Source organism: Rhea americana, unplaced genomic scaffold (assembly GCF_003343005.1).
Source record: "Rhea americana isolate MKP2758 unplaced genomic scaffold, rheAme1 scaffold_9, whole genome shotgun sequence".
Taxonomy (NCBI): Eukaryota; Metazoa; Chordata; class Aves; order Rheiformes; family Rheidae; genus Rhea; species Rhea americana.
In genome coordinates this window covers 8,154,583-8,265,861 of record NW_028187088.1, presented here as the reverse complement: position 1 = coordinate 8,265,861, position 111,279 = coordinate 8,154,583, and the positions used below count along the sequence as shown (strand labels likewise).

Sequence of the window (111,279 nt, the reverse complement as noted above, 5' to 3'; positions counted from 1 at the left end):
TTTTTTTTTTTTTTTTTTTTTTTTTTTTTTTTTTTTGCTAATATGACCAGCAATGCAGTTGCCTAGAGTGCTTACTGGTCATGCTTACCAAAAGTATTGGTATTGAGTGCCACGGGGGAAATAAACACTACTACTGCCTCTTGCTGTTTCCCTATAAATAAACAGATACTGGCAATTAATTTTCCTCTATTAAGGAATCGCCACTACAGTTCATAACAACCACTGAAAAACAGTTTATGTTGCAGTTGGACTGTTTGTGCTTCTTGTCTAGTGGGCTCTTATTTTTTTAGAAAGGCAAACAATTTTTTATTTCTTGAGTGTGTACTTGGCACCTGAGCACTTGCTCATTGCAGTCTCATTTGATCGAGAGCTGTGGTTTGTTGCTAACTCTCTTTATGCCAAATCACACTGAAGCACTAGGATTCATGGTGAAGAAAAAAACTTGGTGACATTATTGCAGCAATGCAACTTTTTGTATATGTGACTTTTCCAAAAAATAAGTAATTGTGTGCTTTTCTGATTTACTGGAAATATACCAATAAATTTCCCTTGACCAGGGAATGTCTAAATAGTTGCAGTTCATGTTCATGACTTACTCAGTTGTCTCAAATGAAAAACGGGCTATAAAGTTTTGCTTTTTGGTTTCTGAAGCACAATCCAAAGTGACGTGAACCATTTGCAGTGGGACTGTCCAGGCTGAGTAACCCAGACATGGATGAGAGTGGGATGGGCAGAGGAGAGGGTGGCTGATGCTGTACAGCTTGGTAAAACTTAACTTACCCCTTAGAAGTGGTTGTAGTAGGTTACTTAGGATTTTTGATCATTAGATGGCTTCTGGAAGGAGGGTGGGGGCTCAAATATTTCCCTCCATACCCTCCTTCCTCTTAGCGAAGAGGAGATGCTCATGCGCAACACTAAGTCTTCAGGATTTATGGCTGGAAGGAGGAAGTTTCATCGATGAGGGATTGAATGGGGTATCTGGTTTGTTGAAATAAMCATTTTTCATAATATAAATATACAAAGAAATATTGGAAATACATTTCTGAAAACTTTCTGATAGAAATTAAGCTGGGTTAATATGTTGTTAGTGTGAAAACAAATCTTTTGGTTTTGATCTGCATAAGTAAAATGTTGCTATTCTAGTTCAAGGGAATAGGGAGATAATCCTTACTTCTGTGTGACCTTGACTTACTGCTGAAACAAGAGGAATGTTTCTGCTCTCTTGTACAGCTTTGAAAACGGTGGCATGGACAATTGCCRTAATGGCTTATTATTAAATACATATTTTTTTGCTACAGGGAGGAAAAAGAGAATTAGTGTAATACCACACATTGATTTTTGTAGTTTTCTGAATTATATGTTAAAGACTTCTGCTTCTCCAGGGGAAGACTCCTGCAGCCAAAGGAAACAAAATGTTCTTTATATAGAGTTGTCAATATTATTGACAAATACAATATCCAGCTACAATAACTTTTAATAAGGAATGACTTTCTTGTTTAGCTGGATAACAGATCACTTGTGGAATCACTAATGGCTACGACATATTAATAAGCTTTAATAATAGCACTTTCATTCTCTTCCTTTGTATATGCCAGAGAGATCCAGGATTCAGATGCTGCCCACACCCTGATGCGACTATTCTGTTATGTGTTTGCCTTCATCCAAGTTTATATATAATATTCCTTTGAAAATAAGGCATTGATTGAATTGGAGAAATGTCATTATTTGTATTGATATCACTGAATCACTAATACTGAACGAAASAAAATTTCATACGCTTTTTGCCAGTTAAGCTGCTGTTTTAACTCCCACTTAGAAAGATTAACCTTCATGCGCTCTCAGAGGGCTGTTTCACTGTTAGCATCTGCTGCAGCAGACAAAAGCAGAGAGCACCCAGAAGAGCATGCACCAGCACAGGTGACTTCCCAATTAAAATTTTAGTGACTCGTCTCTTAATATTGGAGCGTGTGACTTCTTCCCTTCACGTAACGTAAGACGCAGTTGTAATGAAATCACTCGCAGGCAAAGTGTGTGAGCTGTGAAAGAACTTGCTCCCAAAGCTTTGCTCCACGCCAGCTCGTGGCCAGCTAGCACAGGATGGTGTTTGTGTCAGCAGGGCCCTGGCCCTGGGGCTGGATGCAGATGGCCTGGAGGCTGAAGGACAGGAGAGCCTAAATGAGGTGAAGAGCATTGAGAGGCAGGGTGTGCAGGAAGGAAACATCTTGAAGAYTGTAGCAATGCCAAAAGCTTGCTTGTGATGATCAGACCTCATCAGGGAGGTCTGTAAGGTCTGGGTTAGTAAGGGAAGTAACAGAGATTGTGTTTTGAAGCCTGCACTGACAGTGAAGATGTCTGTGGCCAGCAGAGAGGTATCTGTATCATGTGCTGCATCAGTGGAGCTCCTCACCTGTCTGGGGGACAGGATTGGTGCCCAAGAGGAAGAGGTGGCTGCTGCTCTGAACATGAGGCATGGTAGAACAGAAGTAAACGTCAGAATTGTGAAAAGCAGTGCGTGGCTGCAGTATTGATCTCTTTGCTCAGCTGTTTGCCTGAGAGGCTTTCTCGTCTTCTGCTGGGAATGACTGACTAGTGTTGCAGGAGTGGTGCCAATGCCCAGAGCTCTCATATGTGAGTAGGAAGCTCGCGATGGAAACACCTCCAAAACACACCATCTTGGAAGAGGCTGAGGGGCATGCRAGCCACCAGTGCAAAAGATGTGGTGGCTCTCTTGCCTGTCAGTTTTTACCTGTTTGTCCTTGGTTAAYCAAGTAGTCCTCAATGCCAGCTAGTCTCTGAAACACCCTGGTTGCAAAGTCTCTGAGTAGTCCAAGCTGGCATRCTGCTTCCTGCTGCAGTTGCTGATACAGTATGATGACTGTTGGAGTGAACGAGAGGATACTGAGAAATGTGAATGAAGGAAAAAATAAATGGGACTTTGATCCAGCTAGTGCTCTGACTTACCAAGCTTTAGCTGGTGAYGTTTGGCTGTTACTATTTCAGATCATATATGATCCTCTGCGTACATCAGAAGAAGATTTACAGATAGCTTGTTCAGTCATATCTTGTGCATAGGGGGAGGAACTGTAGCACCTCAAAATACATARAGCTTCRTGTAATGAARAGTTTTTTTTCTTTTTTTTAATGAAAAGAAAATTTGGAGTTCATTTTATCTACATTTTGACCAGAAAATAGCAAAATAATTACACTAGGAAAAATTATATGGAAGAAAAAATTGGTTAGCAGACAGTGGGCCTTCAGCTGTTTACATATTATCAATGACATACTATCCATATGTGACCAATATGCTAATRTGACCAAAATCTCAAAAGTAATTAGGGAAGAAATGGCAATGGGCTATAATGATGATGGGTCATCACGATAGAAGACACTAGGAAGATGGCTAATGYATGACAAATTCCTGAAGTATCTGACACTGGGATGGTTGGAAGAAGCTTTTGTTGTATTTCCAGGATGAAAATGTAAGTGACTTTTGTCAAATGTGAGTGAGTTACAGTTTTACTCAGCTGTCCTATTGTTACAGCTACAGTGAAAACCTTCTCTTTAGGATATCCTMGGTTTCTTGATGAAAGCAGTTGGTTGGAAATGTGAAGCCATACTCCTCCAAGGTGTGGGGGTTTGTTTCTTCCCTCCGCATACCAAACAACTGAGTTATTGTGAAATGGTTAGTGAGCAYGCTGTGAACTTCTATTTTATATCCTGTTTACTGTGGAACAGTTGTCCTATGTCAAATCCACAAAAAATAACTCCAGAACATGAAAACAGATACCTGAAGAGTGAAATGGAAAGAATATTCCCTCGCTAATGCTTACTCTGTGTAGAGTAGGCTGAGGGGCTTTGCTAGATCTCAGTGACCTGCTTTGAGTGATGGTGCAAAAACTAACTCTTAGCAGAATATAATTTTGGGGGCGAGAGGTTGTTTACTTCTGGTGGATCTGTAAAGAAAACTTGCTTTCTGGCTAGAGGACAACCTTCAAAATTTCATATAAAAATGTCATTGTTCTTGTTCTGTGTTCAGATTCAATGTTTAAATATGTCACTCTTGGAGAATGAACATTTTTCCCTTAGAGCATGAACTTGGCTTTGCTTTACAGTTGTATTCATCAAATTGCAATAACTTTGGGAGAGAGTAATTCTTGTGGGGTATGTGTGGGGGGGAATGGGTTGTTTGTTTTTTTTTAAAAATAAGCTATATATCAAATAGCTTCAAAGYGCATTTTATTTCTATGTGAGTAGTGGGCTGCACAGCATGGAGGCTGGAGTCCTCTCTCCACCCCCTTCCTGGTATTCCCTTGTCATGTTAAAGACGATGTGGAAGGAGTGAGGGGGCTTAGTCCGAAACACCATTCTCTGTTAACAATGATGGGATTAAAGAAAAGCAAAGCTAAACTGTCAYGGGTATGTAGTGGCTGCTGCTTTTCATGGATGGCTGAAATTATTTGTATAAATTTGCATTTTTTTAAATATGTATATAAATTTGTGCTTATTTCCATGCATAGCTATTTTCCAATACAAACTGGCAATGCAGTGGCATGCAATGTAATGCAAAGTTACCTATATTAGYATCTATAGTTACAAGGAAAAAGCAAGTGTCATTGTGGATGCTTCTTAGATTGGGCTGCCCAGGTGTAAAAGGTGCTTGCAGTGTCTTGTGCCTGAAGATAAGAGAGCTGAGCTGTTGGTAATGAAATCATGAAAGCAAGCACTGGCTTAACCGGTAACTCATCAATGAAATATTGATCAAATGGGCCGAGCAGTTTGCTTTTGACTGACTGAGATGGTGGCTATAGCTGGAGCCTGCTGGGATAGGAGGATGCTGCCACTGTCCAAATAYGTATTGCTTGTACTGATTTGTGCCTATCTAACAGGATTTAGAGGCCGGGTTTGTTAACCTGCAGATGCCCTGGAGGGACATGCCAGCTTTCCAGGAGGAGAATCCCACCTCTCCTGCCTCTTGGTCAGATTGCTGCTGGGGTGGATTGAATTAAGTGGTGTAAAAACCTGCTGCTCCCCCAACAGCCTTTCTTCAGAAAAATGAGAGCTTTTATTTATTTATTTATAAAATTCAAACTATGAAGTATGTGAGCAAAGAATGCAATATATAATTGAGTAAATATTTGGCTTTTCATTGCTGAGGGAGGGGAGGTTTTGCTGATCAGTTGTTTATTCATATGCTATTGTGTTTTTTTTTTAATCCGTATTCATACTTAGTATTCTTCTTTGCTTTACGCCATGCAATGTTTTGACATGAATTTTAAGCACAAAATCGTTTTTAGTTTTAACAGCTCTATTAACATAGACTTTGTGTCACCTGTGGTGCTGGCTGGTGTAAGAGCACTGAAAAGCTGCTTCAGTCTCTAGGAAGGGACCTTTTAATAGTCTGGATGGTGTGCTTCCTCATTTTGTTTCTTCTTCCAGTACATCGGTCTATAAATACACCAGACCAAGTAKTTCAGACAGAACCCTCACACTCTATATTTAAGAAAACAAAAMCAAAAAGGCCTGAATTTTTACATAACAGGTGAAGATGAAATGGTTGGGCATGATTCGGTGCTTAAATTCTCAGATGCTTTGTAACACTACTGGGCACGTGTGTATGCTCTGTCACTGAGCTATATATAGCGTGCTCCGCTATATACTTTGTTTTGTAAACACTTCACGAATATCAAGGCTGGAGGAATGGTACTAAAGTGTCTTTAATGCACCACTTTGCAGGTTGTCAACCTTGGTCTCTAATGACTACTGTTATGAATCTATTAAGGGAGAATATTTATCTCTGGAAATCAGGATAGCAGTTATTCGGCACAGACGGATCAGGTATTTACCCTTTTTCCRAGGAACAGGCTTGTCTTATTAGTATTTGCAGATATATTGACTGTCTGGCTTTACTGAGTGTGATAGCAGATGTTGTTTGACTCTCTGAATTCAACCATGGGTGTGTAGTCTAAAGTTTCTATCTTATATTGAGCAGTGACTTAAGGACTAAAGAATCTCGGAGTAAGGAATGTTATTAAGTAATATTTTGTTCTTGTATAAATATGAACATTTGCAGCTGTAGTGCTGCAGTGGGACAGCTGTAGCTGTGATGTTATGTCATGCTTGTAAGCAGAAAAGGTAGAAGGGTGGTTTGGTGGTTGGTATCAACTTCAACAGCAGTAGATGTGGTTAATAAGTTCATATCATTTCTGTAGTTGTCTTTTGTTTTCTTTCTTCTTGGAGCTGCCCGCAGGGTTGTGAGGTGGAAAGGGAAAGAGTCCTGTTGCCAACTGTTCAGCCAAAACAGTGTTTAAAAAAAACCCAACAGTGACTAAAGCCCCTACAGCTCCCCGTGTGCTGAGCTTCCCGGGAAAACCCAGCTGGACTGAGCAGGGCCCCCTCGGCTGGGCTTTGTCCCGGGTGGCGGGTGAGAAGGGGCCACGGTCCCCGCGCCCCGGCTCGGACCCGGGGCTCCGGCGATTAGTTCAGCTCTGGTGCTTTCGGCAGGAAGAAGAACGAGCGAATGTCCCGTCCCGYGGCCACCCCGAGGCGCGTTCGCCCAGGAGCGGGGAGAAAAGGCACCRATCCGGGTCCTTCCGAGAGCTGCAGGTGAATTGTTCAGAGTGACAGGCGCCGTGGTGCGTCCGAGATGCACCGTACGTGATGGTGGTTAAGATCCGAAAACTACTTGCGACTCAGAAATTGTTCTTGGGTTTCGGTTATTGGTTAATATCTTTGTCACAACTTTGTGACGTTCGGTTCTGCGTGCTCCGAGCCTTCGCTTGCGGTGTGCTGCACAGCTAAAAGGAGAAGTTCGGGCTGAACAGGAGCCCGGCTGCTGTAAATGTTGCAGCGTTATCACACTCAAAACTAAGGGTTGTGTGATTGATAATGTAATCGCTGTAGACTTCTTTTCTTTTTTAAAAAAGTAAATAAAACTTTTTTTTTTTTTTTTACTGACTTTTGAACCCTTAGGTCAACTTCATTCTCATGTGCCACAAGTAAAATCTAAAAAATGTGGGATTTTTTTTGTTTTGCAAAGTTCCTCTAGCTAGTACACAGATCCCAGTGAACCTCCTGGGAATACAGAGGCCGCAGAAAAAGGAGCGCCTCGTTGGCAAAGCAAAGAAGGGCCGTGCACGTGGGGACAGCAGCGTAGCTCAGACGCAAGCGGAGCGCGTGTTGGCCCTCGTGCGTCTGCTGGTGCAGGGCATGAGGGTTAGCTGGAGGCTTTGCGGGGTAAGGAGGAGAGATCGGAGCCAGCRGGCTGGCGTGAAAAGGGGCGCGCTGAAGATGAGAGGGCTCACGCTGCTGCGCCGCTGGCTTGGCCTRTGAGCCCTGGAGCTCTTTGCCCGGACCTGTGAAAACGTGCCGCTGTGTTTAGTGCCGTCTTAGGCTTTCCCTCACCATCCCCAGTTAACCACCTCGTAGAAGTCTCTGCACGCTGATGATTGTTCGTAGCCTGCGAAGTTTGGAGATTATTCTACCGTTTAGCGAAACCGTTTGAGGAGGCTGCTTAGCTTTTGCAGGGTTGGTCATCTTTTATTTTTCCTTCCTGAATATGTTTTTTAAAAATAAGATTCTGGCTGAATTTAACTCARATCTGCCATTCTGGACTTGAATTCTGCTTTTCCTTTCTTGCAGTGACTTACTGCTAACTTCTATTTAAACTCTGCTCCTTAAAAATGTATTATCTGATTTATTTTGTGTGAGGTCATCTGTTTCACAATATTGTTTAAAACTGAAACCAAATCCTCCTGCCTACAGCTGCAGTGTTAAATAGAGCATCATTGTCATGTGATGAGCATGGCTGTCAAAACACTTGGGGCAAAGTGGGTAACATGAACAGTTCTTGTATGTTAAATATTTATAGAAGGAAATGCAAACTCAGAGGAACGCTGCCAACAGGCGGTCTTAACTGCTTAGATATATTGTTGTGGTGGTAATGACGTGGATCTTCATACTGTAACTTTAGGAAGAATATAGCAAGCTGTTTCTACTTGTGCACAATCTTAATAGTGTGCTTTTTCTGCATGTAAAAACACGTGGAAAGGAAGGAGAAGTTTAAAACTTCTGAATAAAATGTTGTTTTTACATAAACAAATAGCCAGCTGCCCCAGAAAGCACCGTCTTTCTTTGCTCACCAGCCTTCTGCTGGAATAGCCATAGCAAAAGCTCAACGCAAATGATCTCTTGTGCATCTAGCCTCTAAGTCCAGCACATCTTTATTTCAGGTCCACAAGGGGTGAACTGCAAGCAGAAAAATGCTGAGGAGAAAACCGTGTAATTAAATCTGGCATCATGGTATAATAAATCTTCATTGTCTTCTGTAGCTTTCTAGACGTCTTCCAAGCAGTGCACAATGGCTGTGATTAATATGGCTATTGTACTGCCTTAAATAATAAGGTTGAGCCGTCAGATAGGTGACATAACGTAGCCGTAATGAGCATCGGCTTCGTGCGTTTGATCTCAACGCTTTGAATTTCAGCGTCGCTGTTGCCACGTCCTTGAGAGACTGTTTTATGCTTAAGGAAATGAGTAAAGGGAGGCAGGGGGCAATTTCTATATGAGTGTGAAAAATCGAGCTAGTATGTTCCTCTGAGGACAAAGACTTTTTTTGGTTTTGTTATTAAACAGGCAAAATGAAGGCCGTTGGTTCATTCATAAGCTGGACCCAATGTTATTTAGAGAGATCTTTTCTTTGGCAAATGCATTCTTTGCTGGGAGGTACCTGCTGACAGTACTGGTGATGGGTATTTCCTTTTGCGTGGTGAGCTGTAACACAGGCACATAGCGAGGAAAAGGCTCATCTTTCCTTTCCCCGTCCCTCACGTCGACAGCAGGCTTCGGTGTCGCTTCCTTCCATGACCGAAGGCAGCAGCTCTTTAATACGAGCTTCTGTCTCTCCACGTGTTTCTTTCCRCTACCTGGACTTGGCTGGCATAGGGGACAACAGGAGGGAAAGTGTGTGTGTGTGGTGTGTGTGTGTGTGGTTTTTTCTTTCCTTTTTTTTTTCCTCCTTCTCCCCCCTCTGCTTTGTAGTTACCTGTACAGAGCTTTCCCGTTTCCGTGCTGTGTATCTGCACAGCTCTTCTGCAGAGCTGGAGATGGAGGACTGAGAAACTACAAAGCACACCAGACCTAATTATTCATCTAATACAAGGGCTTTGCTTTCCTGTGCTGGATATTTGCTCTCGACTGTGTGGGTAGTTTGAGTGACAGAGGCTGCTAACTTCAAAGCTGTTGCACAGAGCTGCACAAATGCTTTACAACATCATCCGTTGTCCTTAAAGCAGCCTGGCTGCCGTGGGCAGCCCCAGCAGCAGGTTTGGCACCGTTCACAAGCGAGGGGTCGGGCAGAGGCTCTCCGCCCCACACCGTGTGGTTACTTTCGGGGGGGTGGAGGAAAGAGATTGGAAATCTCTCGYTCTTTCCTATTAAATCTAACTCATTTTGTTGGGTTTAGCATCGTGGTGGAAAGAAACATAATGAATTTGTTAGGGTCAGTGCTTCACAATGTGATGGTTGACTTTGATGGGCAATAGGGCCTAGTTTGCCATGCCAGACAAAGGATTCGTAGGTCTTGCAGGCTGCCATCTGTTTCTAAAAGCAAGGTTTTTCTGGTGGGGAAGTGATGCAGTTTGCATGCAGAAAAAGTTGGGTTTTGGTTGAGAACTGCTGAGCCTTTGTATTTGAGCTTTTAATTTCAAAACTAAGCACAGTTTATTAATAGCCAGTCTCCCTCCCCCTTAGACAAGATGGACAACCAAATCTCATTAGTGATGGCCTGATGTCTTCTAAAGTGCTTGTATTCACCCCTAAATTGTTCTATTCTTATATCTACGCCCCACCCATGCTATGTGACATTTAGTGGCAGATTGCATTCAAGTCATTTGCATGTATCTTAATACATACATATTTAAGGAATAGATTGCGAAAGAACAATATTCAGCAGTCATTTGATGCTTTTTTTCATTTATGCTGAAGCTTTGCTTATGCTCTCTTAAAACCAACAAAAACAAATGTTCATATGCCRCCTCATTAATCCTAGCTGGAAAGTCTTCCTTTCCTGCAGTGATTTTATTGCATAGAATGCCTTAAAATGGTTAGCCTACCTGTACGGCTTAAACATGCTGATGAGTACAATCAATTTATGTACCRTGTGTTAACCTGACTTGTTAATTGGTTGTTTCTGTGTATAACTACCAGCGGTAGCACAGAGCTGCACAGTCCATGTCTAGAAGGCAGGAGAACATCCTACTGCAGGACTTAGCAAAAATAATGAACAAARCCTCTGCAGCGTTCTTCTTTGCAGCCGGAGAAGAACGCGACTGGCAGCGCTGATAAGGAGGTCCTGGCTTGCAGTCCTGTCTGCTTGTTTTTTTTAGCCAGTTGCTCTCCTGATGCAACCGTGTGGCCAGGGTTAGCTTTTGTGCCTGCTCCTCTGCAGTGCTGCCAAGGCACTTTGGGACAGAGCGGCTCGGCTGCAGCAGCGCTGGAGCCTCAGTTTAACTGCAGCTTAATCAGAGCACTGCTACGTGCTCTGGCCAAATAAGGGGGGATGAGGCAGGGCAGCATCTCCTCCCCCTGAGCTAGCAGCAGAAGAAAGGTCCCCCGTTCCTCCCTCTGAATTAGATGAATAGGGCTTCCCCCTTCTGGTTTCTTGGAGGATGCTCGTATGCGTCAGCGCRCTTTTATCCTGAAGTGCCAGCTCCAGTGCTCTGCCTGCTGCTTCTCTGCAGAAGGGACAAGGCTTGTAAGTGCGGATGGAGCGAGACACCCTGCGTATCCTGTGCACTGAGGAGACAGCAGCTGGGGCTGTGCAGATTGCCCCTTTGCTGGGCCTGAGACAGGGTGATTTTGGGCCTCTGGGTAACGGTTGGCTTAGCATGGAGAGAAGCACTGAAAAAGGACAATAAACTTGGGAAGGGTTGATCCAGTCCTCCTTTACGCTCTTCTGCTTTTTTTAGGGAGGCTATTGTAGCTGAGTGACTAGTGTGGCTGCTGCAGCTGTGCAGGTTTATACACGCATCTCTGAATATGGGGCTGGAAGTGCCGTGCTCGTCTGGTTGTGGCAATTGAGTTAATATGCCACTGATGAATGCAACATTGTTAAGATTGTAGTGGCAGCCAAAAGAAACCAGTGTCTTCCATTTGACTCCAGACTCAAAAGCTGGTGCATCTTGCCAGAAATGCCTGCTTCTGTAGCAATCCTGGGAACTCCAACACCCTCCTGCAAAATAACATTTGCTACCTACAATTTTGCTTTGTCGCCAGCCCCTAGCAGAAACCTAGCAAGCTGYTTGGAGACTTTTATTCTCTTTGCCATTCAGAGTGTCTTATTTTTGGCCATTCCTTGAATTACCTTTTCTCCAGACTTACACCCTGCCCCCCCCACAGGTAGCACAGTGCTCTGGGTAGGCCCAGGAGCGCAGGTTCAAGGCTTGCTCGTTGTTCCCAGGGCTCTCGCCCAGGTCCTGCAACTCAAGGAGATGTTTTAGCCATTGGCGGCTGCCAGCTTCTGGGCAGATGGAAGAAAACTCTGTCAGCTGGTGAGCAGCAGAACAAGCTCTCGCTCCCTAGCCTGGCTTTTCTCAAAGCTCTGTGGTTGAGCCTCTAGTGCTGCTTAGGAAAGGAGGGCTTTTCTTTCCTGCAGACAGGTGATGAATGCAGGAAGATTTCTGAGGGCATTAAATGAATAAAATGAGTGCCTTTGTGATGGCCTGGTTGTRTACCATGCTCTCTGCCACTGGAGGTGACAGCCTGCCTCTTAACCAAACTCTCCTAAGTCTATTAATAATGGCTTCTGCAGAGCAGCCCATGACCACTTGTGGAAATTGTGTGAATAGCATGGCTTTACTAAGGACAGTTTGTTCCTGTTCCTRGCTTCCGTGATCTTTCCCCAAGAGTGGGGTACTTCAGGCATCATCTGGATAGATGAAGACAACCTCTGTATTCCTTGGCGATCCTATCTTCAAACACATCAAGAAAATGTTTGTTGGAGAGGAGTGTCCAAAAATGTGCAGCATCTATGATGAGAAAAGGTTATTTTCAGTAGAAATCTGTATCATGCCTCATAGGAGCTGAAATCTTTAAAATCTAAAGGACACAACGTGCCTGGGAACACTCCAAATAAATTAAATACTTAAGGCCCAGAAAAATGGCATTTCTGGTCAATGCTCAACTCTGAAAGACCAGAGATCCTATGAAATAAGCTGTCTGATCACAGGCCACTTTTGCTAATGTGGACTATTAGGTGCTTTACCAAGCCAATTTGTAGAGTTTAAATATCTTATTATCATGGGGTGACTTACCCCATGAAGGTAAGTCAGGCCCTGCCACATAACCCAAGCATCTCAGGGTAGATGACGCTTGTGGTTTTCTTTGGAGATACGTGATGGCTCAGCTCTCAGGTATGTGCCTTTTCAGGCTACTGCCTTCATAAGAAAGCCAGACGAACCATCTCTCCCTCTCCTTTCAAGCAGGAGAAAACCTTCCTGTCTCCTTTCAGATGCAAGGGTGCCATGGTGTCGAGTCCAGGTCACCTGTGTGGGGATCRGAAATACGCTTGAGGAAACAGAAGATAACTGCCAAGTCCACACAATTTGTGCAGTTTCACTTCTAAGTACYGCAGTTGAGAATTGCTTGGTTTTCTTCCATTGAAATACAGTGTGATATAACAAGCTTCATAGAAGTGTCTTAATTCAGTTCTAATCCATTCGCCTTAAAGGATTTTGCTTAAGGAAAATCTTCAGAATGGGATACAGTGGTCAACAAGGTATGTCAAGTACCTGGTGATTATTTTATCACTACATTTTAAATGAGTGTTTCATTTAAGAAGTCAGCATGCTGTTTATTGTCCATTTGCGGTTTCTGGGCTTTTGGCAGTGTGCATGTGTTTTTATATAYAATAATCTCCTGCTGCTTAGGAGCCATTGGACTTGTTATAGTACCAACTATATGATCCTCTGTATCTTTACTTTTGTCTTTTATATGTGGCCTTTGCTTCTCATACAGCTTTGAAAAAAAAAAAGAAGATAAGGTAATTAAAAGTAATAGAAAAAAGTGGAAACATCATTCTTATAAAGAGCARTCAATTTAGGTGGCTTATCCAACAAATCTTTGCCCCTGTCAGAGTAGAACAACTCTGCTGTAATTACCTGAATTTGCCAAACTGGAACAAGCCCTGGCATAGCAGTTTCAACCCCTGCCTTTGCTGGTCAGCAGCATTCAAACCTGCAGAGAGGGGAAGAAAAGTGCTGAGCAAATGCTCAGCAAGCTGGAGAATCAGCTCAGAAATGCCTTCTTGACCTGGTGGTGGTGATGGGTCACTTCCTTCTGAGTCAGTTTGGGACATTTGGGCACGTGTCCAGCCGAGCGTACAGTGTTGGTTGCCACTGCAGAAKTTTTGTTCCCTGCAGTGGCTTGTGTTTGCACTCAGTGCTCTGCTCCTGCCATCCAGCTGGGTGCCTGCACTCCTCGGAAGAGTACTGCAGATTTGATTTGGTTTGGGTTTGATTTGATCCTCCTTTATGGAGAAAGAAAACTGAGATTACTTAGGAGCTGGGAGATGAATCCAAGAGTTTTCATATCCTGTTTCATAGGAAGTTATTTGCATCTGCAAGGATACATGTATCATTGGGGATTCGGAATCCTGAATTTACATCCCGACTTGCTGTTGACTGTAGATCCTGAGGAGCTTTATCTTCTGTCTTTCCTGAAGTCTACTGAAAATAAGTGCTATTTGCACAGGACATTGAAAGTGCTAGCTATGAAAGACTGTTGTTATTTACATGTACAATAGTTTTTTTTTCTTCTTTTTTTTTTTGAAGTGCTGCATGGTTTCAGCATTCCAAGTGGGGTGATGGGGGATTAATGTCCTACAAAATAAGTTATCATTTTAATGGGGAAAGAGAGGAGTTCTGTGCAAATGATTACCTTCCCCTTGAGTTCATTTGGAGCGGTAGATATAAGAGCTGCTGCTTTTGCTTGATAAACTTGATAAACTTAATCTGCTGTAACAGTGATTTCAATTGAAGGAAGATAAATTGAGGTGGAGAAGGAAATTTGAGGGCATAGACTCAAGCCTGAGCAGGAAGGCTGTTTTAATAACCTTGTAAAATGTGTACTGCTTTTATTCAAGGTTAATGACAACTCTTAAAAGTTTTTAAGGTAAAAAGGCAGAGATTTCAAGTTGTTTAGGTATATTTGTTTGAATGTGTTTTAGATGTTTCTGAGAGGTGAGCCAAGTCTCAAACAACAGAGTAGGATGGATTATCTAACCTCCTTGTGGAAATAGGCAAGCTCTCTGTTGGCTCACTGCTTGTGCTCTCAATCCTAGATGTTGGATTTTCTCTTTGCACTATCCAAAATACTGGTTAGTCAGGTGTGCTGAAATAAAGGAGGAATTTAATACAGGCACATTAAGAGTGATGGGAATATCTGGCATATCTGTGGGCATGTGTGTGCCTCTGTGGGGGTGAGAGATTCCTGTCCTGAATTAAAGGAGATTGTGTGTGTGCTTCTGTTGGACCCAGAAGAAATGACTTGTAAAGTGCCGTGAATAGCATTTTGAGTATCAAGAATAAAAGGCAATGTACACAAGTCTCCTTCTAACTAAAGATTGTCTTCTGGGCTTATTTTTGTTTGATGGACCACCTTAAGAAGACCTAGATACAAAGCTTGAGGTTAAAAAGCACGCTGTAAAACTGGAACAGAGACTGCTGTTTAGAAAAATGAACTTGCAGAAATTCTTTAAAAAAAGAAAGTTTGCAGCCTAAGAAATAGGCAAAAAAGATAAGACCTGATAATTTTGCAAGGTCATGAAGGAAAAGATTGCTAAAAAAAGGAGTGAGGGAATATACTTGGTAACGCTGAGATTCAAATAGTGTTACACCACTACTAAAATCCTTAAAGCAGAGATCAGCAGTGCCTGGGGAGCTGAGGATGGCTGGAGTGTTTTTTTCCCCCACATCAGTGGGGACGTGTGTGTGACCTGGTGATGTTTTCCCTGGAGGCAGCGAGACACCCCCTCCTCAGCRGCGGGATGCTCGGTGAAGCTGCAGGGCTGCTGGTGCCTGTGGCTGCTCCTTGGTGGGCTGTGCCGGTTCCTGCCTTGTACCACAGCTTCAAGGGCCCTACGYAACCCGGGTCATTAGGAAATGCCATTCCTGCAGGCTCTTGGYGCTGGGCCCTTTTCCCTCACTAGCCTCCCTCCATAATTTAGAGGAATTTTTGGGTGGTCTTGAATTAGAGAGAAGGAAACTGTATAGCCAAGGGAGAAAGCTCCAAAGAGAATCACGGGAACTGAGCGGCTTCTTGTGTGAGGTGTTTCTGCACCAGACCAGGGAATTAAATAGGTATAATAATCTCTTGCATGGCGTGTTCAGTGAATAACTAAGAGCAAAGCAACCTGCTGCTGGTGCCAGGGTCCTTGTGGATGAAGCTTGTGAAATGACTTCTCTAACAGTACATGACAGCTGATCCTAGTGCTTGGTCAAGGCTCTCTTAAACATGTCACTCCACCAGGACCAGTACTCTAAATCTCTGTATACTTTTCACTTACATTAAGAATAGAAATCTTAATGTCCAATTCCTTCTCTCTGTCCCTCAATTTACTAACAAAGTTTGTAGAAACATGAAACAACAAAATCTATCTATTTGGGGAGGGGAGGTGTCTATGGTACATCAAGATAGCATTCTTAACTTCCTGAAGACTCTTAAGATCCATATTGCCGACTTTGTGATGTAAGAAGTGCAAATACAAATAGAGGATTCCTCTTCGTAAGTGTCTCTAAGAGGATTTGTTGAGGTGGGTGAAGTATATGGATTACCCCATATATTCGTACTACAAGCTGAGCTAATATTAAACCTCTGACAGACCAAATCAAAGTATTCCTTGAACGGATACAGCATTGGTGTTTTCCCAAGATGCGGCTCTGATGGCAGACTCATTTACCACAAACTKATTCAGGAGGCTGGGTTTTTGCTATGAGAACACAAGCTCCATTTCATCCATGTTCACCAAAAAGTTTAGTGGTCTTGGTGCTAGCAGACCGGTCTGTCATCAGCCAGTGTGTCACTGGGGGCTGTGTCCTCCGTCTCTACTTTGCAGGTACTAAACTGTTCTGCAAAATGGTGAGTGTGTTCTGGAATAGGTGTGGGCTGCAAAAACTGTCTTGCTATTGTAGCGGTGGCTGAGGACTGAGTTATCCGTTTCAGTACCCTCATGATGGTTACTGCAGTAGCAAAGCCATGATCAGGGGAAGACAAAGTTGCAACCATCCATGACAAATTTTCTGGAGGTGTGTGACTTGATCAGGACTGGTCAGTCTGATGGCACTTAGCTACACAAGAAAGAGTTAGTTAGCTGACCTATAGAGCTACAAATCTAGTTGGTGGGAGCATGGAATGTTTTTTGACAGTTTTCAAAAACCTAAGTTCACATATTGATGGATGAACTTTTTTCAAAAACAACTTGCAAAACAAATTTTCTTACTCTTCATTTTTTAAAAAAAACCTCTTGTATTGGAGTACTAACAAAAAGGAGTTGGTTATTTTAGGACCTATATAAACTTTCTTTGCAAGTGGGGAGTATGCGTGGTGCAAAAAGGCTGGAGACTGTTGATCCAACAATAGTAGGTGCCCTTCAGAAGAGTCTTCCCCTCTGCAGGCACGTCTTTATTCACAATACTTAGATCAAAACCTATCCAATAGGCAAGAGAGTAGACAACTTTTTTTTTTATTTATTTTTTTATTTTTTATTACCTTCTCTTAAGCTCTTACCTTCCTATTCCTGCAAGGAAATGTAGTTTCCTGTTCAAAACATAGCTATTCAAAGTAAGATGACCAATGGTGGTAGCTGCCATATGTTATATTACCGGGCTAAGCTTAGTTGGCAGGCTGAATTTAAAAGCAGGTTGTCTCATTTGAGTAGTCCCATGTGTTGGTTAAGTAGCTTGAGCTGTAAATACTACTCCATGCTGCATACCAGTATCAGCCTTGAGTGCTAAAGGTCAGCTTAATGCCTTCAGAGACCTTCCCATTACCCAGTAACTCACATATGACAGTTCCTATACTGGTCAGATTATTTTCCGTCTTGTTCTGCTGGGCCTATGTGCTATGGATGGCCTGAGAGATACAGGCAATGGCCACTCAGCTTTTTATCGTCTACTCGTATCAAAAGAAGTTTTTTCTGCTCTCTCCTTTGTGTCCAGAATTATTCTTTGCATGAAGGTTCCTCAGCTTGTCAAATAATGCAGGTGACAGCTATATAACACTAYTCACTGTGTTAAATTTGTGTTGCAGCCTTTCACCTTGCTTTGTAATTGACTTTGCTGCTGCTTAGTTGGCTGAGGGGGGTTTCCTAGCTTGTTGAGACATAATGATATTTTTGGAAGCGGGAGAGAATATGATGTAGCTATTTGGATTGTTTCATTGAGGCTGCCAGATTGACTCTCTGAAGACTGTACGAGTGTAGGCAAAATTGGCATCTTTGAAAAATATACTTAATGATCTGTCACATAGTACTAGTACTCTCTTCTGGATCGGRAAGGCGTTGGACCCCTCCAGTTGTCTAAGGAACTGCAGGAGCAGTGTGTGCATAGCCCTTGAAATGGCACCAGTGCTCCCTGCTGTTGTGGAAGCCTGTCCCAACTGGTACTGCAGTCTCTCAGTGCATGATTACTTGTGCTCAACAAACTGCAGTCCTTCACACTGAGCATAGGATATGAAGCAATAAAATATAAAGCAGACTGAAGTTCAGTGTAATCATTGCATTAATGAAAACCGAGCTGCTATTTAGCACAAACAGTTGAAATGGCCTCATCAGTAGGGATTTCATTCATTTGCAAAYGATTCCATCAATACTTTGCTCTTTGTATTAATTTTATCCAGTTCACTTGTTATGTAGCTGCTATTTCTCACCAGAGGGTCTCAGCCCTGCGTTGGAGGCAACTTTCTGTGGTAAGACTAGCTTATGAGCATGTTTGCTCTGTGTAGGTCTGCCAGTGAAATCTACAGATAGTTGCTTACAGGCCATAGGTTTATGCTTGGCTATAGCAAATAACTGGGAGAGCCACCAGAATCTCTTTAGGAGAAGAAAAGTGAAAACAAAACCTTTTTTTTGTATAGATTTTTATGTTAGCTGAGGATTCAATGGGACTGAATCTTTGAGGCACCTGGGCATCCCCTCCCAAAACCTGCACGTGGGCTGCCGTATTACAACTGCACACTCTTTTCTGCCGTTCCCTTCTCCTTCCGTTTTTGGACAGCACCTTTGAGTTGTCCCTCAAGGGGAGTGGTGATATTCGAACCTTGTCTTCTGATGCAAATTGATGGTCAGGACCTGTGGGGTCAAGGAAGGAAATTGCTATCTTGCTAAAAAGAAAGCTTCAGGTCACGCTATTTAAAACGGCTGACCACTCTAAGGAAAAGTTGTAAGAGCGCATAGCGTAGGTACGCCTGGATGTTGGGTGGCTTCTGAGTAGCTTCTTCGGAACTAGTCATTGTTCGTGATGAGATAAAATATCTTTATGGTATAAAACATGTTAAGGTGATTCTCTTCTTAATGTGATCGTGTGGTTTGTGATGCAAGGTCCTATCACAGGACAAACCTTTTGGTTCTCCTGCAAGGCTACTAGCAGCTACAACGGACTATCTAGAGAAGTGCATTCTCCTAGCACAGTCATTGGTTTGCTGTGTTTTGGAAAATTTTTGTATCTTGATTTATTAAAAAACAAGGCTGTAAAAGCCTATTTGATACAGCATGAAATGTTCCCGTTGTTCTGGATTCAAAGCAAGCCAACAACACTCCCCCAAAACCCTAGATATTTTTGCAGTTCGCTAGTTAATGTAGCACACTGAAATATTAATGTTGAACCTAAAATCTTGGTTTAAAAAATTCATGTTAAAWTTTAATTAAAACAAGCATGGTTTAGATACCTCATTAAAATAGCAGAGCTTCATGTTCAATGTGTGAGTTCAAGCACAAGTAATTATCCTGAAATACAGATGCAAACATGATTTCCCCCYTCCCTTAACAATAACAGGGAAGAAGCCATCAGAAAGTGAAGTATGACATTAACAGTGCCATTACAGAAACTGCATGGATTAAGTCACTAAGCTCATATCCATAAAATAACTTGCCCCGGGAAGTAAAAGGCACTCGCTCACCGCCTTCTGCTTAATGGCGCCTGTAAATCTCTGCGACTCAACGAAAACTGCAGAGCCCAAGAGAATATCTGATTCTGTAACCCAGTTAGGTTAGCTCAACATGAGAGTGAAGAAGTCCCTGTCCTTGCTCCCAAGGTCTGTCTCTGTATTCTATCCAGTTGAGGACTGGTCAGATATTTCATGTTAGAACATGGAGCTGGAACCCAGAAGTCCTCCCTGTCAGATGAGGAGCCTCACTAGGGAGCTACGGGGTCGCTCTCCACTCTGTAGCCATTTAAGGTGCTCTGTAAAATTGGCAGTCCCTACATCTGATCTTACAGACTTTCTTTTTTTTTAATATATACATATAAKAAGTATCAAAAAGAATGCAAAATCTCTAGCTCATAGAGGAGGTGAATATTCCAAAGCAGTGCAGAGCCTCAGGCTTTCAGGTGCAGGCTTTTCTCACTCCAGTAGTTGCCTTGAGGTAAATAATAAATTCAGTAGTATCAAGTAGCAATATTACTGGACTGCCATATAGTAGCTTGTATGTATGAGAGTGCAGGGGCGGGGGGCAGAAACGAACACTATTCTTCTAAGAGGAAGTTGCTGGCTAAACATCTGGAAAACCCCACAATTATCCCTTTGTAAGCCACCTTTTGGTAAGGTAGTTATGGGGAACTCTCTTTCAGAAAGAGGTAATTATATATTTTTCATCATCATGCATCTCAAGTTAGTTTTCATGGATTTCATTCTCCCCTTCCTTTCTTCTCTGTGCAAGTACTATTGTTTTGGAAGTCTGGGGTCTCAAATGCTAGATTTATTTATTTATTTATTTATTTTTAAATCAAAAGAATCAGTGCACATTGAAGTCTTTCTTCATTTAAAGGAAAAATTCCACTATTCTGAAATTTAAAACTTTCTTTGCCTGTGAAATCAGCAGAAGTTTCACTGAACTGTCTCAAGCAAGAACTTATCAATTCCTTTTTCCCATGTGCTCCCCATCCTCCAGGTGGCTTTTTAAGAGAAGAAAGATTGAAACCTTCTATGAAGCATTACAAGCTTAGCATGCAGTCCAGTGGAGCTTGTGGAGACTTTTATATTGTAATTAACTCACAGATGTTTAACATGAAAATTTAATATGTAAATCTGAATGCAGCATCGTTTACCATCTGTAAATAAAACAAGGACAGGACTTTACAATAATAATGAAACTCATCAGTCAAAATGAACATGAAAATCTGAAACAGAAAAGTCGGCGATCCTTTCATGGAACTGTTAGCAAAATAAATCAACTCATTAGTTATGCAGGTGCTTAGAGCAACAAGAACATAGGAAATGTCAGTTCCTCTCTTGAAATAATGCCAAAATTGCCTAAAARCACAGATAAATGGTGCTTGCTTCCAGGCAGTATAAACCTTGTCGGTAGGCTGTATATAGTCTCTCCTGTTGCCAAGRGCAGAGCAGTCAGTGCTGCCTGTTCAGGGTTAGCTGTGCAGAGCTCAGAGTGGTGAGGACCTGCACTGGCTTCAGTTTCTCCAGTGAGACAGAGGTGGGAATTCTGAAGCTCTGGTGGCACCTCTGAGGCTGCTGAAGGTGACTGACATAAAAGGACTTTGTCTTTTCCAAGTTACTTGTCCCATCATCTCTACCTTTGCTGGGAGCTGTGGGGTCCTGAGCTCTGCTGAAAATCTGATTGCTATAAGCAAAGATAGTGAGCTGTGGTGAGAAAGCCTAGGGCTGGTTAAAATGCATGCAAAATACAGACAGTGTGCGTGCACAATACAAACTGATAGTAAGTGGACCCGTGAAATCGTGAAGATTCAAGAAAAGATAGGGGATGTGTTTGATCCTCGCTAAATACTTGACAAGTTTTATTTTTATATATATATTAATACATATATGTATATATGTGTGTATATATATTTTTTATATATATAATAAAACCCATACATTTTAAGAGATTTTAAACTTCCTGCTCCTAAGTGCTCCCTCTGACGTGCGTAGTCTGCTTGAGCTATGTACTTGGTTGGCTATACCAAGCCAACAAGCTTTCTTTTCAGTTACTCCTGTGGCTCGATTTCTTTTGAGATAGATGATGTGTGCTTTTTCATAGTTCTTTAAAGTGGGATAATGATTCAGAATTGAGTAATATCCTATTTTGAAGGATTAAGTAAAATATGGATTATTCTATTTACTGGTTGTGTGATGGTTGTAGTGAAGTTGTCATATTACTGAGGACTTTCACTAGTCATTGGGGCTTTTTGCTGTTCTGTTAAACAAAATGACAACTAAGGAAACATATGGTTTCAGTCTTTAGTGACACAACATGTTAAATGCTTTGGGATTTGTGTTCTTAACCTGTTTATTGGGCCTGATTTTGGTAACCTCTGTCAGTCGGGTTGGTTCGTTTTTAGGGTCGTATGTATGAGGCTTCCTGTTGCCAATTTACGTGCAGGGCACTGTGGCTGTTTACTCCACAGATGTCTGTCTCCTACAATAGTCATACAGTTCTCATTCAAATTGATCCTTTTTATTTTTTCCTTTGGAGCTGTTTGAGTGTTTTTAATATTCTAGCCCACTACAGTCTCATAACTTAACCTACCAGCTGAAGTGAAGGCTTTTAAATGAGACTCTTCACTGCTGTTTCTATGGCTACACTGGAATAGAAACCTGCTAAATACAGGGCAGAAGGGCCCASAAAATGTTCTAGTGGCAGTTGCTATCATTAATGCAACTTCACAGTTTCCAATTTATTCTTTCATTTTCTTTGCAATATTTTCTCTTTAAGTGGAAGCATATATTCAGAGGATTAGTGGCTACTGTAATTAGAAAATAATGGTTAGGAAAAGATGGAGAGGAACCCCCTGGAAACAGCTTTTTGTTTTGCTTGCAAGTGGATTTTTCTCTCTGTCAGAGTCAACTTAAATTGCACGACGCTTTTTTTATGTGCAGTTCTGGATAGATAGTTAGAGGTGACTTGCATGCAAACTACAAACCTCCTTCAATGTACGTGCTCCTGTCAGATGGCAGAGGTAATAAGTGGAATGTTAACTGCTATTGTGGGGAAATAATACATATTTAAAGGAAACACTCAGCAGTTCCTAGAGCGCTGGAGCTAATGGGGCTTGGGTCTCCTGAGGGTTTGCCTTGCGCGTGATTGATTTTTTTGCTGTGTATGAAGGAGCGCAAGCCTTTTCCTGCAGCTTGGGCGCTTTGYGGCGTTGCCTTGTGCTGCGTCTCTCTCCATCCTCCTGGCAGCAGGGAGTCCGCTCTCCAGGTGCCCGTCCCGAGCGGGCTCTCCCCTTTCCTCTGTGTGGTTTCGGCCGGGCAGCAGGTTCAGGAGCTGCCCCTTATCTCACTAACGCGGGTGAAAGCCACCGGTTTCCGCTGGAAAGCAAGACAAGCGGTAGCCGAGTGCAGGCGTGCTCCTCGCTTGGACGTTGGCCCCCCGGCGCTCGTGGTTACTGTTCGAAAGCGCTGCCCTTGCTGAAAGCACGCTCGAGCCTTGTCGCCTAACAGCCGGCTGRAATCCGCTTTCGCATTGCAAAAGGCTTCGGGGTGATGAAGCATCTGTATGAATAACACTTGAGGACACGTTAAAATAGAAGACTGTTTATTTTAGCAGTTTTCTAGATGTTTGAGTGTTGCCATTTTTTTTTTTAGATGATTGAAAGGGGCAGTTATCAGCTGGTCACTAGGAGAAGCAAAGATCAGATCATTAATCACATAGTGCGAGCTGAGCTTTCCTTCTCCTTGCTGCTAGTGCAGTGGGTGACCCAAGTCACACGCGTTTTGTGAGAGTTGTCAAAGAAAAGGAAAAGCAGAGTACAGAAATACGGAGCTGTGACAGAGCTGGTTTGAGGGGAGGAGGACAGAAGGGAAAGCAGCAGCACTACAAATGCCAGTAGGGTTAGAAATGGCAATAAACCATTGGGGGGTRGAGAAGGGGCAGCAGCAAAGCAACAAACCTTGGCAGCGTATATGCATCCCCAGCCACGCTTTGGGATGAGTTAGCTGCTCTCCGTGGCAAACTCTGCCCTTAGGTCAGCAGCTGAGCTCTGGCTCATGAACAGTASCTGACACTTGTGCTGGAGGCTCGTTGGGGTCCAAGTGCTCTCACCCGCTGTCCTCCTGCTGCTGGGAGCCTTCCTGGCGAGCGCTGGTCGTGCGAGAGTGGCCTGCCATGTGCAGCCTGCCCCTTCCTCATCGCTGTTGTGCTTTCTTCAGGATATCCAGGGACAGGGGGTTTGGCATGGAAGCAATGCCCCAGCGCCCGCGTGTCTAGGCTATCCTCTCGGGAGAAGGGGGAATGTCTCGAGTCTGTCACATGGCTCAAGATCTTCTCTACTGTAAATCAGCATATGGTAAATACACATTTTWAAAAAAATGCAAACCTGAAAAGTGGACAACAAGGTTGCAAAGCTGAGGAAAAACAACTGAACAGGAATAAAAAGAGACTAGATGTTTGTGGGTTTTTTTCCCTCCCTGGATTCTCTGGATTGTCTTTTTCCAGCCAGCTGACTGCCTACCTCTGCTCTGAAGACCCTGGTGCCCCTCTAACACCCTCGATAACTTCTCCYCTACCAAGTCAGGTCTCTGCTGGTCCGGCGCTTGTCTAAGCCTTGTGTGCCAGTGAGGCAATGTTAGAAACAGTAGTGTTTTCCTTAGGAACCTTATAAATGTGTATGTGGTACAGCCAGCTAATCACACCCTACACGGCAGCGTAACTGTGATCAGTGTATGCAGCACGTTACGAAGTTTCACTTGAGACCTGCAGTGATGGTAGTCAGTCACTTGGGGTGAAGATGGATTTGAAGGTGACTTGTGCAACCTAGTCACAAGGAATACCTTAGCAAAGTGATTAACACAAACTCATTTTGCTGCCTGTTCTCCAAGGGACAGTAGAACAACAAACGTGCCGCTTGTCCTGTGTCAGAGCTGAGATTTCTGCGAAGCGTCTTCTGTAATCATGTTTTAGCAGAGATGAATTTCCAACAGTGATGCAGCAAATAACTCYGTCACAGTAAAGTTACTAAACTATTTAGTTATGGCTATTGGCTACTGGAAGAGTTGGTCTTTTTTCCCACTCTGCTGCTGTTAGGGAAGTGAAATTATTTTTCCAGAAACTAGGGGATTTTTTGGATGTTCATCTTAATGTGCATAAAATTTCCCTTCAGTCTTTGATATGATTGTCTTTTTATAAACAAAATAAGTCTTGGAAGTGAAACTGGAGACTTCAGAAATGCTATCGACTGCATAAATAAATTATGAATTTAAGATTAGTTACRTTTCTGTCTTGTTAGTACATAGACATATTCAAGTTCATTTTGTATTCCTCCCACTGCTGTGTCCATAGCTGCCGTTTAACAATTATTTTCTCTTTCTTACTATCATCAGTAGGATTGACTTTCTTTTCCTGTTTTATAAAAACTGTCTGTTTAATGAAATACTTGTTGAGATAGAAAGCTATTTTAATTGGAACCTGCAACCAATTTTTCATAGCCACGTCATTCTCCACTGAGTTGCCCAGACCTTCAACAATGATTTTAAATGCAAGGTTCCTTTGTTCTACATCTAGGTGTTGTGAACAGGAGTGAGAGGTACCAATTTCTTCTGTTTTCTTACTGGAAAAGACTTAAGCCTAAGATTAACCAGCAAAGAGTTCACCTGAACTTCTTATTTTGGAAGCATTTCCATGTGAGGTTGTTGCTGGGGTGATGAGCTAGCAGCCTTGGGAACCTTGTTGTAATATTGAGGCCTCCGTCTTGCAAAGTAGGACTTGCCTTCTTGTTTTGTAGGTAGCCAGATGTTTGGAATATACTGTTTATTGTCAAAGATAGCTGCCAAAATCCTTTTCATAAGCACAGTATTTGATTAAATTGACTAAAAAGGTAACCTTTTTCCAAAGTGCTCCAGTTGTCCAAAAACTCGGTGTCATACCTGCGTGAAAAGGAGGGACAGCTTTTTTCAGTTTTTTAAAGGATAGGATTTAAGAAAATAAATTGACTAATAAAACTTCATGTTTGACTCATTTATGTTTGGTGTATGTAAAGCCCCTAATGGTTCTGTACATAGGTTCTGAACATAGGTTCTGTAGCCCCTAATGAACTAGTAAGAAAGCTTAACTGGTGCATTTCCATTTCACTCTTTCAAAGATGCAGTTTCCTTTCCCCACCTCACTCCTCTTTCCTGTGATCTCAGATTAGATTAACAAAGAGACARATCTTTTCTTTCCTTGTTCTTTCTGCTGTTTAAGAACCTCTGGGATCCAAATCAAGACTGTTAACAGGGGGGGAAGCTTTTTTAATGGAGTTTGTAATTAAGGTGGCATATCCCTCTGGAGGGTGGTAAATGATAGATGAAGCAGTATCTTTCCGTTAGTCTCTGGGATCTCCTTGCTCTGCGTGAGCTAGACACATTACGTGCCAAGGTACCTCTGGAGCCTGTTGCACAGCTTTCTGGATTGCAGCTCCTGCTCTTGGGGGTTATTGAAGGGCTGTTTAGGAGGTCCCCATGAGTGGGAATCGAGCAGTGAGCACAACTCAGGAGCATCCGTGCACTGACTGCAAATTTTGTGATTCTTCTCACATATCTCCTCCCACAGGCTAATGGTGCGTTTCCTTTCTGCAGAGTAAGCCATCTTCACCTTTTTTAGAGGTGAGAGAGGGAAATGTAAACTTAGTCTCTATCCCACTCCAGCAAGCACAAAAATGTAATTGAACACAGATCTTTCATGCCTGAAAGCAAATGTTTCACCTTTAAACTGTGTTAAAGCTGACCCTAGGTATTCTCTTAGAAAGTAGCTATAACTGCATTTTGTAAGGCTGCTGTGCTCATAAAACACATGAAGCTTGCTTGCTGGATCAAGTCATACAGGGACTTAAACTAGGCAAAGTGATACCTGAACTCARCCTGAGTTTGGCCAGGAGCCGTGTCCCTGGCTGCTCAGGCTGGAACAGGGATGAGAAGGACCATCCTGCAGAAATGGAGGTGCTTGAGGTGTTTTCAGGCCAAAGGAGGAATTACCTAATGAGTCCATAAACCCCCAATCAGTGAGCAGCAAACTTTGCAAGTACAAGAAGACAGACTTCATGTATATGTACAAGAAAAATCTTATGGTGCGTGAWTCCACTTCTTGATGTGGGTTTAAAGTTTTTCAAAGGCTGGAGAACTCGGCATGACTCGAAATGACTCCTTCATTAAATTCATTTTGTAAGAGCCTGAGTAATACTGGCTTTGCTAAAGATAACCGTGTGAAAGCAATTCACATGCAAGTGTTGACTCGGCATGTGATGCCTCAGGGGGTATGATGGATGCTGTAATTCATGTCAAGAAAACTGAGATGATGCTTCAAACCCAATCAATGGATCACTTAAGCTGTAAACTTTCTAAACAGGATACTCTGCATTTTAAAAGCAGACATTATGGCTGATACAAGTATGTAGGTATTACTGACAGCACGCCTAGAAGGGCATCTTATTTTAGAAACTTTGGTAGCTTTATAGATGCTCTTTGGACAACTCTGAAGTTGGTGAATATCTTTTGCATGTGAAGAGCAAGACCATATTAGCCCAAGATGCTCCCAAGAGGAGGGGGTGGGAAGAAGGAATAGTGTATTTAAGTAATGACAGAAGATTTTCTGCAGACTGCTGTTGTACATGAGCAAACGAGATAAGGTATATCTTTAACTTTTTGCTACTTGGGAAACTTTTGAAGCTAAGCATAGTATGATTTTAGCCAAAAGAGAGAACAGGTGAAGAAGGAAGATAAGTACCTTGTTGAAAAACAGTTTGGTTCCTTCTCCTCTTTTCATATTGAATCTTTCTCAACTTTTTCTTGGTCTTCCTTTCCCTGTTTCCTGACCTCTAAACCAAAAGCAGCAGTCATCCAAATGAGCTTTTACTTACACTATTTCTCTCAATCCTGATGTATCCTAATTTTAGTGTTTTGTGGATTTAACAGCATACTGTCAGTCTTACTGCTTTTACCCCTAGAGACCACCTGTTCCCAAGCATACACTAGAATGACTTTAAAAAGTGTGTTGGGTTTTCCTCTGGCAACAACCTGGAGATGCCTATGTGCTTGATAAGATGCTCAGTATCTATGAYGAGCAGTAGTGTAAAACTTAACTTAGTTGGATAAATTCAGATTGATTCCAGTCTTTTGGCATCATTCAGAGTAGGAGGAAAAATAAGTTGTGGGAACAGAGTCTGCCACTAATTTAAGAGAACTAGGGCTGAAGGCTTCTTTGTTCCTAGAGCTGGAGGAAAAGGGAGAGACGGGGGAAACGTGCTCAATGTCAACTATGCACTGACTGTCACTCTGGCTCTGAAAATTGAGGGCATTTCCCCTTCCTCCTCCCCACCACTTTCTAAAACACCCACATGGGGCAGGTGCACTTTGCACAAGGCTTATGCTTGCCCCGTGCCTTACTTGAGTCTYAGCAAGGTGGCCTGGTGAAGCCACGTCTCTCACCTTCAGACTAGGTTGGCATAACTGCCTTTTAGGATTTGCTCTATCCTTCTGTCTCATGCTGGGCTAATTTAGCCTCATCTTGGTAAACAAGAAAACGGTTCTCATTCAACAGATTTGAGCTGGAGTGACTGCAGCTGTCGTCTGGCCTGCGCGCAAACCAATTTTGTTCATTCCCTTGCCTGGCAGGAAGCCTGCACCAGAATTGTGTCGGGACTAATCAGCATTAAACCAATGTCAGAAGGGCTGCGGAAAGCTGCCCTGTAGCAAGGCAAGAGCAACAAGGCTGTTCAGGAGGGATTAGCATAAGCACTGCCTGGGATGCAGCTGTGCAAGAAAAGGCACAGAAACTGTACGGGRTTTTTTCTTTTTTTTTTCTTTTTTTTTCCAGGCCTTGTTGCTGAGAAAGTCCCTAGCCAACTGCAAAAGAGGGGCTTCACAGTGAGTGTCTCRCTGCAAAATCAGTGTGATTTACTGCACATGACCATAAGCACAAAAGCAAGAGAAGGTGCAAAATCCCTGAAGCTGTATCTGGAAAAATACAGGTGGTGCTTCTAAACATGCTGTGCTTTATTCTCCTGGAGGAGCAAGGCAGGGGGGAATAAGTTCAGTGTGTGGTCTCTGGTCAAAAGATGATGCTAGTGATGCTGCTGCTGCTCTTGTATGCTGTACAATAATAGACTTGTTAGTAAGGCTGGGAGTTTAAAATATTTCTAGTAGTAGACTTGAGGCTTTGCAAAGGGTGATTTGCAGTTCTGATTGCTAAAAATCTTTATTTTCTTGCCTAATATTTATGCTGCAGGTTCATGAGTGCATTCTGGTTTCTACTAAAAGCATTAAATAAGAGAGATCCTAACTTTGGATTTTTATTCTGGAGATGTTGAAATGTCAAAGTCTTATTCTGCTTTCCTCTCCCTATAGCTATTGAATAGTTTTTACAATTCTTCCTTTTGAAARTGATTTCTGTTTCTCTCAGTCCTGAGCAACACAATTTTACTTTGAAGTGACTCCTGCTTTTAAGGGGAGTTTAGACCACATGATTTCCAGAGGTCCTTTCAAGCCTAATTATGCTAATACCCTGAACCTGGATCACACTACATAGTTTACTTTGAGCATATCTTCTCACAGATGCACATTTTTGTTAATGTTTTATCTAAAATCTCTAACTTCAGCTCAAAATCTGTTAGGGCTCTGTCTGCTTGCGTAGTAGATCAGTGTCAGTCATCCCTTCTTACTGTAACTAATAACCACATAYAATTGATAGGTTCTTACATTGCCCAAAGTGGGCACAGCTATGCTGTAGGTGCTTTCTAGCCCTCCTAAGCTTCTAGGTAACTCGGGGCCTGTATAAGGTTACACTTCTGTCAAAACTGTTTTGGAGGACCAAGCTAGGCATGTGTGAACTTTTGAACCATGTCCGTGCCAAATGTTAAGCTTGTTGTCATGGGCTGGGAAGCTCATTTAGGGCGAGCAAGCAGACCTTCTGGTCTAAGATGCCCCAATTAATTATGAGCCACACAACTTAAGAAATCTTYCTTCTTAGGGAAAAATCATCATCAACAAACCTGTTTCAGATAAGAGTTTGAAGACCCAGGAGCTGAGCAGCTTTTTGAGCGCTGTCATCATGAGGAAAATCCTGCAGGTCTCRGTGAAGAAGGCCCAGAAGCACCCAGTCCTGTCCTTAGTCGTATGTGAGCTACCACGGACAGGGATCTTGGGAAGATCTGTGCCTTGCGTTTCTTTTGGGTATGAGCATGTGTGCGAGATGTAGAGCTGTGTTACCAAAGCTCATTTAACACCTGAGCTCTCCACTGAGGTCTCGGGTGGCATCTGACAGCGCCGTGCGTTCGGCTGCATGCGGGGCCACTAATGAGACACCACGGTAGCTGCTGCCAACTGAGTTTTCTGAAACATAGCCTTCCTAAAGGGAGGTGAAAGGGGACAGAAGATACTCTTAAGCAAGAGTAAAAGGTAAAAACCCCACATTTAAAAAAAAGTTTGGTGTCTGCTAGGCACTCAAAAATGATCAGCCTTTCAAAGGAGCCTGCGGTGTGGTCCCTTGGGTGGTTACTGAAGTGTTTGGTCCCAGCTGTGAGTGTGCGGAAAACACAGAGGAACCTCTCAARCTCTGATATCTCTAATTTCTTTGCCAGGTGGTTGGTCACGGTTGAGAGGAGACCTGGCTCRCGTGGGAGCTCTGCTCGCGCGAGGGGTAGCGCAGGCCCTGGGGAGYGGTGGGGTGGCCTGGTCCCCCCCTSACTCCATGCACAGGTGCTGCAGAGCTAGCCTGCTCGGTGGGTGCAGAACGTGCCTCCTTTCAGATTGCCTTTTTTTTTTTCCTAGTCATCTTCTGCAATGTCTTATTTGCTATGTTCATGCTAATAATGTTTTGTGTATTTCCCTCTGACAAAAGTGATGGAAAATAGCAGTTTAAGAGAAGGAAGGCCAGTAACAGAACCTAGATTTGCTATAACTGGAAACCTCCCACAACTCTTTTTTTTTTTTTTAAGCCTTAAAGACTGGTATTTTCTCTAAACAAATTACAAGTTTTTCAGAGCCTCTCTTTTACAGATCTTCAAGAATGAGTTATTCAAATGCAGTGTTACATTTGGATTCTGGAGTCTGCTTCTTGTGGCCCCTTAAGCATGTCCTTAACCACATGCAATATCTTGCTCCGCTGAGGGCCAGTAACTTCCAAGTGGTTACCCTGACGCTGGCAGCTCTTGCCATCTCTAACACGGGCGTGCGCTTGTTCTTTGCAATTCGGGCCATTTGACAAGTTTGAGGCACCTTCCTGTGGGAGCGCAGATGGCAGCTAAACGGATGCTGGAGCCATTCGCCGCCTACCTTGGTGGTGACAAACTGGTTTCCAGGAGAGAGCGGCGAGGTTGTCTCCGCAAATCTGTTTCAACAGATCTCTTACCCCTAACAAATGTGGAAGAGATTTGATGCACCCTGTGACTGCTAGTGCTGTGGTCTGAGGTTTCACCTGCTTCCTCTTGCTGTCCTGCTTGAAGGTTATGGCCGGGCCTCCTCTCCTGTCTGGGTTTATTGGTTTCTCAATTTCTAACGCAGTTCTGGAGCTGGCTCATCTCATGTTAGGTAAATCCCCTCTTGGGTTTGWGGGTTTTTCTTTCTTTGCATTGTACAGGACTCCAGATGTCACGATTGTCTCTTAGGAGGGGCCTTTTTGCATTTGGTGACCTTTTGAAGTTGTGAGACGATGGGGGAGGAAACTAAAAGCAGCCCTTAAGAGGAAACGATCTGCTGCAGAGGCTAGAAGGGCATCTAGAAAGGTTGATCTAGAGCTCAGGCTGTGAAGAACGTGCTAGATAAAACACGGCTGAAGTCCTGTTGAGCCTGTGTGCATGAAGTCCTGGCTGGAGATCCCTTTTTCACGAGTGTGAAAAGGATCACCCAGAGCTGACTCCGAGACTCGTCCAGGAGGAGCGGGATTGGCGTGCAGCGCATGGCTACCTCTTATGTCTCAACCATGAGAAGTGCAGAGCTGCCCTGGTAGTTGGGGAATTAATTATTCATCGTCTCACTGAGAAGAAGGGCTCTTCAGGAAAACTTGGCCTGGTGCAGCTTGCTTCTTCACTTTAACTTGAAATCCTCACATGGGTCTGTTGTATATCACGCGAAGCAGGGATTTAAAGAAAGGAACAACGAGGAATTGGAGTGCCTGGAAACACAGCAACTTGCAAGTTAAAGTGGCTTGACTTGCATATTTTGCTTTCTAAATAATACTGGGGCAAAAGCTGTGGTCAAAAACTTTTCTGCTTAAAACTGCGTATTGTAAAATAAAGAATACACATATACATGCTCATTTATTTTTCTTCCTCTAGTGTGCTATTGTTGTTATTGCCTAGCTTTTCTTGAGCTCTTCATGAGCTAGGTAAGCTGGTGCTTAGAAGTTCATTTTGTAGATGCACAGAAACTGAGCTTATTTTTCAGTTTTTGAGGTGGTGTATTTTTTTCAGATTTGAATGTATTCCCTTGTTCTGTGGGTAGCACCAGCATGTACAGTTGCCCTTCCTCCTGTTCTCCTTCACCTGCTCATTCCCACCCTTCAATATTTTTTATGCAGATATCCTAAATTGGATCAGGAAACTAGCCCAGCTGGGCCTGGAAAACATGCTTTACTCCTGTTATTGGTTCCTCTGTTCCTCCCCCAGATATCCTTCAGCTGAATGGGTTCACCAGTATAGTTCTCTGTGAGAAACACCTGAGCTGGCAAAAATGAAAGACTTGGTGTGGGGCTGAGAATCAGGAGAGGTAAGAGGAGGAGCTGGGAGCTTCTCCTGGTGCCTGCAGCATCACTGAGGCTGCTCRGTGTTGTTGACTAGCAGTGACCGAGTGAAAACCTGGGAACTGCGTGGGGCTGAAGCAGCACATGCTCACTTGAAGTTGTACGATGCTAAGAAATAATTCATTGCAATGTTTCCTTTGTAGCCCCTGAGAGTAAAGCTGGAGAGAAATTTGTGCAATTTCCTTGCCCTTTTTTTCTGCTAATTACAGGTGTAGGCTGTTCGTAGAAGGCACTGTAGAGACTGTCTGTTGGGTGTCTTTGCAGTAACTTTGTATCGTTCGGTGACTAGAAGATGCTTCTACTGTAGTTTTCTCACAAATCTAGGACTGCATAGGGTATGATCTTTCTCCAAAGAGCATGATTTCCAAAATATTAGGTAAAAGGAAAGTTAAGGAAAGAGGGGAAAATGACCTTCTGTCAGCACAGAATATATATTGAAATACGGGCTTTTGCTTCTATGAGTTGTCACAAGGTTGTGATTATATGAGTTTTCAAAGCAAAAACTGGAAAGGCTGAGGAAGCATGAGTTATTTTAGACAATGTTGATTGCATGGATTCTTAGATATGCTCTGACAGGTCAGGGAGATGAAGCAATTTTATCATTTGCCTAAGGAAGTGCAAACCTCTATCACAGCATCAGCCTTAGATAGCTATTGCAGAGTCATACAGGCCTAAGCATTTTATCATGTGGCTATAGCACACGGCTGAGCCACCACGCTTTGATCCAAATGGCAGGAGTTATACCTATACAGAGCTCAGGTTTTGCTGCAGTTAAGTCAGGTGCTCTAGATCTATTGCTGCGCACTGTGGCAAACCCCACATTTTTAGGGAAGAAGCAGTGAGAGTTGTGGGAAGCTGAGATGGGATAGTGCCACAGTAGGACTTTTTACAAGGGCATCCTCCACGCTCTCTGCAAAGCAGAAGGTGTTGACAGCCTGGATGAAACCAAACTTAATGCTAACATGCAGCCTGAGCCAGCTTGGTCCTTGAGGGAGTGGGAGAGGTGAGCAGATGTGGCACCACCTGGATAAACACGCCAAAGACGGACAGTTCAGCTCTCAGCAACACATGGCAGCAGGATGCTCCCTAATCCCTGGGGAGGWGTTAACCAGCAGCAGCACTGGAACTGGAGCGGTATTAATTTTATAGCTTACTTAAAATAACTGGTTGCTCAAGCTGTCTATAATCGATATGCTGATGACACAAAATACAGATTTGAAGTTCAGTGTATATTAAAATAAATCAGGCTGTTGTGTTGGTTTAGAAACAGAATAAGCCTTGCTGAAATCAAAGCCTAGGATGGAGTCCTACTTTAACAAGCAACCTTTTTCAGAGGCAGAAGTGTATTTTTGGAGCTTAGTTGTTTTTGTTGAAAGATAAGCTGAGCTGGAAGTTCCCATGTTTTATAATGCTGTTGTGACCCTTGAATTGGTTACTGTAGGATCTATGTTAGTGCTCAGATTCCTTTAATCTGGTGTACATCCACATTTGATTTTTTTAAGGGGGAACTCTGTTCCCTACGTGCATTGCCTGTTTCTGTGAAGGCTTTGAGACTAGCCCTGGTGGACTGCTTCTTTGTCTATGTGTGAAGCCTTTGAAATATTCACAGTAGTCTGCGGTATATCTAATATCAGTGAGTCACCTTACAGTCCTTTTCAGGAAGGTATTTTTTCAGTGAAGTAATAAAACTAGAGGCTTTGTTATATGCAAATATCCAGTAATACTTKTGCTCAGCTATGCTTTGCTTAGCTTATTGCTAAGTAGACTTAGAGCAGTGTGATTGCTAAGATTTGCATTATTCGTTGTCATAAACATTTATAGTTTGAGTCTTTCCTTTTGTATGTGTTGGAGGCTTTTSTCCTCCTAAGAGGAGAAAATTCCTATGTAAGTATCCCCCCCCCCCAAAAAAAAAAAAAGTAAATTTGTTTCCTTAAGGTAAATATTTGATCCAGTGTACATAAGCTTGTTATAACCATTGCATTGAGGTCGTATCCGGCAGGGACTTTCCTGGTGTATTTGCATGTTACGTAATAAATCACCAAAAACCTGTCAAAGCCAGAAGAGGCATGGAAATGCTTGTGTCGCTTCATTCTTTCATGTGTGTATCCTGTTTGATTTGAAATGGGAATTCTAATCCCAGGGGAGTGCTGCAGGAACGCGTGACGCTGCTGCGGCGTTATGAGGAATTATGTGCCAGCTGGTGTCCAGATTTTCAGACCATCTCTGCTGCTGCTGTTTAGGCAATTCAGTTAGATGGGAAGAGCCCCAGCTGCAGGGAGCAACTTTTGAACCCGTAGCAGAGCCCTCCTGCCACTCATTTCTTCCTGGGAGAGCTAGAGTGTGCACGCATATACAGTTATGAATAAGTATATGTGTACTCTTTCTTACAGAGAATAATACTCTTTCATTGGTAGGCTTATATATTACAGGGAATATTAGTGGCTGGACTGTAAAGCCTTGTCTCTCTGCACCATAAACAACTCTGTAGCCTTGATTGAAGGAGTAAAGACTTCCTCCTCCTTGCAAAATGATCATACTCTTAACTGTTTTTATAATTTCATGCTCAGATTTAGCTGTCCCACTCTGCTACCCCTGCAAGTGCTACCTTTGCTTTTAGAGTCATATTGCTAGAGCCATATACTTCGGTAACTATTTTTTCTGTGTGCGTTTTCCCTGTGCTTATGAGATACCTTCCAGACCACGGTATGACCCAGGGTGCTCAAGTGTGTTCAGCTATGATGTAGTCTGACTAATCCAGCCTTCATCTGCTCAATATGAAATATTTAGCTTTTAATACATGCTGAAGGAGTTTTTGAACTCTTCAAAACAGCACAGCATGGCTTACTCCACTATATGAAGCATTCCATTAAATTCTGCAAAATTCCCCTTTGTGTGAAAGACATGTAAAAATATTACAACTCCTATTATTTTTGCATGAGATGTTTGTGCCATGGCTAGAAGGGCTATTATAAATATATATTTTTTTGAATTAGCCTCTCTGTAGTTAGTGACAACTCACACTTATTTAAAAATGAGAGCAGCAATTACCTGCCTTCTACCTAAGTATTTTAGTGTGCCAGTCAACCTGGGATCCAGGCACTAAAAGATTAGGAGTAAAGAGAAAACTTTTGCTTAAATGCTGGGTAATTTTAGGGCTTTTCAGATCTCTGTTCTGCACTGCTCCAATCTCTACTGGCAGGGCACTAAAATAACAGGCAAAATATACAGGTGAAGAGCAAGTGAGGTTCTCTCTCTTACACTCTCCTTTTTGTGTCTCTCTCYATTTCCTCCTGTAGAGCCCAGGTGACTCTGCGTAAACCTGTTTCAGACCAGGAGGTGTGCCCTGTTCCTTTTTAGTGGCCCTCTATAGTCCTTTTACCTCTAAGGTCTAAAACTTCCAGAGGTTGTGTCTGGTTGTTGCATGGTATCTGCTGCTCTGTAGTGGAATTTACATGGCGTGGCTGTGGAAGTTTGAGGGGAGAGGGGACAAAATGCTCTCTTTCAGCGTGGAGCTTTGGCAGAGGAAAGACTCATAGGAGATAGAGCCCTTTGCAGGGGCCCATTTGTCTGATTGCGTTGGACTTCGCCTTCACTGCTGAAGAGATCTTGGTGGTGAAAGTGGAAGGCATATTCTGAGTTGGGTTGCTGGAAGAGCAGGCAACACCAAAATATGCTGGAAGGGGAATTTGGTAGAAGCCTTGAAGTGGGATTTTAAGGGGGGGGGGGAGAGATTTTTTGGTTAGTAAAGCCCTTAGGCAACTGCCTCTGCTCTCAGGTCTCTGYGAGGATATGCAGGACAAGGGAAGAAAGGACCTGATGTGCAGTGGCATTTGCGAGCTGAACCTAGAGGCAGTTATTTTTCTGTCCCTAGTCTATTCAATGAAGATTCAGCTTTCCAAAGAAACTTTCAAACCTAACACWCTCTAGCGCATTAAGGCAAATCAAAGGATTGGCTTTGGGCTCTCCTTTGAAGGGATGGGAATTAAATCTAGAAGCCTGGTAGAAATGTTGTTGTGCTCTGAATTTTCCATCTGGAGTACAGTTTGGATCCAGRAATGAAATTAGCAGTATGGGTCCCCGCCTTTGGATTTGAATCCTGACACTTTGTTGTGGTATGGTGACCAAGCCCTGGTGTAAGCCTTCTATATTTTCACTTGGACTCTSGCCACAAAACAGTCAGCAGTTATAAAGCATAAATCTGATTGTTTATGCTTTGTCAGAAATATGTACAATTCTTCTGGAAAAAAAAAAAAAAAAGCTGTATCTAGTCACGGTTTATTTAAAGCTTAGAGAGTATTTGCCATGTGGCTTAGGTGTGCAATTGCTCATAGCTTTTSAATGGCCTCTTGTGCCAATTCCCTGGCAGCAGCCTGATCTTCAAGTAGTTTCTTAATATGAGTGGTCTTGACCAATACACAGAGGTTACTGCAGAGATGCTGGTGGCAGAAGAGGCATTTTAACTGAAGAGCTGCCAGACCTGATCTTCCTTTCAATGTAAAGGTACTTGTTCCTCCTAACATAATGTTTTAATGTTTTTRATTGACAAAACTCCATTGCTGTTTTTTGGAGAGCTAAGAGGAAATGTCTCATCGAGTGCATTGAAGCTTTTACCGAGAAGTGTTCATCTCCAGTCACTGTAGCGCAGTTGCTCTCAAGCATCTGAGAGCATCCTCTGAACCGAAATGGTGTCTCGGGTGGTTCTGACTGAGCGACACGGTGGTTGCGAGGACCGCGGTCCTCACTCCTCTCTCCGCTCGTGGTAAGCTGGAGCCTGGCCTGCAGGCAGCTGAGACTTCTCAGCATGCGGAAAGTTTTTTGGCATTTCTTTTTCTAAAAAGGTGCAGTTACTAAAAACTGGCAGAGGACCGGCCCTTGGAGACGGAGGCAAGGACAGTCGTTTATTGGCAGCAGCTGGGATGGCAGTTTCTCAATAACCCTTGAACAACGTCTGTTTGTGCTGCACAAGGGCCTGTTTCTACTTTATGCCGACCGAAGAGCTTTCTTGATTGCAAGGTGCAAAGTTYTTTCTCTGTTGGATCCTTCAAAAACATATATAGCAAAGCTTTCGTAATGTTTAGCAGGTGCAGCCTTGGACAGCAAGGGTTGCTGTGCWGTAATCCTTTGGCAAAGGCTATGAAAAAGCGTAACTCAGTATAGCACAGAGCTAATTCTGCCTCCCGCCCTCTCTAAAGTCCCTTCTCGCCCCGCTGATGGGATCAGGTGTCTGAAGGGTGCGGAGCCGTCGCTGCCCCAGGTGTGAGGGCCACTGGTGGACTTGGGATTTGCCACTTGGTGCAGAACTTTTTTTTTTTTCTTTTCCCCCCCAGAAACTGGGGATAGCTTCCCTCTCATCACTACACTTATGTATGTGAAAGACAGCATTTTGCAGGCTGGGTTCAAAGTGGCCAATTAAAAAAAAAAAAAAAAAAAAAAAAAAAGTCCTTCAGATCCTTTTTGTGGCTCAGCACATCAAGGGACAACTCTGATCAGAAAGACAAATTACATCAGAAAACAGGGACTTTCTTTGAAACAGAAATGTGTATTGCCCAGTGTAACAGTGCTAAGAGCTGAAGTTTGTGTGAGACAAGTACAAAAAAACCCTTCCAAAGCAAAATCTAAAATCAGGCATGTCTGACTGCTTGAGCTCTGGGATGGGCATCTCTGTGCTCTGTTTGTGTCAATGTTGATTAGCCTTGAAAAAAGTCCAGGACAAATTAAGCTTCTTTCTTTTCTTGTACTGATTTGCCAGCCACACTTAAATACAGTGGCAGAAGGTGTTACCAGTGAAGTTATTCACACGCTACTRTCATATCAGCACAACTTTTGGAAACTACTGTTGACTTCCCGTAACAAAAAACCTGAAACTTGGCATCCTGATGAGTAAGGGGAGAGGGGATTAAATATCGGAGTGTGATGTGTAGAGTGAAGTGACTTAAAAAAAATCTGTCTGAATACAGTCCAACTTTAAAGATATCTGAACATACTGTAACTAAAAAAACCCTTGTTGTTCTCATACTAAAAAAGCCCCAGAGCAAAATTTACTGGAAAGTTCCCCTTCTCTTCCCACATTCTTGCACATAAACCTAACCAGTAATGCCATGGGGATTTTAGGATGATAAGATCTTTTTTTCTTTTCTTTTTGGAGATGAAAACAGGAAAAAGAAACCACGACTGTAATAAAGCAGATTGTGAGACAATTCTTATTACCTGTGCCCTGGTGAAATAGAGGACAATATCTGTATTAAGATTTTATCTATCTATCAGTCTATCTACACATATATAATTGCTCTGTGTGTGTGTTTTCACAACCAATCTGAGAATGCCATTGTGTTTTAACACAGAAATCTGTTACATTTGATCTTGCCCTTGCAAATGGGTAGAAAGAGCAAACATCAGAGGAGTTTGAGCTGGGTGCTTCATTCTGTGTTCGGTCCATGGAGGGAGTTAAACCTAGGACAGGAAATGGCTGTTGCACTGAGCACAAAGCCACCTAAACTTCGTGGCGGAGCTGCTGGCCTCTAAAGTGCCCTTTCTTCCTCAGCAGGTCACCGTGAGCCTGTAGGCAGCTGCCTCGGTTGGCTCCCAAGCCCGGAGCTGGGCTGGTGTGGTGCCGTTGGTGGAGGTGGCGCATGGGCCCTGCAGTGGTGACCACCCTTGCTCAGCAAGCCGGGCCTCCGTGAGAGACTTCCTCATGAGCCTCCAGGTCTTCTCCTTTCYTGCCTCAGACTTGTTTCTGGTGGGGCAGGTTGATTTCTGATTGCCAAATGGGCACCTAAGCCCCCCYAAACACATACTTGCTCCAGTAGGTCTGCTCGGAGTACACCCACTGCCTGCAGGATTAGGACTACTGCTGCCATTGGCTTGGATTGCGCCTGCTTGTRATGCAGCTGGTGGGAGAAAAGGTGAAGCTGGGCTTTCCTCAGCAGCCAAGTCATTAGTGTGTTTCTTCAAGTTGAGGTTTGGCTCCAGTCTTGTCCTCACYATGCATAGAAGATGCAAACTCGTRTTTCCTGCTTTGTAGGCAACAGRCTAATCTGAGAAGCCTTCTCCTTGRAGATATGGTCCGTTACGTGATGAAGAATGCAAAATTAATGGAGGCAGATTTAATACAGACATTTAGGCTATTGACTTCAGAGCAGGGGAAGAGTCTCACATTTTAGCCTGTCCTTGCTATACATATACATATACAATGTACATATACATATACATTGGTACATATACATATACCAATGTGTATATGAGTTAAAAGGAATTTAGGAGAGATTAAATTTTCAGAGCTCAGGACATATTTTTCATTCATGTGAGTGCCATCATTAATGTTTTCTGGGAACTGAGAGGTGGATGAAACCTTTCCGTTTCATACTGTCACATGCATTATGCATTTGCTATGCTCTAACCAGAAGGTTAAAAAACAATTTCAAAATAATGAAGCTTAAATTAAATTAACTTCAAATTATTGGTAAAATTGTTTTCTAGATTGGTGTGAATACTTCTTCGTTGGATAACAAGTATCTAAATATCCAAGTATACAAAATGAATACCAGACTTGAGTATTACAGTGCAATAAGGAAATAAACATTGCCCTTATTTTATATAAACAGGGCAGACCAAAGATTTTTGGGACGTGCTCTCTGTGTAACGCAAAGCAGTGGCTCGTGAGTGCGTGCTTGGAAAAACAGCTTGGCAACGTGAAAGTCGTGAGTGAATTCCTTGCATCTCCATTTCTGGAGAGAAAAAAGGCTTGAGACATAGACAACAACTTTCCTCCCTACATTTTTAAGTACAGGTTCAGTTTTACATCTGTTTCACAGTTTTCTGCTAATCAGTCCAGGCCTTTGGGTCAGGCTCCTTTAAGTGCTGTGCCTCCCTATCTATTTAGTAACATCCTTCTCCCCCCTCCAGCCCTAAACCCACATAACCTGAGCCAGGACCCTTTTTTTTTTTCTTTCTTTCTTTTTTTTATAGGAGAGTGACTGGATTATGACACAGTTTTAAGCAAAGCGGACTAACTCCTGCTTGTTTTCCCCTGTAGTGGGACAGCTTTGTTGATCTGTTGGCGTCTGGGAGCATAGCTATTTTAAGAAGCTGACAGCCTTGGTGCTGTATAATGTTACTTGGTAGGCAGATAGTCGGTATTTTAATCAAGGTCAGAAKGAAGAGATGATGGGCAAACTAAGTTGCTCGTGTTAGGTTTTTTTTGTTTTGGGTTTTTTTTTTTATTTTTGTTTATTTTTGTCTTTTCTCTTTATTTAGGCCTATGCAGTAACTCTTTTAGACAAACAATTGTCCTTTTAAAAAGGTTTGTTTAAATATTAAGCCTTTTCTGAGGGCAGCTATTTTATTTTGTGGCAGTAGCTGTTGTGTTTCCCTACGGTGCCTGTGTGCGGAGGACTAGACTGGGCAGCCGTGTCTGTAGCTCTGCGCTTAGCCTCTGTTGTTAACGAGCATCTGCTATTTGACTTCTTGCGCCGGGGTTTCCATGACTTCTGTGACTCCTTAGCTGTGTGATTGCTATAAACAGCCAAAATACCAGTGCGGGGAGCAAAACCAAAGCGCCTGTCCTGGCACGTCTGCCTSTCCCAGCCAGGCTCCGTTCCCGAGCTGTTAAATCTCTGCTGTTCACTGCCTGCTCCTACTGCGGAGGTGGTGGCTAGGTGTAGGGAAGCTCGGTGCCTTAATTCCCTTTGAAAGACAATTTTGGGAAGGACTTCTGGGGAGAGCTGTGCTGGCAGCCTGTCAGAGAGACTTGTTAAGGCTCTGTGGTTATGTGGTGGTTAACAAGGGCGGTCACCAGCTTTGGCTAACAGCTTTTAACCACAAGGGTTGGGAGTCCTGCGGCCGAAACTGAGACGTGACTCTGTGTCAGAAGTCAGATAAGCTTTTTCTGTTCTTCTGGACTTGAGACCTAAACAAATGCTCTGGCAGCCTGTTACCACAACAGCTGTAGGCAATTGCTTGTTTTGTTCCCTTTACATTAATATTTATGCAACTTTTAAATTCAAACAGCTCAAAAAATAGCTTGACACCTGGAGCAGAAAGCCACCGTCCTGCAGGTTTGAATATGAGCTGTTTTCAGGTCTCTCCGAAAGGAACAAGAAAATTATTATCCTAAAGCACAAATTCTAGTCTAAAAATTGTCRTTGGAAGTGTTTCTCTGTGTTTTCTGCAGAGGGCTGCTTTTCCAGAGAATTTGTGCTTGACGGAGTTCTCTGGGTCCTCCAAACTGCTGCCTTGGTTAGAACAGCTCCAGTAGAAGGGTAGTAGTGGAAACCTGCTGTCCAATTTACACCTAGAAACTGAAAGACCAGAGAGGTCTATGATATTGCAGATACATGCTTCGGGTCTGTAAGATAAACTTAACTCAAAGATGACTATGTAATGCCTTTACGTAGCATAAGACCAGGATTTTTTTTTTTTTTTTTTTTTTTTTGACCTGTGGTGTCTTTAAAAACGTTTTTGTTTTTCTGCAGAAGCTGGGGTAGCTGTTACGGGAAGATTGTTCATCTAAGTTATAAACATAGAGCTTATCTATTTGAGTCTTTGCCTATAAACACCCTATTAAGAGACAGAAATGATGAATGTAACTATTAGGCAACTTAGCAACATGGTTACAGTATTATACTAAAGAAAACCTCCTAGTTCTAGTTTGACATCAGTTATTTATTTTTTTTCCCCTGAGTTTCGCAGGCTCTGGAATGGGTTAAGCATGAACCAAGCTGTCTTTCGCAATAGGGAAACTCTGTGGCAGCATGCTGTTTGAAGTGCTTAGAATTTAATCTTGTTACTAATTTTGACAGGTATTTCCACAATGTCTGTCAATGTCTTCAACAGCTTTACACTAATACAGTCACTGAAGTCTTTATTTATCACATGAATTTACCCGTTGCCAGTATGGGGGGGGGGAAGGTGCTTCAAACAGGAATGTGTGTGTTCAAACAGGAATGTTTTGCTTTTTTTCCGTTCCCCCAGTACATTTGTGTATTTCTTCATTTTGTTCATACTTTTTTTTATCTCTGTTTGTTATGTTGTGTAGTCTTGTACAAATGGCTAGAAGCAGATCTTCATGGCAAGAGCTCAGATGCTACAAACAAAGCTGCAGGTAAACAGGGGTGTTCAGGACAAAATAATCACCAGACCTGCTGTGTCTCTCTATTTTCCATCCTCCAATTTCCCTCGAATCAAATTAAGGGTCAGATTTTAAAAATGCACCTTTCCATTCTTTTACTTAATTTGAATCAATATCTGGTAAATTTTATTCTTCTCCCTGAAGCTCTCTTGGCAGATGTGTTTCCCCTGCCCAAAGCAATGCCTCTAGCACTGTCRGATATATTGATGGATGTATGATATGCTGGATGTTGTGTGTGACTGATAAAGCCAAAGGACATCTTGTGTGAGGTYATATTAGAGGATACTTATCCCAGCTAGGCTTAGTTAGGTAGATTTGTAGATAGAGGATACCGGAAGGTCCATCTACACCAGTTCTGCTAGAGACTCATTCAGACTCGGTTCCTGAAACCTCACGGAAGCATATTTTAAATTTTGGATACAAATAACAACATCAGTCTACATACACACAAATAAAAAGCGTAACAGCCCAGATGTATTGACGGGGTGCACAGCCCATTATGAATTCCTACTTAAATCTGATCTGTCGAATCTTTTAAACATTGAAATGCAAGTGTTTCACTAGGTTAGTTAAACCCTGCCCACCGCCTCAGTCCTGTTCCCTACTCCACTCCCAAATCTCCCCCCCCCAAAAAAAAAAAAAAAAAAAAAAAAGACTTGTCTTGTCTTGCAGACCCAGGTTTCCTGCTGAATAAACTCTGATCTTAAAATTTGGGCAAGAAGACTGTTTTGTCTGCTTTGTGCCTGTCCTCCCCTTCATACCACTTGCCTCCTCCACTGTAAGATTATGGGGATGTGTGGTAGGAAATACTGCCACGGTTGAATAGTGACTCGTGACCCGCTGGTTCCTCTGTGCAGTGTTGAAGCACAGGAGGAGAGCAGGAGAGCCCAATTTCAGCACTACTCAGWGTCATCAGCTCTGGAAGCCGGCAAGGAGCAGCTTAGGTGCTCTCCAGCTGAGCATTATTTTTCCTGTTTTTGGKGTGTTTTCTCACTTGCACCTTGCAAACCGCTTACTGCTCCTGCGAGATCAGGCTGATACCTAGGAAGCCTCACAAAGTGCAGTCAGCAGTGGAATGACATAGCTGGATGTGCTGAAYGTTTTTAATTAGAAATAGCTATCAAAGAGGCTGTCACCATGATGTACAGTACTGTGCATATTCATGTTCCCAATGGATTCCTCTAAAGGAATAAAAGATATTTTTATTTCTGTGGTCACAAACATTCCTGTCAACGTTCCAGAACATGCAAAGGCCTCAGATAGTTCACATTCCCTGGACCAGAGGGTGTGGAGAAAGGACGCCTTTGCCTATTTAGTACATACGCCTTTGGAGYTCTGAGAGTTAAAATATATCTGTCCAAATCTTAGAATTTCTAAATTTTTACATATGGTCACTCACATGAAAGCAATCACGAGTGACAATCTCATAGCACTAGCTGCATTTCCAAAGTAATGTTAACCTTTACCCAAAAAAGAAAAGACATTTGTTTCCTAGTTTCAAGAGTTTTTTCTCCTTTGAAATGAAATTAGCAGAGTTTTGCTCGATCTACCATCCATTATTTCAACATTTGCTTTAAAATAGAAATTAAATTGCCCTTTAAAAATGAGTGCCTTTAAGGAAAGATGCAAGTTGTTTAAAAGTATCATGACGTAGGATATAGTATCCAATTGAAATGAAACTTGAATCTGACACATTTTACACTATTTTAAAAAAATGCTTTTTTTTTAATTCTAAAAGTTAAAGAAGTCTATTTGAAATTAAACTTTTAATTTACTTCTGAGTGGCAGCTTGTCCTGTGAGATATGCTGTTTACATGAATGAGTATCATGCATCAGATACGATGTTGTATGATACTGTCTGTATTTGTAGTGCTGTTTTTGCCCGTTAATGTTTTAGAATATGGATTCAATTCACGTTTGATACTTGCTTCATTTTTAATGTGCTTTGCTAATTCTATTCTGCAAGTTAGCAAGCAAGCACTTAAGAGTGTATAGTAAATTCAGTCAAAAGTCACTGTTTGCCTAAAATACGAACTAAACAAATTTTGTTTGTCACATGTGACTCAGTGGCTCACAGCCACCAGTGCTGAGAGCTGATAATATAAAGTACATTTCCAGTCTGGATGCCCTTCCTCATGTTTGCCAAGAAGGTTTTGCTTGCTGTGGGACTCTCTTCCAGCTGCTTGTCAGTGTGGATCTGGGTGTCACATGCCAAATCTCTCACCTCATTTCAATGGCAGTTGTGACGTTTTCTGGTAGTTTGGCTAACTGATGACATTTCACTCTGATATGCAGGTTGCCTTCTGTTATATCTTTGTATTGTTTCTTATCTGAATTGTGCAAGCTCTTTAAAAGCTTAYCATGCCTGGCTTTCCAGAGCAGCGTTGTGTGTGGGGTGCAATGCTCTGTGCTTTCAAACTAATCACTGACTGATTCACTCCAGTGTGGTTTCTTGGCTCTTCTCTTTTGTGCTATGATTATTGATAGAAAAAAATGTTTTTKTGTGTATGTGTGGCCTTTTTTTAAGACACTGTAGCAATAAAATGAAAATCCCGCAGAGACTCTGCAAAGGTAAGTTACTTGTGCCACTTACTTTCCTGGATCACGTGAAGTCCATGTTGTCACTTTAGTAAGACATTGTTACTGCTGTTTTTGGAGAAGCCAGATTTCTTAAAGCCAGGTTTATTTCATAAACAATGCTTTTTAGACATCTCTGACATCTAAATGACTGTACAAGTATTTGCAGTAGAATACAAACTACTAATCATGTCCAAAGGCTGATTGAAACCCTAAGTTTTTTCCTGATTAGCATGGCTTATTGGCAAATATGCCTTGTTTTTTTTCCRGTTGTTCAAGATTATGCTAGATATTTTCTCTATCGGATTGATGGAGGGTGATTATTAGGGAAAAGGAGATAACAGGCAATCAAAAAAATCATTTGAATATTCCTAGTGATGTAATACTAAATCTGATTTGGAAACAGAAGTGGAAGGTACAGCTGTATCTGGTGGAGTTAGTAAGTGGGCCACCTACTTCCTATGAAGAAGCCTTCCAGGATTGATCCACCTGTTTTTATGAGCAGTCCCAAAGTGTTTCTGGAGCCTGGCAATGCTGCTTTGGTGTCAGAGGACTGCTTAAATGCAAGATAGCATCTGGTCCCACGCAGACGTTAACTCTTCCTTTCTCCCTCTTCACCTCCATCRCAAACTGAGACTATCCAAAAGGGAGCCTACAAAGCTCCTTGCAAAGGGGGTCTGCTCTCTGCCCCAGGATGGCACGTGGATTTTGTGTAAAACTCCCGTTGGGTGGAATAAGCCAAGGCAGGGTGTTCTTCCCATCCTTGCCTCTCCCCTGCTTGCACAAGTCCTGTGCTTACAGCATTGCTGTTGATGGGCCCCCGGCCTGGTGGGAGGGTGGCCATGCTCCCTTCACCAACAACGTGATACTGGTGTGAGCACCCAGCAAGGTGGCAGCAACCTTTTGCTTCTGCTGGGAACCTGGAGAGGCTTTTCCTGTGCTCCATGCTTCCACATCTGACCTGTCTTTTTTTTTCTTTCCTTTTTTCTCCCTTTTCCCCTCTTTATCCTTATTTCCCTCTCTGCTCCCCTTTGCACCTCTTTACCCTTTTTTCCCTTTTTTTTCTTGAGTCTGCATCAGTTTTCATCTGTGCAAGGAGTGCCCAAGGGAAATGGAAAACACTATGCACAAGTCTTAGGAACCTACAAGTAAATAAAGGCCTATGTTCATTTCTCTTACCTATGAATTGCTTTGCAGGCCTTGGATACAAGGTGCTTTGGAAATCTTGTGCTCAGGAACAGATGCTGGCACATATCAGTAGTYAATTACTGTCAGACAAAACCTCTCAGATGAGCACCTCTATATTCCATTGCTTCTAGCAAAGCAGCAGTGTTGGGACTAAGACAGCTCTGCCAGTGATAAAGAAACGTCATGTGCAGCCTTAAACCCTGTAGCAGTAGGAAGCAGTGCTGGGATGTCTGTGTGAGCGGGGAGCTGAGAAGGCCATGCAACTAAAGCAGCCTCTTTTGGGCTATCTTTGCAACTTGTGTGCTTTTGCTCTTTTTTCCCCTCCCACATGCTTTCAAGGCTGTCTTGAAAAACCATGGCTTTCAGTCAAAAGTGTTCAGTTCACTCTGCTCTCTTTAAGTCTTTTATGTGTAAAGAGTCAGTTACTCGCTATGGTGGAGGAGATGCAAAGCTGACTGCCTGGAGGTGTGAAGCACTGATAGCTCATGCTTTCTTTAAGTTAATAAGGCTTTGGGAACAGGCTCCCTCTGCCCTTACTTCCTAAAAATGAGGCGTAAAGCCTCCAGACTGAATTGATATCATATGATCTGTCTTTTGAACGACATGGAAATGCCAGTCCCGTGGCCCAAAGAAGTGGCAAAGTCAGGCAGTGGCAAAGCAGCGGACTTAGCTAAATGTACTTTTTCTGGATTTCCCCACTCTCCTCCCACCCCCAGACTACCTCTCATAAAAACCCAGACARTTTCACAAAACCCAGACAGTTGTCAGCTGAAATTCTGATGGGAGAAACCACAAGYCTGATTTCTACTAAGGGGAGGTTGCAGCAATTCTGTTTTTCATTTTTTCTGAAGAATAAGGGGATGACAACATGATCTTCGTTTGACAGGGATAGCCCAATACTGGCTAGCTTGCTGCACTATTCGAGCAAAATACAAATATAAGATGAAACTGCAGTTAAGGGAAAATGAATCACTTGAAAAAATGTAGCTGTGTTAAGGATCCGTTGATATATGTGTGTGTGTGTGTGTGTATAAATATATATATGTATTTCCCCCCTCCGGTCCAATCCTGCATACCAGTATAGGATTTAACTCTGGTTCCTATACTGTTTCCACAAAATCTCTTTTAGAGAATGAGCTGAGAAAAGCGATTTTGGAAGTGAATCTTTAATCAGAAAAATGTATCTGTTTCTTAGTTTCATGACTCTCTTCTAAACAGAGAAATGCGGCTACATAAAACTTTGTATTTTGCTAAAAATTTTTAACACATTGGTCTCTGATGCCTACAAGTGAGCACAAGAACTAGAAYAAGTAAATGACATCATTAATATGTWTTGCTACTAGGACTCCTATTTACAGCTATGCCCCACTACTAGATGATTAATCGATTCAGCTGTTGACTGTCATCTCTATGGCCTATTTATCAAGCAAAAGGTGTTTTTACAACACCTGTGTAATGCAGATAGGAAAATTGTCCCCCTGAAGAAGGGCTGGACCTGTGAGCTGTAGTGGTGTTAGTGTTGCTAAACCTCACAGGCTGAGCAGTTAGTTCAGTCAGGTTACTGCAATGACATTTTTCAGTGACAGAAAGATGAACTCTCGCAGGAAAATGGACTGGCTTTCTCTTAGCTACGGAGAACTTAAGGAAGTCTTCTAGATGCTCTTTGAAGTTGTAGTAGAAGCAACCAAACAAATTTACTATCAAATATCTGCATTTCTGCTAGTTCTCAGGTCTAAGGTGAAGATACATGAAGGTGCAATTAAGAAATAACCTCCTGCCTGTTTACTCGATCATGTAAGTGCATTAGTTACTGTGTGATGCTCAGAACTAAGAAGGTTGCCGAGTATGTTTAAGTGCCTWCCTGGAGAGAGCATGTCTGCTGGCTTTGCTGGTTGAGATTTTTATCTTGTAGAACTTGATACCTCAACAAAGAACTTACAGGCAAAAGTAAGAGCTTCTACTGCTGTGCTCTATGACGAAGTAATATTCCCAGAGTAATATTTTCTGCACTGCAGTCAGCTTAGTAACAGAGCAGGAAAAGGACCCTCATCCTGTACTCTGGCCTGCCATGGAAGCTAGTGCCAGCGCTTGTCCAAGTGGAAAAATACAGTGAGCTGATCAGCTAAACCATGGGATGCCTTTGAGTTTGATCCAGTTTAGCTGATACCTCCAGTTTTTGTTGCCCTTTCTATGATGCATATGCTTTTGCTGGATTTGGGGGTTGCCTCAAGCAGAAGCAGGCTGGATTTCCCTGCCAGAGCTCCTTACATTTTAACATTTGTATTTTGTCCTGCCCCAGGAAATACGCCTGTAGCAATCATCACCTTGGACTTTTTTCCTCTCAGGTACAAAATATCATTGTAAAGTCTTGTTTGCTTTCTCCTTGCCCTCCGTGAATATCCACCAAAATTAAACAAAACGTACGCAGTGCTGGAAAAAACAATGCAGCAAAAATACTAGGTAGGTAACTGAGCATGTGTCTGGTAAAAATGAGCGTGTGTCTAAACAGTGTGTTAAAAATAAGCTATTGCATAAAAGCACCTGTATCCTTAAAATCCCAAATACGTCTTGGAAGAAAAAGGTTTTAAACTTCTTCTTCAAACGTGTTTGCTATTGGGGCAGCATCCCTCCGCCCGGCGCGGTGGCTTTCGGGGCAGGGGAAGCGCGGCGCTGCCGCCGCATGGGAGGGAGCGACGGCGTGAGCCTCCGTTTCCTCCTCCCGGCCAAGCGGGCGGCCGGCACGGGTGGCGAGGTCGGAGCGAGAAATTCCCGACCTTTGCGTCTTGCTCCTCCACCCGTTCCTGCTGTGCTGGTGCCGCAATTAGGGCATCCCCATCCGCGGGGTCGGGGAAGGCGCCCGCCTTTTCTGGAGGCGAGGAGGAGAGCACTCACCCTGCTCTCTAAACTGAAGACTTTTTAAAGAGTTTCTGTGCATTTGTTTTTTCTGGTGCACGTCCTTTCCTCCCCGAAATGTGAAAAAAAATAAAAATAAAATCCCTGCAGCGAGGAACTTTAAAGCAGTATCTCAGATAGCAAAGGGTTCCTGAAGCTTTGCCGGGAGCGAAGCATTGCAACTCTGTTTTCCTTTTTTACTGTGTTTTCCTCTCAGGCAGCTGCAGACCTCGGCTCTACAAGGCAAGGACTGAGAAGCATTGCTCTAAGCAGCAGTTTGTGCGGTCATTTCCTTAGATTAATGCTGATTCATAGCTTTCCTGTATAAAGAAGATTGTATTTTAGCTCACAGTGAGCCAGATGACTGTGTTGACTGTGCTTCCCAAGGAGCAAAGGGCGCGTGCCAAATGGCCCTGGCCTCAGAAAGCATCGCGTAACTCCTGAACTCTGATTTTGCAACATCATTTAGGAAGCTGTTAGCTGTGCAAATGTTGTATTGTGACATGCAACTCAGCAAGCAGAGATTACATTTCCAYGGTCCGCTTTGCCTTCAGAGAAGGGCAAAGTGACATTAGTAAACTCATAGTTTTTATTTTTCTTGCAGGAATGGTGGGTTGCCTTTACAGCTTGCCAAACAGTTGAATTTTTTTCATGCAAAATAACCTCTGGTTTAAAAAATTTGAAATCTTGGTTTTATTTTTAGGTATAAAGAGAAATCAAAATATYTCTATTTTAAAGAAAAGAGATCAAATTCTATTTCATAGCTTTTTATTCTTTTTTTATTTAAGTATCTAAGCAACACTGAGAAGTCTCAAAGCAAGCCTTTGAGTGCCAAGTAAGTTTTGTTGAAAACATTTGCCAGTTAAGGATTTCATCCTGTTCTCCTCTCCTAGGTGAGAAAGGAACAGAACAGGAGATGATAATTCAAGACCCAAATGTGGTTTTAAAGTAAGAAGACTGGAATTAGTAAGCTAATATCTTAATCAAGAATCAAGGTTGGAAAAAAGTATAATGTATGGTAGTGTAGTTAATAGATTTTAAGACCTTCTTATTTTGATTGCTATACTCATACTGTAGACTTTCCAACAGTGGAAACTCTGTTAACAATATGACCTTGAGATACACTATTTGTATGCTGATAACTGGATGCCTTTCTGCTTGAAGTCTTATTTCARTCTTTCTCTTTGCACTTTCTGGCATCTTTATGCGTGGCAAAAGTCTGTCCTTGAAATTTGTCATGGAAGAAATACATGTTTAATGCAGGACTTGTGATATAAAAAACATTTATAGTGAAGCCGTGAATAATTTGTAATGGCTGAGAGGTGCTCATACCTTTTATGACCTTCAGACAATTTCTTGGGCGCTTTAGGGAGAGAGCTCTTTCAATGTTTAAGTAAAGCTATCTCTAGGTATTCAAACTGTAGGGAAAGGTAGAGATTCAGATGACTCCAGGGTCTTTTCCCATAAACTCAAGCATTAATTTTTCTCTTACCAAAATATTTCCATGCGGTAAATACTAAGTTGGAAGCTGTGCTGCAACTGTGGTAAGATTTTTGTGGGAAGGAGGGAAAGATTTGAGTGAACGTGCATCTTTGACGTTTCTCCTTCGAAAGCGTCGGGAGTAAAAAGGCACTTGGGATTTCGCGTAGCCATTCGCTAGTGGAACAAAACTGTGCAGTTCGGCTCCCGCTGCAGCATCGCTGCTGCGACAAGTCACCGCTTCTTCCTTTCTTGCAGGAGAGAACTTTGACCAGAGTCCCTTGAGAAGAACTTTCAAGTCCAAAGTTTTGGCTCACTACCCGCAGAACATAGAGTGGAACCCCTTCGATCAGGATGCCGTCAACATGGTAGGTGGGGAAATCCTCCTGTTTCCTGGCAGTTTCCACTCCAGAACGGTTCCTGGGTTGTTTACCACCATGCTCGGTGGTTTAATTCTGTTGGGACTAAGGGCACCCGCTAGGCGTGCCAGCTGAAACGGCACGGAGGAAGAGGTATYGTAAATACACAGAAATACTTCTGGGCAAAACAAAGGTTAGATACTGGACTTCTCTCATTAGCTCTAATTAAATCTAGTGTGTGGTGAAACGAGTCTCCGTGGCTGGGTGAGAAGGAGGGGTAGTCACCTTGCATACACATCAGCAGATTTAAAGGAGATTTACTGAGGAATTTTTAAGACACTAGTAGCCATGAGAAATTTCTGAGGATTAAAGTTCTTGTTGCTACCTATGAAGAGAGAGAGGGGGATTTTGACCAAAAGCTGGAACTCACCTAAACAGCAGCTTTTGTGGGGTGCTCGTTTTTAATGGCATCTCTGCACTGATGCATGCATTTTCTGTACATCTCTTCCCTGTCAGCAAAGTTTGAGATAAGTTTGTTGTGTGGGTGAAGTCCCATGAATAGGGCAATAGGAGAGAAGAGAATTTCTGCAGTTTTATGTGTGTGCAGGAGAATTAAAAGACCAAGGTTCCACTGGAAATTTTCCCAAAGAGCTGATATTCAAGGGTGTTTYCAAAAATCACAAAGTCCTTGTTAAGAACATATGCTGACAAGAACAACTAATTACTGTCATATGAGATAAGCTTCCCGGTACAGAAAATGCTCTTTGTTTTATAATTGTGCCATCCTGCATCTGTCATTATGTTTTAAAAGTAAGTAGATGGAGTAATAACATTAAAGCGGTATTACCAATGCCAGCTGTTTTTGAAACTATGTATTGGATCTAACTCAGAATTGGACAATTAGGGAACTCCTTTTCCCCAGTCTAGTTTAGACTTGTCACRTCTGAGGAGAGTAGGATTAAATAGTAGCTATTTCAAAATAGAACTAGCCTGAGCATTTGTGGAAATATTAATTCCAGGTAATCCCTTGACCTTCACCCTTTTGCAGAGATAAGGAGCTAAGGAGTGGTTGCCATTGGCCTCACTTCCTTCACTACCACATTAAATAGCTATTGTAAATGCAGTCCGAATTACATTTAGTTCATATTTTCAAACTGTTCTCTGCAGTTGTGAAGGTCTAGAAATCTCCAAATATGATCTCAATTTTAACTGTTTTTTGATGTGTGTGCTAAACTGTGCCAAAAATTCAGTGTGAAAACGCAAGCTGGTAGTAGCAGTGACACGGGAGTTGATACTGTGGTATGGCAGTCATGCCTAGAAAGGCAGAGATGCCCCCGATGCCAGTATTAGTCCCCCTGCCCACCGATGGCTGGAGATTTTGCTCTCTCTGCTTCCAAGTGTGCACCGATGGAGATGGTGTAATACTAGAGCAAGTCTCCACGTTTCTTTGGATAAACAGAAGGCACGAAGGAATCAGAGCAAAGCCGAGAGACACAGCTAAGGTGGTAAACTCAGCTACTTAGGCAGCTCCTGCCATTTAGTTAGTGGAGAGGCAGGTTTGGGATTTTTCTGCATCGGCAATGTGAGAAGAGGAGAAGTGAATGAGGGTGGGCAGCAGGAATACAGCAGCAAGCATCAACAGCTAGAATTGCTGCGTTGGTTGTACGTCACGTTACCGTTGAAAATGTCTAGTATTCAGTAAATGTGATCATATTATCATACAAAAATAGAATATTGAAAACCAACAGGAGACCTATTAAAACAAAATAATTGGTCTGAACTGCACTCAGACGAAGTCATGTAGCTGAAGAACACGTCTTTCATTTGCAATGTATTTGGGAAAAAACAGCATTTGCTAACAGCAGCAGCACTTAATAGTCTTTTAAATTATCTTTTGGGAAACTTTTTTTATTGTTTTGATCCAAAGAATCATTTAAAGTAATTCCCACCTCCCACAGAATACCCACAGAATACCCTGAGGCAATTACTGGCCTTTCTGATCTCTCCTTGCTGTATTAGTTCTGCCTACAGTTCTGCCCATGTGCTTTCGGTGAGTTTTCCGGAAGCAATTTCCCTCGGAGAAGAAAATGCATAAATCCTTGAAGGGTTAACTTGTGGGAGTTCTGGCTTTGCTAGATGCCTAAGGAATTTCAATTGCCTTTTGAAACCATTCTATCACTTAAAAAAAATACCTGTGAGTCCTGAGAAATCACTCTGCCTACCAGTCATGTTTTATCTCCCTTTCAAAATAGTATAGAGTTCTATTTTATAGGGAAATACTTTCTTTTTTTCCACTGCTTCCACCAATGTGATTATCCCTGCCTGATGTCTCATGCTATTTTCTGCGGCCATTCTGTGACAGTCATGTGATATACCAAATTGAAGTTCTCGTTACAAAGGAAAGTGAAATTTTTAAGAAATAACTCCTGTTTTAGTCCTCTAGTTCAGCAAGGTGCATAAACATTTGCATATATTTCTGGAGTCCGAGGCAATATTGCATGTTCAAAAAGATCATGTACCCAAATAAAAGAATTAAAGGATACTTGGTGTCATTTTAGAAGAGCAGATTTTAATACAAACTGAAGCATCTCTCTCCACCCTCTCACCCAAGGCACAGTTTAGATGTAGAATTTGCTGATGCAGCATGTTTCAAGCATGGAAAAATACGCATGGATTAAAATGGGAAGTAGAGGGTCTAGTGAAGAGTAGGGGATTCTGGTGGTGCTTTGATCCAGAGGGAACCTTTGGCTGAGGAACATCTGAAACTGATGGTGACCCTGTTTCTGCACTGAGAAAGGGGCATCTTCTGCTCTTTGCTTCTAGAAACAGGATGCTGAGCTGTCTGTATCTTCTTCCCTTGCCTTGTGCAACTGCTTTGGCTTTGACAAACCCTTGTTGATCATGGGCCCTACTTCAAGTAGAATTTAATCCCACTTTTTTCCTGCTGATAGAGATTCTTAAATATTCYGGTGGATAAGTGCTCTGAAAAAGAAGACGGTGTGCTTTGTCCAGTCATCTCRGATCATTTTGTGTTTCTACACTGATGCAATAAAGATGATTGACTGTTTTCTCACTAGCCAGCTAGTCCGCTAGCTTTAGCAGCGCGCAGAGCCTTCAGTCCCACTAGTGCATCCCAGGCTGCTTTTCTCCAACGCTCACCTGGAACATACGTAGCAAGCACAGATGAGGTGGAAAGTGATTGATATTCCAGACACTGAGATGAAAGTTTTTATTCATTAAGTCTACTACAATTTTGAAGCTTTGTGTGTTGCTTGAGAATGAACATTGACCCTTTCCTTTCAGTTTCCGTATGAAGCTTGCTGCCTGAGTGACTCTTGGTCATTCTCCCCTTCCTGTCCTGGCTTGTTTTTCTCTCTGCCTTTCCTCTGTCCTGTTCTAGGTCTAATAGCGACRGCAGTCTTTTCGTCACGTCACGTCACATCGACAGAAACTTAAAATGTTCAAATTCAGCATATATTAGGCTATGGCTGCAAATTAATAGATGGGTGTTCTTGTGTGTGTGTGGAATGAGTAGACAAGGAAGGAGGGAATARTTTTTAAGGCTTGGAGGAGATCTGATACAGCCTTCTGAAACTGTCTCAGTTGGTCTGAACTTCCTTGATGCTTATCTGCTSTTGATTATTCCGGTGCGTATAATTTGCTTTTCCAGGTATTTGTCTGTAAAACCAAGAAGGTATCATCTCTGACTGATAGTGTTGCAGTTAAAACCTATGATTTCAGACTGATCAGATTTGTTAAGGCACTATCAAAARCTCACATTCTAGAAATAAAGTTTTATTAAATAAGTCTGCCAAAAAGGAGGTGGAGAGATACTTATCATACGGAATAAATTTAAATGAAGTGTGAAACAAGGATTTTCTATTTCTGCTTTGTTGGACAATTTCAACATAGCCTTAACCATGGCAATGCTGTTAATGCCTCAATAATAAAAACTATAAACCTTTTGAATGAAAATGTGGCTGCTGTTCAAAAATGGCTCAAGCTGCAATTTCATGGCTTGTGTCAGCAAAGCCCGTCAATTGAATTAAATCCTTCTATCAGCTACTGGCCACTTATTGCCCTGTCCATTAACTTCTAGAGCAACAGGTAAGAGCCTAGATAAATTAGAGGCCTGCTAGTATGTTGTGAATTTTAGAGTCTGAATCACAAAAGCTGAGTATTTTTGTGTGCTGTTTAAATGAATGAGACAGAGCCTATTTGCTAGTGAAAATAATTTTATACAGCTCTGAAGGTAACATTGCAAAGTTTGCTACTAGTGCTCATCATTTGGAGCAGCAGGAACACCTGGAAGTCCCTTTCTTCCCCCCCCCCTTTTTTTCCCCTCCCTTTCTCTTGCCTCAGTTGGAAGCTTTAATGCTTGGCTTATAGACGTACTAACTGGGTCAGAATGTGATGAGTTTCATGCTGATGCACATCTAAACATATTTTGCTGGATATTAGTTATTTTGTATTAGACAGCTGATAGAATTCCTGAGGAATGTCTGAAAAAATGCCTCAAGTTATCCCTAGGGGTATGTTTCAGAGAAATGCTTCAGTGTAATAGAATTACTGCAAAATATTTTGCTGACTGGTAAATCAAAACTAGCCTTACATAGATTACTTTTTCTGTTCTTTTTGCTGCTGATCTAAGCTATTTTATAACACTTAAGAAAGAAAGTAGTGGTAATAGCTGCCTGTTAGTTATTTTATTTTCTTTTAAGAAAATTAGGAATGATCGAGCAATTTCATTTCAAGGATTGTGCCTCATTTGAATTCAATGATACAAGATGCTCCTCTGACTCACTGAGTTTAGAGTACAGTGAGCACGAAATATACTGAGGAAAAAAAGTGAATATTTTTGTATGGTGCTTATATAAATAAGAGCCTCTTTGGTGGTGAAAACAATTTTACAAAGCAATGAAGTATTCACAATGACGTATTAGATGGATAATTTTTGGAGGCTGTTTTCCTGGTCATGACACACACTTCTGTTAAGTAGCACCAGGCTGTTTGTTCTTAGGCTTATTTTCAGGGGGACTTTGAGAATAGCTTGTGTTGCAGCAGGAAAAGACTCCTGTAAAAYAAAAGTAATGACAATAAAATTGTTGCTCAGAAAATTTTATCTCTTTCTTCTCCTCTTCCCCCAGCTGTGCATGCCCAAAGGGCTGTCCTTCAGAACGCAGGCGGATAACAGAGACCCGCAGCTCCACTCGTTCATCATCACCCGAGAAGATGGCTCTCGTACGTACGGATTTGTGCTCACTTTCTACGAGGAGGTCACAAGCAAGCAAATCTGCACAGCCATGCAAACGCTTTATCAGATGCACAACGCCGAGCAGTACAGCAGCGTCTGTGCCTCGTCCTCGTGCAGCATGGACTCCTTGGCCAGCAGCATTGACGAGGGAGATGCCACTTCCCTCGCCAAGCTCCAGCGGTATAACTCCTATGACATTAGCAGAGACACGCTGTATGTATCCAAATGCATATGCCTCATCACTCCTCTGCCCTTTATGCAAGCCTGCAAGAAGTTCCTGATCCAGCTCTACAAAGCAGTTACCTCCCAGCAGCCACCACCTCTGCCCCTGGAGAGCTACATCCACAACATCCTGTACGAGGTGCCCCTGCCACCCCCGGGCAGGTCACTGAAGTTTTACGGGGTTTACGAGCCCATCATTTGCCAGAGGCCTGGCCCCAACGAGCTCCCGCTGTCTGACTACCCATTGCGGGAGGTCTTTGAGCTTCTGGGACTGGAGAACCTYGTCCAGGTTTTCACTTGCGTTCTCCTGGAGATGCAGATCCTGCTGTACTCCCAAGGTGGGCCTTCTGCTAGCGGCTCGCGCTTCTCACCCTGCCGGGTAGTCTCTAGACAGCTGCCATGGCAAGAGCTTCACTAAAGCTGTTGATTTTTTTCAGTGGGTTTGTGAAATGCAATAACATAATGAAAAAAATGGAGGAGAAATGGATCTGTCCTAATGAAAGCACTAAATAATTGTTTCTTCCAGGCAGTCTGGGTGTTGCTTGTTTAATTATGCATCGTATTTATCACTTGTGAAAGCTAGCAATAGAATTCTCTTAATTGTCATCCTTACGTTGCCCTTGATCATGTTGCAAGAGAGCATGAAACTAATCCTACCTTCTACAGGCAATACCAACATGAAGTAATACATCTTGCAGAAAATATTCTTCCTACTTTCTTTTTCAACTTTCAGTAGCATGCTGAAGTTGAAGGAAAATTTATTTTTCTTGTATGATGGGATAAATTCTGTTTAAAGCAATGACTTTTTTATTGCTTGAAGGCCAGAGTTTTCAGTCGCCAATGAATGACAATAAGGCATCCCTCTTCAGCCTGAGATACGGAGAWTTTTTCTTACATGGGTACTGGTACTTTTTATATTTTGTTTTATTTATTTATTTAGAGAAGATTGCAGTTGGCAGAGACTAGTTGCATTGGCAGAAGTAGTTTGCACAGAACCAGTCTGTACTGAAATATGCTAGCAAGCTTTTAAAAATCTGGCTTGTACCTTTTCTCTTCCGGTTGTATTTTTCTGTAATAATACAAGTACGTTGYTACAAGCTTCAGGAATATGGAGTTTGTGCTGGGCATGCTTTGAGGTTTAACCCTCTYATTACTATTTCTTTCCTGTTGATGGTGGTTGAATCTGGCCCCTGTGGTATTTAGGGGCCGAAAGGCACGTGTTGCAGCTGTTGCAGTACAATGCACCAGAGAGCCATAGCAAGTCAAGCTCCAGTTTCGTAAGGACATTCAGGAATTTGCCCAGGCTTTTCAGAGGTTCCTCAAAGTCTCACTGGATGCTATACGAATTATATGGGTTCCTAAATATCTTCTGTGATGCTGACCCCAAAATTACTAAAACATGCTCTGCATCAAAAGTTAGGGAGCTTTCATTAGACTAAAATGAACAATAAAAAGCGAGGAGTTAGGCATGTTTTAACAAACACAAGAGAAGATGCTGAATACCCTGACTTCTTAAGAGGTGTCGTTCAAGCAACATGTCAGACAGCTTGAAGTGGAGAGGAAAAAGAGGGTGGTGAGTCACCTAAAACAAGTATGGATAGTGAACCTCAGGCGCAAAAGTGAATATTTGGGTTTGTCATATAAAAAGAAAAGCTGATAAGGGTGTAGTAATAATACTAATGGATAAAAGACTGAGAATGGAAAAATGTTCAGGGAGGTGGAAGGAGGGTAGCTCTTCTGAAAGTGCCTGGATTCAAAGAATTGCCTGCKCTTTGTAGAGTGCTTCTCCACGCGTACTGCAGGGACTGGCTTTCAAGAACCAAAAGTGAAAGGCTTTTATCTGTTCTCAGCCTGAAGTGTGAGCAGAAATCCTACTGTCGATTGAACTAGGCTGGTTTTCCACTGCTTCTGCATATGTGTGTGTGTGTGTGTGAGAGAGCACGTGCACGCTTACCTCTTTCTGTTTGTTTTGTTGCCTTTGYCACTTGAAGCTAGAGTTTGACATTAAGCAGCAATGCAGTCAAAATGCCTCACCATCTCCACCAGTCATTCCCACACTGGTCCCTGGTTACAGATTTGCTAAAAACTAGAAGTGTTTTGYGTAAGCTAGTAGCATTAGCGAAAAAAAATCCTGCTTGTCAGATTACTTTTGAGTAATATCCTGTGCAGATGGAGAGCAGCCTTGATATGCATTACTTTTGCAAGAGACCTTGAAAAAGATACTAAATATTCACTAAATAATTTTGATTCCACTTTCAAAGTGCCACTAGAAGTTAATTAAATAAATGTGGTTTTCTTCTAATTATTGGCTATAACTTAAGAGATTTATTGTTTTCATTGTATATTTTTCTAAAAGGAAAATGTGATAGTGAGAATTAATCCCCTCCATTCCCTAAAGTTCTGATAGTTTTTTTTTTCCTTCTTCTATTGAAGAATCTAGGGATATCCTTGACATGACCTTTACCTTGCTGTCTGATTTAGACATATCTTGATGGAGCATGAGAAAAAACACACATTTAGATGTATTAGGCAAATCCTGTAATTATGTAAATAGCATCATAATGCTCATTCCCAAAGGTGAAGAATGCAGAGTGGAGGGCAAGTGCAAAGCTTCAATATTGGCATATCCTGATAGCTGATTGCTTGGTTAATTGTGCCTTTCTTTTGTATGTCATTTTTTGTGATTACCAAAAGAGAAAACAAAACAGCTGTTTTTCTATTTAATACATAACTAGCTAGATACCACTGAAATCTCTTCTCTGAGCTCTGAGGTCCACCAAGGAGAAACACTTAACTACAAGCTCTTTCAAGGGAAGAGRAAGGTTTTGGGCTTGAATCTCTGTCACTCCAAAGTAATGATGAGAGTGGTCCTGGAAATATGTCTGTCCCTCCCTTTCCAGTGTGAGGAGGATGGATTAGCTGTTACATTTTCCAGCATGGTCCAGCCTTGCTGCAACCTTCCAAACTCAGCCAGAGATTAAAGATGGTCTTGGGTCCACAGGGTGCAATTTCAAGCGAGCAGTGTTATTACGTCCAAGTCAGAATTCACTGAAATGCTACAATTGCTTCTCGAGAAATAAGAGCACTGTACCAAAGCCTGCTTCAGTTTGCTGAACAGCTTCAGTCAGAGAGCTGTTAATAACATATGTACGGGGAAAATAATGACCTTTTTCATGGTTCTCCTAGCCCATTTGGAAGGAAGCTTTTCATTCAAACTTGCCAAAGAGGATTCCTTGTATATTTATTTATTTTTGATAAAGTGTGTTTTGGAAAGTTGTATGAAAATATAAGTAGAAATTGTTCTGCAACCCTGACCATCCAGTGAACTTCCTGGCTGGCTACTGAGAACCTTGAATTTTCTCTCTGAACATCTGGTCGTTAAAGACAGATAAAGTTTTGAGCCCAGGAAAGAGCGGGAGGAATATGAAAACTGCAGACGTACGTCAGCTGACCAAGCAGCTTTCGCTCCTGGCTGTGTAGGAGAGCAGAGCTCGCAGGCAGCCGGCGGCAGGGCCGGCAGTCGAGCCGAGGTGCGCGTGGCRGAGGGCTGGGAGGAAGGTTACGCTGCGACGCAACTGGCTTTYCCCTAGTGAGTTAGGAGGTGCTGACGACAAAGTTTTGTTTTTCCCCGTGTAGCCGCGGCAGGATGTTTCCAGCCGCCTGCTCAAAGGCACCGGCCTGCGCGAGGAGGTGAGGGTGCGCGGTGACTCTACCCGGCGCGCCCCGGACTCGTGCCTGGCGCGGTACGAGGGTGTCCGGCACAGCTCTGCAGCGGGACAGGACCCGTTGGTAGCTATTTCTGTCGCGGCTGCTGCAGCCAGCTTCTGCAGTCAGTTGCTACGTTTGCGGTGTTTTGTGGGTGAGCAATATCCCATCGCTGGGGCAAAGGAAGGGATTGGAGCAGACTGTGATTTCGCTTTGCGGCTGTGGCAGGGAGCAGCAGGGAGGTGGAGAGATTAATGCAAAAGAAGGATGAGCTCATTTTTTTCAAACTACTTGGTTCCCAAACATTTTGGACTGCAGGCAACTACCTTAATCCTCAATTTGTCTCGGGCTTGCGGCTGAAACCGTAAAGCAGTCTGGTGCTGCAGAGCTCTTGCTGTGGCTTTGGCAACCACAATTTGAGGACTTACTSTAACTAGCACGAACTGCTGGTGTAGATAATTGTGTCCTTCGAGTGCGAAAGCCACCACGAGGAATGAATTTCAGTGCGGAGGTGTGAAATAGCCGGGTTGCTTGGGAATGGGAAGCTGCGCTGCGGCACTGCTAGGGCAGAACTCGGGCAGTAAGGAGAGGACAGCTTGACAACTAGCAAGGACCTGTGCTTGCTCCTTAAACGACAAGACTCAGAAAGCAGGTCTTTACTTTTATTGGAGACAATGTGGAGTTCCGGGGAGCTGGTGAAAATGGTTTTTGGTAGATTGATGTGATAGACTGCCGTAAGTGCTGACGTGGGCATGCAGAGGTGATGAAGGAAGCCATACCTGAAGCACAGTTCCTGTGACTCCAGGTTATGTCTTTCTGAGAATACTTTTAAGTTTTGCCAAATTTTAACATTGAGCCTCTAAAAATCAAGGAGAGGGAGCGRTTGGGTCCTTCCCCAACCCGTTCTGTCCCCTCACACACTTCTTCAGGGTGCATTTGGACTGCAGACTTTCAAACTTCAGCTTGTAAAAATTAACACTTGGATTATGCATTATTCCTATGCCTTTCAGAGGAGGAACATAAGCCTTATGGCTTAGGCTGTTTCTGCTCATTAAAATTTTGAGCATTTCCCAAGCTGTTTTTCAAAGRACTTGAGTAATTGCTCCTCAAAGATTGAAATATTCTTTGCATTATTTTTAATCTTAGGAATTATAATACAAATGACTATGCATGTAGAGTTGTGGCCTAGAAAAAGTTGGTAGCTGAAAGATCTTGCTTTTGCAGTGTCTTTTAGGAGGAGATTTTTTAAAAAGAAAATATTTGCATGCTGTGTTTGCCCGTTTAAGCATTTTTACAGCAAACAGCTATGTAGAAAATATTTTTACCACTCATTATTTAAATAGCTGCACTCCAAACTTGTATTCATAAAAATGTATTGGAACCTATTACAGAACTAAGACTGGACAAGTTATGTGGGGACAAAATGTTTGTATGCTGTGACAGGGGCCAGTGTTGAAAGCCTCAGTGRTGCCATGGTCATAGGAGACTGCAGTGCTTGTTCTCTTAGAAAGGAGACAAGTAATTGGATAGAATAATTGAAGAATCAAATATCCTCTTGGTTTTCAACTTAAGCGAAAAGCAAAGTCAGTTTTCATTTTAATATTTTTTATTTTGTTAGATGAGTCAATATGGCCTGGAAAAATGAGTTTCTAAAGCAGTTGAAAACAAATAATGTATTGATAAAAGCTCCTGTTTGTATCAGTATAGAGGAAGAGTAGCAACTGCTTTTATAAYTCCACATGCACAAACACAGTTCATCATCCATCAACTCTTTTACTTTTTTTTATTGATCTTGTGACTTTTTCCATTATAAAAACATCTTTATCTTTTGAGATCAGGAAAAAGGTAAACTAGGCCTTTGCATTCCAAACATGGCAAATACCAAGCAAATACTATGGCAATCAAAGGTGGTCCTGAACAAAGCAATTGCCTGGTATCATTGCATTTATTTGTTTTGAGAAGGATGTCTGGTATTGTGGAGCTTTTCCCCCTCCCCCCCTTCTTCTATTTTCCTTTCCCAGCTGGAGTAATGGTAGGAACAGGAGCTAGTTTGGTGCACAGCTTGCAGTAAAGGTGGAAGCTGTGCCCTTCTCGTCATCCTGCTCGGTGCAGAGTGACAGCCACCGCTGCTGGGAGGGGAGGCTCCACCRGCCCCGTCCGCCAAAGGGGAGATGGAGAAGCCCCCTGAGCTGCCAAAGCACATCTTCACGYCTCAGATATTGTCCTACTGCCTTTTTGTGAGCTTGTTGTAGACTTTTACCCTGCTCTCACAGGCTTAGCCAAGCCAGTAATGGGAGCTAATACAAGTTTTCCTGTGAATTAATTCTTAGGGTGGCTCTTAGTCATAAATTAATTTATGCTGGACCACTGATGGCAGGCTGTGACACAGAAGAATCATATAAATGGAAATTTACAGAAGTGGAAGTGATTTTTTTCCATTAAGTGTTTGCCAAAGAGGGGGAAAATGGCAGGAGTTGGCCTCAGCAAATATTGGCCTCTGATCATTTTCCCTTAGGGCAGAGCTGACCCACGGTTTGGGAGGCTAATCCCTAGTTTGGGCAATTAGATGCACACTTGTCTTGATAATGCCGTTAGCTTTAAAAAAATATGTATATTCAGATTTGCATAAATTGCTGCTCTGCTTTTATCTAGTAATTGATGTGCTGTGTCCCTGGCTGGTAAATCCACTCTCCTCCCTGGGGTAGGAGGCACTGAGCTGCTGCGTGGTGTTACCCCACGGCGGTGCACTGCTTACAGCTCCCTCTCCACAGCCTGTTAGAGCTCCTCCAAAGCAGTGCTGGTACGAGGAGACTGCTATGGAGAAGAAACGTTTCCTGAAGCAAATACACACTTTGTTGAGCTTTATTTATTTATCTCCATCCCGGTTGGTGAAAATCACCTGGTCTAACTTGTCAGTCATCACAGCTGCCAGGATCTGAAGCAAGTACAGCTTGGAGGTTTCCAGGGCCCTTTGAAGTCCTATATAAGGCATATATGCATTGCTGCCATGGATCTATTGAAATCTGATTTTTAAAACTTTACTTTCATAAACAATGTTTGTCTTGGAAGTAAATTTCAGATTTCCTTTTTGGTGTGCAGTGTATAACCATTACACATCAGCAGGCACCAAGCCCCTGGAGAGGTCTTGTAGTCRTTGCGGGGGTTGTTGTGCACCTTTTTTGCTCATGCTTAAAGTACAAAACAGAATATTAATTTTTATTTTCCAGTTTTCCCAATATACCTAGCTCAACAAATCAATATCTTGTGAAAGTAGGTGTTGAAGCAGCATTTGTTTATAATATTTTGACTCAAAATGTAGCATATGGAAAGGCTTCTGATCACAAAAATATTTTAATGCTGATAGAGGTGTTTCCCTTTGAACAAGTAGCTCTTATTTATTAAGGTCCATTGAATTTGTTTGTTTGTTTGTTTTTATTTTAAACTACTATTTAGAGTTTTGTTCCTTTTGATCAAGTACTATGTGTGAATATGTTCTAAGTATCATCTTTGAGGATGCATCTTTGAACATGTCATTTYACAAAGTTTCTGTTATAATTTATGCATGTTCAAAAGCAATGGAGAAAATGAAGTGGTTTCCGGGTAACCCATCTTTTCAAGTATTTCCAAGTACTTGCAAATTGCATATAAAACAGTGTTTTAAAAGGAAAAGAAAGAGGAACCACAGCCTATTTTTAAAGCATCGTACTGGATTTAAAAGATCCAGGTTCAGACCCCAGCTCTTCTGTAGGCTTTCTGTGTTATCTTGGGTAAGTTACTGGAAGAGATGATTGGAAAACTGCCAAACTGATCTTTCATCGGAAAGACCTATGTGTTGAAAGTGGAGTAACAGTGTACTGGTTACAGCAAGAATGCGGTTCCTGGTTTGAGTGTGTGTGTGTGTGCTCTTTCCTACACATCCAGTATACTCAAAAATCCTGTGGTTGGGCATTTGCTGAGAAGGTCCCAGGTGAAACTCTCTTCTGTTTGACTATGCTGTAGAATTGAACCCATTTTAGGGGTAGCACCTGAACTAGGCAGATCTTGGCTGCCTCTTGATTTCTCTTTGCTGCAGCACGGAAAGGATTTGGAGATGCCAGACTACTTTGTATAACAGGCAAAGCATTTTTTTCCTTTGGGCTTCATGAATTACTTAGCATCTTGGAACTTCTGTTTCTAATCTGTAAAATGAAAAGAGGGATTTCTTTTTAGTCTTCATTTTATGCATTTGTGCTGCAAGCTCTTTGGGATAGAGACATTTTTGTATGCACAGTTATCTGTTGTAGTATCATGCTGATTGGTTATGGTTCTGTTGTTATATTATGATGAATCCACATCAGGAGCAAATATTTGACATATACTATCCTCTTGCAGAAAAACATTTATAGTGAGTTGATGTTTAAATGCTAAACCATTTCCGTCTCCAGCACAAAATAGTCAGTCCTAGTTCTGTAGGAATTTTCAGAGTTTTGCATTTTGGCCATTATGCTGCAAGTCTTGTGAGCCGTGTGAATATTTCTGGACGTTTGTAAAGGGTGGCTGAAACGCGGGGCGCGTATGGCAGATCTGCCGGCATGCCTGGAGCGGGGCAGTCCTGCCGCCACTTTCCCCGGTGCAGGGCGGTGAGATGCAGGGGCTTGCCCAGAGGTGCCCAGCAGACACTGCCAGAACCAGGGATGGGTCCAGAGTGATTCCGTTCAAATCCGCTGCTCCAGCACGAAGGTTAAGTATGAAAGAGAGATGGGTGCCAAGTCTGGCTAAGCTGTTGTTAGGAGGCAGCAGTTGCAATAGGAGCCACTTTGCCCCAGGATTATCTGCCTTGAGGGGTTTTTCTTGGAAAATGCCCTGTGTATAAATTAGAGATTTAACTTTGAACGTGAAGAACTTGCTGGAGGCTCTGTGCTCACTGGCGTTGCCTACCCTGAAGAATGTATCCTGAGAAGGCTACAATGGAAATAAGAGAAGAAGAGCAATTGACTGGAAAGGCAGATCCAGGGTAAGAAAAACTTACAGCAAAAAACTCATCTGCACACTACAGAGAAACAGGGCTGGTGTCTGGGGTGTTCAGCAAGTCTCCAGGTCCCATGGGTCCTTCCACCACTGCCCCAGGCTGCATGGCAAGGACAAGGGGAGGGCCTGCCATGGGTGTATGTCTCCACTGCACACCAGGATGTAAGTTTTGCTTGTATCTGTACCTAGGGGTGATTTCGTACACATCAAGCATTTGCTCTGGTGGCAGCAGCTGCTGCTGTTCACTGTGGGCTATCAACCTGTTCGTGTTTTTAGAAACATCCATAGTAGCCTTGGTGGCATCACTGGGTCTTTCTTCGCAGTCCGTGTCTCATGTGCGGCATGAGGTGGGTGAGCCCTGGGGAGAGGAGGGCATTTATTTCACAGGTTTGAGGAAATTGCCTTGATATGAGCCTCTGGTCATTGTGAGTTTGTGACTTTTCATAGATAACACCCAAAGAGTATTCTTTCTTTTTGTACCTTTTCCAGATGTTTCTTGCTCTCAGATAGATGTTTGGGAAATGGGACTGCTGTATGCATGCTCTGCTCAACAAAAAAAGCCTTTCTCAAAGCACACTTCCAAAGCTGGTGAATACTATCTAACTAGCTATTCTAGCTCTAAAGGTTGGAGTAAGATGAGAAACTGATTTTCCCACCTAGGCTGTCATTCATAAAATATAACTGGCAAAACTTGACTTACAGTTGGGAATATTTTTGAACACTAATAGTGCTGGCAGGATGGGATCTGGAAATTCTGTCACCCTTGACACAACTACATGCTGTCTGTACATATACTGATTTTTTCTTCCACTTTCATTCTTTTCCTCCCTCCTTTTTCTTTTTTTTTTTTTTTTCCTTTTTTTCCTCTCTCTCCCATTTATTTCTTTGTTTTGAGGAAGTGGATTAGTCTCTTATTTCCAAGTTATCCTCAGTAACCAGGTAAGCCTCCCTCAGATGCTGATGGGTACAAGAATCTGTCTGTTAAAAGGGACTTCGTTTCTTACAGTGAAATTTAAGAAGAGAAGATGTCTATARGCTTGAGAATAAGCACCAACTAACCAGAATTTTTTACTTTTTAAAGAAATATCAGAAGGACYATCTGTAGGTTTTACTTTTCTAGAGGAATCTGAGGACTTCCTTCTCTTCACCAAAAGAAGAGAACATGAGTAGTTTTTATGTCTGCTCGTCACTAATAAGTGATCCTAAATGGTAACAATTGGCCTAATAATATGGTCATCTATCTTTTCTTTTTGTATCATTTTAAATGATTTTTCTCCCAGTAAATTGATGACAAAATTTGTATTAGTGAACATGTTGAATCTTAGCAATAGCACTAAAAAAGATGAGCTCAAATTTCCAGTATTGAATGTCTTTATCAAAAAGATATTTGCAGTCTTTTTGTGAAGATCTATCATTTCACGCGACCATGAGATCCCAACAGATTTTGAAATCTTGTCTTGTAGATACTAACACATACTTTCTGTATTTTACTTTTTTAATTTCTAGAACTCAGAATCRTGAAATGTTTACCTAATATCATAACTCCCGAGACCCCTAAGCTTCACCACTAGGTGTTGAACATTGATTTTGTATAAATGCACCTCAACAAGCTAGACCAGTGGATATATAAAATTACGTGTCATTTCATGGGGAGAGATTCATAAATAGCTGGTCTTTGGTGTAAAATTAGTAGCTAGGAATGGTTTTGAGGTGTAACCTTGAGGCTAGCTTGTATATATGAAAAGCACTTTTAACATTGAATGACTAGCTATTAGAAAGACAAGATGAAAAATGTTTTTGCCCTGCCAGCTGACCTTCCGTAGATCAATGCTGGTTTTCTGCAGAGAGGTACTAGCAAGAAGGAGAAAGGTTATGCAGTTTGTTGTTTTGATTTGCATACTTATTCAAGTGCATCTTCGCCGTGACCCCCCGGAAAGCAGTGCAGTCTCAGATGACAGCACTTTCGCTGTCGCTGATGTCTGCCAGCGTCTCAGGCTGCCTGGCTCAGGAAAGGAGAAGAGCCAGACTGAGCTCCTGTCTGTACGAAAGCAGTCTATGGGCTAGAGAAAAGGCTTCCTATATGACTCAAAACCCACGTGTTTGTATTTATATCTTTTAATTTCATAGAGTGGTGAGGAGAGACTGGAAGAGGTGTGAAATGCCCCAGATATTAGCAGGGATCTGAATCTGGCCTCTATGACAGTGAAAACCTTTTGCTTGTTCAAGCCAAAGCTCTTGAGGTTTGTCCATCATGGATGAGAATTTCTATTTTTGCGTACAGCCACAGTGGAAACGTCCCGTCTGTCACTCCTCTAGCAAATTACTGATTAAGTACCTGTGCACTGAAGGGGAACAGAATAACTCTTTGTGAATAGTAAAGAACGGCTTGCATAAGTAGCTAAGCCCCAGAGTAGGAATGAGAACTGACTTCGGCTGTTGTCTGTGCAATATACCTTGCACAATTTCAAACCCATTTAAAAATATTTGCGCTTTAGTTTTCCTGTCTCTAGCCACTGCCGTTAAATGGGGGCATGCTGCTGCTTCATGATAAGTCAGGATTCCTGTGGAATTATGTTTTAAGTACTTTTGTSTTCTTAGAAATTGTGGGGAAGTTGTTATTCTGGATACATAGGCTGCTTATAATTTTGAGCGGAGGCAATCATCTGTTTTCACGTTCATTAATGCTTGCAAGACCTGRTGGTGGTTACCTGTTTGCTGATGGATTGTCTGTAGGCTGAGTTTTGCCATAAGGATGACCATCTCTTTAATAGCTATGTGTGATTTTTACCATGTTCTTAAATAAACATTGCCTCATTTACACTAAAAAATAGGCAGTGGTGTTGCATCAAGCCAACCGAATGTTTGAGAAATACYTTGCTCTTATTCAACTCCAAAATACTCTTCTGGCTCAGCTGGATCTAGTTAAATTTTAATTTAAAATAAAATATGCAATGCATTTACTTGAACCAGAAACTGTATAAATCAATAAACAGATGGACTAGATATGAATTTGGGGAAATACTGTGATATAGGCATGCTAGCTGTAGAGGATATTTTTATGAATACTGAATTTTTGTTAGTTTTTTATTTTATTTTACTTAGAAGTGCTTTTGTACACTTAGGGACTAGATACTTCTGCTAATATGCAAGCAAGATGTCCCTCCTGGAAAAATAATACTCAACCTTAGAAGTAGTAGCAAGTGGAGTAGAGGTAGACAGGTATGATCAAGAGAGAAAGCTTGTTCCTTTCTCCTCCTATTCACTTATAAAAATATATGCTTTTTATAGAATCAGATTATTATTATCCTGTACTGTAGAAAGAACTTCTGGTATCCTTTTAATAAATGAATTTAATGACAGAATAGATYTAGATAAGATATGAATATTTATGTTCAGCAGTTTGTTCCTGGGGTAATGAGTTTTGATGAATTAAATAATATTTTAGGCTTCTAAATACTGCAGTGCTGTCTTATTTTCAAAAGAACATCTYACCATATAAGCATGCTTTCCGACTTGTTTTGTCGTGGATGTCCTTCTAAACCAGATCTCAAACATGAAACCCAGAAAGATCCCTCAATGTCTTTCCTTCTCCATTTAGATTACCAGAGACTAATGACGGTAGCAGAAGGGATCACTACGCTCCTGTTCCCGTTTCAGTGGCAGCACGTTTATGTTCCCATCCTTCCTGCTTCTCTCCTGCACTTTCTGGATGCTCCTGTGCCCTATCTGATGGGCCTTCAGTCCAAGGAGGGAACTGACCGCTCCAAGCTGGAGCTCCCCCAGGAGGTAGGTCCTGCCTGCAGTGCTCAGGCTTTGCTCTTCCTGCTCTAAAGAACTGATGTTACTAATATTTATGTGAATCCCTGCTGGAAAGTGTCATGTCCTGTGTAATGAAGCTTCCCTGGCACTGATAATTCTGTTTGCAGAGAAGCTGTAGACCACAGTGTGTTCCAGTAGGAGGGAGGGAGGGGGAGACATCTCTGCAGCATTTCTGGATCTGCTTGTGGATTTAGTGAGTGCTGCTAATTATGTTGACTTCTAAATGCTTCCTTCTGTGTCATTATAGTTTCTCTGCTTTCTTTCCATTGCACACTTCACCATGTTTTGTTATTCTTTGTTGGCGTTACAGTCCTCTTAGCGAAGGAATACAGAGCATTTCATTTGGAGATATTTTTAAGGAAAACTGGACTTCGGGTATACTTTCTGTATGGGTTGAATTAGTCCCTGTCCCCACTTCACCAGCAGGAAGTGTGCCTTATCCTCATCCCAGGAGCTAGGGATGAACCCTTGTGCTCCTGACTGTATCTAGGTCTCTCACGAGATCAGCAGCCTGGCCTCCAACAAGCTTGAGCTGCGTTCATACTGTGACTGTGAACATGTATGCTTTGAAGCATACACACACATACATACTTTCAAAAAATTGACTCAGTGATGGTCTTTTGGACTGAAGATCTCATCTTCTCTTATACAATGGAAAGTGAAATCTTCCTTTCACATTGCCTTATCTACTACTTTTTCCCTGGGTGAGGAGGGAGGAGGAGAACACTTGCTAATCTAGGTGYTGAGATCACTGGCGGTAGAGAGTGAAACAGAGATTTTGCTACTTGATATTTGACCAAGATGATTAAAACTGCTTCTCATTCTAACCTGGCCACTAAAGGCTAGTATCACTGATTAGACTTCCTGCTTTGATTGATTTCTTTGGGATGTTGTTAGCCTGCTCTGTGTTCAAGGTGGCAGCAGTGCTTTAGAGCCTGTTCTTGAGCATGCAGCACATTTTAATGTGAGTTTCCTCTTAAAATCAATGGAAACCCCAAGAATAACTGTTTGTACTGCTGTAATGTTTAGTGTCTGTAGCACTGCTGTGCTAGGCTCCACGTCAAAACTTCTTCCAAGCCTTGAGAATAGGTGCTCCTACCAGAGATCAGCAGTAAGGAGCCAAGTAGAGAAGGCCAAAGGCCGTTTCTGAGCGAACTCATACATGAAAGTGGAGAAATAAACAAACGAGGGCAAGGACAACTTGATTTTTAATAGAGATCTATTTTAGATGCTAGGCAGAGGTGACTGCCTTAGCCCAGGTGGCATGTAACAGAGCAAATCAGGTCTTAGCTCTTGGATGCAATGGCCCGATCATGTGAAATTTTTACTGACTTGGAAATGAAATTGGTATCTAGCTATGCTTTTCAGTAACTATGCTAGTGTTACACAATTACTATGTTTTTTAAAGTTATTAGTCATATGCTTTTACTTAGCAGATTAAGCTGTCATTTTCCTTAAATTAAAATTCTAATGTGATGGGTTTTTGCTGGAATAACATCCCCAGTGAGAGAAAAGTAATAGTGGAAGAAAAAACTGTTACAATGTTTAACAAAGGAATAAAAAAACATCAATCCAGCCTTTATGAAAATTGCGGTTCAGATAACTGCATGAGAGGGCAAGAAGGGTATTGAACAGGGATGATCTAGATTATCAGATTCYTATAGACAATAAAAAGTAAAAAGTCCTTTAACACACAAGCAGTGATGAAGCACTGTTCGTTTTAGCATTTTTTTGTTGCTCAGGCCAGGGGGGAGCTTTTCAAGCTCTTGGTCTAAATGTAAATGTATGTTAGAGATGAAAATTCTAACAACTGGCCATCATGCTGTCTTAAGGTTACTAATCACTTTGCATTAACTTTAATCATCAGATGTTTTTGAAGAGAGAAGTGAGACTAATTCCCTGAGGGTTTTCTGAATTGAAATCTCATTTTTCAAATTTTGTAAATGATATGCAGAGCTGAAATTAAAAAGCCTTTGAAATGAAATATTGATAGATAAGAAGACAGTCCCTGAGCTAAACAACTGTACCAATGCATACCACAACTCTTTAATGTATGTTAAGTAAAGCAAATTGTTTTGTATGAAAAAATGATTTTATTTGTACGCTTCAAATTTATTATGAAAAGTGAGCTGAAGGGGCACTTTTACTTTGCCAAATGAATCCTAATACCCTATAAAGTATCTGTGTGAAATGTGATTGATGTCAAACGCTTCCCTGAAATGTCCAAAATCTAATAACCATGTTGACTATGGGAATATATTGCCCTGCTGAAAGTTAACCTTCCCAGAAAAGGAGGAAAAGTCCTTTCTGTCCACACAATCTGAAGCTGTCTGCAGCATTCTGTTAGAAGCGAAGTGCCGTGAAAGTGCCATCGAGGAGTCGGAGTAATGGCAAAGCCAGCTCAGCAAAGGCCTGCTGCCCTGCGGGTATCGGCATCTCCTGCTCTGCAGCTTTATGCCAGGTTAAAACCCTTCAGAGCCCGGTACCTTGGGAATCTGAGCTGGTTTAGGATTTTATTCAGCACAGTGCTCTCAGCCAGTGAATTTCAAAGGTAAGCTGCAGTTCAGAAGATCAGTTGCTGTTTTTCAGTCTGCTGTTACTCCTGAGGGTGCATTTGCAGTGTAATTAATATATATGCAAGATTCTTCCCTTCCATCATGGACACGTTCCTAGTAATATCTTCTCTTCTAGATTCACGTCTCCATTTGGGTTTAATATTGTGGCTGAAATCCATTCACGTCTGCAGAAAAGCTGTCTAAGAGCTTTTTAAGAACTGTTTAAATCCCAGGCAGAAGAATTTCCAAGAGTAGCAGCTTCCTTGGAAGCAGAGTGAAGAAAGCAGGATTTGACCTCCAGTGGACAAACTATACTCAGACATGATCCCAAAGCATTTGCATGGGGCCATTTTTTGGTGGCTTTGCTCCCAAGTAGCATCATCTTCCTCACTGAACATCTTATTGCTTGATAGCACCATTGCAGAGGTGTCTTGCAGCTGAGTTGGCTCCTGATAAAGTAAGCAACCTTGAGATGCAGTGGTTCGTGCAGCTAGTGTTTGCATGGGCTGAGACGCAGTGCTGCGCATCCTCCTGGCAGGTGCATCCCTGGCTGTTCCAGGAGGGGATATCCAGTTTTTATAGCATGAAGCGTAGGATCTGAAAGGCCTGGGAGAATTGTGAAAAAAAGGTTGATTGTTTGTGGGGAGAGGGAGAAGTGTTGGATCTTTGTTTTGTTTTGTTTTAAACCATTGCTATTCGGTTGGCCCCAAGCTTTTCCAAAGTCTAAAATGTCATGCACTGGACTACACAGCTTCTTGCAAAGGTGTGCTGTGATGCTGCTGTCTAGAAACATCCTGGGAAAGTATAGGTTACTTAGCAGAGAAACTAATTCCGTGCTGAGTGTCCATTTTGAAAATTTTTTCTTTGTATTTCAGGCAAACTTGTGCTTTGTGGATATTGATAACCATTTCATAGAACTGCCAGAAGAATTCCCCCAGTTCCCCAACAAACTGGAATTCATCCAGGAAATCTCCGAGGTTCTCCTCCAGTTTGGGATCCCCCCGGAAGGTAACCTGCACTGCAGCGAAAGTGCCACCAAACTCAAGAACCTGGTTCTCAATGACTTGGTGAATGACAAAAAGAATGGGAACATCCCCAGCAATGCCATCAACATGTACGAGTTGCTAAAAGGCAACGAAACGATCGCTCGCCTACAAGCTCTAGCCAAGAGAACAGGCGTCACAGTGGAAAAAATGACCATCACAGCTCCCCTGGCGGAAAAAGAAARGGATGTGAAGCTGCAGTGTGAGGAGGTGGAGCTGAGGGACTACAAACTCAACGTGCAGCTTCGTGAGGTTTTTGCCAACCGCTTCACCCAAATGTTTGCGGACTATGAGGCTTTTGTCATTCAAGCTGCACCCGATATGGAATCCTGGCTGACAAACAGGGAACAGATGCAAAACTTTGACAAAGTAAAAATAGCTATGTCTTTTTATTTTATTTCTTTCTTCCATCTGAAAGGGTTTTCGATGTGGGTGGGGAGGGAATAATTGTATCATGTACCTATTGCCTAGGTACTCTTTTAATCCTCCATTCCTCATCTGCCTGGCAGACAGATTTGTCCGTTCTGTTTATACAGAACCAGATCTTCTGCCAAAGTAAACTAGTACAGACCCACTGAAATKAAATGGTCAGAGGCGTCCTGACCAGCACTGAGAAGATACACTGCCGAGCTGTTGATAGGGTTTTACCTGTGGGTTTGGTGGAGAGGTAGCAACGRAAAGGGACTTTTCTTTCTTCCCTGACAGGAGAGATTCACACGTAAGATGAAAAAATAAATCTAATTTTTTGTGTTTCTTGTTTCCTAATCTCACAGTAGAGCTTAATATTTTGTTGCTGTGTAGCATCACTCCACAGCAGGCTACATGAGAATCCTACTGTTATGACTGCATTATAGCGTGTACAGAAGAGTGACACACAAGCTGATACTAGAAATGAGGAAATAAATAGTCTGTAGGCCCGCAAAAGGAACAAGAAATATTCTGAAGCCTGCACAATCTTTTCCCAATGACTTTTCAAAGTAGATCGTGCCCCTAACTATCACCTTTTTTAGATGCAAGCCCTGTAAGGAGAATATTCAGGAGATCAGTGTTAAGGAACAGGCTAACTATTGATTTCTGTCAGGTTTTGATCAAATAACGCTGTCCTGGCTTTTTTTGTTTGATTGTATTCAGATATTGAACAATGTAGCATTCAAAAACTGGGGGTTGCCTATGCAATCTCTCCTAGCACTTCTGCAATAAAGTCAGCTTGTAAGGTTAGGGTTTTCAAAGCTCAGTTAGATTTAGGCATACCACTTGATGTTTTTGTTTGGAATTTCATGATTAACTGCACCTCTTTGAAAAGAGCGGAAGAGCAGTAGCTCAAGAGCATTGTGTGCTCTGGTATCTTAGCAAGTCCTTAAGACCCAGTCCTAAGCCRGGATCAGGAGACCAGAGATTCCAAKAGGACACATGTGGTGGTGGTCGGCCACAGGTCCCACATGGTTGCCTTCCTACACATATTAGCTGCTATACTTCTCTGGAAATGCTGGCAATACATGAACCACTTCCATATATCCATATTCTCTTTACTCTAKTTGTCACAAAGCCCTCCCCTGACCACTTATTTCTCATCACTGTGACTGAAGAGATGACCCATGAGGCAAATGCACTTGTAGCTGGCTCCTGCCATCCCCACGAGAGCTGATTTTGTGGTGGGGAAGCCTTGTCCAAGCCTTGCTGTTAGCTGTTGCAACTGTTTTCTCCCATAGGAAGGCTTTTCATGTTGAAGTAAAGAGGGAACATGGCACTAATTAATTCTTCTGTATTTCAGGCTTCCTTCCTTTCGGACCAACCCGAGCCTTACCTCCCATTCCTCTCACACTTCATTGAAACACAGATGTTTGCAACCTTCATAGATAATAAGATAATATCTCAGTGGGAAGAGAAGGACCCTCTTCTGCGAGTTTTTGACTCTCGAATTGAGAAAATAAGGCTATATAATGTAAGGGCCCCTGCACTGCGGACATCCAACTACCAGAAATGCAGCACTTTAAAAGAAGCAGGTATGTTCAGCTGGACTAATAAAATATTCAAAAGTACAGTGTCAGCTACAAAGAAATATCATTTCTCGGTCATCTGAGAGTTGCAGCCCAGTGAGGAAGTCCTAGAGTTACCTGATAAGTACTTAGCAGTGTCCTTATTTTCCCTAGGTAAAATCTTCAGTGTTCCTTTAAATGCTAAAAATAGAGGGAGCCTTTTACCCTTTGGTTGAACTCTCTTGGGTTGATGCCTTTAATAAAACCAAACCGAAGCACAGAGTTGCACACTGAGACTTGCTCGTTCTCATTTCACGCAACTCCTGTTATCACAATGAGAACTTTCCCTCACTTTAGCTGTTGGTCCAGTGCCACATAGAGGAACTGAGTCCCTGTGTCTAGTTCACTGACCTTGTTTCTCCCTTTCCATAAAAAGACTTGCACCATTTGGCCYGAGCAGTGGGGGATACCAGAGACATAATCCTATATGGGACCTTGAGTAGCTCCAGCACTAGAAGTTCAATGTTAATGCAGTATATGGTGTGTAGTGAAGATCTGGATTTTTTCAGTATAGTTACATGGTATATTTTCAAATAATAACTGAGTTTCTTATTATGAAAGTATTTATTTTGTTTCCAAGTAATACAGTGGAATAATACTCTTAGATTTGGGTCACATATTAATGAATTGAGGCAAACGCATTTCTTTTGGATTTTCTTTTTTCATTCCTTCAGAACATTTTACTTACTACAAATATAGCAGAAGCATGAAAAAATCTTGTATCTGGTTGTTTTTTGCTATTAAAACCATTCTAATTTGCAGGTCGACTGTCTATGCAGCGCCTAGTTTCAGTAGACATTGTGGCACCAGAACCTCATATTCTGTATTGTGAGAAGCAGCAAACTGATAGTAATGCCTGCTTTCCTTCACGTTTACCAGTTGCACATACATGAACCAAGCACCAAGCCAGCACTTGTTTGTTTAACCTGCTATTTTGGGAACCCTTCAAACTTCCTCTTGCCATACTACCCAGGCCTTTTTAGCTTCCTCCGAAAGAAAGCAGTACAAAGCTGCTGAGTTTCTAATGATAAGATATGTAGATTTTGACAGTTCTTTCACATCACAGCGTTATAAAATAGGTCATGGGCTCTCGGTTGTTCTTAGCAAATGGAAAATGAATTTAGCTTCTACATTTTGCATATTTATTCACTACCCATGATAGGCTGAAAGAATGAGCCTGTCTGTTAATGGATGGGCTATAAAAAAGTAGAATAATCACAATGTTAATTAAATGCTGATTCCACCATACACCCTYCTTTCCCCTCTTGTTCGCGGTGTATTTGCATCGGTGTTAAGAGGCTGACAGATTTGTTTTCGGTCTGCTAGAGATTTGAGATGAAATCCTCACGTCACTGAAGTAAATGAATAAACTCCATTAATCTCAGTGGAGCGCAGATTTCCAGGAGGGTCCTCTCTGTCCCTGACACAGCCCTCAGGGCTCCCCGACTTCTGTTAGTCGTCGATGCCCCTCTTGCCTTTCGGGCAAGTTACCTATGACTTTTCCAGGCCTATATAAGGATTGCCCTGCTGAACACGCTGCCCAGCAATGGCGTATCCAGTTGTAGGAGAAGGATTTCATAGTTGCAAGGTGTTTGTAGGATTCACGTTTCGCTCCCCGCATGTCCGTCCATGGAAACATATCCCGGGCAAAGCGAGGTGCCCAACCCTCGTGGAGAGCACTGCTCCTGTCGCAGCCAGCCTCAGAAATCTCGGTTTTGCAGAAAGAGCATTAAAGACAACCACCTAATTGCAGGGAAAGATTTCACAGTTCTTTAAAAATATTTGTACCTATCTTGTCAAAATAAAATAAAATAAAAGGGTTGTCCTTCAGCAATGCATCTCGTCACCATTAAGCTCCCTTGAATACCTGCTTGATTAACTGCTAACTTGTTTGTCCCAATACTAACTGTGTTCAGTAAAGAAACTAAAAATGAAGTAACAGTGCAGATGCTTTTGTTTGTTTCATAAGTGATAGATTTCAGGCACTAAAATGATTATTTAACTCCTTAGCTTTCAGGAAACAGAGCATGACTACTTTTGTTGTTGTAGCACACGTCTTCAGGTAGCTCGCTCACGTGGTTTTTCACTTGTGAATGTAACTTGCAGCCCAGTCTATCGAGCAGCGGCTAATGAAGATTGATCACACGGCCATCCACCCACATTTACTTGATATGAAGATTGGTCAAGGGAAATATGAACAAGGATTTTTCCCAAAGTTGCAATCAGATGTCTTGGCAACTGGACCTACCAATAACAAGTAAGCACAGTTTGTATTTTCTGGACTTGAAAGTAAGTTTTTCTTATGAAAAAGCCACATCAGTGGGCAACAATCCTGATTTTTAATGTTTTCCTGACTAGTCTAATTAAGCAGCCACTCCTTCCATGTCTGCTTTGTAAGAGCTGTGATTTTGAAGTTATAGCCATAGTTTGGGTGATGCTAGAAATTGTTAGCTCTGGTTTTGAGACAATTCTTCGGTAATATTTTCTGTTGATTTTAGCAGTGAGGACTGTGTCTTCTCATGTGTATTTTAAGTTTTACCATTGCTATAATAAATTTAAAATGAATTTCTTCCTTAGCCACTGAAAGAATTTGGAAACTCAAGCAAAAATTCAGATTTTGAAGGAAATCCTGGTGTTGAAGATACCTAATCTTGTAGAATGAAATTAATGCTCACTGTGTTCCTTTCTGGCTTTTTAACTGTTATTACATGCCCCAAATATTTTTATAATGCTCTTTCAGTTTCCAAATTAGAATAGCCTGGAAGAATAACTCAATAAGGTTGGGTAGAGAATGTGGTTTTGTATTTGGGTCACTCTTCTGAATCTGGTTAAGGTCCTTAGTGTATTTTGGTATGATGGTAAGGCTACCTATACCTGTAAAAGCAAGCATATCATTACATTACTACTTACCTAATCCAAAATGAGAATCTATAGCAACTAATGTACATTAGTTAGAAAGTAAGTACTGAAAGTCACCTTCCCTCTTTCCCTCCAAGCCCATGTAAGAGATTTTTTTTTCTCCCTCAAAAAATGGGAGATTTGCTGTCAGTGATTACTTCATGAAATCATTGCCTTGGGCCCCCAACTTCCAGCATCGGTGGCATGTCCAGGTGGAGTGCAGATAAACCTTGGAGCTCCAAAAGCCAGCTGTCTACATTTGGAAAGTTAGGTCTTGCTTCAGAAAGCAGCCTGCACGCATGTTGCTTGGAGATCCTTGGGGAGGTGCTCTGAAGGCCCACACAGTCCTATTTATACATCTTCTCAGCCCCCCAATGCTAGCAAGTCCCATTTTAGGAACCTATTATGCATAAGACTTGCAAGTGACAACATTCAGTGCTTGAGGATATCTTATTTTTAAAGAACTGCCGTTAGTTTTTRAGCTGATACTCACAAAAATAAAAGGCGGAATGCGTTTTTCAGAATTCCTTTGTTTGCCGTCGTCTTGCGAAATCAAACCAACACTGAAAGTTTACAGATAAAGCTCCCTTGAGAAACTGGGAGTTTCTTCGACTTCTGGAAGGCTGCGTTTAGCAGTCTGCTCCTTTTCCTCGTGGTGAGCTTCTGTTTTACAGTGTCATTAACAGTATGAGCATGCTTGCCTGCTCAAAGTTACTTACATGTTTTGGCTATATTACAAAATCTTAGTGGATTTGTGAATTAAAGATTATATTCAATACAGGCGTCTTTGTGCCTTTGAGCTGCTTCCTTTAGGTTTGGAACTATTCTAAAATGTGACTTTAACTCCTTGAGTGCTAATTTTGATTTAGATAGCTGGTTGTGGTCTTCAAATTTGCAGCATGTTTCAATTTGTAAAAACCAAAATGCCATTACTGACCACAAAGTGATGTCAATGTGACAAATGCCTGGAATTCCTCCCATTGTATATTGCCAAAAAGGTTTGTAATTGGAAAATCTCAAGACCATCTGTTTACATCTTTTTGCTTCCTGGCATTTTATGTGAGCAGCTGAGAAGATTCCCTCTCTCTCATTTAAGACATAATTCTGTTGAATCTACACCCACATTATAAAATAGATAGCCTTTTCATGCTCTCTGCAAATACAGCATAATTCTTTTGACCACAAAATCAGTTGAGCTGCAGCCTTCCATTAATTTGAATTTCCCGGTGTGTGCTTCTCGGCTGTACGTTGTGCTTGCAAACAGGACTGAGCCTTTGCTAATGGGGCYGGGGGAAGAGAACAGAACATCTCAGCCGTGTTCCCAGGCACTTCAGATATAGCTATTGTGTGCATTTGTGAGATTAACAGAAGGGATAATAATGTAGTCYGATATTCAATCGGAATGATTTTTGCAAACTTCAGTTTATGTAGCAAATTTTGTCCTGAATGTTGCAGGGAGGAAAATAATAATAATTCCCTTACTCYAGTCAATTTTTGTTGTGGTGGTTGCACAGTAGCAAATAAACCAATTCAAAACTACTTTAATGAAAACCTATCCTTGTTGGACAGCAGTCAGATTTTTCAGCTTCCCTTTTGGGAGAAATGAACAAAAATCTGTATCTAGAGCTCGTAACATTATTCAGCTGTTGCCTTCCTGTATCCAGGCAGAACACTGGAGGTACTTCTCCCACAGTTACTAGGCTGTGATATGTATAACTTTGATATCTAGGTCAGGAATGTAATGCCAAGAAGAAACAAACTCTTAGYTGTGTTTAGTTCTAAGCCCAGTCTGTCATTTTGGGAAACTAGGTGGCTTAGAGAACTGTAAAAGGCAGAAATTCAGTTTGGAGGAGAAGGTACCTGGTCCTTGCTTGCAGGGCRTGGGAAGCGGGCCGGGGCCGGGGGAAGGGTTGGCAGCAGGCTGGATCACCTCCATCTAGACGCAGCTGGCAGCAAGTGTTGATCTCAATAACACGTGTGACTGCTCAAACACTGAAGCGTGTCATGCAGGTGGTAATGAGTTTCACCCGTCAGCCACAGCCGTGCGCGGCTTTGCCTTGCTCCYGTTGCTCTGCTGCCTCCTCCCAGCCAAAGATGTCCTTTCAGAGCCTGGCCAAAGGGTGGACCCGGGCTCCTCGCGTCTTAGCGAGCGGTACGGTTCTGGCTTTAACGCTCGGCTGCTTCATCACATGTGAGTCAGGAGTATAGCTTTCTAAAATTTGCTCCTGTTTTGGCCAACTCATTCAGGCTGCAGGTGCACAGTTGGTGTGATTTGGGCTTTTCTTTACCTCCTCCGCTGTGGTGGCCAAGAAATGTTGACATGTTCAGCTAGCAAAAACTTTACTGGAACTGCCTTTAAGCTCAACTATATTGGAGGGAAGAAAAAACCCAGGGGAGTAGGAAGAAAAGCAAAGAAAAACCAAYCAACCAACCCAAACCCAAGAACTCCAAACAACTGGAGAATAGGCTCCCAGATATGYGGTTTCCCTGATCATCTTTTTGATCAAAACTGCCAGAGCGTGGAAAGACTTTATGTACAGAATACGTAGACCTAAACTTAAGTAAAATGTGATAATTATCCAAATATTTCTATAATTATGTTAGCAGCTCTTGATTACAAGGCAAACCTGAAATACAGGAATGCATGGTTTTAAATTATCTTGAAGTCTTCTCTACACATGGACATGTGCTTTTTAGCTAGAGATATGTTAGTATTAAATATTATATGGCCAGATCCCACCCCGGAAAGTTTCTTCGTGAAGTTTAAAACAAGATCCAAAAATGGATGCCAAGGTGTTGCAGGGGTGACAGTGAAGCTCTCGGGCAGCGTCACGGAGTTTGGACTATTTGCACGTTGATGTCTTACTGYGTCTGAAAGGAGGACGAGGTACCTGGGATGACTGGTTATCGGGTAATGGGACGAGCCTGCAGGCTTGCTGCGACTCCCAGCAGCTATGGCTGCRATTTCTAGCACCGTCGCTCCAGTGGATGACATTTTAGTTGGTATTTGAAGTCCAATGAGCGAAAAGACCAACCCTGCCCAGCTGACAGCAAGTAAAAACCCTCCCAAATTCTTCTGTATCGGGCAGCAATGCCCCACTGGTGGGATAAGCTCTGCGCTCATCTCCGTTGATATGGCCCTGCTTCAGGGGCACGGAGACGATGCCATCTCTTGTGGCGCATCCAGCTTATTACAATCTCATATGACAGTGGCTTCCAGAGAAGCCCAGCTGCAGGTCGCTTTGGCGTTTTGTCTGCCAGCCTGGAGTAGGGCAGCGGTTTCCTGAGTCCCGCTTTCCTGCCAGGCTTTTAAAAAACCCTGGCGGGGACTTTGCAAACTGATACRTTTGCGATGATTTGGGCAAGGAGCCTGAATGGCAAAAAGCAAAGCTACATAAGCACTTCATGGTTTTTGATGAGCTAATTGTTAAATTACAGCGAATATGCTTACAGTGCAAAATTTAAACAACTAAACAAGCTGTGTTTTGAATCTAATTGATTACCTTGTAACTTAATTTGTACTAAGAAGCTTGATAAATGAGATTAAATACTGCAGAGGAAAATGCTGATTGCACATCAAGCATGGTAATGTATTAGCATTTTGGCAATTTGTAGTGAATGCCTACAGAGAACAACTAAATTGACATTTCTTTCATTGATTTCTTCTGTTTTTTTTTTTTTTTTTTTTTAAGCAAAGGTTTTGCTTTATTCCACATTTACTAGGTGGCTGAAATTATCATTTTTTGGAGGATTTTTTCCCCTCTCCCCTTCTCTGTATTTAGCCCTGTTTTTCACTCTCCTCTCTCCACCTTCTTTATCTACATTTTGCTTTCCTCCTTGCTTCCTTTCCTGGCTGAAGCATTTCCTCTTCCCACCCWGGGCCCTTCTCTTTCCTGAGTCCTTTCGCTTGTGTTCTGGCTGCTGTGAACTTTGCGCTTTTGCCTGTCCTGTGCCCTGTGTTCCCTGCCATAATCCTCAGCCGAGGGTGCAGAGCAAGCCTTCGAGCAGAGACCGCTGTACACGTGGCCTTCCAGCCTCAGGRTTTAGCTAAGCCACATGTTCTCACCTGTAAGGCCCATTGCAGAAATATTATTTGCTGCTTTCTCCAGGTGTTTCTTCCTGTGCTGTGTTTTGTCGACCTCACTGCTGTTCTCACTGGAAGAATTTGCAAAATCGTGCTATCAGGAATGTACTAAACTGGTTCATTTTTGTGGCTCAGTTCATGGCACGGCTCCATGGACCAGTGTGGGTGCTGTCCTGGGGCCTCCGTCCCCTCCCCAAATTGTGGATTGCCCAGGGTTTGTGTATCGGTGCTCTGGTTTTCCTAATTTTTAGATAGAGCTGCTGCTTGCTTATTCACTCACATTAGCATGGCTAATCTTTTTAAATAAAATATCATSTGTGATGTATATAATGCAAAGTGGTATCCTTTTTGTTGGATACCATGATGGAATTAATTCTGGTTTCAACTAAACTAATTTTCGTATTCCTCTGGGAAATGGTCTGTATGTCTTATATTGAAGGATTCATATTATATGTGTTTTTTTCCAGTTCTCCTCCCTCCCCCCCGGTGAGTACTGTTTTAAGGCTGACTGTCTTTAATAAAACTTTTTTTTTTTCAGTCAAGCCAAACAACTGTATTTTCACATAATATAGAGCAGCATCTCTGCATTGCATCTGAATGAGTCAGAAATGAGTCAGCAATGAGCTACCCTCACAAAATACTGATCTATTTAAACTTTACAAATACTAAAAGTTCACCTTTTGAGTATAAGAATCTGAAGCAAGGGGTTACTGTACATTAACTTAACCTAATATGGCACAATGTTGACGGGTACAGTAAAAAGTTTAACTGTTTCTGTCCCAATACACTCATTTGCAAGAATAAAATTTGCCTGACTTTGATAATGTGTGCTCAAAAATGGTTTCTGAAGTAGGATCTATGAGCTCAAGTAATTTGGAAGCTGAAGCGAGTCTTTTACATACTGATCGTTTGCTTAACTAGTGCRAGGTGGTCAAAGAATGTTTTACTCCTTTCAAGTTAAGTCATTAAAAAAAATCTATACAGAATTAAAATTCACAAGAAAAAAAAATGTGTGTTGAATCCTTACCATGCCCTTTTATTTATTTATTTATTTTTTATTTATTATGCCGCTCCCACTGTTCAGGAGCGCGTAACATTGCTGCTGCACAACATTTTGCTCTTTTTTTTGGTTTGTTTTTGTGTTCGTGTGGGCTTTGTTGTTGTTGTTGTTATCCACCCTATCAGCAGTTTTAGAAGCTTTCCTGTTCAGTCCCACAAAAAGAAGAACAAGGCCTGTCAGGAGACTATCTGTATGAGGAGGCTCAGGTTCTGTCCCGTTCTGTCGCCTTCTCCCTCTGTCTTTGCTGTCAATATATTCGTGATTATCAAATGATTTTCATGGTGATGGTAATAAAATAAAATCGGTGTGACTGAAGTTGCCTTCCAAGAGCAGATCTCCAAAGTTCTGGTTCTCCAGCAGCATGTGGCATGTACCGCGGTGTGTATCCTGCCCTGTATGCCCATGTCTGGTCTGGTTAGACCTCATTTCTTCTGTCACCGTGGAGCTTTAAAGAGGGGGAGAGAGGAAAGAAGGATAGGGATGGAGATTAAGGTAGATATAGCTATACATGCACACACATGTATGCTTGCAGTTCAGCTTGTCCAGTCCTTGGTATGAGATTGCTGTCTGTCAGGAATGGCGTGTGACAGCCCAGCTTTGATGTTGACTTTTGTTACACAAGTTAAGCATTGCAGGAGAAGTGTCACCTTTCCTGAAGGAACATTCTACCTCTGCAGACTTACTCCTGTGCTTGTTGAGCTGAGTTTGGCATTAAACAGTACTGAATTCACCGTCCGCCTTACAGCCTTCACCAGGCAACATGTGGGCTGGGGCCGCGGAGGCTGCTTCTCCTCTGCAGCAGCAGCAGCGGGGCAGCTGGGTGCGTCCTTGCATCCTCCTCCTCCGGCACGGCTCTGCAGCATCCCATACTGGATGGGAGGTTTCCTTGGAAAGCCCAGGTGAAGGGCTCAAGGCCAGGCCAGATGCGCCCATGCAAGCGCAGCTTTCATCTCCCCTTCGGCAGCATGAGGGCAGAGGTGTCACGTTTGCGCCRTAAGGAGCAGGCTCGTGGGAAGGGGCCGGGAAAGGGCTCCAGCGTCCGGCGTCCCCTTCGGGCGGTGGGAAATGCGAGGGGAGGAGGCCTGGCCAGTGGGAAGGGCATTGCTCCCCATATTTAGGGCTAACAGTAAACCCTCCCTGAGTCGCCCGGAGCGACCGAAAGGAGAAGAGTAATTGCAAATCTAATCTCTGCTGATGAAGGGGGAGGGAACGGTTATTGTCACGTTTAAACGTTATTTCAGGAAAATTCTGTATGGCCCAGAAAAGAAAAGGCTTAAAAAGATTTAGCTGCTTAATCCTGCTTGTGTGCTGATAGAGCTTCGGCAGGCCTGCTGGCGTGGTCCGATGTGCCAGCCGAGGGCACAGCACGGACTTCGGACCTCGCCGCCTCCGGGGAGCTGCCCTTCCYCGGGGGAGCCGCTGGGGAGGAGGGAGCCCGCGGCTCCCTTGGTGGGTGATTAATTGCTCTGATTAACGAACAGCAATCTTTTTTCTTTCTTTCCCCCTCTCTTATAAACAGCCAATAATCTTCACTTTTGTATACTAAAAAATGTTCAGATAGTCTTGATTACTAAGCCGGGGCCTGAGCTGCGTGCTTCCCCGAATGGGATACAGGGCTGGAATTAACTGCAAATGCTCTGACTTACCTGTAATTATTCTGTGGGCTGTATTCTGCCTTCACTGTCAGTGAGATGTGTTGCCTCAAAGCAAGTCRGCAGCAATTTTTAAATCTTCCAGTAACTGCAAAAAAAAGGCAGGTGGAAAGGARTCAAACCTTGGTCTAGAATTCAGAATGTATAATATGAATTGGAGCAGAAAAAAAAAAGCGGTATAGTCATATAAAATCAATAAATTTGTTTTCGAATGTGTTATTAGTGTTCCGTTATGTGATGTGTAGGCATTATAATTTGCAGTAAGTAGAAGATAYCTAGAGACCAGTAGCTAAAGTTATTTTTACTTCCACTACCCTTTATTTGAGGAGGCAGATTTTTTTGCCACATTTCTGCTTGCTAAGATAATCAAAATGTAACACCACCACCACCACAGTTAATCTCATCARACATTAGCTGCTGTTTTTGAAAATGTGGTGGCTTACTAAAGTCACGGACTGTATATTTTAAGAACTTCTGGTGAGGTGCAAAGGCGCTTGTGTCAGTAATGTATTCTTCGGAGAAGGTGCAAATGTTTGCTCCTCAGACATTTACTGTTCTCTTTCATTTGGTTACTAAGAGACTTGAGGTTGCATTGCTTTAAAAAAAAGAAAAAGAAAAGCAAAATTTCATGTCCTGTGGGATGATGAAGTGCTGAKCCGTAATTACATGCTGACCCCAGTGCCTGTCTCTTGCACTGTACTTGTTTTCTTGATGTTGTTTGAAGCCTGGGAAGGGACTTCGGCCGTAGAAACTTTAGGTCCCGYGATTTAGGCCTTTTGACCCAGACAGTCAGTCAAAACGTGGTCTTTGGTTTTCTCTCGCAGGCAAAGCTTTGCTCGCGCATGCGCTGTCCGACACCAGAGCGTGGTGCTGGGTGGGCTTCRTGTTCTCATCTGCTTTGGGTTCGCTCTTGAACCTCTTGAATCATGGGAGAGAGGCAGGAGTGATGTAATGAAGCAGCTGAAAGGCTATGCACTTAGGGATTTTTTTTTAATTTATTTATGATTTTTTCACTGTATTTAAAAACTTGTTCGTAAGCGCAACCACAGTAAGTAACATCACTTTGAAGATGTAGATTTTGTGGGCATTAAGATGCTTATTTTTARGGCTTTATAGATTGCTCTATAACAATGTTTTTTCAACTTTCTTCTATAAATAATGTATCAATTAGTTTATTCTCTGCACCAGTTGAACTTCTTGGTTTCAAGGATTTGATGGAATTTTATGGTACTATCAGAAGTCGTATGATCACTTGAGACTTCATGTTTTTGGGGACGGAGTTGTCTTGTGCTGTGTTTTATGCATATCTGGCGTAAAGGAGCTTGGACACTTGGGAGCTTTAAAGCTGCTCTGTTTCATAYCAGCTTACCAAGTGGCTACTTTCAGGTAATAGCTTAAGATGAGAAAAATTGAACTGGACGTAAATGAAGATGTCGTAAAAGTGTAATTTTTCTGTGCTATTTAGAAACCAAACRAAGAGGGAAAAAATGGTAAGGTCAGCAACATGATTAATCCCGGGAATCTTAATATCATCTGTGTCCTTTAAATGTAGGTTTACCTATATTGTAGCACTTACTGTCACAGCAGCAGCGTTCCCAGGGGTAATTCCAACCACAGAAGTACCTAGAAAGCCTCACAAAAGAGAGAAAAACTGTTTGAATTTGTCACTCGGCGTACATCGTCATATTTTCCTCGTTCATACAGGCACCATTTTTAGCAAACTTCAGCCAACGCAGCAAATAAAGGCMGTAAGGGGGGTTTGCCTGGTAGTGGCATCAACGTTGCACGTCCCRGAGCGGGCTGGTGGGAAGGGAGGCCTCGAAAGGAAGGCCCTTCGGTGGGATGTGCCGCAGATGCTGCCTGGGGGAGGCTGGCGCGGGGGCTCCCAGGCTTTCCCTCCCGGTCTTTTCCCCTCACGCGTGGCTCGTTGTTCCTCGCTGTCTTTCCAGCCGCTGGGCCAGCCGCAGCACGACGGCGCAGCGGAGGAAGGACCGCCTGCGGCAGCACTCGGAGCACGTCGGGCTCGACAACGACCTGAGGGAGGTAGGTGGCGGCGCCGGCTCTCACCCCTGCGTTCAGACGAACGAGGCTTCGAAACTTCTTCCAGCAGTTTCGTTGCTGCCCGGGAGGTTTCCGCGGGTCTCTGCGGCCACCGCGGATGCTTGGATACGCTGTGCAGCTTCACAACTCAGAATATAAATAAAATAGCTGCGTTCCTCTAATAAGAGAGCCCCCYTTTCCATCAGGAAAATAGCGTGTTTGCTGATTTAGAGCCCAGTCCTTAAACTGCATGAAGAGAGCAGAGCCTTGGCCCCAACGCAGGCTCAGCTACAGAGCTGGCCAGCAGGAAGGTCTTGCAGAAGTCAGGTATCTACCTAAACATCAGCTCTTTAGAGGCGGAAGAGGCAGGACTCCTTCTTCTTTTAAGGGTTTTTCTTTCTGGCTTTAAAGTAGGTTACTGACAGAGGTAAGCCTATTTGAAAGGTTGAGGGTTTGGGGCCCTTTTAGGCCTAAAGCTTGGAGACTCCCACACATCCTCTAAATATCAGTCACATATATGCATTTCTTTCCTATCTTTTCCATTTCTCGTCCTTCGTTAAGTATTTTCTGCCGTATTTTTCCATTGATGTCCATGTGTTCCTCACATATGTCACTAGCAAAAGTACAACATTCATGCTGCTTTGGGGTAAATCTTGCTGAATAATTCTGACCAGCGTCATCGTTCTCGGCTGAAAAGAGCTTGAACGCTGAAGCGCACCCTTGGGTCCCAGCTTCGGGTGACGCTTCGCGGAAACGCGGCGGAGCAGCCTCTGCAGATGTGGCCGCTGTTATTTTTGTTAACGTGGCGTTGCAAGCGTATCTTAAACTTTGCCGTGTGTGTGTCTCAGCAGAGCCTTTTCGATGCCTTGTCGTGGTGTTTTACTTTCTTCTTCCGGGCCGTGGATCACACGCATGCTTCTTTTGCTTTGTCTCCTCCTCCTCCCTGGCCGTGCGGCCGTTGGGGTATCTGCCCCCTCTTAGCCATCGGAGGAGCTTTTGCTTCGCCAGAACTCGATGGCCTTCTGGGAGTGGGACCAGGGGCCGCCCCCTCCTGCACGGCCTCCCAAAAAATCCTTCTCTGAGTGCTGCCTGGTACGTTCCCGTTTTTCTTGTCCAAAGCTGCTTCCGAAGTGTCGCTAGCGCGAGGAACCGCTGCCTTCGGCACGTCCCGAGCCTCTTCCCCTCCCCGTAGAGCACGTCCCCGCAGGGATCCGAAGTGCGGTTATAATCGGAAAAGTAAGGGGAAATGAGCTCTCGGGCGCCCGCACCGGCTGCCCGGCGAAGGGGGCGGTTCTGAGACGGTCCGGGCAGGATTTTGCCTTGTTTCCTTCTGCCCCGCGGTGACGCAGCCCGGGACGCCGCGTCCCCAAAGCGYGGCCTTCCGACCGCTGAGGGTGGCAGCGCGCGGGTACCCGCGAACGGGCACGCARCGTTCACCTGGTTTTCTCAGGCCGCCTTCGTCCTTTTGCTGAGCTTTTAAGAGCTAACTATATTCAATTTTTTTTCATAAAATAGCAAAGCATACAATGAATAAAGTAAGGTTGTCGATTTTTTGCACTCTTCAGACTATAACCGCACTTTGCATTTCTTTATCCCTTCCTTTTAAAAAGAATTACTAGATTTCCTAATTAGTTGTTCCTAGGATTGCTTTTTCACTGTTTTTATTGCTAATTTGTGCACTAAGTTAGATGAAAGTCACTTGCGAGTTTACTTGTTGAACAACACGCTTTCATCAGCTGTGATTTTTTTCTGTACACAGTAGCTTTTCGACTATTTTTAAGTCCTTACAATGAAGTTGTAATTACTTCACTGAGCACTTACTAACTAGTTGAACACAGATTTCCATGTCAGTCCTACATTCCTGTCTGACCTGTTGAACTGATGTTAGGTTGCCCCTGGCCGAATTTTGTAACCAAAAAAGCCAGAGGAGTCCAAATATCACTACACTTCCATTAGAAAGAAATCATGAATAACTGCAGTTACCTTCAGTGTGTTTGGATTTTACTTTTGCTAAATAAATGATTTTCTCCCCAAATAGAAGGCTCTAGGAGGGCTGCAGTTCTCCATCTCCGTGGCTGCTCCTTCCTCAGAAAACCCACCCGAAGGGCAGCACTAAGTGCCGGGGGCCCTTGGGGAGAGCAGTGCTTGCCCCGTAACGTCCCTCGAAAGGGGCAGCCTTCACTGGATAAAAGCACASGGGGAAGATCACAGGGCTTGCACGAAAACACAGATCTCCGGCATCCAAATACCAGCACTGTGGGTTTTTTTGAAGTCTGTTTTACTTAGCAACATTATATCTACTCTTTTTAACAGACAGTTTTTGAATAACATTTGGGCAACTTTTTAATAGCCTCCACTTTTACGCTCCTGAATGTGGCCAACTTTTAGTTTTGCTGAGTGTGTAGACCTCTTACTGACATTAGGAGTAGCAGACATTTGTTGAAAGGTTTGGGTTTTTTGCTTAACACCTTCCACCTACCAGAGTAGTGGAAGGAGTAGAAGGTTTAAAAGGCTTTTGTTAGTTTGGTTCTTTCTTAAACAGCATGACCAGTTTTTTTTTTTTGACCATACTTCTCAATTTTCATACTTCTCATTTTTCATCCTACTGATTTTGTCCACACTTCTCAACCACCACCCCCCAGTAAAAACATGAATGATCCTACATGCCAGTTTTSTTTAAAACAAGCTCCACTTGTAATTATGAGTTGAGATAAAGACAAGTMTGTTTTTTCCCACATAAACTATCCAGATGAAGGTCCGTTCAAAGGTAACGCATGAAATCTTTCTCCTTCACTAGGTGTAGTTCTGCATTTTATAATTACTTTAAAAAGGATTTTTCCATTTATGTACAGTTTTTTTCTTTTTTCTTTTTTTGCTAGTGAAAATCAAATAACAATGGAAAGACACTGTARTTGGTGTTTTGACTTTCATGCTGAATGAAAGTATCACACTTTTAGGCACTTCTTTTGGCTAACTTTGTGCTAGTGGTTAACAGCACAGTTCACTAGCTAATGTTGGTGGGTTTGGTACCACACAGGAAAATACCTTGCTTTTCTGCTGTCATAAAAGACTATTCCACTTTTCCAACCCTTAAGTATCAGACAAATCACAATGTTGTTCCTGAATTAACAGTAGCTCATTCCTTTTTGCTAGCATTTGCTTGCCTAGGATTAGGATGAGGAGAATCCCTGTGACTTGTAATATCTAAAATAATTCTCTYTATTTTTAGAAATACATGCAGGAGGCAAGGAGTTTAGGGAAAAATCTAAGGCAGCCCAAACTCTCAGACCTCTCTCCAGCTGTGATTGCGCAGACCAACTGCAAATTTGTGGAAGGGTTACTGAAGGAATGTCGGATGAAGGTACCTTCTCCCCCTCCCCTGTGCATGCTCTCTTGTTGCTTAAGCTGAATGTAAATAGCTGCTGCARACTGTGTCCTGAAACTCCTTCACAGCTGGAGCAGTGTTGGTCTGTTGGTATCTTGCACTATTGCAGAGCAGATACTGCTATACTGCTTTGTGTTATAATTTCCAACTGCTAGAATATAAAAAAATATATAGTATAACTCTTCTGTTTATGTTGTCAAAGTTGATGGAAAGAATAAAAAGGATGGGAAGGAGAATCAACATGAGCAGACATCTCAGGGAGAATTTCCTTTAACTGTTCATATTTAAATGTAGCATAAACATTCTGGGCTCGAAACCCTCTGACAAAAAGTTCAGCACATGCAATGGTTGTGTATGTTGTTAATGTAAAACAAATGAAGTTATCGCCATTCTTACTGTTAAAGAAGTTTTGGTAGCCACAAAAACGTAATTTCTAAGTGTCTTTGTATCAGTTGCAGATGGTGAAATACTGTATTACCTATGTTTTAAAGTTTAATAGCTGTAACTTAAGCACAGTGACACTGGCTGAACTTAAAAATGCATCTAGATCAATATTCTACCTTTGATACAGGTCGGTAATCTATAAAGGTATGGGAATAGGACATTATGGAGTACTAATACAAACTTTTTTGTATTAGTCTTTTTAATGTACAGTCCCTGTAGAAAGATTTGTTTTTTTCTCTAGATAGACTATTAGAGATAATCTCTAGACCACCTTCCCTAAGCATATATAAGTAAAATCAATATAAAAGTTCTGCTCTTAGTGGGATGAGATGCTTAGAAACCTTTGGGGATTTTTTTAGACTAAACGCATGTTGGTAGAGAAGATGGGCCATGAAGCAGTGGAGCTTGGACATGGAGAAGCCAACATAACAGGTCTGGAGGAAAATACGCTAATTGCTAGTCTCTGTGATCTGCTAGAAAGAATCTGGAGCCATGGTCTGCAGGTCAAGCAGGTTGGTAACTGGAAATTGAGACTTCATATAAACAATGTTCTTTAGAAAATACCAAATGCCRTCTGTGCCTTTTAAGCTGCTGCTCAGTGGAGTAAGCTCAATATAATGTGAGAGGTATCTCTGGGCTCAGAGAACCTGGTTCGTACCGTGTGAGTTTTTTTGAGAGGCACCTCACAGTGTTGTCAAACAGGTTCTTGGTTTCTTCTCGTTCAGCCTTCAGAGGGGAGGCCTGGGGAGAGGACTGAAAGAAGCAAGGCAAGCAGCATGACTGCAAACTCAGTGGGGCTGTCTTCCCTCTTCTGTAGGTCTCCTGACCTGARAGAAAAGGAATGACTCTCATCACCCAACTTCTGGCCCAAAGAAATGCGAGGCCACCCCATTATCTTGCCTTGTTTATTGGTCTTTCTTTTGCCTGATTTATTTAAACCTACTTTCTACATATATATTTAATTTTCAGGGGAAATCGGCTTTGTGGTCCCATTTACTTCAATACCAGGAGAGAGAAGAGAAGCAAGAGCATAGTGCAGAGTCCCCAGGTGGGTACTTGGCAATTCCCTCCATGTGAGATCCCATTACACTGAATGAACTTGGGGCTGGTAGGAGCAGTGCAACCACATAAAATCCATGCAGTACTTTCAGTGTATTTGCTTATGACTCGTTTAAATTTTGAGACCTTTCATAATCATTACGAAGTTGCCTGGACATTGTTCGAGGCAAATGAACGTAATTATTATCCCTGTCTGGAAAATCACTTCCTGTCTGTTCGCTGTCTTTATTCCATTTTAACTCGCTGTAAGCATTAAGTGAGGTGAGAGAAGCAGTGTTTCTGTAGATTATTTCTGAAATAATTTAAGTCTGGAGCTGTGACTGCGACAGCTGATATTTTTTCATTCAGTTACCATGCGGCTCAAAACTCTATGTGAATACATCCATCTTCAATAAATCTCTGTACTGGTGGACAGAGTTGTGTAATTAATCTCTATCCTARGCTCTCAATTTTGCTTTTATTTGGCCCTTTACAGTCACTAAATTACCTCCCTGTTGTGACAGAGGTTGGGTTTCTGATGACCTTGAGATTGCCCTGTCCAGGGCTGCTGCTGAACATTGCAGAAAAAATCTCTGAACTTAGTGTGTCATCTTCCAGGGACTCTGCCCCCTCCAAGTAGCAGCAGATCCAACTGGGTAATTCTCATTAATGATACTGAACTCCTCTTAGCAATAGTTACTTAGTTACAGAGTGCCTTTTGGGATTAGACATTTCACAAAAAACTTAAAAACTGAAGTATGTGTTCAGGGCATGAGTGTACATATCCTGACCCTCTCTAGTTGGCTAATGGAGAGCAGCCATTTGGAAGGGGACTGAATGTCATCATTCAGCTTTCTTCAAAATCCTTCAAATCCTTCTTATGGGAACATATACGATCAGTCCTAAAAAACGTATCTATGGATAAACTGATCTCACTTATTAGAAGTCCTTTAATAATCTTCTGTGAGTAATGCACTAAGCAATCTGACTGTCAGGCACAAATTCCTGAGAGCAAAATATGTCACCACRAAGCACTTTGATCCCAATACCAAAGGACAGAAATGCTCGACATTCTTAGCGTCTAATATGCTGTTGTATCTTCTTTAAGTTTATCGTGCCGTTCTCAGCTGTTTTCCACAGGAGCATGAGATTTAATAAAATTCTTCATTATTTATCTATATCTGTCTATATATATATATATATATATATGTATTTGAATGTGTTGCACATACAAAAAAGGAAGCTTTTGAATCTCCAGTTTCAGTGATGGATTAAGGAAAGATAACATCATTTTGTCAGTGTCTGTGTTTCCAGGATAGCATTAATGATAATGCACARAAACACTGCAGTTCTCAGTGACTTAAGATTTTAGTGTTTATGTAAAACAAATGCATTGCAGACCATTAGTAGAATTTCATATTAACCTCATGAATTTTTTTCAATACAGTAGCTGTTGGAACAGAAAGAAGAAAGTCTGATACAGGAATTACTCTGCCTACTTTGAGGGTTTCCCTAATACAAGATATGAGGTATGTAATTTGATTTCTAAAGCATTAATAGTTGTTTTAATTGGGTAGTATAAGGTAAAGATCTTCACAGGCTTTGGATTTACATCCAAAAGCATCTTCAGTGCTGCGTTCAAATCTGGAGAGTGTTACCTTTTTATTTTACAAATCTTCTCATGTATTTACTTGATTTATTTTAGCTAAAAGACAAGGAAAAATGCACTGTTTTTCTTGGTTTTGTTTTCATTTACCTTAGGGAGTTTCTTCTAGTGACGAAGCTATCTTCTACAGATAATGTTTTTACAGAGGTGTCGAATTACTTGGTACCCTCTGAGTTTGTTTCTTTTTGTTTGCTTTTATTTGAGCAAACAAGTATAGCTGATAGACAAAGCAAAGGACATAAAAATTTGCTAGTGATGTCTGAGCAGTATTCTTCTTTTCAGTTAGTATTCCATGAGAAAAGGTAATGACTATGCAAATTATAAATGTAAATAAACGCTTGAAAAAATAGAATAAGAAAAATGAAAAAAAGAGCTCGGCGTACCCTAGTGGCTGCCAGCTGGAGGGGGCAGCTGGCAGGCTCTACTCTGAGCAGGTTTCACGGCAGAGCTAGAAAGGAAAACCTCTGCAGTAAGGACTGAGCTTCCCGGGTCATCTCTTGGTTCAGGAGGAGYGCACCTCTCGGCCTTCGGGACAGAGGGAAGCTTTGATTTTTCTTTAATTGGTGTAGAGACATTGGCTGCTTTTCAAAAGCCAGCGCTCCCAGGCTTCTCTGCTGTCAAATGTCTTAGTATTTCAGGGAGTTTAAAGTTGAATTATGAAGTACATGAAGAGCTCTGTAGGAGACCACAGTCTAGCCTCGGCGAGCATTTTCCAAAGTTTTGTTTGGAAACCTGGCTGACTGAAGAGCGGGAAGCATTGGGGGGCTGATGTGACGRTACCGGGCAGTCGTCCTCGAGGGCATCTCCTCGATCCAGCCGCTGCCAGATCTAGCCACCGTTTTGATGCTTCGCTTGTCGTGGGTAGGCATTTCAGCTGAGGTTGAAATGCCACAGAGACGGGGGAAGAAATAACGCAATAGTGCTCATCTGCGAAGAACTGCTAGCAGTGTAATGTGTGAGGAAACGTGAGCATCGCTCCTCGTAATGCCACTTCCCTCTTCCATGTAAAAATAAGGCACAGTAAAGAAATTAATTGTAGTTAGCTCACAAAACATTGATAACAATGATGTGATTTAGCCGTGTGTGTAATTACCATTTTTTTTCAGATGCGAGAGCACACGGATTAGTCAGACTTCCCTGGAAGAAAATGACTTTTCTTCCCACCTGTAGTGTGTAACTAATTTGTGTAATGTAATGTGGTTTAAGCRTCTCACACTCGGTTTTTGAAGAATATGACGTGCCACGTAGGGCTAAAACGAGGCACAAAGGCGGAGGGAAGAGGAAGGAGAATTTCTGCAGTGTAATTAGGAATATAATGCCAAGAGGTCGTTTTGAGCATGTGCCTGTCATCTCAGCCTCTCTCCGGGGATTTGGCAGCTATTTGCTTAGCGGTAGCCCGCGAGGCCAGCGGGCCTGTCGAGGGCCGGTTTGGGGCAAGGCAGCAGAGGGGTTTGGAGCCGAGGCTTGCGCGCCGTGCAAGGGGAGGTGGGCAGGCTTCRGGGGCTTCCGCGCAGCTGCGAGAAAGTCCGCTGCAAACCTGAACTCTCTTGCTTGAATCGCGAGACCGAGTCCGCCACTTTTTGTGGGGGAAAAGCTCGGGGGCAGAGCACTGCCTTTGTAGCACCTTGTGTGTTTGTGGCTGTCCGCGGGCAGCACGTCAAATCCCGGGCAGATGGTGAGCTGGATAAGTCGTACGTAATCCCGTGGCATACTTTCCCCTGCCTGCGAGGACCGCTGCTTAACGTTCGCTTGCGCGCACAGATGCACGCTGAAGTTAGAAGGACGGGTTGTGGTGCTCGCTGAAGTAGTGGCTGCAGGACAAAGCGTTGCCTTCAGCACAGCTTGCTTTTGGTGGCTCGCGCGAGGTTGCCTAAACGGGGACCCAGCGGGGAGAGCGGGCTGGCCACGGGGTTAGCGGGGACCCCGCACGAGCGATCACCCGAGCGGCGGCATGCTGGTGCTGAGCAGGGTCCCCTCCTCCGCCAGCACAGCTGTTTGCAAAGTGTGCTCCTCGCCGTGCCCCAGGCTCGCATCCGACGGGGAAAACGGATTTTTCTTTTTTTTTTTCTTACTAATGGAATTAAAAGCTAGTCCCAACCTTGGGAATTGCATGGAAATTGCTGTTGAGTGCGCTGACAAGAAGAGTTTGCTGTGCGRTGGAGAGCATACAGTACTCACACTTAGGTCACCGATAAAAATAGAGCTGTTCTGACTCTCACCACTGAGAATTAAATAAATTTGAGTTCCTGAATGTTCTGTTAAGCTGCCTCTGCTGACACCAAGACYGATCACTGAATCTTTTTAACGTTTTTGTCGAGCTGCATGATTGCAGAGCCTTATTTTTCCCAAATGCGCAATTTATATAAATATGATCTGAACCAGAAACAAGTAATGGAGACATACAGAGCATGCATGGAATAAGGCTTGGGTCCATCTGTATTTGAACCTACTCACAGGAGAATAACACAGTCTACTTGCTTTTTATATTAGATGTAATTTAAGCCAAGCACTGCGGGGAGGGGGGAGAATCCTGTTCTTTGATCTCCCCCATCTCAAAGCCTTTAAATGTCTGAAGAGAGTGTCTCAGCATGATGTAGTCGAGTAAAGTGCACATCCTATTTCTGAAGGACCCTCTGATCGCATGCCCAGCTGTCCGTGCTGGAAGGTCTAACGCTCGCTGCCGTGTTCTGGGCCGGGAAGGGGGTTGCTTCACAAAGTGCTTTCCCGCGGCAGCAGCAAGGAGCCAGACAGTGATTCAGGCAGTAGGCATCACTGCCGGAGGGGGGCATCGCTGCTGGACTGGCTTATAAAGGGCAAGGACTTGCATGTGTGAGTGTAACGTGCCCTTCCGGTGCCCTCTCTGCAGTTCACCGAGAAATAGAGCTTCTCATCCGCTCCATCAGAGAGCCGTCTGCGCGCCGTGTTACAAAAGAGGAAGAAAGTTTCTTTTTAAAAAAACTCTTTCTTGTTTTGTTTTGTTTAAGGGAGTTTGAACTAACCTGAGTTTTGCCCCTGGCAAGCTGCGGTTGTTCCTCTCGATTGCTTATTCCTGACGGCGATGCAGATATGTACCTGCAGCCCAGGGCAGCGCGACGCAGACGCCTCGGCTGGTACTGCGAGGGCGCTCCGGTATTCGGAGAGTTGGGGTGGATGAGCCTGGGCAGAGAACAGGGCTGGGTGCTGCTGAGCTGCCTCTGCTATCGACCTCGTTCGTTCAGAGCTGACATGCATTTCTGGACAGTGCCGCATCGTACGTTGTAAATCTGCCTTTAAGGCTGTAGYCCTGTTACGTCAGAAGCTCTGTAAACAAGAGAGTGTTTTTCCCAAATAATGCAGAATCTAAATATAACGCAAAGCACGCGCTGGGCTGTAACAGATGGGAAAAAGCACGAGACAGTGACACTATACTAGTCAACGTAAAAGCATCAGTCACAGCATGACTTTGTTGGATTTTCTTCAGAGTAAACATAGCCAGATTTCCTAGCATTCTTCAGTGTACGGAAGGGCTTAAAGGATGATGTAGGAGTTGGGAAGCAAATGGCAACAAAGATCAGTTCAGACTCGGTTGATGAGACTTTAAGCCTGCTACAAAGGTTTGGTGCTGAATTGCCTGTGCGCTTAACATGCAGACTGAGTAAAAATTAAGAAATTGCAGCCCTTTCTTTCCCCCGCTGGAAACTGTTACTCATTTTTCTTGCTATTTATTTAACTAAGTAGGGGGTTTTTGGAAGCAGCGTCAATCTGCTGTGGCAGTTCTCTTCCTCCTCTAAAGCTCCTTGTGCTCAGGACTACAGCTTCTGGCAGTCTCCAACCTGAAATAAGGGAATTTTTTAGAAAGACAGGCAAAACCGAAGAAGAAAGCCCCTATGAAACAGTTCTGCTTTCCTACAAACCAAGCATGTGGAGCTTGTAGGCTGCTCAGTTTTAGATAATCTCTTATGTGAGAGTCTGTTACATCCCTTGAAAGGGGAGAGATCTTGCAACAAGTGTGTTCCTTGGATAAAAGAGCTAGTGTTTTAAGGCAGTCTGCACTGTTTCTGCTGGAAGGACTTTGTTTAGACTCCCAGACCTGTCTGATACAGGCTGGCTAGGACCAAGGTAATGTTAAGTGTTTCTGGAGCGTGCCTGTCACTTGTTTCTTCTAATAATCCTCTTTTCCTGGAATTTCCCATTGCTGCTGCTATTTGAGAGGTCTGTTAGAGCCAGTGAGTTTCTAATCACTCTTGTATTTAGACTTATCTTCAGACTACATTGTGGTTTGGAGAAACTTTTAAGATGCATGTCCTCTGCCCTCACAGAGGTGCCTGTTTGCATTGGCATTTGAGGCAGCTACCGCAGTGTAACAGGACTCATAAGGTGGCTGCATTTTTAGCAGCGTAGGTAGTGTCTGTGGGGGCGTCCACCCCAGGCAATGCAGCGATGGGCCGATCCACACAGCTTGCTTGGTCACACCAGCTCTGGGAGGCGAAGCGGCYGAGAGGTCCCACAGGCGTGCACCACTGCATGTCCCAGCTGCCCGCAGCGGTGCCCAGGAAGGGCTGCACGGTGCCGTGTCCCCAGGCCAGCTGGAGGCTCGTGCTGCCGAGCATGGCACAGGGGCTGGAGCGGACCTGTCCATGCTTAAATTGGACTCAAGGCTTCTTCCTAAGAGTACAATTTCTTTAAGAGTTTTATTTCTGGGGATCAGCTTCTCTAGAAATTGTTTTCACCAAGGTTTTGGGAATTACCAGTATTTGTGTGAACTGCTATTGCACTTTCTGGGAAGTGGGGTTTAGCTCTGTCTGCCGTGCTGCAGCTCTTGTCAAGAGATGTTTCCCAACTCGGCTGCTGTGTCATGCTGGATGCCGCTACTTGGAGTACTTAGGATTTCTGTGATTGATTTATTATTTCCCCCCATTTCAGGCACGTTCAGAACATGAGTGAGATAAAGACAGACGTGGGACGAGCCCGAGCCTGGATAAGGCTTTCCCTGGAAAAGAAACTTTTGTCTCAGCACCTGAAGCAGCTGCTTTCCAACCAGGCACTCACCAAGTAAGTCAGCTCTTGTTCTCAAAGCTTTACTTTCACATCTGCAGGTATCTCAGGTGCTGTGGTTTCTGGCTAGACAGGATTGAACAGCAGAGCGTGGCTGATGAAGGAGGTGTTAGCCCACCCAACAGGGCAGAAGTCTGCTAATCTGCCTGGAAAACTAATTGCACTTTGGAGGGAGGAGGGGTTAGGTTTTGGTCAGATCAGTGCATTTGATCCAATTCACTTTACAGCCCTTCAATCACTGTGTCTTGCACAAATGAAGCCGGAGGGTCAGGAATGCCCCGTTTCTCCCAGCAGCCCTGCGTTAGGCTAGCTCAAGCAAATTGCAGGCCTTCATCCTCACTGCAGAGGAGCTGGCTTAGAGGTCAACCCTCCCACTCTCTTGGCTTTCCCACTTTTTCCTCCTTTTGCAAGTGYGTACACACACACACTTAAAGCTTGCTGTGGTCTGCCAATGTAACTGCTTGTGGAGATGTTCCCCTGACAGCAACCCCTTTAGAAAAAACAAATCCTCTGAAAAGATAATGTCCAGGCTGAAGCATGCAGCTTGTAGAAGAACTGGCTTTGTGATGAGTTATGTGGATGATTAGATCAGAAGTTAACAAGTACTCAAATCTAGTAATAGCGGGAGATGAGGTGATGTGATGGCATCTCAGAACCGAAGGAGTGGAGGGATGGTACCTAGCACGGTTTCGTGCTTTCTGTTTTTTGATGCCTTCTGTTTAGCTTTCTGTGTTGGAGGGTGGAGTGGAAGGAAGATTAGGGTATTAGGCAAGTTTATTTCATACCATATCATCCATGGGGATGATAAGGGGAAAGCCTGAATGGGCTTAAATGGGAATGCTGTGTGTTGGCTCAGATCTGCTGTTGTGAGTAGTACTAGTTTATATCTGTGCTTTGATACAATATAAACAAAACTGATGCTTTAAAAAGATGAACTCCGTGGTCTGGCCAGGGAACCATGGAGCTCAGCGTGGTCTGTGAAACACATGCATGGTGTAGAGGGTAATGCTGACCTGGACACAGCACTCAGCGTGGCACTTGGATTAGCATGGCACTAACTCAGGTGCGTCCATACTTCAGAGCCATCATGAGACTGTCTGCATCGCAGATGTGCCCTAAGTCTTCTGTACATTTAGCATGGCACTTATTTTGATTGGGAAGGCCATTGCGTTCAGAGCTACCTGCATATCAGATTTCTAGCTATGCATAGGCCGGTGTTGCTGCAGGTGAATAAAGTTGGGAATAGCCAACAGGGCTGAGGAGCTGACATATGTGCCCCTTTGCTTGCGCAGTCATATGTGTACACTCCCTGCCCAGTTAATGTTACTCTGTGCTGGTGGTCCTGGCCTGTGGGTGTGGAGGAGCATGATCAGCRTCTCTATAAGGGGTTGCATTTGTTAAATAAAAATTACTAGAAATGCAACTGGCATAAATAAGTGTATTTTTATTAGCTGCAGTGGGTTTCCAGCAGCTTATATTAGTTGAGGGTCTCACTTTTCATGCTTCTGGTGAAGATCAACTCCTCATCTGGTGTTCCAAGATTCAAAGACCTGTTAAGATGTGTGCTGCTTTTTCAATGAGACAGCAATATATTTGTTTCTATCAGGAAACTTTACAAGCGTTACGCTTTTCTGCGCTGTGAAGAAGAACGAGAACAGTTCCTGTATCACCTACTCTCGCTCAATGCCGTGGATTACTTCTGCTTCACAAGTGTCTTCACCACAATCAGTGAGTTGGAGAGTCAATTTTACTCCCCTTGAATAAAAATTAGTTGTTGTCATGATGTGTATGAGAGGATGTTGCTGTGCTGTTGTCTAACTGGCTGAGCCCTTATCTGGAAACCTTGGTGTAGCTGSTGGGATCGTCAGGGCAGGGCGTTGCTCTGGGAAACCAGCTGGAGTTCAAGGTTGTGTGGGAGTGTTGTGGATAAGAGCAGAGGAGAGTAATCGGCAGAGTGCTGTAGCACTTAGAGTTTTTCTTTCTGAGATGGTCCTCTTTTATCTTTCTTCTGAGAAAAGCCCACTACACCCTCATGTTTCTTTCTGGCCTTTACTAAATGTGCATCCTAGCAGCCTGCTCACTGCAACCTGAGAAGGAGATGGAAGTTTTGGAGGATGAAATACAAGGCACTTTGTGCTGCCCTGTATATTTTTCATTTCTTYCTCTCTCATTAAGTGGCCAAAAGATTTCCGTCCCACCGCCTTTCCTGTGAGAATGAGAGGAGGGATTGGATCGAAACCTGGACACAAATCTCCTTGTCCCTCTTACACTAGACACTGCTGAGAAGGCAGAACCCCATGACATGACCTTTTTTTTTTTTTTGGATTGACTTTAGTTTTCATTTTCTTATCAATTTTGAGTGAAGTGAAGCAAGTAATTCTTGGTTGTCAGACTAGTTGCTCATTCAACTTTTCTCCTCTTAAAAAAAAAAATCCCCTCCAAACTAGCACATGCAAGGAGGTTTATTCATCCTTGATTACCTTGTTCCTCTGGGCCATCCTGCTTGGCAGCTTTCTCCTGTAAGACAAGTGCTTGGAGTTTTGGGATTTCTTCCTGAGTGCAGTGTCAACATACAGCACAAAAAAAAAAGGGGGGGGGGGAGAGAGAGAGCTCACTTATTTTATCCAAAAGCAGCTTTTTAAACRTAAGAACAGTCTTGTAGTGCTAGCATACAATATCTCACAGTCAAATCGAAACTAGGGTGGAGGGCTGTTCCTGTTGTCTGAAGCACATATGAATGGTGCAGATTTAAAAAAAAAATGCATAAAACAAAACGGAGATTGGGGATGTTCAGAGAGACGCCTCAGATTTGAGCCTTTGGTCTGACTATGCCATTACCAGCCTTGCCAATATTTCTGTTATTCCCAGTTCCCCATATAACCTTCTGTGTGCCTCACCCTCACCACACAGGGGTGGCTTGACGCAGATGAGATTTATTCCCCTTTTTAATTTAATTTAGTCTAGTTTTTCTCCGATAAACAAGGAGGTCGCCCTTGCTTTGAACAGCTTTCGCTGCAAGGTGAACGCTTGCGCCTGTCGCCAGTCTGCAGCACCACCTTGCGGCACCCGCACCCGGCACGCTGCGCCCCGCTACCCCGGTGCCCGCGCCAAGCCGCAGCCTCGCTTAGGACCTCCTGCCCCGAAAGCCCCCCAGGGCCCAGGGGTGGGCTCCCGGGGGCTCTCGCCACAGCCCCTGCAGAGCTGYGAGAGCCGCCGTCTCCTGTTGGCAGAGATTTAAGAAGCAGCTGCGTGCAGGCGGTAGCGCGTGCGGGAACGACCCGCAAGCGGCACTGCAGACCAGCTGCTTGCACACCGGTTTCGTACTGGGAACGCCACGGCAGGGCACTTGGTTGGTTTGTCTCACCCTTTACAGGCAGTACCGAGCAGGAGTTTTACTTATAGCACTGCTGAGACATGGAATTTATCTCCAAGCATGGTTTAGTCTATAAAGTGTGTTTACCAAAAAAGAAAAAAAAAGTGGTCAGGACTAATTTTTTTTTTTTTTCTGCTCTCCTGCTCTTAGTGATCCCATATAGGTCAGTGATAATCCCCATCAAAAAATTAAGCAATGCAATAACCACATCAAACCCATGGATTTGTGTTTCTGGAGAACTAGGAGATACGGGCATAATGCAGATTCCTAAAAACCACCTAGAAATGACATTTGAGGTGAGTGCACTCTCATTCTGTTTTACTTCCAAACGTGCTTCCAAATAAATATTTTTTTGGTGAGGATTTACTATGTTAAGAACACAACATTTCACACTTTCTCCAGGTTTTCCAGGTTGCAAAACATAAAAAAAAGCAGGAAAATAGGGCTGCCTGCCCCTCCTATGGCAGACGAAAATTTGTATGAGCACATAGCAAGGTTTCCTGCTGGCTCCACTGCTCTCCCTGTCCCAGCCCAAGCCTACTCTTCTCACCTCACTATGCTGTTTCTACTTCTCATTCCCTTCCAGGTCTACTTGCCAGCTATTCTAATTTTCATTTTCTGGGCATATTTCTGACTTCTAATTTCCTTCCTAGTTTCTGTTTCCTTCAGTCTGTCTCCCCAGTGACCTCCACCCTGGCCCCTTTTCCAACATTCGGCCAATGCCAAATTTCCTGTCCTCTAGCTCCTTGCTGGAGGTCGCTCCCATCCTCCCAACCAGCCAGTCTAGGCCTCCTACTTGGCAACTTTCTGGCTCCAGGTGAAACCTTCTGCATACTGTAGAGCTCCCATCCCCAGGAGGCTCTTCCCTGCTTGCTGAAGTTTTTTTCCTCTTTGCCTTGGACTCCACCCTGTACTCCCAGCCCTGGGTTACAACTCAGCTTCTCTTAAGCACTGCTAAGGAGGGATTATTTAAGAATATTTGCTACTGAAATTGAAGTTGCATCTACCAAGCATATGCAAACTGATCCAAAGCAACAACAAAATGTAAGTGGATTTTGACTGGGATGGAGAAGATGTTTTCCTCTTCAAAAGCTGCCTCCTGCTTAGACATCAGTATTTTGTAGAGAAGATCTCAGGCAAAATGACAGACATTTCTAAGGACTGTGGTAATGCTATTCTAGAATACTCTTTTGGCTGAAGTTTTCCCAAAATATCGACTTAGGTAGCCACCCATGGAAAAAGTCAGCTTGAACTGCTTGTTTGTCAATGCTAGAAGCAATGAAAACCAAGGTCTTGTAAGGGAAGTGTTTAGGTGACGTTAATAGATGTTCCTGCCAACCGTACCTACAGTTACGTATTGCACTGGAATTCACAGTCCTTGTTTTCCTTGTGCCTGTCTCTTGGAGATCTTAATTCCCATATTAGTGATTTTTGTCTTGCCCAACAGTAGGCAAATTGATCTTTGACAACAATAAAGGATGTAGGGACTGCTTCTTAGTGTGGAGTGATCTTGTCTTAGCAAAGGTCAGTATTACAGATGCTATTTTGAGAAGCTGTTTGCACTGAAGATTTATTTCTTCTACAAAAGCACACCTTTTTATCACCTTAGCTCAGAAAATTGTGGTTAACACAGAATTATTCAGGGTGAGTTCTCACAACAAAGAATATATTCCCTTCACGAGGTTTTAACAGGTTTATTTCAAGGTACTTCTTTTCTCCTGTCTAACCCCCAAAACAGCAATTACTCTGCTTTCTCCTTTTCTTTCTTCTTCTTTTTTTCTTTTTTCCTTTTTTTTTTAAGTGCTGTGTATTTGGTTGAAAGTGCCTACTATATAAATCAAAGTGACCTGAATAAAAACATAAATTTGAGATCACCTGTGTGCATGTGGTAGAGGGGAGAAGGGGGGGAGTGGTCTGTTGTTACTTAAATGGAGTGAAAATTGTTCTTCGTTTCAGTGCCAGAATTTAGGAAAAATGACGACTGTTCAGATTGGTCATGACAACTCAGGGCTATTAGCCAAGTGGCTGGTTGATTGTGTCATGGTCAGAAATGAAATAACAGGACACACGTACAAGTAAGCAACAAGTTTCATCCGTCTTCTATTTTTCCRTGTCTGAAATTTCTAGCAGTTGTTTAGGAGGTTTACCAAGAAAGCATTTGTCTTCCCAACTGGGCAGAGCTACAGGGTAAAAGGGTGGACTGATCTGAGTACCGAAAAGGGTTGTGTTGGGTTACCGCACCCCCAGTTCTCTCATTTCAGAAGCCCTAATCGAAGGCAAATAATTGAATAAATATTAGATGAGACCTGAATGTTGTATTTTCTTCATATCATTCTGAAGTAGGACAGACTGTATGGATACTTTTGAAGAGATTTTACATTTCTGTCCAGTAATAAATCTCTTGATTTTAAAATAGTGTGGTAAAATTGTGYATAAATGAACTCTTTAAACCCCAAGAGCTGGAATGACAGTTTGRGGGAAAACCTTTGGAAAGGAGCCAATAAATGAAGCACTTGCATGCCTAAATACTCTAACAAATGTGTAGAAATTTAGATTTYAAGAAAACGAGATTTTGATGACTTCTTAATTTTCTATTATGACTACACACTTGTGTAGAAATGATCTCCTAATTCTTCAGTGATTTTACAAAACATCTGGCTAAGCAGACTTAATTCTTTTCCTAAATATGGGCTTGGAAAATTATCAGTCAGAGAGATGGGCTCCAGAGCTTGGGGTTGGCCACAGTGTATGGCAAAAAGCAGGARGAAATGGGTACAAGCACTGGTGGTCTGTGTACATGTCCATCAGAGTTGACTGGGAATTCAGTGGCACTGTGGATGGAGTCAGGAAGWAGAGCAATCACGTGAGAGGTTTGGATATAGATATAAGGAGACATTACATTTTATTGTTAATCATAATTCATTAAAAGCTCATTCGGGGTTGCAAATGAAGAATAACACTAGCAGAAGTCTAAGCATGGCCCATTCAATACATGTATAACATTTTCTGCGCCCAGTGCTTTCATATAAGCTTTGCATAGTTCTCTTCCCCTAAGGATGAAGGGGAATATACTGGTTTTGCCCCTTTAGTAGTGTTGAGGTGAATGCTGCCTGCTCAGTTCTGGTTTGTGAAAAGTTTTTCGCTGCAGAATGCTTTCTGCCCATTAGCAGTGTTTATGGGTGATAACTGTCTCTCTAGCTTTGAAATAAAGCATGTGACCAAAGCGCTTGTGCTGGCTGGTCTGGCAGGTTTCCGTGCGGACGGTGGCTGGGGAAGGGAGTCGACGACGGCAGTTTGGAGCGAATACTTATTGGGGAGCTGGTGTCCTCAACGTCCGATGAGGAGCTGGGAAAGCAGTGCCGTACCCCACCCCAGCAGAAGTCTCCTACCACAGCTCGCAGGCTGAGCATCACTTCCCTCACCGGGAAGAATACAAGTAAATCCTTCCCTTTTCTCCCAGGATGGGGCAGCAAGTAACTGCTCAGAAACAGCCCCTGTTAACAGGGGAGCTCCATGTGGCAGTGAGGCTTGGTAGAGCAGACRGTTGCCAACCTGATGGACAAGCTTGCTTCTGCCCCATCTCCAAGTCCACAGCTTGCCCAGTGATGCACCTTACCTCTCTGAATTTCCCCATGTGGCAGCTGAGGGAGAATAACCTCTTTCTCCTGGAGCACAGGGATACAAGATAGAGGAGGAGGAGGAGGAGGAAGCAGGTTTGGCCATAGCTAATACTACTCAGCTTCAAAGACTCTCTTTGCAATCCATGGAGAGACAGCCTMTCTGGAGGGCACTTCAGAGCCATAGCCTGATGTGGATGCTCTGAGCTGCCTTTTGGAGGAGCCTTTCTCTGAAGGGAGCCCRGGAGGGATCCACTTTGTGTCCCTGAAGTTATTTTTTGTGAGTAACTCCACCTGGCTACAACAGGGCATGGGACTGTAAGGGCTGGGACTGCATGGGACATTGTCAGCTCCAGCATACAGATGAGCCTAGTATGGATCTTGTTCGTAAATCTGTCCAGCTCTAGTAAAATTAGAAGTCATTACTGCTAAAATGTTAAGCAAGGAAAGATTAGCCTCCAAGAATAATGCAGCTTCTAAAAACTGTCGTGGAATCACTGCAGCTCCTTACATGGGCAAGTCTGTATTAGCTSAAGGCGTGGGGCACCATAGCTACTTGCAGAGCATTTCTTTAGGTCTGAGAAAAGCAAAGCCTGATAATTCAGTTGCCTTTGAACCACACAAGAATGTATTTTAGATGTGCCAGAAACTGTGGAGGTCATCCCATACTAAAATGATACCAAGTTACACCATGCTTCCAAAATAATGATTGTAGGACAATCTCATGGTAACCTATGTATGTCTGAAAAACTAGAAAGAACTTACAGACGAGCTAGGAAATGATTTGAGGTCTGGARGTATTAAGAGCTCAGTCTGTTTTATCAGAAAGCAAATGAGGGACTTGAAAATATTCTGCAGGCAGCTGCATGGGAAGAGCAATGGTTAAATTAGCAGGTGGAGGTGTAGCATGATTCAGTAGCAACATAAAGCTGAAGAAAGAGCAGAAATAGGGCATACATTTTAACATTGAAGATAACTTAGACTTGGATCCAGTCCAAGCATAGAAATATATTATTAGCTTATACTCCCTCACACTGCTGTGATGACTAGACATGTCCCTAAAATATGTAGTTCTTGTGGCTCAATAAAACCTTGTGGGTTCAAGCCAGGAATTCATGGGTGCAATGCTTTCCAGCCTATGTTATATAGAAGTGAGTCCATGGGCTATAACCTTCCAGCCCATGTCYCTTAGCAAGAGAATTGCTGTGTACTATGTGATGGGCAGGATATGATTAACTGAAATAAAATATTGATCAAGGCAGATCCTTCAGTTGTGCATTTTTTAAGTGGGGCAATTTATTTGATTATTCCAAGATTGTGTGTCACTTGCTTATACTTAAGGCTCAGGTTACTCATGACAAATGATTCTAGGAACTCCTCCCTGTTAAAGACACAGAATGTTTCCTAGTTCAAGCTATGTCATCATGACAATTCAGTGGCTGTTTTAAAGTTGCTGTCTTCTACCACTGTGCTCTGCCTCGTTTTATAGAGCCTAATGCGGGACAGATCCAAGAGGGAATCGGAGAAGCTGTGAACAATATTGTGAAACATTTTCACAAACCAGAGAAAGAGGTACTTCCTATTTACCATTACCTACTTCATATCTACAATGGATGTAAATATTTTTATAAACAGAAGTGGAATTGAAGCACTTTTAGGGACTGTTAACCTTTAGATCTGAAACTTCGGGCATAAGAAGAAGGCAAGTTGTGCTTACAGCCTCTCCCTTTCCTGCAGAGAGGGAGCCTTACCATCCTGCTGTGTGGAGAAAATGGTCTGGTTGCAGCTTTGGAGCAGGTCTTCCACCACGGATTCAAATCATCTCGCATTTTTCATAAGAACGTCTTCATCTGGGATTTCATAGGTAAGCAGTTGTATTGTTCAGAGGCAGAAGGAGAAGGAGGATGAGGGCAAAAACACTACTCATGCACAGACATCGGGTCCTTATCAGCAAGGCTACCACCTGCTCCTGCCTAGCAGTCACTCCACATTACTTAAAATGACTGAGAAACAAGATGGATGGTGAGAAACAATAAACTCTGTATAAAGGACGAATGTGGATCTATGCAGAAATTTAAGAGCACGTCAGATTCTAGTCATTCACTGAAACATGAGTGCTTAAATAGCTGCTTTTCAGTCCAGAAAGAAGGCAGACTGGAGGCTGTGGCAGGATAGCTACTGATGTGAGGGAGACTGTTGGGAAAGGGCAGGGAGCAGAATGCTTAGATTTCTAGTTATTTGGGAGAGCTAGAGAATCACTGAGAATTGCTGGACTGGTCTTTGGGTGATACTTATCTGTAGGCCTATGTTGAGGTAATGTAAAACTTACTTATTCTCATAAAACATGCTCACAAGTTGAGATTGTTAGCCTGAGGGTAAGTTCCCATTCAGAAAATGAAAAATCACAGCTGATGGTATCACTTACGATTAAACCATTGACAGATGGTCTTGTGTGGCTCATTAATGTTACATSGCTCTGTTACACATCATGACCACTGCTTTGTAGCAGAGGTGGAGTTTTCCAGCTACCTATCTTTTTTTAGAATGAGGAAACTGTGTAAAAACTGTGCAATAGCTCTTGGCAGGCTACTTTTTCAAGGGCTCACTTGTGCAATTCTAAGTTGCAATAAGCTACTTCTAAAAGGCACTTTTTACTCACTGGGTTCTGATTTTCTTTCCTACCACAGAAAAAGCTGTTGCTTATTTTGAAACCAGTGACCAGATCGGAGACAACGAGGAGGGCCTTTTGCTTCAGAGATCTTCATGCAAATCCTTCTGTCATTATGTGACTGCCATCAATACAGCTCCAAGGAACATTGGGAAGGATGGCAAATTCCAAATTTTGGTTTGCCTGGGGACTAGGTAACTAACTATTCTTCATTACCTGTGTCCTCTTGCATTAGACTAGAAGAATACTTTACACCTTTATTATATACCTTTGTTTTTCTATTTTAAGATATTTTATACCTGTCAGTTATCCAGCTCCTATTTTAGGCAGCTTTAATAGTAGACAGCAAATTGCAGCAAAGGAGCAGTAATAATACATGCCTAGTGTCTATAGCTCTAAGAATGTTTTTGACCTTTTGTAACTTTCAGCTTTACAGTTACAGGTATGAAATCTATCTTGAAATTGTACCTTTGAAGCGCAGGCTTTGGGAATTCAGAGTTGCTTTACAAGAGCTGGTGTATTTCTAGATCCTCACTGCATCATTTTGCATACGAAAATGGGGTGTCTGGTATCGTTTTTGGCGAAACTATACTAGCAGAGTCTTTCTTTCTGAATGCCTTCAGTGTTGAGCTGGGGGGATTGATTATATTTGAGGAGAAGGTGGTATATCTAGAAATAAGTACAGGTTTTATCTTATCTGCTGAAACCCAGTTGGAAAACAGTCTTCTGCTTGTTTTTTTTCCTGGGTTTTACTTTCCATGTTACCAAATTCTTCAAGTTATTTGTCCATTTTTTGCTGATATCTTTCCATCTTCATTCCTGCAGTATGGTCCATTATTTCTGTCGGATTTTGCTAGCAAAATTAAGAGTCAGGATTACACAGGAAGCTTTTTTCTTTTTTTTTGTACAAACACTGTGCATCACACACACACACACACAAAAGAAAGATCTATGTTTTTAGGTTTCAGTTTGAGATCTGTTGGCCTTTGTGTTAAAATAATTCCTTTTGTGCCTTTGCAGGGACCACTTGCTGCCCCAGTGGATCCCGCTGCTGGCAGAGTGCCCGCCCATCACGCGGATGTACGAGGAGAACGCCCTCCTGCGGGACCGCATGACTGTCAACTCCCTTATCCGGGTCCTACAGACGTTGCAAGATTTCAACATTGTCCTAGAAGGATCGCTCATTAAAGGAGTGGATGTTTAGCATGGCTCTGCCGAGAACTTCATTATTCCTTTCCCGAGCAAGCGAGCTGCAACCAGAGACCTGTCAGGACTTGAACGCAACAGTAGCGCACCACTGCAAGGCCAAGCTGCCTGCTGGAGCGTGAGCGGGAAGCCCCGTTGATGCCAGATCAGGACTGTCCTCTGAAGCTGCAAAAAGCTAAAATGCAGTATTGTAGTTTATTTGAAACAGAAATTTAGTATAAAATAGAGTATTTTCATGTGTTAGATGTGTGTAAATATGCTATCTTCTTTAAGAAATTATATTGCTCTAAGAAAATTTTCTTAGACTGAATGTTCCTGTTCTGGATATGAGTAGCTTAAGCCCAGGGGGAAGGACTYGGGGGAGGGAAGGACCGAGGTGGAAAGGGATGCAGCTACTTGCTTGCAAGGAAGAAGCCAATCAATGTGTAAATACAGCGCAAACTCAGCAGGGCTTTTTTCAGGTATTGCAAATGAGTACAGCAAATATCCGTATGTAGCCGTTGTGATCGTCTCACTCTTGGAAATGTTGTAAGCGTGTGCTGTTTGCCCTACTGTACATGATCTCCCTTTGGGTTTTTTTTTGTTTGTTTGTTTGTTCGAAGACCCAACTTTTTCCACGCACGAAAGCTGTGAGTAATCAATTTTTTCTGTAAGGTCTTTTGTGTCACTTCTATTGATCTCCAGAGGAGAGACAAGTGTTGAAAGGCCAAAACACTGGAGACGGGAACTGCTGAACCTCAGAGCCCCAGAGGCTCCAAGACTTGTTTAAGCTGCATGGCCACAGCCGGAGGTGAGGGAACGACGGTTCACTTGGCTCCTTGGTTTGTCCCTCACCTGCCTACATGTTTTGATGACCCCTCCTCACATCATCTCTTCCACACCAGTTTTTGTTGTGGATGACTTTTTTTTTYCCCCATGTTGAGGAATTTGGTTCATGAGATGTACCAAATTCTTGCTGTACTTGAGAAGAATCATTGCCGATGTTGCTGTGCTACTGAACTATCTCAGCTGGTTTTGAAATGCTGACAGGTTACTAGTCTTCCTCTACCCTGCAGAATACGTGCTCCTAGGAAGTATAGGATCTTTGATTACTACTTTTTCTCTTTTTTTTTTTTAATTGTCCAGCTACAAAACAAGAATGAAGTAAAAAGAAGGGGGAAAAAAGTCTCACTTCGGTAGTTTGAGGCTCCTCTCCCACAGTCTTTCAGTTAATGTGTTAGCAATACAGTACATTTATATAGATCCACGTCTTGAAGAGAAACTGGAAAGTGGTGAACTGTACACTAAGAATGAACAGCAGATTCCATTAAAATCAGCTTGTGGATACCACACAGCAAATACGGGGTGTATTTTCCTTTCTTGTAGTTGAAGAGGTCTGAAGGCATAGTAGGCTTCATTTGTTTTTATTTTTCAGAGATTAGATAGGTATGTTTTTGCTTTCACTTGTTTATTCCCTTTGATCTTGGCCAGTTCTTCCGTGGACRTGGACATCTCACTGCTATAACCGTCAGCTGTGGCTTGCAAAGGCCCTTACCTGGTTCTGCGAGTGCATTACYTTGTGCGTTGCTCTCAAATGGCAACAGAAAAGATTTTGGGGTGCTGGGCAATAGTACGTCTCTGTATGGTATGCACGTAATGGAGAGGGGGATGAAACCTAAGGCAAAGGAAAGAGCATTAAAGTTAGGGTTCGCTTTCTCATTTGCCCGTTGTCCAGCTTCTTCGCTTTGCTGTGGTCCTTCTGCTGCACAGATAAGAGCACTCATTCCRGTGCCAAGTTTTGGATCGTGTTCCTGGCCAGAAGAAAATTCTTACWGTGGCCCGATGTCATTAGAAGGGAAAGCGCTTGCACCTCCTTAACCTGACTAAACTGGTCCCAGATACCCCAGGCCGCGCTGCAGGGTCACTGCTGCGGGTGTGAGTTGTGAGTAACTAATGCAAAGGCTGTGAACGGTGTAAYGAATTTGTAGCCAGAGCCCGTGGCTGCGTGACCTCTCCCTCGCGTGTCCGGAAAGGTGCAGCTTGAGGTGTTAGGTTTTTTGAGCAGCCAGGCAAGTCTGCTTCAAGTCAGCAGAAGATGCATGACAAACCTTCATTAGCAACTGAAAAATGCATTTCTAGTGCTTTATCAATAAATTATACGTTTAGTACCAGAAACCATATGGCAGCGTTATTTGGTAATGACTGCTTAGGGTGTTTTGCTTTCTGTTACTTACAATTCAGGCAGTCTATGTCTAATAACTGCTATACATGATTTCCTTGCACCCACCCAGCCTGGTCTAAGTGACTTTCATTTTACTGAGATAATAACCTCTTCAGTCACTGGATTTCTTTGCAGCAGCATCTGCTAGCTGAATGCTTTTTCCTTCTTCTCAAAATAAACGTATGGCTTAAGCATTCATAACATTCACCCAACATGACACAGTTCGAGTGGAAGCAGGATAAAGTAAAAACACAGGCCTCTCTAAAAGTCAAGCACAGATGAATAAATTATATACACAGAAGGCAATAATGTCTTAAAGTCTTTTTTTAAAGAGTAAGTTAAAGAAGTTAAAGGCTAAGTCAAAACCTGCGAAATTTGAAAATTCAGAATAGGGACTTCTTCCGTTTCAAACTAGATTAAGGAACCTTTAGCACTTAACTTTAACACAACTTCACATCAGTTCTTTTTAGCAAGTGTTGACTTGTTTGTTTTTGTCAGATTTCACATCACAATGATTCAATAAAAAATGATATTTGTCTAATATTTCCTTGTAGGCAATAAAGCACCCTAAGGTGTGTTGAAAGGGGCACAGCTGAGTACCTCTCATTTGTAGATTAGTTCTTTGACAACCTTGGGAGTATGGTTCTTTGTAGTGAATTTCTATCTTTCTTTTTTTTTTTTTTTTTTTTTTTTTTCTTCTGAGGGGGAAAAATGACAGT

The 111,279-nt window shown here is 42.7% G+C and overlaps 1 protein-coding gene across 1 annotated transcript; it reads left to right on the top strand.

The window, feature by feature from the left end:
- The first annotated feature begins 41,639 nt into the window (after positions 1-41,639).
- Positions 41,640-109,337, top strand: DENND5B (DENN domain containing 5B). The gene is given in 22 exon segments (XM_085324193.1): positions 41,640-41,673; positions 41,676-42,032; positions 50,454-50,563; positions 55,702-56,368; positions 68,341-68,528; positions 71,992-72,528; positions 73,931-74,162; positions 76,302-76,452; positions 85,839-85,932; positions 89,159-89,290; positions 90,118-90,270; positions 90,728-90,806; positions 92,244-92,325; positions 97,365-97,493; positions 99,103-99,224; positions 101,020-101,165; positions 102,826-102,944; positions 104,118-104,305; positions 105,976-106,058; positions 106,224-106,350; positions 107,174-107,348; positions 108,175-109,337. Coding segments are annotated over 22 exon segments (4,089 nt in total). The 3' UTR covers positions 108,359-109,337.
- The last annotated feature ends 1,942 nt before the right edge of the window (positions 109,338-111,279 follow it).